The sequence below is a fragment of the Homalodisca vitripennis genome, chromosome 2, assembly GCF_021130785.1.
Source record: "Homalodisca vitripennis isolate AUS2020 chromosome 2, UT_GWSS_2.1, whole genome shotgun sequence".
Taxonomy (NCBI): domain Eukaryota; kingdom Metazoa; phylum Arthropoda; class Insecta; order Hemiptera; family Cicadellidae; genus Homalodisca; species Homalodisca vitripennis.
The window spans coordinates 84,647,139-84,790,315 of record NC_060208.1 but is presented as its reverse complement, the minus strand read 5'-3'; the positions used below and the strand labels follow the sequence as shown (position 1 = coordinate 84,790,315).

The 143,177-nt window shown below is 34.6% G+C and overlaps 1 protein-coding gene across 1 annotated transcript; it reads right to left on the bottom strand.

The window, feature by feature from the left end:
* Positions 1–25,842: 25,842 nt before the first annotated feature.
* Positions 25,843–97,081, bottom strand: LOC124354288 (collagen alpha-2(IV) chain-like). The gene is made up of 5 exons (XM_046804628.1): positions 97,013–97,081; positions 52,859–52,926; positions 33,960–39,809; positions 30,411–30,487; positions 25,843–26,253 (listed from the first exon to the last, which is right to left on the bottom strand). Exons 2-5 carry the CDS (start codon positions 52,920–52,922, stop codon positions 25,987–25,989), a joined length of 6,258 nt encoding a protein of 2,085 aa, XP_046660584.1. The 5' UTR covers positions 52,923–52,926; positions 97,013–97,081; the 3' UTR covers positions 25,843–25,986.
* Between the last annotated feature and the right edge of the window lie 46,096 nt (positions 97,082–143,177).

Sequence of the window (143,177 nt, the reverse complement as noted above, 5' to 3'; positions counted from 1 at the left end):
TTTCCTCTAGCATATTTCATGCCGATTGCTTCAAAGGGAGTTTTTGAAGTATAATATATTTTAAACTATTAGTTTATGTTACATTGTTAAATTGTTTTGTTGGCTCAGTTTTTAGGTTGAGAAAGAGGAAATTTGTAACATCTTGGAAACCAATTTGCTTATTATTTACCTAATAACAAATAACTTTATCATTTTCTCTTTAAGATGAAATTAGTTTTTATTCCTTTTAATTTACGAGAAACTACTTTTGCCTTTCTCAAACGTTTGTAATAAGTATAAATAAGGTATAAATACAGAATAAATAAGTATACAATTTGCAGACATTTTGACCACACCAACCATCAATGGAAGGGTCATTGAATTTAAGGACGCCATAAATTATGTTCACATTAAAATGACAAAAGTCACAGCAAATCAATTTAACAGTTATAATATAATTTTTGTATAAAAGTGAGCGAACCTCGTATTTGAAATTCGACAAATGATTTGCTTAAACCTAATTATAGCGGTTCAATATTTAAAATAGTTCAATATAGTTGTAAAATATGATCGTTCAATATTTTCATAAAACTGAATGAGAAGTTTAAGCGTTTTTAAGTAGTTTGACTAGGCCTACAATTCATCTACAATAAAAACTCTGTTAAAATTACTACAGTTTTGTGTAATGAAATCGTTTAGGATTTAGAATTTAGTAAAGTATCACCCATGAGGAGGAAGCGGAAACAGAACGACAGGAACTATCGACATTGTTGGAGATACAGTTGTAGATGCCTGTACTAAACGAGGAAGAATTGAGGGTTGAGTAGAGGAGACATTTAATCAACCCAATTCATTTTTAAGGTATCATTACCTTGTCTACTTTGACAATTGACTCAGGTGCGGTAAATGTGTGTGCATAGGTTTTTGAAGTGTCCAAGATTCTCGGCCCAATACATAGATACTTCCTTCACTAGGCTTCTGTTCCAAGCCGGTATTATTTCTATTGTTGATGTAATTCATCTCTCATATTAAAAGCAAATCTAATTATGGCAACCATCTGGTTTCTCAGAATCAATAAATACAACTATCGTATTGTACAGAGTGTTTTGTTGTTTTCGGATGTTTAACTCAGTTCAATTTTGTTCCACCAGGATCTGAAAAGGGGTTTTTTTCCATTCCGTTAAGTTCTATAGCTGAATAAAGTTTTATATCTATCATTTACATATATCATTTATATAATTTTAGTGCTTCAACACTAAAAATAAAGGTAAATGCCTTTTTTGGGACTGTTTAGCACCAGTGAGGTTAACCTCACTCCTATATTACGGTTCCGGCTCCCAGAAGCAACGTATATCGTACATGCACACTAAAAGACGAGTTAGCACTCTTACATAAGAAAATTAGTAAACTATCAGAAAATAATTGACAGTTATGTGACATTGCTAATAGAAATGACTAAACTGTCGTATAATATTAAATATGTTAATTGATATTGAAAATAACATTTATTTTCGCTTGATCAGATGCTCGCTAAAATAAATTGAGATGTTGTGTCTCCCCTTTGTGGGAACATATCATAATTTGAATTCTGCATTAATTATACGTCTCATCGATCCAAACATGACCTCACGTTTCATTTTTACTTTCAAGTATTAGTTGAGGGTGAAATTAGTAATGATCTAAAATAACTATACAATGCATGTTAATGTGATCATTACCATCACATTAATTTGTGCTAACGAGATAATTTGTTATTTGCCGAAGTTATTTTAGAAATAATCGAGTATTGTTTCTCCACTTTCTGTTATTGCCTTTTATCACTAGGCCTAGTGCTGCCACTAATTAACGCATAAATAAAGCATACACACATAAGCGTAAAACCGTGTATACAAACACTATACACTAATATTCTTAGAACATCAAGAACTTCAATACAATAAGTCACGTACAGAAGGCAGTAATTACGTATTAAAACATACAACAGTCTATTTATATCTAAGGTACAATTTTGCATTTGTGAAGTACTGTTACATTCTATACAAGAGTCGTTCTAACTTTACCTCTGGAGATTTTTCTATTTGGCAACACTGTAGAGATAACAGACAAACACTTTTACTATTACCATTAAAATATAAGCGTTTGTATATACTTGACTATCAAGTATATCCTTGACTGGTCATATTTCCTCTTCATATTCCAATTCTAGGTACGCTACTGAGGTTGCGACGTTGCAATTCGCCTGGTTAGCAACCAAGAGCCCAACGATAAACTTAGAGCGGCTCAGGTATAATGTGTCTTATTTGAGCGGAAGCGTATATATTCCATTTACGCATTGATATCTACTCATTTTACTTAAATCTAACTATGAATATAATCCTAATAATTGTTTGGCACGATCGGACAATGACAACAAAGTTCTTCATTCTGATATAAGTTGAAATAAGTAAGAAATTATGATAAATAAAGTATTTAATCAGGTTTGAAAACCAAAGTTTGCTATCTTAAACGGCAATGCATGCTCTAATGTGTTTTAATGATACAAATAAATAATGGCTCTGAGTACAGTAAATTATCTAAAATGTATGTAAAAGTTACGCTTTATTTCTTTACTTTTAACTATAACATATTAAAGTCCTGCCGCAAATACTACTAAAAGATTCAAGTATTGTTTTTTTTTTAATTTTAACCCATGATTGTTTATTTTGTATCTGTGCATATCTACCGACGGTATTTAACTTGCTTGTATATACTGTTTATGTTCTTTTTAACACCTCAATGAAACCGGTGTTGTTACTAAAACTGCATTTATGTACGAAGAAGTCTTTTCATGTTCTCTTCAATATCTAGTACTGAAATAAATATTTACCTGAACTAAATATAACCTGCTTTAAAAGTATAGTGTGGTGTAATGGTAGCACATGCACCCGGCAAGTGAGAGATCTGGGTTCGAGTCCCGGCGGAGCAAGTACTCTTTGTGACAAAATAAGTATTTGAAGTAAACTGTTACATATGTCCTATTCAACTGACACACCTCAAAACGACATAATTAGCGTTTTGTTAATATGAAGGCTTGTGTATTATAACGCATTACTGAACTCCTTTTTCAGTACTTACAGGAGGTATAGATCCATCTTCCAGCCGCCTCGTGTTCCTGCTAGCCGACATAGAGCCTTGGCAGGGCGCCGCCTCTTCTGTAAACGGGATCGAAGCATATAAATATAACATTTAAATTTATATTTCAAATACCAATTTATAAACAACACGCCTTCAGTAATATAATGCAGAACCTCAAAATTGTCAGATGGCATTTACTTTTAGAAGGCGTCAATCTACAACCTCTACATTGTAAAAATATTATGGAGTTGTTCAGTCTGATTTCCAATGGTCAAGATAATTAACTTAAACGAGGTTTTAATAAAAAAAACACAAAAATAAAAACATATAGAATTAAAAATGTTTTTGTGAATTTTAATGTTATTTACGTAGTTTTGTTTATCCCAACCGAGCATTATTACCTAATTACAGAGTGTGCCTGTATCTTCTAAACAAATTAACTACAAGTGAAAGGTGTTCCATCAGAATATTTAATTAAATAGTTATTATTCAAAAATATATAACTTATTTGAAACTATATAGTTTTTTTGAATTATATGATTAAAAGCAAACTAATTGAAGAAAGAAAATTACATATAATCCTTATATTTACTAAATTAAATTTTCCTGAAAACTTATACCTTTACCATTATTTGTAAGAACTATAGGATCAGAATATCGTGGTATGCATGAAGCTTTGTCAATATTTGAACTAAAAAAAATCTTACGGACGAACATTCAAAAACGCACTTAGAACGCATTTATCAAATATATTCTTCTCTAAAAGGAACTTTATTACAACATTTTTAATGAAAAATATAGTTTTATTCCTATAAAGTAAAAAAATAAATATCATGAATAGGAAATTTCATGGTTTTATTCATCAAGGTGTAGTTGAAGGTCGTTTACAGAAGTTGGAAACTTAGTCTTCCTCCGTTGACCCAACAATGGGCAAAATTTCAACATTACCATAAAATTTGCGAGTGTCACAATGATTGGACCGTAATGGATTTGGAAAAATAACGCCTTTTTAATCAGATAAATATATACTTCACAGTGAAAAATTGCTGATACGGTCCAAAAAGTACCCGAGAGTCATTGTGGAAGTTTTCACATTAGAATTGTACTAGAAAATAAGATCAAAAACAGTACCGTATTGCTATAATAATGAAGTAAATCTGATATATTAGATTAATTAATAAACTTGGAAACTTTGACGTATAAATGGAAGATGATTACACTGTCACAAAATGTAAGAAAATAACTAAAAATATTAATTCTAAAATTGTTCAAACTCATAGTGGATTGTATAGAATTGCTGCATAATATTCAAAATGTAAGGCAAATAAGAGTAAATTTATAAATCCTAATGAAAAACCTGTTAAGAAAGAATTGAAGAATAAAGAAGAGAAAGAGATTGAAGCTAAAGAAATTCATGCGCTAGTATGAAATAAATTTAAAAAGAATAAAATTATAAACCCGTAATATATAAATTAATATATAAATAAATTATATTATGTACCCGTTGTAAAGAAATTACGAATATTTCTAAATCTCCCAATGGGCATTATACGAGTAAGGATAAAAAGGAAGCATATTGTAAAGATTGTATAAGAGTAATTTTTTTTAAACCCTTTGAATGTGATTGTGGAAGAACTATTCAAATTTTCAAAAACATTTACAAACAAAATATCATATTTCGAGAGTTTTATAAAATTTATTAACGAAAATAGTGTGTTTTGTAATATTTTCTCGGGATAGACTCCTGTAATTTATACATTCAAAAGTTGTTTTTTCGTCATTACCGACATTATTTATGATAGCTTGCATCGAGTTTTCTAGTTTAATTAGTAACTTGTAGTCATAAATATATTGTTGTTTTACTCTGATTTTTCAATAAATTTCCTTCAGTCTTGAATAGTCAGAACGATTTTTTGAATTCTTTTAATATTTTTTCTAACTGGAATATAATCGATTTCATTCGGTTTTTCACACATTTTTTATCCATAAGCAACATTTGAGTAAAATGTGTACAATATTTCCGATTCATTGTGTAGATGTTCGGTATGATTTTCAAAAACTAGGTTCAACGAGAGTGCAATGTACTTCAATTACATCGAACGGTCTAAATTTTGGCGTATTATTTCCTAAATATATCTGATTTGGCTCAATTATCTCTTGAACAAACCCTAATAAATCTACTATAATTGCTGAAAAAAATAATTCTTACTGGTAATTTTATTTGAATTTTGTTAAAGAGAAATTTTTTTGCATTTCAAATTTGTTTTCGTCAAAGTTTAAGGATTTATCTGATTGTTTGAATGTTTTCAGATAATTTTTAAAGGAATTTTTTATCTGATGGAAGGTATAATATCTTTTATTTAAACCATAATATTTTGTTATGTTCTTTTCACTAAATCCTATACAATAAGGAGAACTTTCACTAATATTTATTACCAAATTATCAGAATAAAAACCACGTAAACCAATAAAATAATTTGATTCTTCATCTAAATGAACAGAGTTTTCTAAGTTTAAAAACTAATTTAGAGCTTTCTGAAGTCAATTTAAAACAGTTTCATTTTCGCTATTTAAATGGAGACATTTTTAAAGCAAAAAGATCAGATAAAAAAGCTACAAACGTTTGAAGAAAATAAGAAAAATCAACCAATCATATTGTTAATTGTTGGTTCAAGTGGATGAAGAAAAAAACTTTATAATTGAATTTCATCCACAATAGGTTGATTCTTTATTCAAATTTTTTTTGTAATTTAGTAAATATTTGGAACAAGACGCGTATAAAAATTTGCAAGAAAGATTTGAAAATATTGAGAAAAACTTAAGCAAAAAGGTATCTCATTTTTGTAATGCTTCGGAGGATATAGTTTCCTTAAGCGAATGTAAACCAAATTCTTTCATCGTTTTTATTGACTGTAATTTAGAAAATCCAGACGTTATTAAGGAATATTTCATAATGTCTCGTCAAAAAAATATCTCTTGTATATATCTTTCTCAATGCTTTTCAAAGGTTGATAAACAAGTTATAAGAAATAATTTGAATATGTTGTGTGTTTTTAAACAAGATGATCACTATACTAGAAACATTTACAATAATTATGTTGGATCTGATATGCGTTTTGGTCACTTTAACGAGTTATGTGATGAAATTTGGAAAGAAGACTATGGATATTTAACAATTAATCTAACTTTGGTGCCGAAAAATGGTAAATATAAATGTTGTTCTGGTGTCTACTGGATAAAATAATTATTTTTGTTATAATTACTACTTGTTATAATTATTTTTACATTATCTTTAATTTTTTATTTACATTATGAAATTAACAGAAAAACGACAAATCTGTGGTTAGTTGCAAGTTCATGTTTCACGTTTCACGTTCATGTTTTCACGTTCCACGTTCTCGTTTCAAAAATTTTCTAAATAAATGGCGAACGTAACTTCTGAATAAGCAAAAAAACTTTATCAAATCGAAAAGAAATGAATCAAAGAATATAAAAAATAGGTTAGAATTAATGAAAAGGAACAAGAATTTATTCAAAAAATTAATCAACCTGTAATTTCTGAAATTAAAAATGATGAGGGTAAAACTGTAAATGTTTTAAGTGATAATCAAAATTTGATGATTTTGGTTCCAGTTGTACGACAATTTGCTGATATTTCAATTCTCGAATCTAAGGAAGAAGAGTTTGAACCATGTTCAAAACCATTTAGACCTCGAATCATTGAAGAATCTACCCATAAGTCCGGGAACAATGGATATAATAATTGGTGAAATTGGTAAAAAAGTCCTTCCTAGAGCAAAGGATGAGAAATTTGGTCTGTATTGGGATAGAAAAAAAAGTTTTATGATTTGAAATTTACCCCTGAATTTTGTACATAATGATATAGTTATTATTGAAAAAACGTCTGAAGGCACTCAAGGTTTATGGAGATTATCAACAGACAATGATGTTACTAGAGATGATTTATATTCTGAAGAAGGTTTGAAAAAGTATAATGAAATTTTATGGAAATCTGACTCAATTTACAAAAATAAAAAACCAAAATCAAGTAAATGTAAAAAATGTATGAATTTAATTAAACCGATTTGGGAAAAACGAATCCAAGTTTCTGGTGTAAGAATATACAGTGAGGATAAGATTGAATACATATATATAGACGATTTTACAAAATTTGATGAAATTATTAATAATATTTATGCTTAAGAAAATGCTGAAAATAACAATTTTTTGAACCAAAAGAAAGCAATTAAAGATTTTATTTCGAACAAACTTGATGAATTGATTGAAAACCTGATGGAATTAAATAATTTAAACGAATCCAGCCTCAAATAAGTTCTTCAGTATTGGGTAGTGGACTTTTAAACGATTTTATCAATCATTTACCTTTTGAATTACAGGTTCCAGGCTCTCAATATTTGGGACCAGGCACAAAGCTTGAATAAATACTAAGAAGAGGAGATCTCGGTGTGAATAAATTAGATAAAGCTGCAATGGAACACGATATTTTTTATGCAAAACATAGAGACACAAATTCTAGGCATATTGCAGATAACATTTTACAAGATAAGGAAATAGATCGATTGTTATCAATAGATGCTAGTTTATGTGAGGGATTAGTCGCAATTCCAACAGCTGGAGCAATGTTTTTGAAAAGAAAACTAGGAATGGGAATCGAAGAGAACTTGAAATTTTAGCTATATAAATGGAGAAACAATCTGTGGACGTAAATTTTAGTACAATTCAGAAAGAAAAAAATAAAATCTGCCTTTAAAAAGAAAATGCCTGTTAGTATTCAATTTAAAATATATCAACTAAAGAATGGCGAGGATAAAATATTTTTAACGAATAAACAATACAATAAACTTGAAAAACACAAGAAAAACGATGAAAGCATCACAATATAATTTTCTTATAATCAATTAAAGAAATTAAAAATTGTGGATTTTGAAAGATTTATTAGATTTTGGAGAAAATATTGCAGTTGTTAAAAATGTTATTCCATATGTTAGAAAAGCTGATCTAATTGTAAAAAGTCGTGATTCCTATTGTTCGAAACATTTAAAATTGGTTAGATAAAGAGTTAGAAGATGTTACAGGGTCGGGATTAGATGAAAAATTTTTGAATTATGTGAAATCAAACGTGAAAAAAATTTGAGATCAAAACATTAACATTCGGAGAATTGGAAGAAGTATGCAAAAATATAAAAATTTTAGAGGAATTTTTTATGCGTGATACATTACCTGAAAAAGTTAAGAAATTTGAATGTGGAATTGTGAATTTAGACTCGATTATGGGATGTGAAACGCATTGGATTTGTTTTTATAAAAATGATAAGAATACATATTATTTTGATTCATATGGAAGAATTTAGGACAAACCACCGAAAGAATTAATCATATATTTGAAAAAATCAAACGTCTACTACAATGACTCTCAGATTCAAGACTGTAAAGATCCCCCAATTTGTGATCATTTGCGTGTTTTTGTTTTGAATGAACTGGCTAATGATAAAGATTTTAAAGAAGTTGTCAACAAATTATTACTTACTAAATATGGATTCGTAAAATATTTTTGATGTGTTTGGAACACGAATTAAAACATAAAGTATTCAAAATGTAGATAATAGTTTGAATTTTGTTAGTTTCAGAAATGAGTTTGATAAAAAGTTAGAAAATTCATTACAAAACCTTCCAGATTCAGATATGTTTGCTGTCGAGATTGAAGATTTTAAAGCAGAATATGATAACAAACTTGCAAATTTCATGAGTTCATATAAAGTTGCTGATAAAATAAAAACATTGAAAAAAGAATTTGAAGATGATTCAAAAAAAATATTTACCAATTTAATGTCTCATATCGAAAAAGCTGATAAAATTACTGAAGCGATCAAAGTTGAAAAGAATTATGTTAGTTTGGCTAATAAAAAAAGAATTGATGGAGTAAAACCTGGTATTGACAAGCATAATGTTGTTGTCAAAGAAAAAAATTTTAAAACCTCTAACATTATCAGAAAATATCGATATTGTTGATTTAAATAGTCAAAATGTTGAAAATGCCATAGATTTTAAGGGAAGAGTAATTATCGGTGTTAGTAAAGGAATTTTTCCGTTTGATGCTATCGTAAAAGAGCAATTAGATGATCATATTAAAATGTTTGATAAACTAAACAAAAATTATGAGAATCATAAACAACATGTTAAAGGTTTTACAACAACATAAGTATATGAAAAGTGAAATCCAGAAATATCTATAGAAAATTGTGATGAAATGAGTGAAATAATTTCAAAATTTGAGCAAGATTTCAATACACATAAAGACTATATTCGTGAAACCTTTCAAAATAATGGTAAAATTGTTGATCAAATCGGTGCTTATTATTCTGACCTAGTTGATAAATTAAATAAATTAACGGAGAATTTCAATAAAATTAAACAAGATGTTAATAAACTTTTTGAAAATATTGACAACAGATTTAATGGATTAGGCGGTTATGATGACTAAATTTCCTTATATAAATGGCACTCATATATTGTGTGAGGCAAAAATTGCAACAAACAATATAAAATATTATGCAAAAATCAATGGAGTTAAGAGAATTTCTGGAAAATGTGCTGAGTGTAAAACTAAATAGAGCCAATTTATAAAAACTTGAAATTGTTTCCTAATAAATAGAGATGGCTAGACATTACAGTTCTTTCAATCTTTTTATAATGCAACATGAACGAGATTTAAAAAAGGAACATTGGGATGATATTTCTGCAAAATACGAATTATCTGAGGATTATGATGCGATTATACATTAATAAGTTAAATTGGTACAACATTGCAAAATATCAAAATTTGTCCTCAGAACTCATTAAAGAAAATATACATTATCAATTGAAAGAGCACATGTCTGTTATTTGCCTTTATCAACATTTGAGCACAGGAGATTTGGAAGAATTTAAAGATTCAGTTGATTGGAACACTATTTTACATAGCGGTTACTTTCCTGTGCAAATTTTGTTGAAATATGTGGCAGATATATGGGACAGTTCGGTCATAGTTCAGTGGTTTAAGCAGTGTGTTCAATTATTTAAATAGTACTTTTGTAGTGTTTTTAGATTTTCAGTGTAGTGTAGTGTAGTGAAGTATAGTGTAGCGTTGTCTCGTGTAGTGAAGTTTAGTGTAACGTAGTTTAGTTAAGTGTAGTGTAGTGTGTAGTACAAATTAATAGTGTAAACTATTAAGTCGTCATGGTACGGTTCAATGGACCTAGTGTTATTTACCCGAGGGAAATACCACGAACACGGAACACCGGTCAAGAGGAAATCGTCTGTCCAAGGAGTAACGATGAAATGCCAGTTGAGAAAATTGTTATATAAAGTATAGGGATACTTTGAAAGTGAACAATCAAACAACGGCATGTTGCTCCCTGTAAGAAATGATTTACAACGAACTGCAGATGCGTTAGGAATTTATCCTATTCTGTAAACGTATTACTAAAGAGAAGTTTTCTGCAATCGAGTCATCTGGAGATATATCATTATTGAACACTCTTGAAAAGAAAGACCCCGCAAAAGCCCGTTGACATATTTGGACAATTTTAAGAGGATGCTATTGTCATATACATGAATATTGTATAAGAAAAGAGTATCCGACATTCAGACAAATGAAAACATTTTAAGGAAAGAATATTACGTATACTACTTATATTTACTTCAAATAACTTTATATTTATATTTCATGAAAAGTTACGGCTTCACCATTATACCCAAGAACTCATAAATGGATAAAATATTATAGTATGTTAATGTTTAAAATAAATTAACAAAACTGTAGGAAGTAGTAACCACATTAATTATTAACACATTTTAGAAAATTGATTTGTCTTTAAAAAGATTTTACTATAAACTTTCCGTTTAAACATATGGTTTCATTGCTATAAAGCAAAATGTAATATCATCAATACCGAATTTTAATGGTTTTTATTCGTCAAGATGTCGTTCGCGGTCGTATAGATGATGAATAGTCTATAGCGTTCACCCAACAGTAAGCAAAACCACTATAAGCTTTGCTAGTGTCAGAATGTAAATAAATTTTAAAAATAGTGCAAAATTTGTGTCGTTCTAAATAAATTAATAAATACTTCATTATATGAAATTGCTGATACGCTCTTTCAAAAAAGCATTCAGACTGCGCTCTAGAAGTTTTCACACTAGAAATGTATCTTTAATTTCGTATATAGAAGCAATCTGAAACATGGGGATATCCTAATAAGCACTTGTAAAGTATGTAACAATATTACAGACAGTTATACTGTGACATTACTCTATTGTATGTAGTGCTACATCTAATATACAGGCAAAACTCAAATTACTTGAATCTTACATGTTCGGATAAGAAAACAACTCTGTGTGTGTGTGTGTGCATACTCTTTTGTACGAAAACACACTAGACAGGTTATTCTAATGTTTGAGATATTATGAACAATATTTCCCATATAACTTTATTTTCGTTTGACAATTATTTATATTTCTTATCACAGATTTATCAAGAAGTATAAGTTACAATTTTTCAAAAATGGTTTTTTCAAGTTTGAGGTATGTTATTATTTGATTTAACAAACACAAGTACCATTACAAAATAAAATATTAAATCTTAGAAGAAATATATTTATATTTTTCTGTATCAAAGTAACTGAAAGTGATGATACTTTTTCCCTTGAGTACCGTACCATTACACTATTACAAAAGTTGTAATTTTTTAATTTTTAAGATTTTAAACACAGATACTATAAAACTACTCTTTTCTGTAAATACCTGTTGTAAAAAACTTTATTTTGATAAATGTTTTACCACCTTATAGAAAACACCTTGTGATAATAGTCACACTTTTAATTTTTATTGTATATTTGTAACAAATATTAGTAATATATACGAGTTCTCAGTAACCTTACTTCATATTAAGCGCGATGGTACTTTCAGAGTTACTGATTAGTACGAGTAATTCTGTGAACAGGAAAAAGCACGTACTTATAATTTAATTTCTAGTCCAAACCTGTTAAGTATTGATCTGTTGTAATGATTATGTCCACGTTGAACTTAACACTAGCTTTCTCTGAAGGCCGAATAAGGTTAAGAACGGATCAAACCTTTAAACCTGTGCTTGAAGTTTGAATCGAGCTGCACTTGTATCAGAACTAGTAAAATAACATGCAAAACACCCTTGAGTTGAACACTCATATAACGCAGGACTTGGAGTAGAAAGCTGTAATGAGGTGTAAGAAACGGTCGGACAGGATCAACACTGATATCATCATTGCACATTAGCGAAGAGAGGTTTTAGAAGAATAAACCCGCTCCAGCAGTGTGCAAGTAATAAGGTGTTATCTGAAGATGTACCAGAGATCAGTTAAACTAATAATGGACATTTAAGGTTCACGAACAATTTTTGTGTAGAGAAGACCGTAAGTGATGTATTTAAAGAGTGTGTATATACAGAAATAGCACAGTCCATACAGGACCAACAACCTTCGGCAATATTAGGTCCCAAACGTCCAAATCCCTTTGCAAAACCAGTCTAACCGATTCATTAAAATGACAATCGTATAACGTCTTAGTCATAGAGTGTAATATGGACTTTCACGCGTATGTTACTTGCTTCGGAGAAGAAATGCCTTTTGTTTATTATAGGTTTTGGCCAGAAGTTTCCATTTTCATTGGTTTCATTTTGTACTTGAGTGAGATTGAGTTTCATTAAATATATATATTCTAAAACAGTGTTTAGGAACCCTTGATAAAATTTATTGATAAATATGTTTATTTAAAAGATTTGAAATTAGCTAAAGAATTAAGAGTTTCTTGAAGGAAATTGCAAATTTATTTTAGTAAGTTAATGCACATTATTTCTTAGTAATACCCATACTCGTATACCTATTATGAAGAATATGATCTTGATTTATAAAGCAGAATATACTTTACGTTACATTTATAGCACTTGTGTGAAACTCCGAAAAATACAAGAAACTTGTCGAATAATATAATCAATATTAATAAATAAAGTTGTTATACGCCGATGGTTTTCATACTATTGAAATAACTATTTCTTTGTTTGAAGTTTGTTTTGACGATGGAGGAAGTGTGAAGGAAACAGATTTTCCCTTCTATTAAACTAAATAGTTTAGTTTTATTTTGGTATCTTCTAATATAAAATACCGAGGAAGTTAGATTTCAATAAAAGATTTTCTCATACGGATAATTACGATCTGTCCGACGTACTTCTAAGATTATTCAGGTACAGTTTTCTCAAGTGGATTATACTATAGTAGTTAATTATTAAAGTATTAATTTGAAGGCAAACATCGAATCTCCTGTTCGTTATATTTTCCGGTTCGTACAAGCTACTAAAAGTCCGGATTCCTTTAACTTTTAACTCAATGTTTGCAAATCGTTACTTATAAAGAGTTTTTTCTTAACCTTTGAAGTTAAACGGGCTAGACTAATTTAATTTTATCTCCTAATAGTTTAATCTAATCAGATAGTGCCAATTCGTATTTCTTTTAATTTAAATACATTTCTAATGATGAAATTCTGAAAAATGAGTTTGCAATATTTCGTAAACTTCTAAAATTTACTCCGATAAATTACATAAAGAAAGTAGAAGTATGGAAAAATATATTAAAGTAGGTACACTCTACCTATACCATAAGACATAACTTTTAATTTAACTTTATTCGCCTCTGGTGGGCAATGAGAAGAGATGCTTCTAAGTTTAGGCTTAGAGTAGAAACCTAATATTACCTAATAGGATTTTTGTATTACTCAGCTTGTTCCTTTAACTCTCTATTTCATAGTAAGTTAATCTAATACGTACAGTACTGTATAAAATCAACTCTTTTAGACCTGAAGATATTCTTTAAAAGTTCAGTAGGTGCTTTAATTTTATGAATTTGATAAAGTTCTATTACAATAATATTTAAATTGTGTTTAAAGTAATTAAATAACTTAGCCCTTAATCGAATTCCTTTGCTTGTCTTATCCTCATATATGTTTATGGGCAATGTTCACCCTGGACCAGTGTAAGTTTGGTGGTAATAAGGACAAAACTACTCTAATACTGAACTCATCCTGACCTACTCCACTTTAGCTTCATTCAGATGTACACGAATATTGCTCCAACAAATTATATTAATGAATTTAACCTGTTTGAAATCCTATAATTTATACAACACCAATGATCTAAATTAGTACAATTACGTATTATGTTACGAAATAACATTTATGGAATTATTATTGTTCCAAGATAACTCATTATATTTTACTATTGCAAAATTACTCTTATCACAAACGTTGAAGCGAATTTCTTTTAAATATAAATTTTGGTTTTATTTTCAAGTTATTTTTAACTCATAATTTCCATAAAGATTTTTCTATCTCCCCATTGCTATGTAGTTCTTTTTCTCTTTGAATACGAGTTAGTTCGTAGTTGCGTATATGGAAAATTGCAGTTGTAACTAAAATGTGCTAAAATAGTCTTTCAATTTCACGGAAAGAGTGGCTGTAAATGTATTCAGTAAATTATGGCATTTATTGCAGAACGTTAAATAAATATGCAATAAATAAATCAAAACTTTACACAATCAACAGCTGATGTGCAAATATCTACTTAATAATCAAAGATTTTACTTGCAATTTCAACATTGGCTATAAATAACCAATGCCCATAACTTAATAGTCCTTCAGTGATGTGTCAGAGAGAATGCTAGCTGACTGATACATACAACAACAGTTGTCTTTGTACACTGGCAACATGTCACCCAATGGTTGGGCTTTCCTCGTAATATTACTTACCTTTGGTTCATGTAAGTAAATCATTACATATTCTTATTGTACGTTTTGTATTTTTAATGTATACACAAAACAATGTATTAATACATTTATTACAATACATAATTTTTTTATATTTTTGGAAAGTAAATTTTAAAAACTGTAAACAAAATTGAATGAATGTTTTAGCAAGTGCAAGTGTCTATTCATTTAAGTACATTAGGTTATTATGTACTATATTTAATTGATAAAGATACTGACCAATAAATCAAAGGGAGAGTACAGAACTAGCTGGAGTAACGACCATATGATTGTACTACATTGTAGTTTTTAGGGTTACCTGTGGCATTGATTTATTGATAATGATTTTTTATTTAATAATTATAACTGGGCAGTACTTCACACCCTTCCACTGATAAAAACGTCAGACTCTTAAAATTAAAAAGTTGGGTGGGCTTTGGGCTCTAATCAGCGAACGTGATTTATATTTAAGATTTTTTATAGGAAATTTCAAGTGAACACGGAAAAATTTTGTAAAAGAGTAAATAACCGGAGGATTTTTTTCTCTAGTTAAGAAAATGTATGTAGTTACAGACTACAATCTGACAAAATGATATAAATGCTTATTAAAAATATTTCTTGTAAGAATTTGTAGAAGAATCATGTTGAACATTTGAAAATCTTGATACAGTTTTTATGAGTTCAATATTAAAAAATATTGAAATAACAATGGTCATCACTAGGAGCAAAAGAGGTTGTTTTTGGTGCGCAATCGTATTTTACGTACGAAGAAAATGATATTACAAATTTAAAACAACACAAACCTTATAAGTTAACTTTAAGTCACACAGATACCTCAAAATAATCTTTAATTAAATTACACAGATAACTCAAAATAATGAAACTCAATATTCTATAACATAATACTGCTAGGCCTACAGCAATGCACTCTTAACGACCTATTATTTACATTTGAAAGGTAAGGTTTATCGTGGAGTTAGCATTGCCATTAATGTTGATAACTTTTTTTAAGTAAGGTTTTTTAAAGGACTGAAATGTGTTGGTTTATATTTGTATTATCTTCTGGCTCGCTGTAAAAAAATGTTGTCTACTGTGAAATACCTGTCCAATTTTTCATTTTTTCTCTTTCCCTTTGTATTTTTCTGCTATATTAGAATTTTCAACGTTCGAAGTTGAGTTTCAAAAATCTTAAAGCAACATGTACGTTTAGCTTTAGTCTTTGATTCACTGACCTGCAACACTCGAAGAGTGCCATTATCTTTGTCTCTTTTAAGTGAAAACATCACCACCTCCTTCAACCTGCATGGTTACTGGTTATCTTCTAAGTGTATGACCTGTAACCGTCAGGGAGTTATTATCTGAAAATGAAGGAATTTAACAATATTTTTCGGAACAATAGCATCCAACTGATCGTGTAGAATATAGCATGCTGAGTTGAACATTCCGTTTCTGCAAGTCACATAATCTGTTACTTTTTATATGAGAAAGGCGCAAAACTCTATACCTCTGGTACATATCATAGCTATACTTCGTTTATACTAGTAAAACTCCTTCATCGATGATTTTTTCATTCTTGAGAAATGCGTCTAAACAGCCTCCATTGTCATGAATATCTGGAGCACCCATCACCAACTAGTTTGATTTGATATTTCAGATTGCTGTTAAAAGGTTAGCAAAACATTCACTTCAATAATAAAAATTAGTAGTTTTCATTACTAGCATTAAAAGCGGTTGTTTTTAATGCGCAACCGTGTATTACGAACGAGGTAAAGCCGATCGGAAATACGATCAAATGCCTAAAGATGTGTTTGCTCCGTGTGGTGGACATAGTTATACTGCCTAGTTAAAATATCAAAAGCAGCTATGTTTGTGCATTTAATTCTCCTGAAATGGCCACTAAATACTCATTGATGATAAGGTTTTGGATTTATTCAAATACAAGCAGCTACCCGCAACTCACGCCTTTCGTATTATTTTTCAATGTTTTCTTTAACTTCGATATATTATATATATATATATAAAATAATGTTTATATAAACACAAGCATACATTGTCTGCATAAGTCATCGTATACGACATACAGTCATATTGTTTACCGTCAGAAGGTTATGATGTATTAAGGTAGATATTATTGTTTTTATTGCGTCATGGGTTATTTTAAATCAATAAATTCTGCTCTCTCATGGAGATATGAAACAAACAGGTGCAGGGGAGTGCTCAGTAAAATAATGTTAGATAAATTTAATTTTGATGTTATCACAAAATGGTGTCATATTCGGGAAGGAAATTTAAAAAAATACACGTGTTAATATTAATATTTTTGTAATTGTAGTAATCATAAACCTTCGGAAACAACTAAGGAGATTATCTGATGGACACAAAAATATTTTATATTTGTCCTATTCAATTATGTTCAAGCATACATTTTTAATTTGTAATCTGATGACACAATTCCACAAACTTAATATTATTTTATCATTATTATTTTCTAATTATTTTATTTTAGTTTTGTATTTATTTTATTTTTGGAATTCATTTCAACACCCAACATTATTTTTAGATTTATAAAGACATCGCCTCTAAATTAGTAAGTAACTTAAGTAACTTTAAATCAACCTTAGAAAGTACTAAACAAATTTGTGTATTTTTGGGACTAGTGATACCTACATTTGAGTTTGATAAAAAAGCAAGAGAAATTCACAAAATGCTTTTAATTTAATATCTATATCTCCTGTAATTAGAACGTGTCTATGATGTACAATAGGTTTTTATTAAGTTGTCCCAAAATATAAATATAAAGTGCCCGTTTTTAAAGTATGCTTACCATCCGTCTTTAGTAAATACTTAAGTAAGTAACTATCAAGGCAAAATTAATAAAGTATTTTAAGCTTTGTTTTCTTATATGAAAACCAGTCATTCCCTCTCCGAAATCTTTTTCTAATGAAAAAGTTGAGAAACAAAATTTTTCAAATGTCCCTTTAAACAACCTATTGATCAACCTATAAAACATTACAGCCAATAATTGTCTAAATTTCATTGTTAAAAATTAATTTGAGGTGTACAATACTGCAGTAAGTGAAAAAACGAATGAGTATATTGGCAAGTCAGATAGATCAGAATTATGTTACAGAGAGCTATTATAATTTTCAGGTGAATCAATCCGACCCATATGCAAAACAGATGACTGTAAGAAAACTGGTAAGTCATTTTTGATCCACTGTTTTAGAAGTTAGAATTGTACTATTGTCTAATGAACCACTATTTACGAACTATTAAGCCTATATTTAAGAAGCATATATTAGCAACCAATTGGTTGTAAATTTACCATTTCTTTATGTCACACACACACACACACACACACACACACACACACACACACACACACACACACACACACACACACACACACACACGTTTATGTTTTAAGGTCTTTAGCCAAATACTGCCCAAGTCAGGTGCTGATGGCGGCGTATTACGGCCTGATTTACCCACACCTTTCCTATGGAGTGATTTTGTGGGGAGCTTGTTCAAACAATCAAATTTTGAGAGTTTTCAGGCTTCAAAAGAAAGCGATCAGAACAATCGCCAACATGAACTTCAGAGAGTCGTGCAGACCTACTTTCAAAAAATTGCAGCTGTTGACTCTGCCATGTCTCTATATCTTGGAGGCAGTTTTATTCTGTAAGTCAAAATGTGCCCTGACTAGGGGCCGTGACGTGCATAAATATGAAACGAGAGGCAGAGACAACTACCGTTCTGGGCGACACAGAACGGTGGTTTATGAACACCTGCCCTCGCAGGCAGGTGTCCGTTTCATCAACAGTTTGCCTGATTCCATGAAAAACGTACAAACGCCCAAGGCGTTAAAAACTCGTCTGAAGCGCTTTTTAGCATCTAAAGCATTCTATAGCGTCGACGAGTTTTTGAATTATAGTTGGGAGACCTCCAATCTAGAAGACTGACACTGGCGTTGGCGGTGGAGAGAATTGGCGAGTAAGTGGTATGGATGAATGTAACGATTGTATGTCTGAATGTGGTATTGGGAACGAATGTAAAAATTTTAGATTTATTCGGTATGACCTTTGCCACATAATTGTATTATTATCAACGGCAATAAAAGACTTGACTTTGACTTTGACACACGCACGCACGCACGCACGCACACACACACGCACGCACGCACACAGCACAAGAGAAATACAGTGTTAGGAGCGGAATACAAACGTTTTTCTTTAATCTTATCTAAAAAGATAAGGCAAGCAAAAGTTGACTATTTCTCAGATATGCTTGATAGAGTGAATGGTAACTCAAAAATATATTGGGATATTGTAAAAAAATTGTGAAAAATAAATGAACCTGATGAACAAATTAATAACAAATGCAAATTTATTGGTGGTAAAGGGGAATGAACATAAGATTGCTGATAATTTTAATAATTATTTTACAAATGTAATGTCCACCTTAGGATCAAATGAATTTGGCTGTGACTTATTCTTGGAGGATCAAAATAATTATGACTGTATTTATTCTCAGTTTGAGTTAACAAGCGAAGAAGTATTTGATACTATTAAAAAAATGAAAAATAAACCTAGTTGCGGTACCGATGGTTTGAATATATTGACTATCAAGGAAAACATTTATGTGTTTTGGCCCCTTACTTTATAACATATATAGAAATCTTTTTATCAGGGTTCGTTACCGATGATTTCAAAGTAGCTTCTGTGACCCCTTTCTTTAAATGTGGTAATCCGTCCGAGATATCATCGTACCGTCCGATCTCAGTCATTAATACCATAGGCAAGGTATTTGAGACAATAGTTAATAACAAGTTAATGTTATTAACTTGCGATTTTAACAGTAAATTATTATTTTCTCAACATCAATATGGGTTTCTTCCAGGGAAGGAGACAGACTTAGCACTTGAAAAACATATCTCAAATATAACTTACTCTAAGGACCAACGTAAATTCACACTAGCAGTTTTTCTTGATATTCAAAAGGCCTTTGATACCTTAGATATCAATATATTAATTAATAAGCTTAGAAGTTACGGTATAGGCGAGACTGCTCTGGATTGGTTAACATCATGTTGTACCAAAAGAAAACAAATGGTTAAGATTAACAACGTATACAGTGAAATTTTGGAGTTATTTCATGGAACAGCTCAGGGTGGTGTATTTGGTCCATTTTTCTTTGTGGTATATATTACTGAAATGTTAAAGTTACCTTTATACTCATCCATATTTTCATTTGTAGATGATACGGCTTTAGTGTGCTCGGCATTTAATAAGAATTCACTAATTACTAGGGTAAGGCAGGATCTAAAAATCATATCTGAGTGGATGATCAACAATAAACTTTTAATCTATGTTTCTAAACCAAAGTCTCTTCTTTTTTTCGATCAAACTTTCAATAAAAACCTTTTGAGAAACAGTTTAAATTTGGTTTGTCACACGCACGATATTCATGTAGGTGCACAACTATAGAAACAGTAGAAAGTGTTAAGTACCTAGGCTTGTATATTGATCATTATCTGAAATGGGATCAGCATATCAATTACCTTTCAAAAAACTTAGGAAAATAAATAAATCTGTATTTCATCTCAAGCAGCATATAAAAGATAGACATATGAAACAACTTTATTTTTCTTGGTTTGAGAGTATACTAAGGTTTGGAATAATTCATTATGGAGGAAGATTTCGAACACTACTGCAGCCAATTATAATGGCACAGAGGCATACATTGCGTATTGTATTACGCAATTCTTTTTTTATATGGGATTAGAAGAATGGATAGAATGAGTGTTATGTTTTCAAAGAAAAAAATATATTGAACTTGAATCACTTGTATAACCTTTGTTCGTTAATGCATATCCATAAATACATGAATCAATTTAAAATTAGAACTGCAAACAGACTAACCCGCAGTGCTCAATTTTTACAATTGGAAATACCCTTTTTTCTACAAGTACTTCTAAACGTCAGTTGTGTTACCTGGGTCCAAGTTTATTTAACCGTTTCGTTATGGATTGAGAGTATACTAAGGTTTGGAATAATTTTAATGATAGAAAAGTAAATTTGCAATGAATTAAGTTTAAAAAAATTAACCGTTTAGTTATTGGTTGCTTATTAATTTATTTGTTGTATACATTTCTTGTTGGTTATTGTTTCATTGTTAATTATATTATATTGTATATATTTTCATAGTTTATATTGTTATACATTTTCATAATTTATATTTTTATACATTCTCATAGTTTATATCGTTGCATATTCTCGTAGTTTATACAATAGTTTATTTATTGTAGTGTCATATCTATGTGTATACAAATGCGTATGATTCATGTGTATGTATGCGGTTGTGTTGTGTTAATTCAGGTTGAATATAGGTAGTTTTTTTGTTTGCTTTTGTTTCAGTAGCCAAATGTAATCATTGAGGAACTGTAAAACAGAGAAAGTACTGTTTTAAAATATAGACAGGCCATATTTATTATGAATAAAAATATCATATCAAGAATATACAGCAAGTCAGCAGTAAATGGACATACAATTATCTAGTTTTCGTTCCCGCACGCACCTTGCAGGGTGCATTGGGACAATGAATTGTGACCTTACATTATAATGAATAAAAAGAGTTTGTGAACCGTGAACTGTGTGAACACACACACACACACACACACACACACACACACACACACACACACACACACACACACACACTTTTAAGTACAAATAAAATATATACAGGTAACCTTTTATCGACCCATATGTCATGTATATATGCTTTTGAATATAAATAAAATGTATATGAATATTATTCTTTATAGGTATAAAGGTATTTTAAAAGAATATGTTAAGAATACAAATGGTTAAATATTTAGTCTGAAATATTTGTATGTATCGAAACAAGAAATACGTAATACAGGGTTCGGCGAAAACACGGTAACTAGAACTAGACGGTAGGGCTCACGCGCATCTAGCTGTGAGGCCGTGACGTCATCTGCAACCTAGCCGGCCGCGCCGTCCACTATGTATGCCTAGCTCCTCTGCTCTAATCCTAACAGGAAGCGATTTTATCAAGCTTACGGTTGGCGGATTTTCGTGTTACCTTACTTAGACTATTATTATTTTACTAACACTGGCTCACATGTCAAGAAATTTGTTTTAAAAATTAATTATTATATTAAGTTTTGTAGGCTAAGTTAGTTACTACTGAAGAACTACTTAGGGTAATTGATTTTAAAATCTTTAATTATTTTATAAGTACAATCAAACTTTAATTTTTTTTCATTTCAAATCTTCCGAAAAGGTTCAGGGGTTAAATAATAATTTCGTTAAATGAGATTTTTTCATATGCAGTTATTTATTATTGAAAACCCTTCTACATACACTATAAAACATGGAATAAAATAAAATGTCGAAACAGTTGTAAGGATCAATTTAATAAATAGATTTTTTAAAGGATTCTGTACAAGCAAACGTAATTAATATATATTTAGTTAATCAATTAGAAATGTTACAAAACTAACATTATTTAACAATAGTGCCTTGTGTTTGACGTAAATCGTTACATAATTTTTTTATTTTGTTCATCTTCTTTGTTCTTTTTTCTCGCAGTGTCAGAAGATTCGTCTTTCTTCATTGCTCTTTTGAGTTCTTTTTTCTTGTTCGGTTCTTTAATTCTTATACAAGATCGCGTTCTAACATATGTTACAATAGCAAAATCGTCCATTCACCGAACTTTCCTTTGATTATATCAATCAGCTTCTTCATCACTTGAGGACTTTTATTTAAGCTATCACCGTGAAATCGTTGAAAATCTTTTTCAAATTATAAAACAATGCTTAGCCATTTTGGTGACGGATTCATTAGAGTACCCCTTGATAAAACCGAAACCCAGTCTGAATTGTTTTGAGTTTCCAGTTCTTTCTCCATATTAAAAATCACTCTTAAGGCCTTTTTTATTAACACGGTATGCTACATAACCAGCTAAAATTTTGATTAAATCTGTGTTCTCTTCAGGGTAAACTAGTTTATTATTAGTTCTTTCAGTCACCTTTTCAATCAGTGATTCTGCAATGGAAATAAATTCTTCATTATAGACATCGTTCGCTTCCAGCTTGCCTTCGGTCAAGTCTGTATTTTTCACAATGTAGTACTGGTTCTGCTAAGTCTATATTTTTAAGAACGTCCATACTTAACGTTTAACACTTCTCAGCAATACAACTGCCTGTTTTTAATATGTCACACGCACTTTTGCTGAATAACATGTATTTTATTCTACGTGTCACTGCTGTGAGGAGAGGGTGGTCGTAAAATTTCCCAAATCCTCTAATTAGTGCAAAATACGACCCCAGAACATCTTGATTACACTTCAATGATAGTAAATATCTATAACCTTTGGTTTATAACTCCTTGAATAAACCCTGTAAACTTCTAATTGAAATCATAAAGCCTATTTGAAAAGGCAATAGTTCTTTTTTACCTATTACTTGGCAGAAGAACAAAGATCATACAACTTATTTAAAATAACATCCTGGTCCTGTAAACTGGTACCATACGTACTTTTTAATTTGTTAGTAGGGTGGTGAGGGATTCTTGAATTCAATGCATCAAAACCGTCATTGATAGTGTTTGAGTAAATTTAAACTTATATCTGAAAATCCAGGAGGAGTAGAGAACTGTGACAACCGTCTTCCTATAGTAGCCTTGCTTGGTAAGGGGTATTTTAAAGTATCTTTAATATATGCAAAGGCTTTTTTAAATACACCTAATCATGACGGCTTTTGGATTATCATGACAGCAACAACTTCACTAGAGCAAATTGTAAATTTTGCTTTTAAAAGTTGTTGTTGACTTTTAGAAAATAGCTGTTCATATTTAATTAAATCATGTTTTAATTTAGTTATAACTTGTTGGGCACATTTTATTTGTTCTGTTAAAAAATATTTTTTCCTTTAGTTCTTTGTTTTCGTTTATTAATTGGATGTTCTGCACGTCATTATTACATAAATGTTGATTTTCAGACTCTAGTTCGTCTAAGGCTCCTGTAATTTCGCTGCTTCTTTCTTCTGCCGAATTTTCTATTAACGATTTTACAGTTTTCTTACAATTACGTTTATATACAAGCATTTTGTCTTTCAATGGATCCCAAAGTGTCGGTTGAAGTTGGAAAACTTGTTAGTATTTTTCGTGTTGGTACAGAGGATTCTTTAAGTTTACGTTTGGGTGGTAGGCCTAATAATTCCCGATTTCAAATCTCTTTCATAATCACTTTCCAAGAAATGTTCCGAGCAAATTCGGGCTGTTTTACTGTTGAATTCATCTTTTCGTTTACAAAAATGCTGCCATTGTTTGTGAAGATCTTTGTCCTTTGGAAAAACGTGAAATGACAATTTAAGTTTCTTTGCATTATCTTAATGGTTTGTACAACCAGCAACGGCGCAACACGGCATTTTAAAGATAGATAAATACTCAGTCTACCGATAAAATTCATTGAAAACAATCCGAACACTACAAACACAACCGTCTTGGCGACAGACCGCACTACAAATAACTAACAACACTAGAGCCCTTTGTCTAGTGCAGGGCGGTCGGTCCGCATGACGTCATCTGCCCGGCGATCCACTGCGCATCAACCTCGTGAAGCGCTACCGTGTAGTTCTAGCTTCTAGTTACCGTGGGAAAAAAAACCTCCCCGGTTTGTGCAAGCCTCTGAGTTGTAGTGGGGGTATAGATGTGGAGGGGATATTGTTCCGTAGCGGCGTACGTGCCATTTTCAGTGTTCGCCATGGCTTAGCTCGGTGAGCATCGGGCGTTTGTTGTGGAGGAGTTTATTAAAAATGGCAGTTCTGTTATTTCTACTCAACGAGCGTTTCGGATTCGATTCGAAATAGGCCGACGTGATAGTGTTCCTGAATGCGAAAACGATTAGACTGTGGGTGTCAAACTTTAGACAAACAGGGTCAGCAACTAAAAAGAAAACCAACTGGCCGACCTCGAACTGCAATAAACACCCATCCAGAATGTGGCGCGAGTGGGAACATCCATCCAACACTCTCCAAAGCGTTCAGCGGTTAAACATGCAGCTGCCCTGGGATTGTCAGAAAGGATTGTAAGGAGAATTCTCCATAAGGAACTTCATCTGCATCCCTACAAAATAATGGTTGCCCAAAAGTTGTCTGAAGAAGATTATGAAACTCGTAGGGCTGCATGTGATGACATTTTGCAAAACATTCCCCCAGTTACTGTCTTCATTTCTTCTGATGAAGCCCACTTCCACTTGTGTGGAACTGTTAACAAACAGAATTTCCACTACTGGGGTGCAGAAAATCCTAAGGAAATCTACCAACAACCACTACACAGCCCAAAAGTCACAGTTTGGTGCGCCGTTTCGAAATTTGGTGTGAAGTTTGGTCCGTACATTTTTGAAGAAGATGGACAAACAGTAACGGTCAATGCCAATCGCTATTGTCACATGATAGAGACATTTTCTCGGCCCAAGATCAACCAGTTTTGTTTTAGACCATGAGGAAGAAGAAGTTTGGTTCCAACAGGACGGGGCCATAGCTCACACTGCTCGGCGGTCCATTGAAATGTTAAGAGAGTTGTTCCCTGGAAGTCTTGTTTCTTTAAGAGGAGACATTCCCTGGCCCCCAAGGTTCACCCGACTTATCACCTTGTGATTTCTTTCTGTAGGGCTACCTAAAGCCTGAAATGTACAAACATCGTCCCAGAACTCTGCAAGAACTAAAAAATGCCATTAGGCAGGAAAGTGGCAGCCATTCCAAGGGAATTTACACGAAGAACTATGGAAAACTTCAGGGAAAGACTTCGTGAGTGTCTTAACAATGGGGGACATCATTTATTCGGACATAATTTTCAAAACCAAGTAAAGTGTACTAAGTGATGTAAAATTCTATCTTTTAACTTTTAGTTTTCTAATTTGTCACACAGTAAAATGTATTCGCGCTTAATTTTTGAGATTTTGGCATCTCTTGGGTTTTCTTCCCCGAGACCCAAACCTCATCATACAAACCTAACCTCTCGTTTTAACCTAACCTAACTATCGGTGACCGAGCTCAGTCGTCTCCAAGGGGGCGCTGGTCGGTCTCCAGAGTCGCTTCATGCCCCCTCGAGGGCAGACAGGGATCTTGGCAGACTTCTCACACCTTCTGGAGACGTCCCAGAAAGAGTATCCGTGAGGGCACTGGTAGAGGGTGCCATGCATCCGTCCACCCCTAAGCTGACACTTATAGAACCTCTGACAGTCTCCCTCGTACGGGAAGTGACCCTCGGCTGGACACAGGCTGCGGTGGGTAGACACCTCCACCTGGGCAGAAGAGGAAGTAGTAATATAAATATCATCGCAAAACAATAAGAAGGGGGAGATGCAGAAAAGTATACAACAGTACTTCAGCACCGAGATATTATGAAATAAAATAGTACGGTAATGCCAACCAGCGTGTAGAAAAGGTCATAGGACCACATTTACATAGACCAGTGGTTCTCAACCTTTTCAACGCTGCGACCCCCTTTTTAGGTTGAGAATTTTGGTGACCCCCTTCTTGTAACATCGTAAAGTAAGCCTTTGTATGCAAAAAGACAGCAATAATTAGTTTTAAAAAACATAAAAAAACACTATTCAAAACTATATAAAAACGTTAGTGAGCACTAATTTATTAATAATTAATAAACGATCCGGTAATAAATGTAACGAAAGTAATTTTAATCATTTTCAATTCTTCAATATCAAAGCAGGCAAAGACTATCCGCAGTGTATTTACAGAACTGACGCGTAGTGTATTTAAAGCCGCGGAGACAGCCTGACATGGAGCTGCACGCGCAGCCATCGCACGGCGCAATTCGTCCTCCGACAAGCCACTGTGCCAGTGTGCCAGTCGACTGCCTGACGTCTTAAGAAATAGTGCGTACTTTGATCTTCAAATTGAACACTCAAGTTTTAGTATTGATAATGGATAAGTTTAAAAAAAAAAGCTTCATGTAGCAAAAGTAGTTCCGAAGTCTCAAAACCAAAATGCCGAAAGTATGATAATGCATATCTACAGTTTGGTTTTACTGAACTTGAAAACAAACCTCAGTGTGTTATTTGTAGTGAAGTTCTATCAGTTGAAAGCATGAAACCTTAAAAAATTAAGCGTCATCTTGAACCTAAGCATTCTGCGCTGAAAAACAAACCAGTCGAGTTTTTCCAGAGAAAACTGCTGTCCCTTCGCAGTGAACAGGTAAATATTAAAAGTCATACTGATGTTAGCAAAAATGCCCTCAAAGCTTCGTACGAGGTAGCGCTAAAGATTGCTAAAGTGGGGAAGCCACATACCATTGCTGAGGAATTAATTATTCCTGCCGTAATCGATATGGTTTCAAATATGATTAATCCTCAAGAAGCTGACAAGCTAAAAAAAAATCCCACTATCAAATGACACTGTGTCACGACGAATATCATACATGGTGAAAGAAGTTCAGAACCAGCTAAAGATGCAAATAAAAGAACGCACGTTTTTTTCGATTCAATGCGACGAATCAACTGACATTGCTAACTGTGCTCAGTTTTTGTGTTTTATTAGGTATGATTGCGGTCACTCTATTAAGGAAAATGTATTATTTTGCAAATCTTTGCCAGACCATGCCACAGGTGAAAGTCTTTTTAAAGTGTTCAATGAGGCAACTGAACCATTTGAAATTGATTGGAACAAATGTGTTTCAATTTGTAGTGATGGTGCAAGAGCCCTTTCGGGTAAAAACAGCGGATTGATTGCCAGGTTGAAAACGTTAATGCCATATGCAAACTGGGTGCATTGTTTTTTACATAGACAAGCTTTGGCAGCTAAAGGAATGCCGGATGACTTGCGTCAAGTTTTGGCTGAGGCTATCAAAGTTGTTAACTACGTCAAGAGTCGACCATTGCAGAGTAAATTACTTGAAAACTTGTGTGAAGAGGTAGGAGCCCTGCACAAACATTTGCTATTCCACACCGAAGTGAGATGGCTGTCCCGGGGTAACGTGTTGAGTAGGCTGTTTTCATTGAGATCAGAAATGTTGCTTTTTTAATGGACAGTAAACATGAACTTTCCACTTTTTTCAGCGATGAAAAATGGTTAATAAAGCTTGCTTACTTAGCTGATATTTTTTCTCATCTCAACATTTTTAACTCATCCCCACAAGGACCAGAAACAACTATTTTGTATGCTCAAGACCGAGTAAATTCATTTGTAAGAAAATTTACTTTTTGGAATACAAGAATAAAAGATGAAGACTTTGAAAATTTCCAACTTACTCAAGAATTCAAGGATTATGTCTCAAGTATTGGTGACACATCCATTGACACATCATCTCTCTCATTACTCATATCATCACAACTTGAAGCCTTGATAAAGCAGTTGAATGATTATATTCCTGTTAAAGATACAAGTGGATCTGTGTGGATAACATAACCATTTCCCGAAAAAGGTGTTCAAAAAGCTGAATTGAATGCTGGCCTCCACGATGAACTGATAGATATATCAAGTGATCAGTCATTGAAATATAGCCTTATACTTAAAGCGAAATATAGCTTTATACTTAGCCGACAAGTTTTGGCTAAGTATAAAGAAGGAACACCCAGAATTTACCAAAGTAGCATTGAAGATTTTTATACCTTTTTCTACTTCTTACAATTGTGAAAAAGGATTTTCCACAATGGTGAATTTAAAAACCAAATCAAGAAATCGTTTTGGCACTGGAAAATGATATTATTTTGTGTTTGACAAAAATCAACCCAGACATTCTACAGTTAGTTAATACAAAGCAAGCTCAAGTTTCTCATTAAGTCATTCTGCTGGACTTTAAAAAAAATGTATTTTGTGTAGTGTGCCTTTTTTAGAATAAACAAATTTTGTCTCACAACAATAAGGCCTACGTTACGATACAAGCGGCGCGGCAGGCACCATCATTTTTTAGCAGCGATGTTGAGTCATTTATACCTCCATTTGTTCCTTTTTGTTAATTATAGTTGTATTTAAAAATACTATTGATTAATTGTAAATTGATTAAATATACTTATTGTATTTAACAAACGGACTCAACTCAGTTTCTAAATAAGTACATGGTCGCTTCATTTGATATTCGCCGCTCATATGGTATATATGGCCTGAGTTTTTTAGTTTTTTTCGTTTATCACTTATCTCGCGACCCCCCCAGACCCGTCCCGCGACCCCCCTGGGGGTCGCGACCCACCGGTTGAGAACCCCTGACATAGACTATTTCTACATAACCTCTAAACTCTACACTTGGATACACCTCTACATTTGACTGTTTGGCTTAACCTTTTATTAATGTTATAAAACACGTGTTAATTATTGCAAAAACATTCATAAAAATAAAATTAATAATATTTTAAAATTTATCACAGATAAGTGTATGGAGAAAACATTTTTATATTGTATAGCACATAAAGCTGCTTTATATAAAATAGAACCATTAGATAAGAAGTGTAAAACAAAATGAGATGTGAGAAAATTATGTAAAAGTAAGTAAATTATAATAAAAGAAAAAATATAATATGGTAGAGAGAAACAACATCAGAACAAGGAAATAGCAACGAGCGAATAAAAAAACACTATATTATGCCAAATTTACCTGAGAAAAAATGACGAATTAAGTATGTGCAAAAATTAACAGAAAAATCAAGATAATATTGACTCAGAAAATAAATATCTTACAGAGTAACGATCTACAATTGGCAATCGTCAAAAGAAAGACAACTTGTGTTGCAAAAATTCATCAGAGTGAACAGTATACATATATATATATATATATATATATATATATATATATATATATATATATATATATATATATATATATATATATATATATATGAATATTAATTAATCTCTAGTATTTCCATTTGAACCGGAGAACGTAATATGTTGGCAATTTCACAATTCATTTAGGAATGTGTTTGAATAAACGACGCCCATTTGTCACCAGATGGTATAGTACAATCAAAATGAAATTTTGAAGTTGACATGCCTGATTTGCACGCTAAAACTCAAATGTTTAGTTGCCAGTTCCGAAAGAACACATCGCCTAACTTGTGTGAATTTGATGAGATGAAATAATTTAATTTCTGAGTAATTTACGGCGAGAAACAAATACAAACTAATATAAATTGTATGACTTTCATGAAACAACTGAAGCAATTTCATATACATACGTTACCTTTAATACTGTAAATCAAACCCTAAATTTGCTCCAATTCAAGAATAGTTTTTGATCGATTTGCACAATTGAAATATTTTCCTGTTGGTTCAAAATCTGTGAGGCTTGTTATTTCTATATAGTTTTTGGAACAAAATAAGTATTTGAAGTAAACTGCTAGATATATCTTATTCAACTGACAAACCCCCGAACGACATAATTAGCGTATTGTTAATATAAAGGCTTGTGTATTATAACGCATTATTGTACTCCTTTTTCAATACTTACAGGAGGTATAGATCCATCTTCCAGCCGCCTCGTGTTCCTGCTAGCCGCCATAGAGCCTTGGCAGGGCGCTGCCTCTTCTGTAAAAGAGATGGAAGCATATAAATATAACATTTAAATTTATATTTCAAGTACCAATTATTTATAAACATCACGCCTTCAGTAATATAATGCAGAACCTTGCCGACTCAAACGTGTCAGAAAGCATTGACTTCTAGAAGGCGTCAATCTACAACCTCTACATTGTAAAAATATTATGGAGTTGGTCAGACTGATTTTCCAATGGTCAAAACAAATGACTTAAACAAGGTTTTAATAAACTAAATACAAAAATAAAAACGCACAGAATTAAAAAAAATTGTGAATTTTAATGTTATTAACGTAGTTTTTCATCTCAACCGAACCTTATTACCTAATTACAGAGTGTGCCTTTATCTTCTAAACAAATTAATTACGAGCGAAAGGTGTTCCGTCAGAATATTTAAGTAAATAGTTATTATTCAAAAAAATATAACTTATTTGAAACTATATAGTTTTTTTTATTTATAAGATTAAGAACAAACTAATTGAAGAAAGAAAATTACATATATTTTACACATTTACTAAATTAAAATTATTTATATTTATATTTTCCTGAAAACTTATACCTTTACCATTATATGCAAGAACTATAGGATCGCAATATTGTGGTATGCATGAAGCTTTGTCAATATTTGAACTATATTAAAAAATCTTACGGACGAATATTCAAAGACGCACTTAGAACGCATTTAGAAAATGTATTCCTCTCTAAAAAGAACTTTATTACAAGTTTTTGATAAAACATTTAATTTTATTCCTATAAAGTAAAAAAATAAATATCATGAATAGGGAAATTTCATGGTTTTATTCATCAAGGTGTAGTTGAAGGTTGTCTACAGAAGTTGGAAACTTAGTCTTCCTGGGTTGTCCCAACAATGGGCAAAATTTCAAAATTACCATAACATTTGCGAGTGTCAGAATGATTGGACCGTAAAGAATTTGGAAAAATAACGCTTTTTTAAACAGATAAATATATACTTCATAGTGAAAAATTGCTGATGCGGTCCAAAAAGTACCCAAGCGTCACTGTGGAAGTTTTCACATTAGAATTATAACTTTAATTTCATGTTTAGAAGCAATCTGAAGCATGAGGATATCCTAAGAAGCACCTGTGTAGCGGGGTGGAAGTAACAAAGTATGTAGCAATTTAGTATTACAGACAGCTATATTGTGACATTACTCTATTGGATGTAGTGTTACATCTAATATACAGGCAAACCTTGAAGTACTTGAATATTCCGTATACAGATACATCAAAAGAATGTGGATGTAAATGCATGACTGTTGTCTAAGAACGCTTTCATCTAACAACAGTGGTTAAGTGTAAATACTGATAGTTAATAGAGATCAGCCGTAACGGACCTACAGCTGAATCTCGATTTACGGGAATTATAGATCTAACTGCTGTTAGAAGAGGAACGTGTAGTAGTATCCTCGACTCTCTCGGTCACGTAAGTAAACGCGTGCAACAACCTACAGGTTTATCCTGAGATTTCACTCCTATTGCTATTGTCATTTATCGTGGGAGACATTTATATTATTACATTTTACTGCCTATGCCTACATGAATTAATTATATTTTTCAATACAATTGTATCTGTTGAGTGATAAACATTTTAAGATCTAATGTCAAATAGTGTTTTATATCTATTTGTGTGTGTGTGTGTGTGTGTGTGTGTGTGTGTGTGTGTGTGTGTGTGTGTGTGTGTGTGTGTGTGTGTGTGTGTGTGTGTGTGTGTGTGTGCGTGTGCTTAGGTACAAAAACGCAATGAATAGGTTTTTCCAAAAATTTGAGATATTACGCATTTATATTCCTCAGCACCACTTAATCAAGAGGTATGACTTTAAAAAAAAAATATTGTCCTTTTAAGTCTGAGGTATTTTTATTATTTAGCTTGACAAACAAAGGCCACATCAATACCAGATTTAAATAACTGAAATTGATGCTATAATTTCTCTCTATTACCATTACAAGTGTTCATTTTCAATTTGTAATTTGTTACGCACAGAGACTATAAACTTAGCTTTTTTTAGAAAATACATGTTGTCATAATGTGTTACTTTTTCACATTTTACAACTAAACAAACAATTGAACTTCAGCAATGTAACAGTTTAAACATAAATGTTATAAAGTTAATGCAACAAGTTTATATTCTCGAGTATGATCTTTTTTATTATTAAATTTCAATATATCTTGTAATACGTAATACTTGTTATTGTTAACAAATATTAGTAATGTACGGGTTACAATCTTGCTCCATATTAAGCGCGCTATTGGCACTTTCAAAGAGATATTTATTAGTATGAGTAATTCTGTAGCCAGGATTAACACGTCCTTAAATTTAACTTGTAGTCCGAACCGGTAGACCTTTTGTACTGATTATGTCCAAGCCAGGTTGAGATGAGGTTAAGAACAGATTAAACATATTTAGTTTTAAACTTGTGCTTGAATTTTATTTGTTTGAATTGAGCTGCCCTTGTATCAGTAGTAAAATCATATGCAGAACACTCTTGAGTTGAACACTCATATAACGCAGGACTTGGAAGAGAAAGTTGTAATGAGGTGTGCACCGATATTTTCATTGCACATTAGCGAAGAGAGGTTTTAGAAGCATATAAGTATAAACCCCGTCCAGCACTATACAAAATCATTGGAAAAGGTGATATCTGAATATCTGAAGATGTACCAGAGAGCAGTTAAGCTAAAATTTGACATTTAAAGTTCATTGACTATACTGGTGAAGTGAAGACTGTATGTATATATACGTACTCGTACGAACACAGTCCATGCACGGCCATCGACCTTCGGTAAAATTAGGATTATTTTGCGGATTTCGTTGAGGCCCCAGTGCCCAAATACCTTGCAAAACCAGTGTGACCGGTTCATTAAGATGAGAATCATATATATATTGTCTTAGTAATAGAGTATAATGTGGACTTTCCTGCGGATGTTGTTTGCTTCAGAGAAGAAATGTATTTTCTTTATTATGGGTTTTGGGCTAGTAGTTGCAGTTTTTATTTTTATTTGAATGCGATTGGGTTTCATTAACTATATGGAGTGTTATAAGGTATAAGACTCTGATAAAATTGATCTAGATATATGTTCTTTGTATAAAAGATTTTAAATTGGAAAAAGAGAATATAGAATTTCTTGAAGGAAATAGAAAATGTATCTTAATCAGATAATATATTTTATTTCTTAGTAATAGGAATATTCCTATACCTTTTATGAAGGATCTGAGCTTGATTTCAAAAACAGAATATAATTTACATTACATTTTTAGCGCTCGTCTAAAACTCCGAAAAAAAGTAACTTGTTGAGTAACATAATAAATGTTAATAAGTAGTAAGTTGTTATACCAATGCTACTCATACTTGGTAATTATGATCTGTCCGACTTCTTCACAGATTACTTTGGTACCGTTTTATAAGGTGGATTATAGCAACTAGTTAAGAAACAACGTACTAACCTGCAGGCAAACATTGAACCTTCTGTTCATCATATATTGTCCCGTTCGTACAAGCCAGGACTAGCACCTTCAGGTCGTGATTGTCTGCAGAACTCGTGCATTGATAGAAAAGATTACAGTGTTTTGGATGTCTCTTGAATCCTGTGGGACATACGAGATGCATCTGACCCTCCTCTAAGGTGGGACATGCAGAAGTGTCTGTTCCTGGAGGAATAGTAAATGGTTGATCTGTAGATTCCATTGGTTGTGTGCCTCCGGTGCTCTCGGTGGTGGAAATCTCTGTATTTGCAGGAGTGGACTCTGTACCGTCGGTGAGTGGCGTAGAAGCTTCGGTGTTGCCAGGTGTAGATGATTCCGTATTAGTAGTACCCTCAGTGGTGGACTGATAAGTAGTTTCTACACTAGTTGACTCTGTCAAAGTGGTTCCTTCCGTGGTGCTTTGATCTGTGGCACCATCAGTAGTCATGGTTTGGCCTGTGTTTGTGGTTCCAACAGTTGTGGATTCCATATTAGTGGTTCCAACAGTTGTGGATTCCATATTGGTGGTTCCAACAGTTGTGGATTCCGTATTAGTGGTTCCAACAGTTGTGGACTCCGTATTAGTGGTTCCTTCTGTTGTTGTAGATTCCAAGTTCGTCGTCCCTTCTGTCGTTTGTGTGACCGTCGTCGCAGGCTCTGTAGCAACCCCTGGGGAACTTGCTGTCCCGCTGCAGTCTCTGGGTGGGTAAACGGAACCGGGATGATTACAGGTATCTAAAGCTGGATCCCATATTGTACCTGGAGCACAATCGAAGTGGTAAACTGAAAATCGCTCTCCCTTGCCATCGTCCCAGTCAACGCAGCGGTAGAACTTGTGGCAGTCTGTAGGATGAGGATAGAAACCTGCCTTATTGCAAACTATTTGACTTTGAGGTTTCGTTGTACATGGTGGACTTGAAGTATTTTGTCCAGGCTCTCCTTGGCCAGTTAGTCCAGGTTTTCCAGGTTGTCCAGGTTGCCCAGATTGTCCAGGTTGCCCAGATTGCCCAGGCTGACCAGGTTGTCCTGGATGTCCCGATTGTCCTGGTTGCCCTTGTTGTCCGGGATAACTGGATTGTCCAGATTGTCCAGGCTGAGCAGATTGTCCTGACTGACCAGATTGTCCAGGCTGACCAGATTGTCCAGGCTGACCAGGTAATCCGGGTTGGCCCGATTGTCCCGGTTGTCCTTGTTGTTCAGGATGATTTTCGTCACTTGGTTGACTCGGTTTGGGCTTTTCTTGGCCTGCAGATTCTGGTATTTCATTATTAATGTCGGTTGACGCACCTCCCGCTTTACAATCATCCCTCTTGACTGCCCAAGCGTGGTTACAGCTCGTGATAACTGGATCCCATACAGTTCCAGGTCCGCAGCTAAATTCATATTTAGTATATCCTGCACCGTTGTTCACACATCTATAAAACTTGTTGCAATCGCCTTCGACTGGGAAAAATCCTTCAGAAGAGCATTGATCTGAAGATGTTGGCCTTTTAGTAGTTATTTCTGGTACCATTGGTGATGTTCCTTGCTGTCCAGACTGGTCAGGATGTCCTTGCTGGCCTGGTGTACTGGGACGACCTTGCTGTTCTGTCTGTCCTGGTTGACCTGGATAGCTTGGTTGCCCTGCCTGTCCTGGTTGCCCCGGATATCCTTGCTGTCCATTCTGACCTGGCTGTCCAGGCTTTCCAGACTGTCCTGTCTGTCCAGGCTGGCCGTACTGTCCAGGCTTTTCAGGCTGTCCTGGCTGTCCAGGTTGTCCTGGTTGCCCAGGTTGACCTTGTTGTCCTGGATGTTCAGGCTGGATTTCATGCCCTTGCTGGCCAGGTTGCGATGGCTGAATAGGTTGCTGTGCATGTTCGGGTTTTCCTTGACCAGAAGGTTCTGGTATTTCATTGCTAGTATCTGTTTCTGACCCCCTTTCTTTACAATCAGCCCTTTTGACAGCCCAGGCATGGTTGCAACTACTTATATCTGAATCCCATACTGTACCAGGTCCACAACTAAAATCGTATTTTGTAAACCCGGCACCACTGTTAACACATCTATAAAACTTGCTGCAATCACCATCGACTGGGAAGAAACCTTCAGAAGAGCATTGGTTTGAAGATGGCGGTTTTTTAGTAGTAATTTCTGGTACCATTGGTGATGTTCCTTGCTGCCCAGATTGGTCGGGATTTCCTTGCTGGCCAGGTGTATCGGGACGACCTTGCTGTTCAGTCTGTCCTGATTGACCTGGATAGCCTGGTTGTCCTGTCTGGCCTGGTTGCTCCGGATATCCTTGCTGTCCAGGTTGTCCAGGCAGTCCTTGTTGTCCAGGTTGTCCTGTTTCTCCTGGGTATCCTGACTGTCCTTGCTGGCTAGGCTGTCCAGGTCCCCCTGTATGTCCTGGATATCCTGATTGACTAGGTTGTCCTGCTTGCCCTTGTTCTGGTTGGATAGGTACACCTGGTTTAGGTGATTCTGATATTTCATTACTACTAGTATCTTTACAATCTTTTCTGCTGACTGCCCAAACATGATTACATCCTGTAATATCTGGGTCATAAACCGTGCCAGGGCTACAACTGAACTCGTACTTTGTAAAACCAGAACCAGTATTGACACATCTAATAAATTTGGAACAGTCACCCTGAACTGGCCAAAATCCTTCACCTGGACATTCACCAGGTTTACAAGGCTGACCATGTCCAGGCTGACCTTGCTGTCCAGTTAGACCCTGTTGGCCGGGATGTCCTTGCTGTCCAGGATGACCTTGCTCTCCAGGCTGACCTTGCTGTCCAGGCTGACCTTGCTGTGCAGGCTGACCTTGCTGTGCAGGCTGACCTTGCTGTCCAGGCTGACCTTGCTGTCCGGGCTGACCTTGTTGTCCAGGCTGGCCATGTTGTCCAGGCTGACCCTGTTGTCCTGGATAGCCTGGATGTCCTTGTTGCCCAGGTTGACCTTGTGGTCCAGGCTGGCCTTGTGATCCAGGTTGGCCTTGTGAACCAGGCTGACCTTGTGTAGGCCGACCTTGTTGGCCCGGCTGGCCTTGCTGACCAGGCTTGCCATGTTGTCCAGGTTGACCTTGTTGTCCAGCTTGGCCTTGTGATCCAGGTTGGCCTTGTGAACCAGGCTGACCTTGTGTAGGCCGACCTTGTTGGCCCGGCTGGCCTTGCTGACCAGGCTTGCCTTGCTGACCAGGCTTGCCATTTTGTCCAGGTTGACCTTGTTGTCCAGGTTGGCCTTGCTGTCCAGGCTGGCTCTGCTGACCGATTTGACCTTGTTGACCGGCTTGACCTTGTTGTCCTGGCTGACCCTGTTGTCCAGGAGAGCCTGGGTGTCCTTGTTGCTCAGGTTGAGCTTGCTGTCCAGGCTTAACTTGTCCGGTTTGACCTTGTTGTCCAGGCTGACCTTGTCCGGTTTGACCTTGTTGTCCAGGCTGACCCTGTTGTCCTATTTGCCCAGGTTGTCCATATTGGCTACTTGGTGTAGTTGGAGGAACTGAAGTTGGTGTGTAAACAGGAGTTGTTCCTTGATTGTTACTAGGCGTTGTACCTTGAGCACTTCCTGAAGAAGTTGTCTGTGTATTAGATCCTGATGAAGATTCAGCTTGGCTGCTTGTCGTTTGAGATCCCGTAGATGACTGTTGACCACTGGTTGCTGAACTTGTTTGCTGGTTCGTTCCACTTTGACTTCCCTGCTGGTTTGTTCCTGAAGTTGTTTGTGTTTGGCCCCCACTGGAAGATGATTGTTGGTTATTTCCAGCTGATGTTGTCTGAGTGTTACTTCCAGAAGATGATGATTGTTGATTACTTCCTGTCATTGCCGTTTGAGTGTTACTTGAAGACGATGAAGATTGCTGATTGCCTCCAGAAGAAGTGGTTTGTGTGCTATCTCCAGCTGATGACGATTGCTGATTACTTCCAGAAGATGTTGTTTGAGTGTTGGTTCCTGACGAGGTAGACTGTTGATTGTTTCCTGATGACATAGATTGAGTATTGCTTCCTGATGAGGATGACTGTTCATTGCTTCCTGACGACGTAGTTTGCGTGTTACTCCCAGAAGAAGAAGATTGCTGGTTACTCCCAGAAGAAGAGGATTGCTGGTTACTCCCAGAAGATGATGTTTGAGTATTGCTACCTGAAGATGTTGTTTGGGTACTGCTTCCTGACGACGATGACTGTTGATTGTTTCCAGATGACATAGATTGAGTATTGCTTCCTGATGAAGATGACTGTTGATTACTCCCTGAAGATGTCGTTTGTGTGTTACCTCCTGAGGACGAAGACTGCTGATTGCTTCCTGAAGATGTCGTTTGAGTGTTGCTTCCTGCGGATGAAGACTGTTGATTATTTGATGAAGAAGAAGCTTGCTGGTTGCTTCCTGATGATGAAGACTGTTGATTTGCATTTGATCCAGAAGTACTCTGGCTGCCTGCAGATGTAGTTGAAGATCCTCCAGAAGCTGCCGAAGACTGGCTATTATTGGATTGCATTGACGACTGACTACCACCAGCAGACGAAGTCTGTCCATTATTACCACTCGTCGTGGTTGTGTTCCAAGAAGAAGATGATGAGGAACTGGAACTACTACTACTAGAGGTGCTGTTTGACCAGGTTTGGGTGACTGTACTATCATCTAAAGTCGAATCAGAAAGAGGAGCACGAGGAGTGGTTAGCCCACAATCTGTTCTGTGGACAAGATAAGGATAGTTGCACGTTTCATGTGTTTGATCCCAGACTGTACCTTCTCCACATTTAAACTCGTATTTTGTGAATCCTCCTTCACCATTGGAAACACATCTAATGAATTTTTTGCAATCATTTTTCACTTCGTTAAAACCTTCAGATGAGCAATTACTGTTTGAAGACTCGTAATCCTCTTCATCTTCTCCACCTCCTAGTTCTGCTACATCTGGCTCTTCGGTAGATGACGATCCTCCACTTGGTTGCGTTGTACCCCCTATTTGCCCCTGATGGGTTGTGGTTGAAGACCACCCACCGCTTGGTGAAGATGTGCTTGGAGGAGTTTCGTTGTTTTCCCATGACCCAGAACTGGTGGGATATGTACCATCACCGGCACCTCCTACTCCTGAATGGTTGGGGTAACTTGTTTGTCCAGGTTGTTCTTGCGATGGTACTCCTAATGTTGGTCCTATGTTTGAAGATTCACCTTTACAATCGTCCCTCTTAGTAGCCCAAGCGTGGTTGCAAGACTCGGTAGCCTCATCCCAAACAGTTCCCTTAACGCAATTAAAGTCATATTTAGTAAACCCATTGGCACCGTCTTGGACACACCTGTAAAACTGTCTGCAGGCTCCTTTTACACCAAAAAATCCCTCACCAGAGCAAGGAGGAGTCTCTACCTTTTCTTCGTTCGAACTACTTGGGCTATTTTCTCCATAGGGAGCTCCATTGTTAGTATAATCCACCGAACTACCTCCATGGCCTACGTCTAAAGGTGGATTAGTTGGTTGGAGGTTGCCATTAGAACCTTGACCACCAGAGACTCCTGGCCCTTCAGCTACTCCAGAAGAGGATCCTCCTAAAGTAGCAAGTTCGTTGCTACTATCTCCCGGAGAGGGTTCAGGTTCTGGATTAGGTGGAGGAGTCAAAGCTCGACATTCCGACCTCGGTGATGCAGAAGCGTGAATGCAGATAGCGCTTTCTGCATCGAAAACTGTTCCTGGCCCACATTCAAACTGGAAGGCGGTCAGCTGTGGCTGGTTGCTTGAACCCCATTCTATACAGCGGTAGAAGATCTTGCAGTCTTTTGGGTCCGGATGAAAGCCTTCAGAAGGACACTGAAACGAGCTACCATTCTGTCGTCCTAAGGCTTTATCCCGCCGATATTCTGAAAACAAAACACATATCGTAGATCAGCTACGTAATAATTTCAAATCACGTAATTAAATAGTTTTACTATTCTATAAAAACCTATTTTTAACATGTTAAATTTGTATAAAGGTAGATTCTAGTTCAAATGAATGATTGCTAGCAGGTTAAATATTCACCGTGGTAATATATTAAATATTAATTATTATTATATATTATATATGAAATATTCAAGTGGTAATATTGACATTAAATTATAGAAGCTATCCAAAATATGTTAAGCAAATCTTTTCTTCGTATGTTGGTTTGAAATGGGGTCAGAAAGTTTTAAATCCGATGCGGGAATTTAATCTCACTGTTGAAACAAATATGAACATTAAAAGAATTCCTGATCGCCAAATTTTCATTCATACAGTTAATTAATGGTCTTAATGTCAACAATCAATTAAAATGAGAGAGATTAAATATTATCTCGGTACTTATCAGACAGCTATTTATTATAGTTCAGTGAACATCAATGTGACATTATTTAGCTGACAGTGACTTTACTACAGCTGTGTGGAGCTGACTGATCTACAGCTGTTCTATCAATACAGCTGTCAACATACAGTTATAAAGCATGACGGGAGAATTACTTTGGCGCGCGCACGCTTGCTATCTTGTTCGTACGTGCGCGTGCGCAGAAGCACAGTTATAGATATTATCAATCACTTTGGTATTTTCTCACGATATGATTGGAATATCCAACAATCGTGTTAGAATTTGTGAAAGTGAGATGAGTTTAGCACTTAAAAACTGGCGTTTAAGTGTTTGATGTTATTTCTGTAGTACGTTAACGGAATTCAATATAAGAGTATATGGGATGTTATATTCTCTTAGGGACAAGAAGATAAGGAAACCTCTCAATGCACTTAAGTCCTGAAAGTAACTATGCGATACTTTACGAGTTCCAGGGATAATCAGGATGGGTAAAGTTAGAACTATGAGGCACTTCATGTCGAGATCCCAAGAAGAGGGATATCGGGTACTGTCTCAGTTACCTCACGATGGAACAAGGTGTGGCTAGTTCTGTTCATCCTCTTCCAGTCAAAGCAGCAGGGAACTGGATTAATCCGTGTTTAGGCTTTAAAAAGCCGTTAACATGAAGGGAGCCTAAAAGTTCAACAGTCATCCTCTGTAGTAAGCTAAACCTATCGACCAACCCTTTTATCGTAACATTGCGGTTAACGATGTGCCGCTTAGATTTAAACGATAGACAGTTTTTGCTAACTCCAGTAATAGATTATACTAGAAGGCATACTAAATGCTATACTAAATTTATATTTATTACTAAATTGTCATTGGTAATCTTCGAGATAGCTTAATAGCACGTTATTCTTTGTTATTTTATTATTGTTTCTATTCCTCACTTATTCTGTGAGGCATAGTTTTATTTATATTAATAATATATTTATTAAATCTGAGTTTACTCTCTATTTATTTTTCCAGTTAGATAGTTCTGTCAATTACAACGGCTGTGCCAATAAAGTAAGTACACATTTAATGGTGATTTAAACCATACAAATGTTATAATCTACGTAGAGTTATTTCTTAAGAATTCTGTTTATTTTGTGTAAAAATATGAAATCATCAAGAGCCAAACGAGAACACAATATATACTTTTCATAAACTTTTGTTAGTGTAGAAACATTGGATATAATGTTTGTAATGGTAGAAAGTTGTTACAAAGCTATAAATAACACGTTGTCATGTCAGAAGTTTACAAACTATACGTTATATATCGTGGATAAATAATCTGCTAAAATAAACCCATTGTTCCCACGCCGTAGGCCTTCGTGCCTTCGCGCAACAGGAGTTAAAGAGTGGTCAAGCCGGTGTGACCGCTGCTATATATAGACACAAGTGGCAGGCGCAACAGAATCTGGGCTATAGCGACAGGCGCGTGCTGAGTTCGTCGCCCCACCTTGCTGACGACGAGTACAGACCTTGCTGAGAGATTATCGGTCACAGCTCGATCGATGTCACGTAACGAGCTTGGTTACTCCTTGATGGACAGAGTGGCTTTATCCTTGTGTGTTGATCGTATTTTTGAGACTTTCTGTGATATCCTGCTCTACTTTCAATGAAGCTAGTAGATTATTGATGTAATCAAGCCTGGACGGAATCCAAAAGAAGAGCCAACTTAAAAAGCAAAAAATAAAAAGTATGCGTGTAATAAGATTAACAGAGTCCTTGATAGCTAATAAATATACACTAGATTTCAAGTTCATAGCTCAATTCATTCCTCGTTATAGGTTCAGCTAACGCTTGCAAAGTTGCATAGAGAAGTATGCACAATCATTGAACGCTATTCTGTTTAGATACAAATAAACGGATACAAAGGAATATTGAAGGACCAGAAAAAAGTAAAAAAGCCTTACGTACCAATAAAACGAGTAACTTCATTACATGACTATGTCACATGTCAAAATGCCAAATGACTTGGTTTATTTTCAAATTTGGTTCTTCTATGTTCTCTATAAGAAATAACTATGAATAAATGCAATGAATGCCTGTAAGACAGGAGTAAAATATGTATTGTTCAAGACATCACTAATATATGACTGGCTGTGTTTTACGTAGATTTTCATGAAGTATTATTATTATTATCATATACATACGATACAACTCAATATTTAGGAATAAAATAACAGTAGTGAAAGGAATGGGCTTTTTACATTTTAGTGTAATCTTTTTACTCTTGTAAAACCGTTTTAATGTTCAGTTAAGCATACATTTATACTTGTTGAACATAAACTGCAGAAAGCCTTTTTGAATTTATAAGTTAACAACAATGCGCTATGTTTGACAAATTGTCCAAAGTGGGAACAAAGTGAAAGAGTCGAAGACAATTTTTATCTTCTTAGGCATCGGAAACCATTAGCAAATCGAGAAAATCCGGTACCGGGTTCAATATATTCTGACCTTAGAATCGTTCATCATATTTATTTAGTATCCACGAAGAAGATTAACGTCTTCAAGTTCTAGTGATGATTGATTAGTCTACAAACTGAGTGGTGATCTCATTTTTGAATCAACAATATTTTTAAGTCAGAGAGTTCATGGTCACTTTTATTTGCTAATAGACTGCTAGATTTTCTCAGACAGATGTTGATAAATTATTAAAAATGTGGAAACTTTTATCCAGTCCGAAGCAGTTAGTGTATGCTTCTGTCTGGTCAGTCTACATGCTGTTTTTATCAGTCACATGTAGTGGAAGAGGGAGTCACGTGAAATTCGTTAAATAATGAAAATAGCTTAACTGTTGTTGCGTTATTAATATTAACCCGCAATACGATATGATGAATGCAATGTTACTTTCCATCTTCAGTTATCCTGGAATTGTGCGAATTAATTGCGAGTAACAACAGAACTGCCATTAAACTCTTATTAATCACATGCGTTAAATAATTGTTATATTTAAAATAAACTATGTTAAAGTGCAAACTAACCAAACGTAATTAAGTGCAGTTCGATGTTTCCTGTCAAATTTCTCATTATCAGTAAATGTTTTGGGGAGACAGACGTCAGAAATCACCAAAAAAATATAAAAATGTTTTATTTGAAATTGTTTTTCTCTGGTTAATTCTGAAGACATTGATATATGATACGTATATATTTTCAAACATTAATGTGTGGAAAATTTAGTTTGAAAAAAGCGTTGCACGCCCAAATTGACAGGGAATCCGGTCAAAAGTTTCATATATGCTTGCTAATACCGAAATGGGTAGTATATTGTTTATGTTGGCTAACCTGTACAGTATTTTTTCATCAGCTGTCTACAGTCTGCTTACTGCTAAAACAACAACAACATTTACTAGGTAACCTGTTTATCTTGTGCTTTATAAAATTTTGTGTAGTTTTGTGAAATTTGTGTTTTTAGTAGTTTTTAAGGGCGACTTACTGAAGAAGCCATTAATACCCTTCAAAACTATTATGGATTAGCCATCCGAAGAAAAAAAAAATGATTTGCAGAAAATGAAAAAAGATATATGGGCTACGTTTTTTTCATAAAGCGTTCACAAATGAAAACCCGCAGCATAACTTGTGCGACATTTCTTGGTGTACCTGCAAACAGGCTGAGAGAGATGAACTGCCTTATCACCATGACAACCCTTTGGATGAGGCAGTGATTGAAGTAATAAAACCAACTTACCAAGCCTTACCTCACCCAGACCTTTTGAAAAAGTGCCTTCACGGCCTAACCCAAAACGGGAACGAGTCGTTCAATTCGGTGTTGTGGTGTTGAATACCTAAAATAAACTTTGTTGGAATAAACACCCTAAAGTTTGGAACTCTTGATGCTATAGTTACCTACAATGAAGGCAATAGAGGTAGAGTAAAAGTTCTACAACATGTTGGACTGAAACCGGACCTAACTGCATCAAGAGTTTGTCGGATATTGATATTGTGAGAGTGCGGAAAGCAGAGAAATCGATTCGAGAAGATGTAAAGAAGAGAAGACAACATTCAAGGACACTTAAGAAGAGAAAGAGGGATGTGGAGAAGCAAGAAGAACCACAATATAAAGCAGGAATGTTTTGATTTGTGAATAAAATACATTTTTTGCGGTTTCTGCTCTCATTTCTCTTTTTCTCGAAAGTAGGTTATTTGGAAAGAAAATTAGTCTTTTCTCAGGAATGGTTTTAGATATCGACTTCAGATTTTTACCATTTATGCAAAATACCATAATCAACAAGCCCTACCACTTTTAACTTATTTAGCGAAGTAGTATTTGCTTTAAAGATTATTTACTACTTTAAAGTTTGAAAAAATATCTTTTCCAAGAAAAAGAAACATAGTTTTTTATTTGAGCACTTAAATTCTTCAAAGTGGTAGAGGCTGTTAAAAAGACTATTTTTGAATAGTGGTAAAAGATTTAAGTGTTTACCTTGATTGGTTCCAGAGAAAACACAATATTAGTGAACGTAAAATAACATGGCTGGTATAGGGACGTCCGTCTCTCCTTGTAAGACTCTCACTCGCCGATCCTCCTTGTTTCCCAAGTCAGTTGGTCAGTAGAACTTCCGAAAGATTCGAGTTCAAAATAGTTCTGCGGCCAAGCATTTAACAATACACTTACATTCCTGCATCATACGCAGTATTATTTCAACAAAATAATTATGTTTATGAATTGTAATTTTTTATGTTTCTTTAAACATCTATAAGTTGCCAATGATTCATATTTAAAAATGCCTTTTCTGTAATGTTAGACGGTTCTTGCTAAGCTAACGGATATCAAGAACAATCAAGCGTAGCAGCTCCTTGAAAATAACCTCATTAGTGGACGTATTGATTTCATATTTGAGCTAACGGTTTCCATGTTAAAGTATTGAAGAGGGATTCTTACCTTTAACTTTGAGGGGTAAAATAAGTTTTCAAATAATGTCGATTGAACAAACATTTTTAAACTATACTTTAAAATCCGCTATTGGGGAAAATTCTCAACATACTTTTTGTGGTTACTCACGTTTGTCACGAAGTAAATAATTTCAAACCTGATATGAGTTAAAATAGGAAGGAAATACTGTAATAATAATGGTTTTCAGGCCCACACCACCCTGCTGTTTTTTTAAATTTAAAGATTTAAATGATGAAGAATATATTTTAGGATAGTCTTTGAAATAAATCAATGCTTTCGCCCTAATAATAAAAAAGCGCAAAAGAGTTTTGCATTTCAGAAGTATTTTTGTTTTTAACTAATGTTGTTAACTAAAAACGTTAAATTTATTAGATTAAATTAATTGACCATTCAATACCAACGTTAGTTTAAACAAAGAGACACGGTAACTATGTATTGGGGTGTGTAATCCTATTTCCGAACAGTTGATAGAACATTTATGTACTCAGATAAAAATTCTAGGCGATATTTATTCTCTTCGTTAGGATGAAGTTTAGAATATACAGTTTGAACAACTAAAGATGATGTGTTAGCGATGCTCGGAGATGGGAAGGTTAGAATATACAGTTTGAACAACTAAAGATGATGTGTTAGCGACGCTCGGAGATGGGAAGGTTAGAATATACAGTTTGAACAACTAAAGATGATGTGTTAGCGATGCTCGGAGATGGGAAGGTTAGAATATACAGTTTGAACAACTAAAGATGATGTGTTAGCGATGCTCGGAGATGGGAAGGTTAGAATATACAGTTTGAACAACTAAAGATGATGTGTTAGCGATGCTCGGAGATGGGAAGTTTAGAATATACAGTTTGAACAACTAAAGATGATGTGTTAGCGATGCTCGGAGATGGGAAGGTTAGAATATACAGTTTGAACAACTAAAGATGATGTGTTAGCGACGCTCGGAGATGGGAAGGTTAGAATATACAGTTTGAACAACTAAAGATGATGTGTTAGCGATGCTCGGAGATGGGAAGGTTAGAATATACAGTTTGAACAACTAAAGATGATGTGTTAGCGACGCTCGGAGATGGGAAGGTTAGAATATACAGTTTGAACAACTAAAGATGATGTGTTAGCGATGCTCGGAGATGGGAAGGTTAGAATATACAGTTTGAACAACTAAAGATGATGTGTTAGCGATGCTCGGAGATGGGAAGGTTAGAATATACAGTTTGAACAACTAAAGATGATGTGTTAGCGACGCTCGGAGATGGGAAGGTTAGAATATACAGTTTGAACAACTAAAGATGATGTGTTAGCGATGCTCGGAGATGGGAAGGTTAGAATATACAGTTTGAACAACTAAAGATGATGTGTTAGCGACGCTCGGAGATGGGAAGGTTAGAATATACAGTTTGAACAACTAAAGATGATGTGTTAGCGACGCTCGGAGATGGGAAGGTTAGAATATACAGTTTGAACAACTAAAGATGATGTGTTAGCGACGCTCGGAGATGGGAAGGTTAGAATATACAGTTTGAACAACTAAAGATGATGTGTTAGCGATGCTCGGATGATGAGCGACGCTCGGAGATAGAATATACAGTTTGAACAACTAAAGATGATGTGTTAGCGATGCTCGGAGATGGGAAGGTTAGAATATACAGTTTGAACAACTAAAGATGATGTGTTAGCGACGCTCGGAGATGGGAAGGTTTAGAATATACAGTTTGAGCAACTAAAGATGATGTGTTAGCGATGCTCGGAAATGGGAAGTTTAGAATATACAGTTTGAACAACTAAAGATGATGTGTTAGCGACGCTCGGAGATGGGAAGGTTAGAATATACAGTTTGAACAACTAAAGATGATGTGTTAGCGATGCTCGGAGATGGGAAGGTTAGAATATACAGTTTGAACAACTAAAGATGATGTGTTAGCGATGCTCGGAAATGGGAAGTTTAGAATATACAGTTTGAACAACTAAAGATGATGTGTTAGTGACGCTCGGAGATGGGAAGTTTAGAATATACAGTTTGAACAACTAAAGATGATGTGTTAGCGACGCTCGGAGATGGAAAAGTTAGTTGATATCTTTAATACCCTTGCGGTGGGAAGCTAATATTTATGGTTTATTTTATATACGTGTAAATTTGGACGTCCACATTGATCTATTCTTGGCCACCAGATATTTGATGAATATTGTTTGAGACTTCAAAGCGTGAATATAAGTGATACTAAATTATTTACACAACTTTTCTAACGACCCTTTATAGAAATACACCACACCACGTGTCGTAAGAGGTTTCATGCAAAACTTCAAATCTACAGCTTATTTCATTCTCAAGAAGTTCTGCGGACAGACAATAGTACAAGGAAGATGTCGATTATTGATACGAAAATTACGGGTCATTAAACTCATTATTGCAGAAATTTAGTTTCTTACAAAATTGTCTACACATTAAATATTTCTCAACACATCTTGTACGTAATACATTTCACATTATCGCTCATTAAATTGGGTTCCACATCAGTGTTTGAATAGTAAAAGGCCACACACCAAGTCACTATAAAATAATGTATGTATCCGGATAATTAGGCTACATATGTTAATGTCATATGTTTGATTCATATGAAAGGGTTCAAACAATTGAACTATTGTTTACAAATGTATTTATTCTGATATTTTCTCGTTGCCATCATGGTTACCCATAATACCAATGTAAATATATTCGAAAACGCTCACCCAAATCTCATACAGGGAGAGTGTTTCTCATATATAAATGAAGCTTTGTGCTTGAGATATTATGGGGACAGACATACAGACGGAAATAAATTTTTCAGCTCCTCGAGTGCTAGGATTTGCTAAATCTCAGCTATTTATTGAAAGCAGTAAAACGTTCTATTAGTTAATAATATATATTTGGGAAATATCAGGCCCATTTAGAACCATTTAATAATCTAACTGAATTGAATTCACTAATGAAAATACCGCCTATAATTTTCAACAACTGATAAATGTTATCAATAAACAAAATTGAAACAAAACAAAATATATAATCCATTGAACTCACTTTTAATTAAAAGACTACCTTAGAAGTAATGAAAATGCAAGGTGGTCTCAGTTGAGGAGGACGCCGCAAGGAAAGAAGCACAGACATAAATTTTTACTTACGCGGGGGTGTGGTGCGACGATCCTATACTTACTGCGGAGGCAGGCCTTGAGGGCAGGCTGCAATCGAAATCGGATCGGCACGAAGTGGTTTGATTATTTTCATTTTGATTCAAGAGTCTCTAATCTTGTTCTGGCCGATTAGGACTCAAAGCCTATTTGAAGGTTCGGCGTCATGAATGTTACTCCTATTTATGCAAGGTAGGAGTGCGCCAAACCATATGCGATGCAATAGCCTTTCTGCCTATTTATTAATCTTAGTAAACTTTCACATGAAAATTTAATTATTTAAACAAAATAGTTCCTTCTTGTATGTGAGGGAATTGATAATACATGTAAGTCAAATGTTAAGGTCGTATATTGGACTACTTGGATTTTGTTTCAAATATCTTTTTTATTCGTATTTTTAAATCGTTACGTAACAACAAACTACATACAGTTCTGTTAGGATTGCAGAGTTTAATTCTCACTCAATCCTCACGCTATTGCGTTTCTCTCCATTGCTTTTTCAAATCGTAAGTAAATAGACTATTAATAATTCAAATTAAGAAACGAAATTGTAATTAGTAAATACTTTATTAGTCTTAAAATTACAAGAAAAAAATGAAGAATAATTTTTAAAACTTTTTTTCTAAAAAATAAGAATATTATCTTTTATTACAACAGTTAAGGTTGTACTGTCAAATGCTTATAAAGATTGTAAGCTTTTAACCTTTTACGAACGTATCCTCAAATATAATAATTCCCTAAAGGCTCATCACGTAATAATAATTAAATGGGCTATGATAGATTCTTAAGAAATAAACAAATTAGAAACTGCGGTAACTTTTCTTAAGTCAAAAAAAGAGTTTTGTTGGAGGATGGCTTTAAGATATTTATTTATTAGTGTTCTATTATTTACGCTAAATTAGAAGAAAACGTATATCTGTTACTTAGTGATATTTATGGTTATGTAATCATATAGTGTAATGTGTATGGAAAGAAGTGCAATACACGAGTGCAGGTGTATGCCGTAGTGGAATGTAATGGACGATCGCCAGCAGTGGGTCGGAAATAATGTTCTCAAACGAATGACAGCTAAAATTATCCTGATATGGCAGATACAAGATTGAGAAAATTACAGGCCGCGGAGTCGCCGTCTTTGCGCCCGCAACTGTGACGTTCATTCATAATTTTATTTCGTATTACAGAAATTAAAGAAATAAATCTAGATACTGTTTCTTTCTTTTAATTTATGTGGCGACATTGTTATACAATTTTCTGTCTCTTAAAATACATGCAGAGTAACATTTATGTGTAATAAATGCAAACAGTTCTAGTTTGAGATTTATCAGAGTAATAAATTTGTTTCTTTTCTGAGTAGAACATTGTATAATCCTGAAAATGATTCGTAAAAATGAGTGTTTTTGATTGGATTTTTTTTAAATAGTGGTACTTTCTTTAGACCTACTTTCAAAAAAGCTTCGAGTCCGATATCTAGTAATGGAACTAACTCCAAAAGTGTTTTTGTATTAGTTACGAGTAGTAATTTTCATCATACTGCTAATTAAATAAGCAGACCTAATAACATTATACTCGTATTTACGTAGCTCAAAGGATATACATTCTACTAAGGCATGTAATCTGAGTTTACTTTAGAGTTAACAAGTAATTCTTTAGGAACCTTAATATTAAGGATATAGCTATTCTTTAGTTAACTAAGTACTTTTCATTTAAAGATCACCTTCTACTGTTTCATTTTTGGCTTATTTTAAACTCTAGTCCAGAGCCATGTATCTTATTAATCAATTTAGGTTAGATCGTTTTTGTTAGGATGTGAAAAAGCAATACCAATTAGAGATTTGAATATAGGACCATGAGATAATAAGCTGAGACGCTAACCACTCAGCAGCAGCCAGGGACGACGGGGTTAAAGTTTCTAACAACCAGTTACAAACGGATGAGTTACACATATCAGCTGATCGTACACCTGTAATAAGCCATTATGTCCTTCTACCAGATATTGGGCCTTCCTGATAAAAGGAATATATTCCACTACTCCTACTTCTCAATAGTGTAGAGTCAAGGAATGGCTGCTTTTGAGTAGGGGATGACAAACATTTGATTAGAACGTTTGAACAATATTTACGGCTGCCTCATTCTGATTTTGAGACAATTGATCTGTTGCTCATGGTGTGACAGTTCCCCCAAGGGGCGGTGACCCCACTCTGACTCACAGGTTAAGGTCGAGGTTGCGGGAGCGGCCTGAAGTCAAGGACTACGGATGGCCTGGTTAGATTCCATCGACACCGCCTGCCGGATATTGTTGTGTGCAAATCCGTCTAATTGGACTGGAATGCGCCTTTGTTTATTCGGCTGGAAGTTTATTTTAGTAAACTGTATATTTTATATTTATATTTTTTTCTTTATCGTATTCTTTTCTTATTATATGCCTATTAGGCTAGACTTTTATATTTTCAACCTATACGTCTATTTCATATATGAAAAGATTGATTTTTACAGTAGATAACAGTAAATAATTTAATCATAAATAATTTAATCATACGGCATGCACAATATTTATTTGGATGTATTTAAATTTAATTTACTTATCAAATTGAAATAGTTTTATTTCGGTATTTTTACAGGACTAATGCAATAGCCGAATCTAGATTGTTATGTTTATATAATATCGAATTTAAAAGCCTAATAACAAACAACTGGAAAATCATTTCCTTCGTACTCGACTACGGATGACGCCAGACACACGTAATCGTGCAGTTATTAGAACTCCCGCAGCGCGAAGATCGAATAAAGCTTAATTCAGATGCAAATTCAGGTAATGGTCGGGCAAAGACAACTTGTGGGGGTCAGGAAGAGAGGTCTCGTCTGTTTATGCGAGTTGTTACCCGCCTAAGGTCATTGACTTTGGTCAGTACACGAGCTGTCTCTAACCTCGCTACGGGGTATCCCTAGATGTGATGAATAGCGTGAGGTAACTTAATTGAGATGATATTCGCAAAGGTTATATGTAATTTTCTCACTTTTGGTGCGGTATAACGTATCAGGCACTGTGAGATCTTCAGTTCAACCATTCGTTAAAGTCGTCAAAGAAAGCATAATCCAAAAAGGCCTGCTTGACCATATTGACTTTGTTGAAGTTGAGAAAACAAGATTTTTGATTTTTGACACCAGCCAGTGGTATGATTTATTCTTTTAATATTTTTATTTCCATGTTATGAAATTCGCTGTAAATCTTTACTTATTTATAAATATAACCTAGTAACTACTTTAGTAATATTTGAATTTGTCTTATCCTTTAGACTAGTTTTATTGTTCTCCTCCAATACACTAAGGATTCTCACACAGGTTCCGTCACAGGTTTCTTCTCCTCCTTTATAACATCCTGGTTTACGTTAGCGTTCCTCATCTTTTCAACATAAATTGCTATGAATTCTTCATCAACCTATTGCAGATGTAAATCACGTAAAAGAAGTATTGAAGATATCCACAATCATGATGAAACTTGACAAGTGTGACACCATCGGCTTCCATATTTCTTTTACTCAAGAGACATATTTTTCTGCATGAAAGAATCTTTTGAGTTCTCTACTCGAACCACTCCATCCTCTGCACTCCTCACAAAGCTCGACAATCCCTGTGCCGACAGATGGTACGGACATTCCCACCGTGTTGCTGTCAGCCACCGCCACATGCCGTAGTTCTTCTTCTCATTATCGTCCAGATCAAGGCACCATTAGCCCGTCACCGCTCCCCCAGCGGGCTGTCAGGATGCTGCAGAATGCCGCGCGAGGAGCCAATGACTTGACAGGTCTGACGAAATCCTTTTTGAGCTCTTCACCAGGAATTACAAATCGACTTTTCGGCTCCAAGAGGAAGCAGAGATAAAACATTGAACTGTTTCACTAATTTTAGAACTCCTACCTGAAATGTAGGAAACCCTTTGAAACTATAAAAATGCGTAGTTTTAGATGCAGTAGTTAGTTTTAATGTGTAATGTTGAAATGTTGATATTGATACTTTAATTTTTTATTTGTGACAATAGCGGTCTTTATTTCTTTCACATCGATATATCTTTCTATAATTTTATATGTATACTTATAGTATATTATATTATGTATATTATATTAGTCACTTCATTAAAATTTAAAGGATATTATGTAGTGTATTCAAGGAACCTAACTAATACCAATTCACAATAGTTGAATCAGTCCAATAATATAAACATTTCGAGTTGTTATGATATCTGCTCGTTCCCTAACTTACCAATCAGATAATTCTTTTATAACCAGTTAATAGACGTAGAGTTAAAGATTGCACACAAACAATTACAAGGAGTAAAACAATCTTACTTAAGGTTGTTATATTTTTCCTACCCTTAACTTGGCAATACTGTGCAAAATAAAAGTTCATGTAATTTTTATGCTATTTCAATCAATAGTTTATCACTAACTAACTCATTTATAAGGTAGCTTATAGAGTGATTAGATTCGCAAGAAAATATTACTTACGCCTGATATCAGCTGATTGGACGAGGACGGCGCATGCGCAGAGGAGCATCCATCGTGACGTCATCTGCCTGCAATAATACAGAAAAAATTACAACTACAGTACTAGGAGTGTAATTGGGGATGCCACTGACCAATTACGCCGAGGAATTTCTGAAGATCTGAAGATTTAACTACTTGTAATTTCTTATGTGGATTTTCTATCCGCCACTAGTGTTTTTAGATTGACATATTCTCATATAGCATCTGCACCTTCTAGTTCATAGTTCTTTCATCTTCTATTTTTTGGAGACAAGAAAGATTTCTCACTACTATTATGGATAATTGTATAACTTCTCAGAAACGTGTAATGGGCTAGACTTCAGAATATATATGGGGTACTATCAAATAAGAAGAGAGTTATTGAAAGACATTTATATCATAGGTTATAGATAAAGCACTATAAAGAAGACAAAAAAATCACCTGATGTTATTTGAAATAGATCAATTGATATATCCGTTAAGAATATGATAATTTGTTAACTTAAATTTTCAAGCACTGATTTGAATAGCATACTAAACGATACAACACTTAGAGGTACAAAAGAAAAGAAGGAAACAGAGTTGATACCAACACTTTTGTGCATTCATTAAAAAAAGTAGAACGCGTATTCTCATTACACTGAGTAATTCATTACAATAGTTTTGCTATTGATGACTTATCCGTACGAAAAATGAACACGTGACCGTTAAAAAGTGAGATAATTGATTCATCTGGTATGAGAGGCGAGGCGGGGCGGAACCGCATTGGAGAACAGCCACTCCCTCCTCGGCCCGCTACGTTACAAATGAGTGCAATATTTAAATTTGTAATTCGCACCGGCCTCGAGCGCAAGCTTGCCGAGAGCAACGGGATTCGCGCAGTAACCGGTCGAGCGATTTTCGCCGGTTACCAGAGAGTTCGGGGCGTTGTTATGGTAATAGTATTATGAATATTTAAGGTGATATGAGGTCTCCTAGAAAATTGGCTCTTTGGAACGAAGTTGTCTTATGAGTGGTCTGAGATGAAACTTTACAAATTTACTTTTTGAGTAGTCGTATCTCGTAAACAGTCGAGAAGCAAAGTATAATAATTATAAGGTGATAATATACAAGGTAAAGGAGGAAAAAATAAAAGCAGTGATTGGTATTCACAGGGACACAAAACCTGCTGATAACGGTTCTGCGTGCCTGACCTCAGTAGAGGATGATATATCAGGGCTGTGGCGACACCTCTGGGTAGATTACCATAACTAGTCTGTCTCTGAGCACTACGGTCGCGCCAGATGGAATCTGCAAGAAAGATGAGTGGCTTTCATCCACGAGAAGGATCGTTGATCATAACACACTGCTGATTAATAATCAGGTCTTAGCTATTAACTTCAGATAGATGTTCATTAATCACTTACAATATGCAAGTGACATAATTGAATGTTTTGAGGTCATCTATACACAATTTCTACGTGGTCAATAGATAAATTATGGTACAAAGGTCAAAATTAAAAGTGACTTTTGTAAAAATAAGCAGTGGGTAACTAAGAACTTGATAAAACGGTTAGAATATAAGTTATTATTATAAGATACCTTGGATTCACAGAAGATTGACTTAGTAGATTCCATTGACATTTGAGAGATCTTTTGCTTAACAATTTTGTAAACTTTTGATCTCTCTCACTGAAACTGAGATCAAGAATAAAAAATGTATAATTACATTTTTTCTTTTGACGTTCAGAATAAATGTATTTGAAGTCCAGATTTTGGTTTAAAAATATGAGCACGTCTGTAAACGTTACTAAATAAAGATGAAATTAAATCCCTAAAAACTTGCAGGAACGTTGGAACCGGTTGAATCTCTCGTGTCCAAGAAACAAGTGAGAAACTAACACGCCCGGAAACTGGAGACATTCCTTTGACCTGCGATGGATGGTGGGGATTTCCGAACGCAGTAACGGTGAGGTGCGGCGGCGTAAAGCCAGTGTTGCAGATATGTTTGTGGACAAGGTCTGACAGGTTGGACAATTATCGTGACAGCGGTAACATTACCATAACTAGTCCCTGCCGCAGTCTGGCTCAGTCTCAGGCGGGTGACTGTCCCCGACCTTCCGGTGACCTTGCTCTTGCATCTACACGTCTTCTACCTTGGTTGCAGCATTTGCTACGGAGAATACAATCCAGTGGCTATATTTGAGGTACATACACTAGTTACACGGCCTTCCCTCTTCCTTCGATGTAGTATATGCGTCTAAGTACAGAACTGTGTAGAATCCTTGGTGACCTTTGGCCATGTTACTGCAATTATCATCAGTCTCATAGAAGAAGCTGTTTTAGGGACGGAAAACTTTTGGCAAAATTTTTGGCTTGCAACTAACTCAATATAATTGTTAGCATGCCGAAAAATATAAGTCCTCTTTAAAAATTAGCATCGGAAGAATGAAAAATAAACCATGAAGTTTCCTTGGATTTTCAGTCCTACATACTGGAACTGGTCTAGAAGCTCGTCTGTGCGTCAGCTCCAACTATTCGGAACTTCGTAAACAGTTTATAGAAAATTAGAAGTTACTTTGCGCCACTTACATTAACTACACAAACCTCGCATAACATAACAGTGCGGCAATGCATACAATGATACAATTCGAGATAGTAAATATTTACAGTTCATAACGGTTTTCAACGATAAAATATAAACATAGTTACTACATCGAAGAGTCTTTTAGCAATTGAAAATGTTTTTGAATATTACGAAATGTTAATAAAAATAATACTTCATTACAAGTTTTTTTATTTGTGGAATCGCCTGATTATGAAACCTTTGGTTTCGAATGGCCTCGTCAAAACATAAATCATTTGGAAAAGTATTATTTTTATTAACATTTAGTAAGAGTTACTACAAATAAACATAAAATAACCATGATTTAGATTCCATAAAACCTTAGATTTATATTGATTGCCGGAAGACCACAGTCTCTTTTAGAACTCGCCTAGACAATATAATACTCATGAAAAATCACTGTGCCATATAAACACTAACTCTCAATTAAAAGTTTCTTAAATGTGTCTACTAACCATCCTGATCAAAGACAACATAACTTTCTTTGAATTAGGAGTGGAATGGGGGCCGTAGGAGATGGATAGAGATAACAAACAAAACACGTTTAGGTAGCAACGACCTGTTCCAGACGAAACGCGTGTGGGGCGTGTGAGACAAGCGAAATGCCCCAAGAAAAACAAAGACAAGATAATTCCACACGTTCACAAATTCACAACATCTCTTGACAGGACCTGGCTTGTCTGCGGATAGATTTAGATGTGAACAGTGGGCGTCTTTGATAACATAGTTTCTCTAGGCGCATGTTTATTTTGCTACTCTGCGGTAATAGCTTATTCAAACCAGGTCCATTAATACGTGCAGATTTCAATCCAGTTTATTACTAATAATATAATTGTAGCTTGAGCTTCTAAAACCTGTTTATACTTAATCACGCAAGAGACTTTTAAATTTTATAAGTATTTATTTCATAACAGCTATGCATAGTTTTGGTGTTCCATACGTACGTCTCATTTTTTAAAGGTAATATATATTCCAAAATTAAAATTAAAAATAAATGGTGTAGTCTTTGATTTTGGAAGCATATATTTAAAATTTAAGCAGTTGTTTTAATTAACTGCATCTCATTTGTTTAAAATGAGAATTCATAATAACCATTACTTTTAGAAATAGTACTGAGATATTGTATAAACCACTTTTGATTTTACGACTTAGGTATTTTCTTTTTATTGGTAGAAGCAGTGAAGACTGGTTTTTAAAAAAAAATGGATGATTCCACGACAAATTATATAAGACTATATGTAAAAAACACAGAATTGTATTTTCTTTACTAAAGAAAAAAGGTATAATGTAATTTAACCTTTTGACTAAAAGTTACTTAGTTACTACTGATCGTGTCAGACGTAAGACACTAATCTCATTGCTATGTTTTACAATATCTAAACAGGCCCACAATAAAAATCCCACAACTGCAGCGAAATTGAAAATTGAAAGCGCATAACGACCATTGTTAGCAAAGCAATTGAAAAGCCCTCCTGTCTATAGTGTCGAATGAAAGGGAAAGATGATGGTTCCGAGTATCAACACCTGCGGCTTCCTGAGTGTGTAGGCGGCACGTGGAATTGAAATTAAAATTTAATGATTGAACCTCACGACCGGCCTTGACCAAACTCGATTAATCGATTAATTAATTAATCGAAAGGAATAATCGTGGAGGGACAATGCGCTTTGTTGACCAGTCTCTCACGGGAAGAGGAATTTTAATGACTTTATCGTCTGGTGTTTGTTTTTTCCCTTGTTAGGTTGCCAACCTGTCAGTCATTGACCCGTAGTTTATAGCCCCCAGCCCGTGCTGATGGCGGGTGTTTGCTTGCTGATAATGCAGATCTCTCAGTTTTTTTTATAACTCCTTATCTATAGGACACAAAAAAGTGTTCTCTTGGTGTCCGTTTTCTTCTAATAGTAAACTTATTTGGAATTAGACTGCTAAAGTACGCAAAGTAAAGAGAAAAAATTTACAAATGTAATTAGCAGAAAACGCACAAACATAGCCATATTTTTCTTGAGATATCAACTTGAAACACAATGTTTTATCTTTTAAATAGCCAATAAGTTTTCTGAATCAATAATCTTTTGACAGAATCATTTAAAAAATAGTAAGAATTCAAATGTATAAATAACTCTCCACTTTTTAGTTATGAATTTCTTTGTTTAGTTATAACCTATTAATACTGTTATGGGAGTTAACTATATTTTAATTGGATAATTGCTTTAATAAAAACACGCTTTTTTAAATAAACCAGGCCGTACTAATGCATGTTCTGTTTTAGTTGTAATTTTGGAGAATAAACTATCCATAGTAAAAAGTTCTCGGCAATAACGTAAAGAGAGTTTCATCAAAATAAAAGTTTCAACGGAATCGGCTCTAAACAGACAATGATTTTTATAAAAAAATTATTTCGTTAGTTTAGGAGAGGGCTGTATAGCTTTTATATTTTATTAATGAATCTTTAAGTTTGAACATTTCGTGCCAAACGAAGACTCTTAAATCCCTTACACTCGTAACCACACCTTTACAAAAATTACTTTGTTTATATCGCTGATAATAATAACAATAAAAAGATAAGTGCTTAAAGAATCCGACCTGGACTGCCTCAAGGATCAGTATTAGTTGCTCTGATTTTTTAATAACTGGGCCATCCCCAAATAACTGTATAACCTATCACAACGGATTCTGCTCAGAGGTATAATAATTCGACTCCTCTCGGAGATTTTCATCATGCATGGTAATTATTGGCGGCGAGCTATCGTGTTCGCATTTGATAGGGGCAATTAACTTAGCTCTCGAGGCGTTCGCATTCATCCTCCACACACGCTCATGTACTATGCCAGATTCGCTATAAAATGGCATGATTATGTTGCTGGTTTTATTATATTTCAAAAATATTGTTAGCTACCATCTGTATACGGGCTTGGAGGTTTGATATTTGGAGAAGCAAACGTTTATCTATATTTTATTTATTAATATGTTATTCAAATAGGAGCGTAATGGTTGATTCAGAGTTCTTTTAGCCCGCATATAGTCTTATTTTTGTCCACCACGTTAACCACTAAGAGTAGATTTCCAAGTTTCAAAATTAATTACCCAGTGAAGCATTCAATAAATTATATAAATCTTAGGATTTTGAATACTTTGTATCTAAAGTTATGTTAGAGACATATTTAAGGATAATTTTCAATTTATTTTACATATCTAGCTAACTTGCGTTATTATTATAAAAGGCATCTTTGATATACTTGCCAATTACCACAATCGCATCGCATGAGTTTCTAATGGTAAAGTATAAGTTTACCATCTTAAAATGTTTGGAATTATCAATTAAATACTAATTTGACGCCTCGAGGATCTGTTTATTAGTTTACCAATTAAAGCCTGAATTTTCATCTCAACAGAATTCATGTAGCTTCTTAACACATATCAATATCTTAAATTTTGGAATGCTGTATTCAAATTGGGTTTCACAACTGGAAATGCAGCTCAAAATTAAATAATGGCTCAGTATTACATAACGGGCTTGGAAACCTCCAATTCAAACCCCGGATACATAATTGCCTCAGTATTAAACCCACGACTGGCTGTGTGCACTGAGCATGGATCGTAAATAAAGAGATGTTTGCCGGTTTGTCTTTTGACAATTCTGTAAGTTTTTACATTCGTGATACGTATATATTGTTATATATACAGGGTGAGTGGCTCTTGGTGTGATAAAATTTTTTGGGTTGTAATGCAATGTAAATGTGATACAATGGCGATTATAAAAAAGTCTAACTCCAAAAATTAGGTCTGAAATGAATTATTTTCAGTTTTTCTAAATTTACGTGTTTGTGTACGTAAATCTGATATTTCTCAGCAACGTATAGACATATGTGAGCAAACTACACAATTTTTATATTCTCCGTTAAATTTTCGATTTGAAAAAGTTTTCGGTTCAAACGGTAAGAAAAGAAAATTAAGCTTCAGGTCGATTTAAATGGCAAAGTTGCTAAGTTTCAGAAAAACTGAAATATTATTGAACCCCATCTTTTTACCACACCCTGTACACAAGAATGTGTCAAGTCATATTAAAAACTTTGCCATTTAATAGGCTTTAAAATGGTATGCCATATGACCATAGTTAAGTATTCGGTTACCTACTTTTATTGGTTTGAATATTAAAAAACATGTAAGCTACAAAAAGATTAAAACAATTTAATAACAACTGGCATTAATTGTTATGTTTTTTCAAACTGCCTCACAAAACAGGGAATTTAAGATTTAAAAAAAAGTAAAGCATTTTATACATTAAAACATTAAAAGTCAAATTATTGCAGTTCATTCTCAAAATGGCGACCTTCTTTTCTCTCACAAGCCCTTGCTCGCTTTATCGTTGCTTCTGCGGTCATTTCAAAAGACAATTATTCCCGAAGTCTTTGAGCAGCCAGACCAATTCTCCCTCGTAATTTTTTTCTGAGTTTACTGGGGTGGAATAAACTTCCTGCTTAAAAAAAACCACACAAAAAAGTCAATAGGTGTAAGGTCGGGAGATCGGGCAGGCCATGCGACAGTTCCCCCACGTCCAATCCACTCGGGATAGTTTTCAGTCAGCCATTGACGTACTGTTTCATTAAAATGTGGAGGGGCTCCATCCTACTGGAATATAAGCTCGTGTCTTTCAAAATTGTTCAAATTGTTCTAGAAGGTTAGGTAGGTCATGTTACAAAAAATCTAAGTAGATTGTTCATTTACAGTTCCATCAAATATGTGAGGGCCAATCAGTTGGTCGCCTAAGACTCCACACCAAACATTAATACTAAAACGCGTTTGAAAAAATTGTTCCCTTGTCCGGTGTGGGTTTTGTTGATCCCAGTGGTGCATATTATGACAATTGAAAATCCTGCTATTGTAAACAATGACTCAGTCCAAAGGATTTTTCGATAAAAATGACGCTACTCTATGTCTCTGTTTAGCAACCAACAACAGATTTGTAGTCTAGGAGCATAATCAGTTGCTTTCAGACCTTGACTAGGCGTAAAATGGTATGGATGGAACTTATCCTTATGCAAAATGTCCAGAACCTACGTCTCTAGCAAGTTATCTACTACTAACTTCTGGATCATTCCGTACTGAGTTTAGAACTACTTCACTAATCCTACATCATGAACAATGTGTCCTACTTCGTTAGGTCTTGTGAACTGTACCTCCCTCCCTCCACAAGACGTTGATGGAGTCTTGAGAAAACAGAATGGCTGGGAAGTCGGCGATCAGGGTAGCGAGCTTGATACTCTCTTTGGGCAGCACGCACATTTCCATCACAAAACCCGTAAATAAAGTTGCATATCAGCGTATTCTCGAGTAGTGAACTCCATGGCAACCTAAACTTGACTAAATTGAGCAGAAAAATAGTTTATTGGAGGTAGAAGTAATTCATGTGGACACCGGTCTTACAAAACAATATAAGGAATGAATGTACAATACTGGTGAAAGTGATAAGATAAGGAATTAAAACATTAATAAAGGATGCGACCATTAATCCATAACTAGCATCCACAAATTATTTTAAACTGTTTTACTTTTTTGTAATCTTCAATTCCTTGTTTTATGAGGCAGTTTTATAAAACATAAAAATTAAGTACATTTGTTATTAAATCGTTTAAATCGTGTTAATCTTTTTGTAGCTTGCATGGTTTTTAATATTCAAACCAATAGAAGTAGGTAACCGAATACTTAACTATGGTCATATGGCATACCATTTTAAAGCCTATTAAATGGCAAAGTTTTTAATATGAATTGCCACATTCTTGTGTACAGGGTGTGGTAAAAAGATGGGGTTCAATGATATTTCAGTTTTTCTGAAACTTAGCAACTTTGCCATTTAAATCGACCTGAAGCTTAATTTTCTTTTCTTACCGTTTGAACCGAAAACTTTTTCAAATCGAAAATTTAACGGAGAATATAAAAATTGTTTAGTTTGCTCACATATGTCTATACGTTGCTGAGAAATATCAGATTTACGTACACAAACACGGGTTTTTTAGAAAAACTAAAAATAATTCATTTCAGACCTAATTTTTTTAGTTAGACTTTTTTATAACCACCATTGTATCACATTTACATTGCATTATAACCCAAAAAATTTTGTCACACCAAGAGCCACTCACCCTGTATATATATTGTGAACGTATAGAGCGGCTAAAACTACAAGTTTATGTCATAACTTTTATAGCTGAAGGTTAAATTTTAAACACCTAACTTCATAGGGGTTAAATTTTTTCACTTGGAGCTATACACTTTTAATTACTTGTTGTTATGATAGGCCTTATTCCTTCATTTTTATTCCGAAATTTGAGATTCACCTATGGGTATTCCAATTCACTAAATGATTTGTTCAGTTAAGAACTAAATGGATTCCACGCGACTTGATGATACTACAGAGTCCAGGAGTCATGTTTGTGACAACATCAGATTTCAGACTCTTTAAGGTGAAATGGAGATGAACTCAACATTCGTATTTAACCAACCTTTCCTACCATAGCTACGCTTTCGTTTTTATTTGGTTTTTCTAAAAGTTTTAAGGAAGATATCCACCTTTAAAGCTCTGTATTCGAATCTCATATATTTTTGATCTGTCAACAATACTTTCATAGCGTTGAAATCCCTAGTCCCAAAGTAGCTTGATTACGGCAATAAGACAGGACTTCCAAGTTCAAGGTCCGGAAACACTAATCGACGTTATCAACTTGCTTAATAACACCGTCGTTCCGTCGAGGTCGACCATTTACCTCGGGAATACGCTCTTCTCAGAACATAACTTTGTGTTGTTGAGGACAGTCACTACTAGATTCCTCCAGGACAGCAATATAACTGTAGTGAGTGGTGCAGTAAATACTAGTAAGTGGATTGCACTTTTCAACGCACCTGCCATCGAGTTGTGTCAGGACAGAATGGTTTAAAAAACAGACGACGACCACAAAGTGTTGTGCGGAATTTGCTTATCCTATTAGCTAATAGCATTATATATTCCAACGCAGACTTCATTATCACTGATAGAGATAAATATTGTTAGTACATTTCCTATTTATGCTTTATTTTTTATCCTCTTATCCTTTGTACCTTTCCTTTCCATAATTTTTAATTTGTGTAAATAGTATTTCAAAATAAGATTGGTTTTGCAGCAAAATGTCGTTAACGTAACGAAAAGGAATTTATGATTAGCTCGCGTTCTTTTTGGCCGCAGGACAGCTTTTTGTAATACAATGCATTCTTTTAAAGTTTTGTTTCACAACTAATCATCTGTTTCAAAACCTTACGTAACAGAAATATTCTTGCCATCAGCTTAAAATTAAGTATCGGTGTAATTCCAATAAATTTGGAAATTTCAAACTTGGTATCTTCAGTTATTACTGTCGTAACATTTGCTAACGGAAAATTGCTCTCGATATTAAGGTCGAAATAACTAAACTTTTTATTTTTGTTACCAATTTTTCGACACACTGTTAATGAGAAAACTTAGATGACAGTAGTTTTTAAGTTATGTTTGTACTGGACTTGTGGAAACTATTAAAGTGAATGAAAAGCACCGCCTTTTTCTCATTTACACATACAGATTTGAAACCCCCCTCAAAGAGTGTTTTAGACTAAGAGATTGGTAAGGACGTTCCTTATCCTCTTATATTTTCCTATTGAAATTTAATAATAACGCTGTACTTAATTAATTATCTTCTAATTAGTCAGACCAATATAAAATCATCTCTTTTCCTTAATTCAAAATCAAATTCAGTTGCTGCACCTGCCAAATAAGCCTAATGTCCAGCTCATTCAGTGACTAGGCCAACCCTAGTTATCCAAGCTTGGATCGCCTGCTAATCACATGTTTCGTGGGTCAGTTATTTAGGAGAGCTGTTTCGGACATCAGTATGCTCCTGTGGTTCTGCTATAGGTGTAGGTCGGGTTGTCCACACACACTCGTGGCGCGGGCCGACTACGAACTGCCGGGGACGTCTGCCAAGTGGCCCAAAACTGTCCTTCACTAAATGTGGCATACGTTACGGCAACATTCCGACGTAACCTATCTAGGTTTACGGTCTGGGAACTGGTTTTACACCCGGCGAAGTTCTGGGTTCTATTGATCACGTGGCTCAAGATAACACGTAAAACTTAGCTAATTGTCATGTTTTTCTCTCTTCTAACACCTCCATGGTAGCTGAGTGGTTAGCTTCTCAGCTTATTACCTCAGGAGTTCCGATTTGAATCCGGGTTAACATAATCTGATGCGATAAACAGTCTGTACTCGTATAAAAAAAAACAGCTTCAGACTCTTTCATCTTAGGTTAGAGAACTACGCAATGTTATTCAAGTCTGCAAATACTATACAATTATTGTTAAACTAACTGCTATGGATAGGCTACTAAATGGAAAAGACCAACTAGAAAATTCTCTCAGAGAAAATGGAGACAGTTTTACAAGAGGCAGGACCGAAACAAGAGAAGACGACATGCTTACCTATCTTAACTACTAGACCTCAATATGAGCAGTTATAAATTTATGACCTTCAAAATCTTTATACGTTGAATGGTTATCGAAAAAACTTATTGTTAAATTAGTAACAATCCGTAGACTGTTTAAACGTGGATTTCAAACAATATAAGTAAGGTATTCTAGAAGTAGAGAATTAGTTTCTTTAGATTCTGAACATGTACTCCTATTGCAGAGTCCAACAAAAAATGAAATGAGATTACATAGCTATGTTTATTATCCACTCCCATGGCAGTGGTTTTGAGCTACAAATTATAGTTGTGTTAAAGAACTAAATCTAACTCTGTAATCTTACCAAGAAATCACCGATTATAAATAAATAGACTGGGAGTCTTTTTCTCAGTTGTACCAAATATGCAATTTGTTATCACTACGCTACGTTTTGTTGGAGACTGATTTAAGCGTGTTGTGTTTTATCGTCATCCGTTTAAATTGTGTAATTTTTACGTTTTAATCTTGTGATTCAGTATTTGACACACATGTATAGGCCTAAGGGTAGATACCAGTTCACGGAACATAATGTTTCTGTTATTATTACAGATAAAACGGAAATATCCGTAGTCTGTGTATGTCCCAAGTGTCGATTTTTTTGTTATCTAGTCTTTTACGAATCTTATGACTAATATAAAGTGCAGATTGAAGATCCCTCAGCCAATTTGGAACTAAAGTTATAAAATGGTTAGATTCTATTAAACGTGTGATTCCTCATGCCTGTAGAAATGGGTGCTGTTTTTTTGTCAATAAATGTTGTTTTTTTATTTCAGGGGATAAATTTAAGCTATCGTACACTCAAAGTCAATAAAAGAATCCACTTATCGTCACAATAATCAATTCGTTTCGGATCGTCGAACAGCAAGTCCAAGAAATGCCGATTAATTCACTCTGTGAATGGATCACGTGAGTAGGCGGGTACGAGAAGTTTATTATTCAATTAACCGATAGCGAAGAAACGAGGATAATGGGTTCGTGAGTAGTCGGGAGCAGTTTAGTAGCAGTGACTGACCTTCCACGGTCACGAGTATTGCTTGTCACGCGAGTAACCAACCACAATACACGAAACTACAAGTGCTTGTAATAGTGCCAGAACATAGTGCAAACTTCCTAATTTAATTTTCCTATCTTTTTTCCAAGCTCCTATCTTTAGATCTTCAAAGGTTTCTTATGTGTGATGATTATTTTTTATGCTATCTTATTGTCCACTAATTCATATAGAATGAATACGACTTAATACCCTTTAACAAAGTTCTTTGTATATGATATTTGAATAACAAGGGGAATATAGTACGAATTTAAAAAGCTTGTATTTTTAAAATGATATTAAAAGCCTTTAAATATTACCTTTAGATTTTAAAATAAAATAGTTTTAATCTAACCGAAACAAAGTATTGTACCCCGGCGACTTAGCATTTCTCGTCTGAGCTCCATGGTCACCGGACTTGAGACCCTGTGACTTTTGTCGTTTTTTCCTGTGGGGCTTCGTTAAATACAACGTTAATGTACCATCACTCCCACAGAACCTGGAAGGGTTAAAGGACCTGATCCGTACTGCCATAACATCAGTGGCGAAAGACATACTTGCCCGAGTATGGGAGGACTTTGAGTATCGATGTATGTTGTTGGTGTCATCATCTGTAATCTGAACTTGAGACGTTTGTAAATACGTGTGTAAAGTTTTATATTCATGTCGTAAAGTTTAATAAATATTTGCATTTTAAGCACCCTGTACTTTAAATTAAAACAAACAATAATAATATTCTTAAAATTAGGAAACACTGAAATCTACCTAAAAGGAGGTTTTTAATCTTCAATGGAATAATAACGGGGAGTGAAAAACTTAATTATTATTTACATTTCAATGGTTATAAAAGTTGATGATTTGCTGAAAATTCAACATTGTTTCTAGTTTTTCAGGAAGTAATTTGACCCCAACCTCAGACACAGTCCGTCAGGCGAGGGAAAAATTCCAGAGGAAGCATAACATTATCGCACCGTTATCAACAATTTATTCAACTCCTCATGCTTGTCAGATGGGCAGAGAGGAGCCATTTAGACAAATCGATTGCGGTGCAGTTTGTGGTATGTGCATAAATTAACCATCAACCTGTGTGCCTGCCATTGGGGCGTAGCCCCCGCGACCTTGTCCCCGAGGTCAATGAGGAGGCGGAACAGTTGCAGACTAGAAACTATTTTTGGAATTTCAAATCTGGGAGTCCGTGGAGGTGGAAGATTCGTCGAGCTCTTAAACGTGTCGCAATCTTCGTCAGGACCGGAAGTACTTAAGGCTCTTAATAGTGGCTAAACGAGCGATCCATTAATAGAGATAGCACTTGTATTTTCAATAGGATTTCACCCTGTTACGTATTGGTAATATTTGTTGGAATTTTGTAATAGTAATTTATATTCAGGGGTGATCTTAAATGGAGTTAACATCGTGAATTACTTAATATAAAACTTGGAATTTACTAACAGTCCTGAAAATAATTCATATTGCATTAATGATGGTGACGAGTAAAAGTCAAAAGGTTATTTCAAGTAAAAATATAATTATTACTTTAAAAAAATCAAAATAACCTATAAATCGAGTTGATTGAAATTAAAAAAAATTGTTTTATTTCAATGAAAAGGAAGTATTAAATGTGTCCCGGTTAGTAACTATAGAAATATAAGTGCTTATAACAATATTTGATATCTTTTGTTTGCACTGCAATGGGACACTTAGTTGTCTTTTACATACAATTGTTTATTAAAACGTTAGTTAAATATATCTATCTTTTTTAAAACATGTCGATCTCCTTTTCATCCGTATTATGTCTGTAAATAGTGCAATAGTCACAACACGATGCGAACCTGCCTGCACACTCTGCACACTATATTCCGATGCTACTGCGGTCTACTGACCGCTCGGCAATCGACTCATTAAAATATTTATTATCCTGTTTACTATAAATAAATACTTAATTCTCCCATAAGAGGCAGTGTATAAGTGTCATAGATGGTTTTTATGATCATGTAAATCTGTCATAATTAAATAAATCAATGATTTATTCTGATGTATGAAATAATTTCCTAGCTAAGTTGGGTTTTCTCATTCGCCATAAACATAAATGGAAACGGACAGGGAAATAAGTCATTCTAAATCACAAAAAGGATAGAAAATAAAAATCTTACTGCAACATTTCGTAGAACAACGACTGACAGGCCACTGGCGACGAAATCACTAGCGAATTCTGTTAACTTGTTCTAGATATTAACTTGAGTGAGTTGTCTGGGTTAGGATTGTCTTTCGACTCAGTGATCGAGTGTTAACTCGATACTTAGCCATTTGCAGTTCGCTAACCGCTCAACGCACATAACTTATTATGGTAATAACACCACAGGTCAGCTTACTCTGTCGCAGATTACATCAGACTTGTACCATCTCATATTAATGTTAAACAACTGATCCTGTGCCACAGATCAGCAGGCATCGATTCAATGATCGATGGTTATCTCGATACTTGGCCAACCCTGTAGTTCGCTAACCGCTCAACGCACATAACTTATTATGGTAATAACACCACAGGTCAGCTTACTCTGTCGCAGATTACATCAGACTTGTAGCATCTCATATTAATGTTAAACAATTGATCCTGTGCCACAGATCAACATGTATCGATTCAATGATCGATGGTTATCTCGATACTTGGCCAACCCTGTAGTTCGCTAACCGCTCAACGCACATAACTTATTATGGTAATAACACCACAGGTCAGCTTACTCTGTCGCAGATTACATCAGACTTGTAGCATCTCATATTAATGTTAAACAAATGATCCTGTGCCACAGATCAACATGTATCGATTCAATGATCGATGGTTATCTCGATACTTGGCCAACCCTGTAGTTCGCTAACCACTCAACGCACATAACTTATTATGGTAATAACACCACAGGTCAGCTTACTCTGTCGCAGATTACATCAGACTTGTAGCATCTAATATTAATGTTAAACAACTGATCCTGTGCCACAGATCAACATGTATCGATTCAATGATCGATGGTTATCTCGATACTTGGCCTATCCCGTAGTTCGCTAACTTCTCAACTCACATCACTCATTATGGCAATAACACTACAGGTTAGCTTATTATATCTCAGATTATATCAGATCAGACTTGTAGCATGTAATATTAATGTTAAACAACTGATCCTGTGCCACAGATCAACATATATCGATTCAATGATCGATGGTTATCTCGATACTTGGCCTATCCCGTAGTTCGCTAACTTCTCAACTCACATCACTCATTATGGCAATAACACTACAGGTTAGCTTATTATATCTCAGATTATATCAGATCAGACTTGTAGCATGTAATATTAATGTTAAACAACTGATCCTGTGCCACAGATCAACATATATCGATTCAATGATCGATGGTTATCTCGATACTTGGCCTATCCGATACTTGGCCTATCCCGTAGTTCGCTAACTGCTCAACTCACATCACTCATTATGGCAATAACACTACAGGTTAGCTTACTCTGTCGCAGATTACATCAGACTTGTAGCATCTCATATTAATGTTAAACAATTGATCCTGTGCCACAGATCAACATGTATCGATTCAATGATCGATGGTTATCTCGATACTTGGCCTATCCCGTAGTTCGCTAACTGCTCAACTCACATCACTCATTACGGCAATAACACTACAGGTTAGCTTATTATATCTCAGATTATATCAGATCAGACTTGTAGCATGTAATATTAATGTTAAACAACTGATCCTGTGCCACAGATCAACATATATCGATTCAATGATCGATGGTTATCTCGATACTTGGCCTATCCCGTAGTTCGCTAACTGCTCAACTCACATCACTCATTATGGCAATAACACTACAGGTTAGCTTATTATATCTCAGATTATATCATATCAGACTTGTAGCATCTCATATTAGTGTTAAACAACTAATCCTGCAGCACAGGTCCTCAGGCGCTGCTCTCATAAAAACGCGACAACCTTGTATACAGTCTTCGCTATACGACCACTAAATATTGTATGCAACTTGTCTTAAAAATTATTTTTTGGCTGATTGATTCGAAACTATATACTGTTGTTCTTCATGTCATTTTCTGAAGGGACGAACTTAATTCCGTTAATTTTATTATACACTGTACATGTCTGTACATGTAATATTCAAACCAAAAGAAACAAAATGAGTCCTAATACGAATAATTACTTGGTATGAGGCATTTATAAAGATAAATCTGAAATTTAAATATATAATCCTACATCTAAATTACATTCTATTACTTTTACATTTATACTTGTTTAGACTCTTTTTATTTATTTTTCATAGAGGTAACATAATATGTTAGGAAATTTAACTACATTAAAAACATAATCAGAACCTAGTTTCTGTGCCAAGGTACGAGTTGGGGACTCAGATCTAACAGGTAGTAATAATAATGCGTCTGACATTCGGTAGTGGAAGTGTATATGTGTATTGAATGATACAATCTATCATGATCTAGAAATTAATCTATGTTCACTTCTAAAGTAATTTGAAAAAATGCTTTCTGGATACAAAAATGTTGAAATATAATTCTATTAGCAACATATTTCTCATTAGATATTAGGGGGACTAATGAGTGATATTTAGATTTTTTAACTGTGTGCGATCACTTTCATCTAGACTAATTGTTATAACACATGGATTACGTTGTTTGTAAAGTAATTCACGAATTTAATAATTTTAATTATTTTTCCCAATTATTACTTCAGAGGCAAATAAAATATTACGACTGTAAAAATTGCCAACCCCACATTCACAGCGGTCTTATATTTATAATAAAGTAGATAAACAAATACGTGGGCAGTTCTGTAGTGATGGAACTCGTCCTAGGTGGAGCTCCATTACTCGCAGATGTCTGAACGTTTATCCAGACAAAAAGCAAAACTATTGGAAAGAAACTGTATTGAAAGAGTCGCATTATAACGGTCCTAGCCGCATCTTCGCCAGAGTATTGGTCACGTGCGGAGCCGCTGTCATTGAAAACGGAGTCGATGGCATTCGCTGCACAAACACGTGATCGGGCAGTCCTGCCTTCCGGGGTGGACAGAATATAACAACTACACAACAATGTACAATAATATCGCATATGCGACGACTAAACTATCATTTACGTGAACAATTTTGGTTGATGTTCCGTATTGTCAATAGAAGAATCTAAGAGTTTCACGTCAAAACAAATCGGCCAAGTGTAAAAAATGGCCAGCTCCTCACTATTTTTAAAAACTTTGAAATTTGTGCTTTTAGATATCTTCGTTGAAACATGAATCTTAAAGATTATAAGCGATTTCCCATAGAGTAACTTAAATAGTTTTCTTGAACTTGATCACAACTAATTAATGAAAAGGCATCCTGAAAACATAGGGACGGATCCCAGATTACAAAAAGCTCCTTTTGAAGAGATGGATTTTGATAAGAACAGATTTATTAGATTCCGAAAAGCTGCTCTTGTTTCATAGTTCAGTAAATATTGTGAGCCAATATGGCTTGATGGTTGTTTACTATATTAGGAAATTCCCTGTAACCACTTAAGTGTTTCTGAGCAGCACATTGTTCGTTTGTCAGTGAATTCCCACAGGAAAATGAACTAACGCGGTCTCCCTCTACACACATGCAACGGAGGATCAATCCTAGCACATAGGTAACGTTTTAAGAGTTTCTTCTAAAGTTCATGTTAATATATTTGTGTGAGTTTGTGTGCTTTTTTACAGTAATCTTGAATGCGTTTGTCAGTGTCTATGTGTTTGAATGTGTTTGTGTTTATGTCTATTCTGAATAAGGATGAAAGTTGCATTTAGAAAACTATAGTTTTGTAAAATCACACTGAACGTCTAAGTGCCAGTCTTGATTACTAAAAAAACCCGTTTTAATGTTCAATAAATAACTGATTGACACACCGAAAAAGGAAATGAAAAGCATTATGGCTTATTGCGGAAGTAATTTCTTCCACATCAGGGCTCCGAGAGTCACAATTGCTTACGTCCAGTAGCATTCCCAATAAACGTACAGCGTAGTTCCTACTCAACTTTATATATATATATATATATATATATATATATATATATATATATATATATATATATATATATATATATATATATATAGAATCTTAATATAAATTTGTGCTGATTTGAACGTTTTCATCACAGTACAACAAATTTTTAACATCTCAAAAAGAATGAAAGACATTTAAAGTGTATTTTTCGCGCGTTTTAAACCTATCTTAAGGAAAGGTGGCTGAATAAAACTGTATGAGTTTTACAGTATGTATGGAAATATACACAAAATATACATTGTAAATGTCATTTTTATGACTAAAAATTTAACTTTTTAATTAAATATGACAAGAAAACTAGTGTTATTCATACCATGAAATGTTTATAACGTAACCATAGAGTATAACGTTTAATACACATTTTTACATAGATTTATCTTCTGCTATTTTTATCTGGGCCTTATTTTAAGAAGGTCTTCATAACTACTTCGATTTTTTATTAATTTAAGGAATGGCCAAAAGAGTTTTACTTTTTTCTTGTCTCTAGAGAAGATATTTTAAAAGTATTTATTTCAAAAATAAAAAAATCCTAACCAAACTTCGTTACACCACTTAAGACGGTGGTCTTGAAGTGGCTATGAGGAAATGAACAACTACTGGCAAGACGTGCAAGTAGTGTGAGAAGGCGATTGACACTTCACGCACGGCGAGTGAAGTCACAGACCACCGATGGGTGTCAAGGCCAGTGTCAAAGACGGCCGGACTAGGACAACGCTATGCATTACTTGTTTGTAGTCGATGACATTACATTGCCGTGTCACGCAGAGATATTAACAGTAAGACACCTCTGCCAACCAATAAAATAGGCGTAGGCCCTTCCGCATACTCTGGAGGCCGTGGTGTTCTTAGGTTAGTTCTTAACGGGACATTTGTTATAATTCATTGTGGATAGCTCAGGATCGTTTGTGACTAAAATTAGGTTTATATCTTCCCTATAAATATTCCAATGGTCATGTGTTTTATTGTGACATATTTCGAAGGTTTTGTTTTATTTTTTCATCGTCGGATCTTTGTATACGTGGTCAAGGATGGCTTCACCATAACGTTACATTATATAACACAACACAGACGCAAACAAATAAATAAATAAATACAACTTCACAGGTCACACAACGTACAATATTAAGTTGTTGTCTATTTTGGTTGGTTTATTTTCACGATGTTTCGGAAAGTGAGGAATTGAGAAATTTAAATTGTGGTTACTGTATATATACAAGGTGTTCCAAGCTTAAAAGTTTATTTTCTATAGAAACTAATTAAGCTGCACCGCAACGTTTAATAAATAAATAAAGCTAATAGTTTAGTTAAAAATATATAGGCCTAACCTTAAAGCAATACACGCTTTTTATATTAACTATTTGTTGGGTGGAGTATTCCTCTTAATATAATAAATATTATTTGTGACAGATAAATATCAACGTAGTACAATAGTTAAATATGCCCATATTTATAATATTGGTTACAGCTATTTGCTTGTTTTATTTAATCAGTATGATTAAATAAATGGAATCGTTTTGAGCCATACAAGGACCAGAAGTTATTACTTGACAGAAAATCACACCTGAAAACATATTCTTAATCGTGCTGCCTGAGGAGTTCATTCTAAATAAAACTGTAGATTTTATAGAGGACAATATAAATGTATAGGTAGGTACCTACGATATCCACTCTATAATCTGTAGATTCATAATATGACAATGTTACTTTCAAAAAGTAATATCATTTGGGAAGGTATTGAATTTTGAGCCTTGTTGGACTTAATAAGACACAATGGCCGCCGCAAAAAGAGGTTCATAAAAATCATAGATTTCCAAGGAGCTAAAATCACATTATTATCAATTGGCTCACCTGACTTTCGTCCTATCGCTTCAAATTAACTTGATAGCATGTAATAGAAGCGAGCTGTGGTTCTATTCCTACATTTATCTCGCCATCCGATTTTCCTAGACGGTCGTTACTACGGAAACGTATTCGGATGTAATGAAAGGCCGTATATCGAGGTGCTCGTATCGTTAATGCTATATTCCATCAATCTAGATTAGTACCTCGTCCAAAAATAGCCTTGGCGAAGTAGCGGTTCCAAAATAATACAGTTCGTTAACCTTTCCGGGCCATCATCAGATGGCAAGTTTGATTCCGGTGAGGAATCCGGTATGGGACCGGTCGTGGACCTCCAGGGTATCAGGTCGTTAGGAGCTTGCAGCAGTCAACAGTTGCAGCGAGCGGCCTTGCGGCACTGCGCGGCGCGGCGTGTGCGGATATTGACGTTCCTAGATCCTGAGATGTCCATCGACCTTGAGGGGACTTCCTCTTTTCTTGGTTTGGACGAGAGCTGACTTAAAATTACTGATGATGATCGAACGGTCGGTGTCATACATAAGAAAGACTTTTCATCATCAAACTTCAAGTTGGTGAAGTCTTCAAGCCTTGGACTAAACAATACCAACAACTACTGTTTGTATTTTGTATTCTGTTGCTAAAACTGAAAAAAGAGGTGTGGATAGAAAATTATTTTAGTGAGACTGACACTGTGGAGTGGGGAGGTTTTAGGGGTTTGAAATAACCTCTCGGAAAGGCTTTACTTTTAAGACCTCATAAATGTGTTCCATACTCAGGTACTTATATATTAATTTGCATAAATTCTGGAGCACCTTACTATCAGTACCCGAAGTACTTGCTTAGATATTGTGTCATAAGTACAAATTCTGCACATTAAGATACGCAATTAAAAAAATTAATTAGTACCAACAATTAAAAGATATAGCAAAAACTATAACACCAGAAATATAAAAAGTTTCTGCCTGAATATTTTAAAGTGAACGTTTCAAAATCAAGTCTTTATCACGTTAACAGTTAAATTACATTTCACGAATTGAAATGTTCACTCAGTACTAACATGTTACTGTAGAATTTGGGTAAGATAGGAATGCAGCAAACCGTCCATGTTTATAAAAACAACCTGTGGACTTTTATATTTATTAATATATATATATATATATATATATATATATATATATATATATATATATCCAATAACCTTGTTAAATGCAGATTTTATATTTAACTTTTGGAAATTTATATTAAATTTTTTGTATTTAACTCTTTTTAACAATATCAGTCTTTGTATGATTTTTCATGACAGGTTTATCACGTACATAAAAAATTATTTTCTACAAAAATGGGATTATAAATGAGTTAGGTTTTTATATAATATAGGCTAAGCCTAAGTGTTCAAAATCAGTGATTACTATTCATTATTGTCCACATTGCCAGTTTTGTTTTTAATTTTTAATTCCTTTATAATTTGTTCACTACTTACAAGTTACAACTCAGTTAAGAATAATATAAATAAGCTAAAGAACTAAAAGACAATTTTTATTAATGTGTCTTTATGTAAAAGAAATAAAGACTCTTATGAATTCTTATATTTAATTATTTAGTTATTACTTATATTTAACTTGAATTCTTATGATTTAAAGTTAAATTTACCGTTTGAATCTTATAGACTAAGCATATTAATTTGTTACAGGAATATTTAACATGTGACGACAGTTTTGAATTACCACTTTGTTGCTAAGCTGTTAATACCGCTGCTATGAACCAGGATGGAAGTCAGTTTATAGGCATATGCTTATGGTTTTTGGGTTCAGGGTTAAGCAACAACCTAGCGGGAACAATTTTAATAAATATTTTAAACTGTTTGGGGGTGGGGCATGAGCCACTTGTGTTTTTCACCCTGTATACGTCCAGGACTATAGTTGTTAGTAATTTTTTAGTGAGCAAAAATAAATAAATATATTGGAGAGCAAATAACACTGCTTTACTTTTATTGGAATTTACTTTTACATTCTTAATATGATACTATGATACTAAATGATACTATGTTTGTTCTCTAAATTGACTTGGATAGGCCTACACACTAGTCATATTACAAAGGAACATAAATAACAATTTCCTAAGAGTAACCCTTGTGGTACTCCAGACAAGGGACTATTCACTTGATTCTGTACTGAATCTTTCTGTAATGTATTCAGGTGCACGTTTATTGCATTGAACGTACACACAGGAGCCTGAAAAATCGTGTTCGGCCTGAATGGTGTCGTCAGGAGCCTTCGCCTTGGGACCGCACGTCATCGTAAAATTTGCCGTAGTCCTTGGGTCTGAGAGCGAGTCATTGCCAATTATAATTCAGGCGGAGGAAAAACGAAGAACTCATCCTTCGAGGCGACGTGCTCGGCTTTAGGCGCAGATCCTCTGCTCTGCTATATCTTTAGGTCTATACTCAGTAGTTAATATATTCGATTTAATATGTTTTAAACAGTGTAAAGACATATACATCCAGTTAAGAAACATTATTACAACTATTGTCCCTGTGTTGGCTTGATTATAGCCTAGTCTAAGATATTTTTTTTGTTTATCAAACCTAGTTAATAAAGGTAAGTCGGTTTATAAATGCATAAAAACATATGTACTAAACTCCGTCTAGATAAACCTCTTATATTTGTTACATAGTTGACAATTTTAAGGAGAGTAGGTAAATTCATGCTGTTCTCATGAGGTTATCAAATATATTAATACACATGTAGGCTAACAGCCTGAGGCAATTGCTTTGGATACATTTATTAAGAAAAATATAAAAATCATTCCAAGGAAATCCTTATACTATCTCTAGTTTGAATGTGATGTACTCGTATATCATATAGGGTAATGCTCTACCATCTCCAGGATCTTGACAAATATTTAGGTATCTAATTCTTTACATGTATAAACTAATCATAATAAATACAAATAGTATATGCAGTCTCAGCGTTTTCGTTATCAATTATATCTGCGTTTTTAGTTATCATAATAATAATAATTATTAATAATATTGAAATATAAAATTCTTAGCTATATAAAAAACATTGTTAAAACATTATACTACAATTTAGGCTCCTTAAAACAATTTAAAACTCTATTTTCCTTTCCTTTAAAATATTTTTAGTTTTTAATTATGGAATAGTGGTATTGTTAGGTTACTGTGTAAAACTAATACGTAATTGATTTAAAGACATTGTTTATGTTTGCTCGAACTAAAATAACCCTTATTAAAATTAATTCTACTTCACAATTAAACATGAAATATAGTATGATCGGTGTAAAAAAATACAACCGTCATGTGCCAGCAACAAAAGATTTAATTAATTAATGTCATGAGTGTCTTAACACTATTTTTGCACATTTGTTGCTATCGAGAATTAGACGGAATTTAAATTATATTTTAAAAATTGGTCTAAAACATAGACCGGACAGCCAATGACACACGACCAGCGGATACCCTGGGGCGATGTCTCCGTTAGAGTAACCGCAGTATCTGATCCACGCGACAGCCGGAACTGTCGCAACTGACGGGCCTCGGACCGCCACACATGAGCATCTGATACCGTACAATGATCCTTATGTAACGCGGCACCGGTAACATGGTAACAATGATGAGTCTTTGGTCGGTCGTAGTTCAGCGTGTTCCGTACAGTAGAGTAGAAAAAGTTCAGTGATATGTCTATGTCGGGGCTAAAGTTTGACTTCCACTCAGAAACTAGAGCTTGGTGTTTCCGGCACCAACCACGTGGCTTTAAACTAAAATTTATTCAAATTGCAATAATTCTACAAATAATAACTGTGCTGCTTTTCATCTACCTACCGGTTCTATTCGTACACTTCAATTGAATAATTTTTCTGATTGCTAATAAATTTTCATAAAAGAATAAATTGCCTTTGTAAGATAATATTTGAATAAAAATATGAAAAATATAATGATAAACAAATGTAATAACTATTTTTTGAAGTTCTATATTTTAAAATTAATTGTTTAATTCTCATGTCAGAAACGACACCTTTGAATAACACTGCATCCGATGTGGTAACCAAATAGCATACGGTGAAGATGAACTAGCATACGGTGTAGAACAGCTAGATACGGTCACTACATGTGAGTTAATCTACGTTGGCTGTAAATTTATTTTCTCTAAAACGACCTAGATTAAATCGACACAATGGGGAAATAGAGCATTGTCCATTAATAAATTTAAAAAAAAGTATGTGGCAAAATAAGGAACTAAGAATTAGTTGAGGAACATGATCCTTGACATTGGGTTTGTTAATTGAATTTAAAATTAATTTGGGCACAAATCTTTGTGTAATGAAAACTGTTATGTAAAGAGATTAATCATAATTTTACAATGTTTAAATATGTTAATCACATTTATAGTTTTACAACTAAACCGGGTTTTCTCAAATAAGATCTTTTTAGTTTCCTCATCCTAATAATATTATAAATACGAAAATGCTTTTGTTTGTTTGTTTTACTATCACGCTTAAACTATTCAATAGACTGTACTGTCTGTGATTATACTGTAGAAAACCGTAGAGGGGATATCGCGTCCATTTCTCAATGATGAAGTGTACGACACTGATTAGGTATATAAATGCTGATGTAATTCCTAGACTGGACCAAGGAAATAGTATGATATATCAAACAGGATTGGGACGCAAGAACATACTTTACTGTATAATGTATCATCTTTACATTATAATGGGATGAAAATGTCATAATGTAAGCATTGAAATGTGTTAGTATTATTGATGTTGATTTTATGTTTTTATTATCAGTAACAATATATATATATATATATATATATTTTTTTTTTCTAAATTGTATGAATATATATATATATATACATACAATTTAGAAAATTGTACTGTTTAGATTCCAACTTCATTACAAAATTATACATAGGTATGAGCAAACTAGAAGTGCAAAACCTGAAATAAGAATTATTCACTATTTTGCTTAACCTCTGTTCTCTTAATGATGAACACTGCAAAATGGTTACCTGATTCGACTTCGAAGTTCCTCTAAAAGAAGTTGTTCAAAAGTAGTTTAAGTGTTACTGAAATCGTGTGAGCTATTCCAGTCAAATACACAGAATGTTGCCTAATAATTTCGGACGAAGCTTCGAGTATTTCCTAGTTAAAATATAAATCGATCATACCTTAGGAACTTATTATTCTAACATAATATGAACACGTGCAACACAAAAAAAGTGCCAATCAACTCTTTAATCAAACATATGATTGAAATATTTTTGTAATAAATATGTTAAGATCTTTTGGAATGTTATACACCACTGAAAGCAATTCAGATATATGAGATCCTTAAAACGCTCAAAGACATATCCATGAGTAAATAATAAGTCTAATAATAAAAGTGGACGAAGGCAGACACCCTGCGGGGCCCTGCAGTCAGGATGTGAGTTGGTCAGAGGAGACCTCGCTGAATAGACAATAGATTAGCCAACATTAGGTAATTGAGACATCTAACGCGCCGGCGCAAGTTCCAAACTGATCTCTTCCTGAACAATGGGACTCAAAAATGATTGGTCAAACATCAGATCTCTCTGACTGTGTTAGGAAGGAAATTTACTAGTGTTGAACGAATAATCGAGAAAGGACTATTCAAGATGAAATGAATAGCATAGCATTTATTTTAAAACGCTAAGAAAAGAATTTGCGATTTACAATGTTAAAGGTAAATTAAATTAATGGATGCTATTTCTAGCTTAAAAAAGAGACAAGTTTCCCAAAAATCTAAAATTACTTAAAAAAAAAAAACTTAAATAAAGCATATCTTTATGGAAAAGGCGAAGTTAGAGCTCATAAGTCATATCACTCACTTAATCTCCAAAAACTGTAAGGTTAAAGATGAATGAAATATTAATTTGTTGTATTATACCTGCAATTATTATGGAGATCCAAACAACTAATTCTTACAAATTCTGTTTAAGATTTTAACATTATCTGTTTTAAGAATGTTCAACATTTTAATAGAATAAATTGAAAATAAAAAAAGTTGTTATTATAATATGGCGTGTATTTGCTACAATTGGTTTAGTCCATGCTGCTACTTAAAACCAACTAACATCAAGAGAGCTTGCCATAATTTTAATATTTAGAAGTTACTAAGAATATCACATTCGATAAAAGAGATAAAGGTCCATTACAATGTAATAATAATTATGTATTCCATTTAAAAAAAAACACACACACATACAGAGTCGGAATTCTCACTGTCTAGTTTTTCAAGTAATGTGGCAGCGAAACTAAGAAAATAAAATTTTTATCAAAAATAGAAATAAAGAGTCCAGTCATAGCACAGTATTTGTTGTATTCTGTGTTGTCTGATATCTATTAATAGTTAACGTTTAACGTATTGTGATAATTAATACGGACAGAAGATTGAGGTATACCTAGAATCTTAGTATAAATTTAGAACACCGTTCAAAACACTAGAAAATAACGAACTAGTATTTAGAAAATAAGTACATTTATTTCCAGATAAACATAACTTTAACTGTAACGGCAATTTATTAAAATACTGGGGTTCAAGATAGCTAAAATACTGTCTAAAGAACGATTTCTTAACTTTGGGAGTTCAACAGGTTTTTTGTTCATATCTTCTACGACTATAACCAAATTAACAATTCCTAAGTTATCACTTCTGTTATAAATAACCTTAAAACTTTAATGCAAAATGGTGTTACACTTGCAGAATTTTCAATATACAGAAAAGGGAAACGAACTTACTTTTATATTTTTATTTCATATACTCCGCAAAAGTAATTTTTTAGAATCTTTTAATGTTTTATATGATATCTAAAAGTTTTGCCGCATACACTGGTATACTGGTTATGGTTTTACCGTAACCCATATACCAAAGTATATGGGTTATACAATCTTTCATCACAAACATTTCTACAAAATAAAATTTTAATAATGTTTAAAGTTTATGTCTCTTTCCCATGTAAACTGTTAAAGATAAGGTATTTGAAATTGTCTACCTGTTCTACACATAAGTAATTATAATTTTGAATAGTACAATATTTATCGTGGTATTTCAAAAATTCATTAAACTTAAATTCTTATACAAAATAAAAAAATAACAATTTTGTTTTACTTACATTAACCTTAATTTTTTCCATAACACCAGTAACTTCGATTTCTTAAGGCCTTAACCATACAAATACAGACACTCTGAGGAGAGCTTTCAGAAGAAAAAAAAAACAATATCATCCGTAAATGTGTTTAGTTTCCTAAAGAATTGCGCTTACAATAAGTCATCTACGAAAATTAAAGAAAATAGTTGTAGACAAAACCGAACCCTGTGGAGCTCCAGCCTTAATGACTGGATGTAAGCTTAATCAATTATTAAGTCTTACACGTTGCTTGCGGTTTATAAGGAAACTTCTAAACCAATCCTGAGCTGTTCCTCATATCTGTACGGTCAGAGCTACAAGACTTGGCGGGAAGGAATGCGGGAAACTGCTTGAGTAAACAAAGAAGGAGGGGAAGCCGAAGTTGACCAAAACAGATGACCGCGGCTGCAGTGGCGATGAGAATGACCCATGGACCGTGGAGAGAGGCAATTGTTAAACAAATTCCCGCGGTCATTTCATGGACCAACGGAGCCGAAGACGGGCCTCGGCTCAGCCTCTGACTGCGGCTTTCGTCGCCAACCTAGACTCTTACACCTTAGTCTATAGATGACAGCGAAGAGTGGCGTGGTATTGCTTGGAGATTATACCAGCATAGGTGTGATATTGGATGTCGTAAGTCTCGCCGGTGGCCATTGTTGGATCGAATGTCTCAATGTTGTTCACAACATGTGGTTGCTCCTTTATCTAACACCAGGTTAACTGTGGTGCAAGAGCAAATTTTATGAGGAGCGCAGCAAATCTCATATGGTCTATTATAATGTGACGATCTGCAAGTCATTGATATTTATATGATAAGTGACCTGTGTTGAGTGGTTTGCACGTCGTGAAGGTTTGGCGATTACAGGTACCGTGATAAACTACCTGGAAATCACGATACTTAGCTTATCGTGATTACCTGTCATTAAGGATGCGCAAAACATAATGTTGAGGCCAGTGGCATCTTCTATCGTCGCGTAATCTGGCCCTTTGGGATCCCTATGTTTGGATTTTACGTCTCAGCTTCTTAGGAAAATCACGACTGGAGTCTTCAGATGAGGAAATTCGAACTTCAGTGGGAGAAACACGACAGCCACCAGTAACCAATGTATCTATGCAATTTGTGGGGGTTGAATGAATTGAAAAGTGTAATATTATGAAAAAAATGCTCTTTGTGTATTTGTTTTCCTATTATTTTATCATAGTTTCCATGCCTCAAAATAAAAATATAAACTACCCAACAAAATCATGATGTGAATAATTACAGTATTTGGTCCTTGGAGATCGTTAGAATAAATGTTGGTCATCTCAATTATTCAGTGCAGTATGTCAACAAGGAAATAGTTTGGAACTCGTATTATAATAAGGTTTGCATTCTTGAGCTATAAAATATAATTTAACTTTTAAGGGTAGATTTCAACTTAAATCGCACTGAATCGTATAGGCTATGTTATGAATAATATAACCATATTATTATTTACACATATAGTTAATCTCAGCAGTTTCATCACTGAGAGCTTGGACTTTTATGAAAATTTAATATTGAAATATGTATATATACAAATTTAAGTTCAAATAACCTAAGAACCTTGGAACTTCAACAAATAGTATAAGAAAGCTCCATAGTAAAGGTTCATTTACGACACAGTGGAAATAATTAAACAAGACTTAAATAATTAAATCTATTTAGTAAGTATAAAGCTGTGCAAAATATCAAATCCGAGGAAATAATTAATTATCAGACCACAATGTGGTCGCCGAACACGGCGCTGGAGTAGTCAATTGAGGTACATAGAGCGTTGGTGGTCCAGCATCCCACATGGATAGTCTAATGAAACTTTCAATTATTGTACTAGTCAACATTTTACGTGTATCGATATATAGCAGTGTCTTTTTATCCTACAGAGACTTTTTAATTTCCAGATAATCTTGAAGTGAGAGAAATTTATTATATTAATCCAAACAGAGTAAATACATATTTTAAAGATTGTGTTCATAATAATTATATTGATAATACCTTGCAGTACAACTTTTAGTTTCACCAAATATGCTAGGAAATTAAAACTCTTTTGACTTTGTTGTTCCAATAAGAGTTTTTGCAATATATGTATTTGTTTTATGGATTTATATATATATATATATATATATATATATATATATATATATATATATATATATATATATATATAGGATAGATCCACATGCTCTTAAACAAATGGCACAAATGGCATACCAGGTAAAATATAAAAATTGAATACTTTGAACAGAAACTGTTGATAATTAATACAATTTGATTTTTTCACTTTTCACTGTTTAAAAAAAATGTTTGAGCTCTAGGGTTTATAGATAAATATATTTTATTGAATTAAATGATTTAATGTTTTTTTCTTCTCAGGCTATGCAGCGTTTTCTGTAAGTATGACATTACTGATAAAAAACGGAAATGTATTTAGCATTGTGGAAATATGGAACAATAAATTTAATACTGCTAATAGTCTTATAAAAAGATTTTATATTTTACAAGACTTATTGTTGTGTTTCTACATTGATCTGTTAAACCTAGCATACGATTCACCGAACAGAATATGAGGCGGCCTTGTAAACAAGGAACACAGAGACGAACTAGTGGCGGAATTCTCACTTACTCATTGTTGCCAACTGTTGCATCACAAACAATCGCTCCTATTGGATGGACAATTGCTATAATTAACGGACAAGAATCGTCCTGTTGGAGCAACCGCGAGGAAATCCTGTTCACTTCCTAGAAGAGGAAGTTTACAATGCAGAGGTTCCAGATTAGATCGCAATGCTTTGATTTAGTTTCCCTGGTTCAAAATAAATTGATGTATTAGTTTGTGAGGTTTATTTAGTGTGTGGACGAATGAACAATATTAAAAGAACAAGATTCCCTCATATATGATTGATTGTTTATATTCATTATTTTCACCTTTCCACATTATCTTTTGGGTAAGTGCGAAACACTAAAAAATAAATAAAAATAGTACAATTCCAAACCATATGTTGAAAATAGAATATTTGTTCTAGTATTTGTTGGTGTATTTGTTGTGTTTTTGTCTATGTATATTAAAAATTCTGTAAGTAAGAAGTCTCAAAATTACATCATAAATTCTATCACGCTATAAATTATTACTTAAAAAGTATTATAATCATTTCTAGGTTGTTAATATACATAAGGAAGAACATATGCCAGTTCCAAGGAGAAAGATATTCCAAACGAACTCGCCTGAAACTCAAAGCATTTCAAACAGAATCATCTCTATACAGTCTAGTTCATTAGCTCATCTCGTTAATTAATATCGACTAGCAAAAATATAACCGAATAATGAGATGGGTAAAACAACTGATTAGGCATAGCAGGGGAGGAGTAGAAGAATGCACTGGACGGTGACTCCACGATAGCCTTGATCGCACAATGAGATGATGGTAATTAGTAAATAGCATCTCACTGGACGGTGAGATAATGCCGAGAAACAATGAGACATCCCAAGGTCAGGTTCAAGGTTCACGAGGCACTAAAGAGAACATCAAGTCAGCCGACGGAAATTGGTTATTGTCACTTCGTTCAGGAATCTGTGACCAAGACTTTTTCATTCGAACAACAACTTATGCCAAAAGGAGCTGCCGAATAACATGAGGATTTGTAATACTGTTATATTTAGTTACACTATTAAGGAAATTTGGCTCATTTGGCTTTTAATTTGTCAAAGTTTAAACCCACGTTTTATTTTGATCTCCTGCTCCTCTTGGCTTGTATCAGTCTTGGCTAATTCTATCGAGCAAGTAAATTAGTAGCCTAATATCAGACGAGTATGTGGATGGATTTATAAAGAAAATTCAGTATTCTAGTTGAATAAAATTTTGTAGGAATGCTTGGATGCTATAACAAATATTTATTTTTATAACATGCCTGATTTAACTAAATAAACTTAAATGTTCCTACATGTGTTACCATTAATGTTTACACGCCTTGCTGACTACTGCAGTATGAGAAACTATTAAACAACAGCTACTTTTGTAATATCAAATTCAAATTTTCTTGTATCACAGTATTGTGTACTCTATGTATTCTATGTGTATGTTCTATGTATCCTATCTATGTGTATTCTCTATGTGCACTAATACATTTAAAAGAAATAATACATTTTAAATAATAATATAAATAATAATAAGAAAAAAAGATACAATTTTAACAATATTTTTGGGGGCTTTTATGAAATTCCCCCATCATCCTAAGTTGTAAATTAAACAATGGTTGCGGTGGGTGCACAATGCTACTATCCACGCTGTACCAAAGTCAGTACATGATTCGTGTCGCAATGAAGATGTTAAATTTATTTCTTTTCATTTTGAGATGTATTGTTATTAGCTGTAGTCTTTAACTTGTAATTGCCTTTTTGTATATATATATATATATATATATATATATATATATATATATATATATATATATAGATTAGTCTCGTTAATTTGTCTTCATAACTGCATGCACAGTTTTGCTTGTACGAATATTTCAGAAGTCTCTGATATCTAAAAAGCTTTATACTGTAGGGTTTAACTAACATGCTCGTGCATAAATTTCGATAAAACATTCTGCATTGTTGGAGTAAAATAAATAATCTATCTTGTAAACCTTTGTCATAGTGCTGCAGTCAATGTGAAAAATTTGCAAACTGAAAGCGGAAGTCTGATACATTAAGATAGTATCATCCTTGGACAGTATTTTAGAGTGCTTCTTCCGGTGGGAACACTCGACTTTGTTAGCGGCCGTTGCCACAACTGATTTTGCTATTCCGACCGGTGATGGGCTAATGGATGACGTGAGAAATAAGACTAATTATGTCTATTTACAAACCCCTCCTGAGTGCTTTATTGTAGGGTAATCTGAAACAAGAGTTAACCTCAAGGGTAAATTTGTATCTGAAGTTAATTCTGTGATTGTTCTTTTGTTTTCGCTTTCAAAGAACTGCCTCCACCACTTATCGCTATGGCGATCTGCCATAAACACTGCAGTTTGACCGCCGCTCTGCGCCGTTCCATTATTTACCGAACGCCCCGCGCCGCAGCACCGGCTTCGCTGTTCTGATAAGTACACATTCCCGCAGTTCTGCACGAGTAGCCCGCTACTCCACGCGATATTCTAGCATTAAGGTCGTATTTCCGCGGGAAAAAAACGATCCAATACCGGTCGTAACCAAAGCGGATCAATTCTTCTTCAGTTTATTGTTCACTATTGAGCTTCTTGTTTACTATTAAAACGCATTCTTCATCGTCTTCCAATATTTTCAGTTCAATGGTATAACAACTTAATACAATAGAGTTTATAAATATAGTAATACATAAAGAATACATAAAATATATGAGGCTGTTTGGCCTGGATATAATGAGGGGGAGTAAGATTTTTTATAACCGCTTTTGAAAATCTGAGAAGAACGTGTATTCATATTTTAAATACGTACTTTTAAAGTTTTCTCAAAAGCCCATTTTTTAAGTATTCACATTAATCTTATGAGAGAGTTTTGTTAGACTTTCTCTGAAGTGAATCCATCAATGAAACCCATCCATCCAAAAAAGTAAAAATCATCAGTTTTTGAACAACGGTGTACAAAATTAGGATTATTGTTCTTATTCTGAAACTGAAAAGTAAATGTAATTTTGAATGGCTTCTCTGTAACAGATTCACTTTCCTAGTGGGGTTCACTAATGACTCATTTATACTTTTCAGCTAAATTTCAAGATATTAAGTGAAACGAGTGAATACAGATAATATAGATTGCTATTTATTAGCTAGCTATTTCATAGTTATTGGTTAACATATTAAAGGTAAATATGGCCCATTTAAAAACCCAAAGACGTAAAAGTGTCAAAATATGGTGCAGGCCTTTCTTCTTTATATACAACACCACCACCACTGCGTCCACACTACCAGGACAATTGCCACCGGAAGGTGGTTTTTCGTTGAGGTGGTTTTTTAGATGCCATGATTTTAGTTATATATTTATATGAAATAAAATTCAAATATTAAATTGATTGAGATGCATATGTTTTGTAGTTTATGCTATTATTAATATGTATAAACAACTACACATACAGAAACTGTAATTGAAATGGTGAGTGACCTTTCTAAAAAATAATTTTCTCAACCTAAACAATACTCTTATTAAAATTGTGTAACATTGCATACGGTACTTAATTCCATACATTAGCTTTATTCAAAGACAAGAGTTTTTTTATTAAGTAATATTACGGTGAACATTTTAATGGACTAATGGATATAGGCAACTACATATATGCCAAATTAGACCAAAATTTATCCACGAATGGAAGTAATAGATTTTGAAAACTTCAACGCTGTAGAACAGAAGGCGCTCTTTTTTTTAGTTGATGATACAGTATCAGCTAAAGAGTACATACATCTCCTAGAAAAAGAAGACGACGGAAATCACCCCACAGATTACACGCAATTTACCGCAGTGAGTAATGCGACTTGTCGGAGCGCACAGGTACCTACACCGGCCGAGTTGGCAATTACCAGCGATGATGACGTCATGGCCTTGACCCCGATAGCGGTCGCGGGGTCGAGTCCACAGAGTTGTGATACCTGATGACGGTGTGAGATCGCGGCGTGAAACGTTGTGTTTATTTAAATAACACTCTAAAAATAAATATTATTGGTAAGTGTCAGCGAAGGCAAAAACTCGGACGGTTGAGACATACCAAATATGTTTGCCTTATCCTAAATAGCATGTTAGGTGGTGTACAGGTTTTAGTTTTATTAATGAAACAAAATGAATTTCACGAAAACTTAAAACTTGAACTATCCACACAATTTCACGACGGTATACGTAATAAGAAAAAGCGTGCCACAAGAAGTTATTAGGTTGATCTGTGAAATAATAAAAATTTGCTACACAAAATATATATATGGCAGTAAACAAAATTTGGTAACACCTAGATTTGCACAAATATACACGATTAACTTATATGCAGACAACATTAAAAAAAATCAATAAAATCAATGCAATGTATTGCTTATTAAATAATAAAAACGTTTACATATTTCCGACTCAGTCAGACAGTAACCAATGACCAGATTGGTTATGGTATACTATGGTTATAGTAAATATATGATAATCTATTCCTTTGATTAAGGGATATCCTAATAGAGACCACAAGAAAATAAAATATGCAAATAAGTCATATTATATAAGTTGCAGCTTTATACATTTATATACTTATTGGTCACACAACCTAAAAAATATAATGAGTGGTATATTTTAACACACACACACACACACACACTCTCTCTCTCTCTCTCTCTCTCTCTCTCTCTCTCTCTCTCTCCGTCTCTGTCTGTAGAACATGCAGTCACGATGCCGCTCGGCGGTATGATGACGAAGCTGATATTGCATGTCACTCGCGTGTCATACACCTTGTGCTCGTCATACTGTACATAAATAAACACTGTCAATACTCATATCGCTACCTACAAACTGTACTCGCGTTGTACATGCATTTTAGAACCATTGTTATGAGGCCAAGAGTCAATTTGTACTCGTATATAAACACACCGTTTGCTATTTATTTAAATTGACAAAGAAATTTACCCAACGAAAGAAAGTAATCAGCCACAAAATGATGGTATCAACATGGTACAAAATATGTAATAATTCTTTCAGACTATATTTGTATTTGTGTGTCAGTTAATACCTACCGTCAGACTCGTAAATACATGTTAAATCAGCGTCATATAACCTCATACATACTCTTAAAGTGGTGAATTTTAAATTATTTTCACTAAATCATTACCTGTTTAGGTTATAAATATTTAAAAATTAAGTTTTTAAGGATATATGGATACAGTTAGCATTGAAACAGTAATTAATTCCTTATAATCTTGAGTATTTGAATACATAATTGTTGTGTAAACTTTTGGCACCAACGTGCTCTTCGATTTACTACTAATACCAATCGCCATTCTTCGGAAATACTTAATTCACTATAATCAAGTTATTACCTAAAACATCTGTAACGACAAACAGCTTAGTGTATGGAGTTGAAATCTTTCAGAGCAATAGGTAACTTTTCTCTTCTTTGGGAGCTTATTTTGTACGTAAAATATAGTACTCTTTCTACATGAATCAGAAAATGTATGTAGATTTAATGTAAACTGAAATATTAATACAGCTTATTTGATAAATTCTTTATGTAATTGAATTCTTATCATGAATTGCTGATTTCTGAATTTTTTGAAAATTGTTATGGCAGTCGAATCGTCGGCTGAGTACGTTAAGTAGCTTTGAACGAAATGGTCTAAAAAGCTTGTTAATAACCTCAGCCAAGATATTTAAAATACTAACACAAATTTATGTGGATTTTTTAAAATTGTTTGAGCTTTTAGTGGAACAGTAAAGTTAGGGTTCTACAACCCTCGTTATGTAGGTTTTGGTAAACAACACTTTATAATTGATATATGTGATGTGTGTGTGTGTGTGTGTGTGTGTGTGTGTGTGTGTGTGTGTGTGTGTGTGTGTGTGTGTGTGTGTGTGTGTGTGTGATACTTTAAAACTGGAATTGGTTTTAGGATACCTGGACATGTTCAGTCAAATTATATAAAAAATTTACGCACGTGCAACAATGAGACAATAAACTGCAATACATTGATTTTGTACAAAATTTACTTAAAAACTAGAAAAGTAGGTTTCTAAATGGAGGGGGCTTAACAATTTTATTTTAAATTTCACGAAAATATGAAACAACCCCGCCATTGTTTTACTCCGTAGTGTTTTATTTATTTATTTATTTTTGAGCAAAAATAACATGGCAGATTCAATTCATACATTTAAACCAACATAAATGAAGCCATCTTAATCGTAAGTGTAATCGTATGATCAGTACAAAATAAATGTATTACTTATAATTTATCGCTTTTTATCAATCACTATGGTCCAGGTCTATAACTACTTTATAATCTATCTTACGTTTCTTCACATATATTTTACCGTTATCGTGGAATTTTTTATTACATTTTTGATTGCATTTTTGAAACGACCGCCAACCTAAAGATTTATTTTTAATTTCACGTCAAAAGTTACGTCAAAAAGCTCCTACTAACATGGAGTAAAGAGTAACTCGAAACATTTCTGTACTTCGGGTTGTAATTGCCACGTGTGTATATATTAATTTTACAGCAATATATATGCTCTTTTTGGTCAGCATCTATCATCTGTAAATAATTACCAGTTTCCCTATGTAAACACACATCTGAGTGTAAACATACAATCTTTGCAAACGCCCAGCCAATAAAATTATACGTTTTGAAACTTTCTGAAGTACTTCATGAAGTACTTAAAGTACGAAATTAATATCGCAATGCGTCCTTAGTGCATATTATTAATCAGATTATAAATATGGAACTATGAATGAGTCACACACAGAAGATCAGTTCAGTTGGATAACAAGGTGAACGACTCCTGGCGGGGTGCTGCTGTTATGGAGAAAGTATGACAACAGAGTCACGGTCACTGCGGCATTGAACTTGGTACCATTTGTTTACTACTTCTCACGTGACGTAACTATTACAATCTCTACCTCGGCTAGAAATTCTATTATACTGTAGCTATTATAGTTGAAAGATATTTTTAATATCTGAAAGACTGCATTGGTACTACATGCTATTATTTTTTTCTGGCCGGTTGTAAAATGTTCGGATATAGAGTATTACCATATTATAAAAACTAGTACCATCACTGTTTATTAAATGAAAAATAAATAGTAATTATTAATTTTTATTATTGAAATTTCCCTCCAACTATGTCATAAAGTTTTAATAAAGCATGGCCACTTAAACTAATTTGGATAATTCTCAAACGATACCCAACATACAAGAACGTTCTAATATTTTTGGACTAAAATAAAAGAGGATAATAAAGTGAGAAATGATTAACCTGAAATAAAACTTAACCCTTCCCGCGCTACGGCAATTTGGGACGCACCATACCCAAACGCTACATATACCTCAAAATTTGTTTTTCCATAAAGTCAACGCTAATGTAGTATTTGAGTTTGTTACCATATAAAAAGACTTTTGGGAACGAAAAAAGTATATTTTTTTAATACGTTTATTTAAATTATAAAACAATATAAATACACCAAATTTAACGAAATGTTGAACGAAATTTACTATCGTGTATAATATTATATTATAGTATATTATATGTATAGTATGTATATTATACAATTAAAATAAAACATTAATGGGTATAAAAAGATCTAAAATTAACCATCACGGTGTTCAAGATAACGTCAACGTGTGGTACGTCTTGAAACATGTATCCGGGTGCAGGTTCGGCCGGGTGGTGCATGTCTCGCACACGTAAATGGTCTCCTTGCGTAAACCGTTGCGTGTACACACAACACATCTTCCCAATATGTCAAAAACCAATTTGACAACGTAAACACAACAGTTCCACTCGCAGTACGCGAACGAACTAAACCGGCGAGTTAGTTCGTCAGTAGCGCTTGTGTCTGGCAAAACAGGCAGTGGCATGGGTAGTGCGCTGCCATTTTGCAGCTTGGAGAAAAAACCGGGAGGCGGGGACAACTATTACTGTGCTTTTCTATTGAGGGATAAGTACTCCATCAGTTGCTGCACTCCACCGGCAAAACTGAGAACTACTTACTCCCAATAATAACCTCAATGTTTAAAAGCGAATATATTTGTCAACAGCGTTTTGAGCAAAGTAAATATTGGCGGTTATATTTGTCAACAGCGAACGAAGGGTTAATCTAATGAGCTATATTTTCCCACAGCACACATCCAGAATTGTTGTGGCTTTAGTCAATCGAACCGTTTAAGCCACGGTTTTATGTATTAAAATGAATATTTCAGCCTAAATAATACAATATTAAATTCTTTTCTTCGGTATTCTTCTTTTACTGATTCCCCTAAAAAGTTTAGAATAATTTTAAAATATAACTGGCGTGTAAGGAATCCCCCTAAAAAGAAAATTCGTGTTTAAAGGAAATATTTATTTATATAAAAATTACTTGTAAAATTATTGCTACAATTTGTATAGTTTATTATTATTTTTTTAATCTTAGAGTTTTATGTCTAATCATACGTAGTTTATTTCAAGAAAATTTTGTTTTTACTTCGTTAACAATTCTTGTAATTAATGTGCTACAATTATTGTGCATCGTTCACATCAAATGTAATTCTGAGATCACAATTATTTTCATACGAAATTCGATACACTTTTCCAACAGCTCAACAGTTCCATTTAATCCATTACTCAAACTATGTCAACCCCACACATACAACCTTTAATAAACAGTAAACGGAAGATTTGCTTTCAAACTATGTCGGTTTAAGGCGAACCTCGATCCTATTGTTGAACTGTAATAGCGAATAAATATTCACTACACGGTAACCTGAATAGGAGTGACTCTCCGCCAACAAATGTTTTCATGTTTACATTCTAAAGTAGGTTAAGTGTGTCAGCGTAGTGTTTCCGTGCTATGCTATAAGAATGTCCCTGATATTTCTCTTCAAGTTGTTTCGGATACTGTGTTTGTGAATTAACTAATTAATGTATTTCCTATTTTATTAATTGGTATTCTTCTGTACCTAATGGACATCTTGGGGATTTAACCTACAAACTCTATGTTGTACGGTTGCAATATTTGGTTGCGAAAAACCCAATTGTTATACAACCTAGAACAACAAACGTTATTTGAGCAACTTTCCGACGAAATAGCTCAATAAATCAGATAGGCTCCCACCAGTGTGTTGGGCATGATCATCTATAAATAACTTCATAATTTGGTTGGTCATGAGTTGGTTTTGTTTTATATTGCAATGCCAATATCCACAGGTCTTATAATAAATTGAGATTTTCAGTTCAAAATATTGTAAGCTGTACTTAAACTTTATTTAAGGTAGAACGACGCTTGATAACTTAAAAAATATTTTTAATTAAAATTGTAGCCTACTGTGAAAACATATGCTTGAGAGGGAAAAAAAACCACTAAAACGCCATTTTTTAAATCTCAAATCTACTTTATCTAGTCTAATCTAGCAGATTAACAGTAGTATATAATTAATAAATTAAGATTATAACAAAACTGGGAATAAATCGTTTGTAAGTGCTGCTTGCAAGTTTCCCACAATGATTGCTTTATAAAATTTAAAAAAATATTTACGAATATTTTGTTCTAGAACCTAAAATATAAAATCGATACACATAAATATGATATTATATATCATTTACATAGTGTATCCACGATATATATATATATATATATATATGTAATAAATGGAAACGAATGTAGGAAATATATATATATATATATATATATATATATATATATATATCCATTCGTTTCCATTTATATTTTGTAAGGTAGCATAATACATTCCTCTTAATGTGAATATAAAACCGTCATACATTTGATCACCAGAACTCCAATACTTATTTTATTAAATCATATTTCATGTTCAAGCCAATGTAAATTTGTTGTAAACACCATAATCCACATTTCAAAATATCGATTATAATAACAACACATAATGAATGACAAGGCTTACTCCAACGTGAGCATTCTGCGTGTCCTGGCATTCGCAACAAAAGCTATTACAACATACGTATATATTATCAATGGCTGCAGACATGATAAGGTCGGGTCCAAGGTCAAGGACGGAAATGTCCTGATCGTGTTCTGAGATGATCCTCTTCCGACACGAAGGATATCCTGCCTCAGTTACGAGATACGCGCTAACTAGCATCTCTATGCAAAACAGTCAAATCGTCCTTGGAGCTGATATTAGTTCTGGCAATTATAACCAGGATTAGGATGATTATGTGGTTGGTCCTCTGCCTCTAAAGCCAGGTTCGAGGAATTATAAAAAGTAATTATTTTAAAATTTTGTCAGGCAAAAACACTTGAAATTTAGCTGTCGTGATTTCTATTTTGGTAAACTACATCAGCTGAGTAATCTGTCTTTGTTGCATAATGTGCCCACATTTTAGCAACTGTAATGTATTTACATCAAACAATACAGCACGTTTTAAATTCGTTATGAATTAGCTACCTTCAGTTTTAAAATGGTTTCAATTTACTATGAAAACTATATCTCTCAGTTGTATTTACTTGCTTCACTAATTACGCACTATTTCTTTAAAGAAAAGAAACATATTATGTCTGGTTATTTATGTGAATAACTGCCCATGCTTGAATACTCCAATTATTTAAGGAAATTTAATTTACTGCTTATTAAAGACATGTCATTTAATGTTTTGTCTAATATAATCATGTACATTGTATTATGCAACATATTACCCTGTAAAACGTTGAATTTAAACATTACACCTACAATGTTTAGCAGATTATTTAAAATTATTTTATACGTAATATATTTTAATGGAAAAAATTAAGTTTTTATCATATTACCCATATTTCTAAAATTAGCTGGAGCTCTTCCTTAAGCAAGAGTATTGTAACTAGTATCTTGCATGCAATTTTAGAACACGCAAGACATAAACACGTGATCTGCAGCTTAGTGCAAGCTGAACATGTACGGGGTACAGTAATATAACATTCGGCACGTGCCAATGCTGCAATGTATAGAATGGAATGCAACAAACCCGCAACGTCTCGATAACCGGCCATTGCGCGTCGTCATGTATCGAGTGACAGAGAAGATCACGTTCCACAGGTCAAGGCCAGCTCTCGAGTGTGTGCTGTACCACAATCGAATCCGAATTTCTTTATTACGGATCACAATTTTGTTGCTGGAATTGCATATTATTCATCAAGTAAGAAAGAAATAAATAAAGAAAGGAATGCTCTGCTTAGAGAGGTTAAGGCCGTTTATTAGTTCTCCCATTGTTGAAATATAGGTTTCTGCCTTCTTGAAGAAGTAATAAAAACTGTCATCTTAAACACCTTATATTTCAAGAGTATTCCTAACAATATACAATTGTGCTATGATATACTATTTTAATAAAAGTTTCGTCCTAACTTGCATACATTCACACTATACTTATAACATTAACTCTGGGCGTAAGAGTCAGTATGGAAGACACCACATATGGAAGTGTTCCACACACTGCTCAATAAATTGTCGACTGGTATTCATAGGGTCAATGAAGTATTGAAGGTAAAATTGTAAATCTTAAATTAAAATACTAAGTTTTTTAATAAAGTTAAAATCTGTAATTAAAGTATCAGTTTTCTTGTAAATATTGCATGAAATTATTTGTACGAATAGTTTATACGACTTTATTAATTATGATATCTCGATTCAAATAAAAATATCATCGTCAATATTTATTTAAAATTGAATTATGAAACTTCTAAGAAAATGTAATGAGTAATGGAATAATGTAGATAGGGATCTTTCATTCAAATACGGTAACAAGCAAAATTTTAAAACGAAAGAAACAAGAGTCTTGAACGAGTTGAATGCATAGTAATTTTATAGCGATTTGTAGCCTAGTATTCCAAGAGCTCATGTTGCTCCTTGTTCTTCCACTAAAAATGGCGAACACTAAGCCTGTTATGATAACGATCCTAAGGTGACATTAACTTGCAAATGTAATTATCATTACTCGTACAGGAGCGCCTCCAGGTAACTGGCGTTGTAGTCTCCGACCGTGCCGGTAAACCTGTCACTAGAGAGATTACCACAGTAATAACGTGGCTCTTATTACTTTGTAGGCTTTGTGTGCATTACCTTCTACCATTAGGCAAACAATTGAACTTGAATATTACCAGGCTAAATATTAGGAAACCAATATTAATCAAGAAAATTAACGCGTTACAATCATAATTGGATTGTACGCTTTTTAACAATTGGTTTAACCAACTGTATGTGCCTATTAATGTTTCAATAATTTGTTCATTATTTCTTCGCGTAGAGAAACAAAAAACCTTTTTAAAATCAGTACTTTGAATGTTATAAAAACTCGAAGATTAATTTTTATTTTTTATCCTATAACTGTTATTATTTTCTATTCACTCACACATTTTGTGTCTGTTTTTATATGACTTACTTTATTGTACTCAAGCACGACCGCCAATTCACCTGAAGTTCCAGAATAAAGGAAGGCAATCTAACTGATTGACATAACATTCTAACATCTAGAGCATTTTTTTCGAATGCCATTTATTAAAGTAACAGCTAAAGTGTAAGAAACGATTGTCATTTGAATGCGCATTCACTGGGTTTAAAGATTATTTTTAGTGTTATGACTCATTACATAAGATTGCATTTGCCAAGCTTACAAGCTGTGTAATGATATAATTATGAATTAATATCTATTTAAATGCTACTACGTACAGGTAGATCACGCTCATAATACGTAGTATATTTTTTTTAAACAGACTAGAGAATGACATTTCACTTTAGCAGCTCTTCTTAGCTTCCGCTGTATATTGATCGGTTTGTGAATGAGTTGGACTGTTTTAGCATACAAACAGATCTTGCACTTTTACTACGCACATTCAAATCCTACTGGAAATGACTGAGAGGACCTCGTCTAGACAAGGTTTTCCTCCCACGCAATGTATATTTATTACTGTCGGCATGTTTCATTCATGTTATCTGAAGTGTGTACCTTCTCATAATTACTATAATTTTAGTTCATACGCTGATTAATATTCTTCTAATTATCTCTTGACGTGACTTACCAACTAAAATCTTACACTGCATACGATATAGTAGAGCTTGATTGACAGTTATAATAAGTGATTTTAGATTTAAACCATTTTATTTTTAGCAATATTTCTGTTATAGATTTGTACATACCAATATTTGTTCTTGGTAACAAAAAAGTACAATAATGAATGAAAAATACTTGATTTTGATCATTAATATGCTCTTTTGGTTTATTAATGAATATGGACCAATCCTACTGTACCCTAGGGGTTCATTTTCATAATAGTAAATACAAGTGCATGTGTAAAGTACACATATGAAATATTATTATTAAGTTTGTCTCTCTCTATTTGATGTCAAGAAATAATACTATTGATAATTTTCAAACTATAAGTAGTTGAACATTAAATTTAATCGAACATTCATTTTTAATTTGCACTTTGAAATAAAAAATTGCTCTACTATGTATAATTTTGTGTTTAAATAAACAAAAAATGAGAAGACGTTTTGTAGCTTAAGGCTGTTTTTTTGGACTGCATTGTTTTGATTTTGATGTAAGCTGTAAGCAATAGGATTGAATGGAATGAAAGATCGCAAATATCATCTCGGTTTAAATCTAGGTAACATCATCAAATTTGTTTAAATTCCATTAACACATTTTTAATAACGTCTTGTACTTATTTCTCCTCATACATACTTTGGTTTGGGAGCCTTCGACAAGCTTCTAAATGTTTTATTACGCTAGTTAATTGAAAAATAATACTCGTTTGTTTTCAACTAAACTGTTTACATTAATTATGTATTATAATTTAGGAGACGTTTGTTTCGTCATTATAATATGGATCTAAAACCTCATTATATTCCTTTATCTAAAATGAATATGTAGTGTACAACTATAAAAAAGTGAAATTATTCACGGTCAATAATACTACAAAATATTAATTTGCAAATTTAATTTTGCACAATCATGTTAATTCCTTAAAAATGTAATAAAACATGATAATATAATTTCAGACCCAGCTATTTCTTAAGAATTATGTTGTATAGAAATGCTACAAGGTTTTTTGAAGAATAAGTTATGTTCAGATTAAGAACAATTTTATATCAAAATAACTTATAAATGACAGTTAAAATTGCCATTAAAGGTGATTATTAATTATATTGTTTATAGATTTAAATACGATACTAGTATATTTAAAAAGTAAGACTGCAGTTACTCACGTATCTTCACTCCTGTATATGGCACTACACTTCGCGGTCGGTTTGGAATTGGCGAGCCCGGCGCGCAGGCCACACTTATAGCTGTTTATCGGCGGCTCTGGTTGCCATGGTGACGCTAGTGGAGGGGGGCATTGTTACTATCATTGTTGCTACATTTGGCGATCACCTGGTTTATTTCCAACCCAAACATTGTTTATTGGATTTAAATGCTGAATTAAATCTCATAGTTGGAATGTTATCGGCTAGAAGTAATATTTACACTAGAAGTAATATGCCCAACTTGTACCCAAGTGCGACACTGAACGTTTAGCAGATTTGCAATGTCTTTGCTACTAGCTTTGATTAACTTATTACCTTAAACTTATGTTATTACATCAAGTTTATTACATTTTATTCATTATATTACCAAGCAACAGAAAAATTCGATATAATAATAGTTAATTCTACCTCAAATGATTTCTTGTCCCCTCCATCATCTGTCTAGACCTAATAATAATTCACTGCAGCACAATTTAAAAGATAACAACTCCTATTTAAATTTAATTGTTCTCCGGATGGGCAATTAGCAACGACACCTAATTGCCCCTTCAAAGCAAATTTGGACGTCTTTTTTGGAATGAACAGGAAAATAACATGCAAATTTGTATGTCTTATTTTAGTATTGAATGGCATGAGACTATTTAATTCTTCCTAGCACTAAATAACAATTATCCAGGTCGTTATAACGGAGTAATATTATAAACATTATTCAAGTATCTGACAACACTTTATAAATACAAGTGTTCTGTAACAATCTTGTTTTTCTTATATAAAGTGTGTATTGTTTGGATCACAATAAGTCAATTCGCCAATTTTCTCAACTTATTTTTCTCATTAAAGTTTATGATGTATAACTGATAAAATCATCATTTAATATGATTGTAAATGAAACTTTTGATAATAAATGAGTGCAACAAACAAATATAGAATATAGAATTATGTAATTCTAGGATACACTGCCTGGTGTATCCACTTTTGGAGATACGCCATACACTGTCTGAATCTTAGTGAACTGTATCTTTTTCGTGTCAAGGCATTAAAAAAATAGAATTTATAAATCAACTGCTGTATTCCACGTGAAGGAGCATTTCGTTCAGCCTGTTATGCGCACGAATTAATCAACTTGAACACAAGTTTTCATGTTTTATGAGAGATTGCCGTTATGCGAAATGAATTGAACTTCTTTCAGGTGGCCCCGATTATTAAATATCACTTTGTTATTTTTATAATTTAATTTAATACAATATACGGTAGTTATTGTATTCACAAGTTCGCATTATTTTATTATACTGCATTATTAATATTGTATAGTATTGATTGTTGTAAAAGGCCATAAATACATACATTACTAATAATACAATAATAGAATGCATTGTCTAAATAAATCAAAATATTCAAAAAGTGAACTGGTTATTTACAACATAAAGATGAATTGACCTGTTCTAAATAAACAGAATGAAGTACAAACTTCAAGTTTTTAGAAAATTGCACATAATTAGAAGATACAAAAAAAGTTACCCCACAAATAAAATTAATAAACGAAGTATCTCGTAGTACATTAAAATGCATCATTTCAAAAGTGAATGGAACAAAAATTTGTAGTAAAAGATAATATTTTGTACGTATAATAATATTTAAAATGTCTTAATGTTATTCAGAAGAACTGAAAACCTACAAAAATGAGTTAAACAATTTACTTCTAAAATAGTATGAATTCTATTACTCTTTCTCCACAAATTATAATTATTACTGTAAATATTCAAATAAAATTTGTGTACACAAATCTGAGTGACCTTTTATTGATTTTAACTACACTAATAATCTATTTCTGACGGACGTTAAAGATTTAAAATTAAATCCCTCGCAAAATATAGTGCACCAAATCCGTAGGTTTGAACGAAGTAAACTCAAAATTATTTTTTATAAAGCAACATTACCCATACAAGGAACTCCCCAGAAGTGTTTACCATTGAAACTTACAACTTATTAACAAGACATTCCCAATTTAATTTTTTCTCCATGATTATAACACCCAGATATTCGAGTCTCTCAACTTGTTCTGTCTTTAGACAATATTTGTTTTAACGTACGATATTTACTAAACCAACTTTATACCCATAAGTAGTTAGTTTAAAAAGCTTTTAACTTGTTTAAAACAGAAAATATAGAATCATCATTATTGTATTGAGAAGCAACAAATTATGTAGTCACGTAAAAAATCTTATTTTACTACTTATAACATGAATTGATAATCCAAATTAAAAAAAGGTTTTATTCTTCCATTAGGTCTACTCAATCCTTATAATTTTCGTATTGGATTATGTCGAGTATTTGTCGTAAATGGATCCGTTAGCATTGTTGAGGTTGTGAGGAACATGCTTTCTGTACCAACATTTTTGAAAATTAAGTTATTGTTGGTATGTAATGTACTTTTTTAATTTAAAATACCTCGTCTATAGTTAGTCTATAGTAGTATCTTCTTAGATCTTAGATGATGCTTATTCCACGAAAATCAAATAATTTTTTGCAATGAAACTTCCTAATTAATGTATCACGTATCCTAAAGTATATAATATTTTGTTCTGCATATGCCTATAAGGTTTTATGTTATATTTTGGTGTCAGTATTTGATTATTACTAATGTTGTGCTTGGATAAATAAAAATATTATTAATAAACAGTACGTATTGATACCTTTTGTTTCATGTTTTGTCTCACGTTACCTTGTGTTGTTAAATGTTAAATATTTATACTTTTTCGTCTATATATATATATATATATATATATATATATATATATATATATTATTTTATTTTAAATTCCAAGTCACTATTTTGCCACGTTTATGGTCTATAAAACTTACGTTATATTACGTATTATCGGTTATTTAAACACTTTTTGAAAGGTATTGTATGAATTTTTTAATTACTGGTATTAATATTGGAAAAAATACACTAAGGCTAAAATTGTCTAAAAGGAAAAGATTATTGGTACTGTATGCTATTGATTACTGGAGTTTGAACATCAGTAAATGCCTTTACAACACAAAACACGTAGTGCATGTAATTCGTGAATTACTGTTATAATTTTATCAGTAAGCCTAACGTTGGTATTTTGTAGAACTTAAAAACGCTCATAAAAATAGTTGCATATGTGGACACCTACTATTTCAAAGCCTTAAAACAATTAAAGTGGCTATAAGTTAATAAACAAATACAGACATTTTAAATTCTGTTAGTGGCCCTACAGGCAATAAATTTAATTCTTGCAACTCATAAGGTCTATTTATTCATGTGACTTTTATCACCCGCCAGATAACGCGGCGAGTGCCTGTTGCGCATGTGCGTACTACCTCATATTTTACTGTCATATGTGAAGGCGGTTTGCCACATTTTATGCACTACCAATTAGGTTACTTTTATCTCTTTCGTTTGACTGCAGGCATAAACTAGCAAGTCGAGTAATACGACTGATGTAACATTGTAAGAATTTATTAACAAATCAAGGCATTCGTCAAAATTGTTATTAAATCGCTTTTGTTCTACATAACCTAAAATATTTATTCAATATTCCATAGCATTTGTCATCTGTATGTTACTAATAGAAACAAACATTATTAAAATAGTTAGGAATAAAAACAATATTTAATTTTAGCTGAAAAAATACATATTTCATAAATAAAACAAAAGTGCAATAATTTAATTTATTCTTATATAATAATACAACTTTTTACAAACTGAAAGAACTGTATTTCATAATTGTATTTTCATAACTTAATAATTTTAGCTATACAAGCTTATTTACATGGAAATTATACAAAAACACGTAGTAAAGAGAAACAGGAATATTTATTCATAATTAAAATAAACTCGAAGTGAAGTAAAAAGTCGTGAGTCTGCCGACTCGACGTAGCAGAAGTCGCGTGGTACTAATTTAAACAAAACTGTTCACTCAGCGGTTGGTCAGTGGTGAGTGATGCAACACGTCACTTAGGCTGAACTCGCGTGCATGCAAGAAAGCCACAAATATAGCAATATACTGTGCGTCTCACGAACAGGTTGACATGTTCAAGCTTCGTTGACACGCTCATTTATCGGACGATAATTTGGAAATTTTACTAACTTTTCAATTAATACTGTATATCAAGGCAGGGGTGTAAAATTGATAAATCTCTGATATTCGCGGAATGGTGGTCAAAAAAAAATAAAATGAAGTGCATTAGCTGTTTTATTAGGGTTCCTAAATAATTTGTAATTGCTACAAATGTAATTTGATGGAAACTTTTTTGAGGAAATACCAATGAAAGTTTATCGTGTTATCAATTTATTCTAAACTGGCCATCCAGCGACACACTAGTAACAACGAGAAACGATTGATTCATACGCTCGTAAAACGGTTCTGGGCTATCCGCAGAAGTTAACTTTTCGATATCGCTCACCATCCGATTTTGCGAATATGAGAGAGTTGTAAATTTTAGACGCCATCTTTGATATTCTAATTTAAAATTGTGAATTGTGTCAAAATGTATGGCGGTACCTGAGCATGTTATGGAAGTTTAAAAGTGTAAACCTCTTCGTGGGACACACCGTATCGAAATTGCATGTTATTACTTGTTATTTCTTACTATTTTTAAGAGGTTTACATACGCCATTCTTGGACATAAGAGTAAATTAGTTACATTTTTACCGGGTTAAAAGTTATCGGGACATTTACAAAATCCTCGATGTACAACATACATATATGTATATAATAATGTATAATTTATAAATTCATAAGAATAGTTCATTATTAAATTCCACATAACTTTTATTTCTATGAGCTGCTGTCTAAAAATAACTATACACTTGTAATTTTACTTCATTGCAATAACCCGTTAAGGTGAATAAAATTTACACTGCTATTTATAATTTGCTCTCAAATAATCGTAAAAAGTAATGTACGGCTCATTAAAAATATGTAATATCCGAAATACTGGATAGTTGATAGATTGACTTCTTTTGTAGTGTAGGCGTCCATGATGTCGAAGCGATGGAAGGAGTTTGATTTGAATGTGTTCGTCACCGAGCTTTTATGGATCTCTTCAGACAGACGTGAGCTCCAGTTTCCAGGATTCCATATGTATCAGAGGCAGATACCAGGTGATGCACTAAACGAAAAGTGATTATCATTATTGTTATATTTTGAAAACCTTTATTTTTAATGGTTTTTGCTTATTATGAAAAATTAATATGAATTTGGCCTCTATAATTCAAAATAAATAGCATTTTAAAAACTTAAAAGTCAGGTTTTATTAAGATATGTTAAATTAAACTGTTATATCTCTTAATTTTTTCAAGTAAAGAACACAAGACATACAGCCACATGAAGAATAGAGTTGGCTTTTTGCATATCATATAAATGATCCAATGGCGCCCCTGTCGGAGGGCCTGAACTACTAGGCGGTAGAACAAAGTTAAGGTTCTAAGCGCATGGATTACTCTAACCTTCATAACACCTCACTCTGTGACGCAAACGCTTTCAGAGTAAGGTTTCCCGAAGACATTCCTGTTTGAGATTCTTAGCCTCTGTGTGAGATGTAGTGAGAAAGGATGGAACCTGTAGTTGGTGATTTCGGCTAATAATTAACCTCGGGGGCCTCTTGGATCGAACTTTCTATCCAGGTCTATCAAAAAAGGAACATATGAAAAAAAATAAATGCATGCACATTTTTGCTCTTGGATTTTCTTCAGTGAGATAGTGTGGAGATATAGAATCCTTCAAATATAATAATTATTGGTACCACGAATACAGGAGTATCTGACTATCTAGGGAAGATCTAACAACTATCTTACTGTTTGATCTGAGACACGAATTAAAGTGTATTGCGGAAACGGGTGGTTTCCCTCAATAACTACCACTGATCATATTGGAAAATAGCAGAAGTTTTTAGTAGTTGGAAATCCATTTTTTGCTAATACTGTACAGTTTGCTGTCGGATGTATGTGTTCCAATATTACAACGGTTGCCTATTTAAAAAATCCACTCTGTATATAACTTGCTATAGGAAACCCTTTACAAGGCTGAGTGTAGTTCACGTTCAAAATATGCTGTAGGTAACACCGATTTTAGTATGAGGCTGCGAGTACTGAAAAAGAATCCAACTTCGACCTTTTAATTCTATGGGCATACCCTTAGTAAAAAATATCTTTACATTGACAAAATTGAAAATAACACTCTTTGAAATGCCAGAACAGCTAAATAAATAGCTAAGATGTTTTAACGTGAGCCATTCTAGAAACAGCAGGTTTACCACAGGTCTACAAACATAACATCACACTGAGATCTAAATCTTACCGCCACTCCCACCTTCCGCACCCACCAGAACATACAGGTAGAATTGAGACCTAACGTTGAACGCAGGCTGGATTTTACTAGCTATAAAAATTCAATAAGTCTGCGTACACAAACTGAAACTGGTCTAGTCGGTAGGTTATCGACATTGCCCCAGGCTCGGGTAAATCAAAACACGTCCTATTACGAGGGCCATTGTTCGCGAGAGGCGGCGGACCCGCGATTCGGCGCCCTCAGGGCTCTGGGAAGAATGCCGGTGTTCATAAATAGCTGAATAATTTGCAGACGCTCCGCGTTTAGCTGAAGCAGATAATTGCAGTGTTTTGCCTGCACTTATAGTAAAAACGTGGTTTGCTCGTTTTACTCTAACAAAAACTATGTATGAGTCATTTCTTTGAGTTGCGGAAAAGAAAGATGCCGATTAGCAATCCATATTGCAAGATTTTTTCTAAATAAATGCATTTATTAAGATTAGCAAACACGCAATTTATTATGTTCACAGTACCTATTCCAAAAAATGGACTAACTTTCTCTCTTGTCTGTTTATCAAATACAACTTTGTTAGTAACATTTAAACCAACTTATACGAGTGTTTGCATACATGGTTGCAAACACATGGTTCCCTTAAAACATAGGGATCCTGAAAATTGAAAATCAACACATATTTGTCGCTGTCTAACGCAGGTTTTTCAGTTCTGTGCCACATGTGAACTGGTTTTCGCAGTTTTTGCCATTCATGTGTACATACAAATATTTTAACACGTCTTTAAGGCATACTAAAAAGAGTAAAATGATTTTTCCTACACAAACATAGATTGTAAATTTTTAGTGGAATTACACTAAGATAATAAAAAATAGTGGTACCAACCGGGGGAAAAATCGGTCAACATACCAACTAAGCACGTAACTAAGGCTAAGGAGACTAAACATCTCATTCGATCTGTAAAATGTTCATCTTTGTGAATGTATGAATAGTTCAGTATAGGCTATTGTACAGACTGTTTACTGTAACTTCTGAAATAAACGAATTAACTGTTCTTGCTGATACTAAAATAGGGCATAAACTTAACTTTCAACGTTTGCAACGTTCAATTGTGTGTGTGTGTGTGTGTTTTATTTATATTTATACATACACACATATATATATATGTAAGATAAAGCTATATATTATATATATATATATATATTTATATAATGTAACAATGTTTGTATGTTGTGGAAGTTATGTCTAGAAATAAAAGTGGTATAGTACTCTTCTCTAAATGTAACATTAATTTTCCAAAGAAGGTAGTATGAAATATTGGATATGATTTTACATGTATTTACTTGGAAATGTGCTATTTGGAAAAAAAGCTTGTAAATATAAGTAGGTGTAAAATATAACTTTCTTTTACAAATATATAAATCAAGATTCAAAATAGCTTATAACTATGTACTTACGAGCAAATTGCTAACACATAATTTTATGCAATATAATCGGAGTAATATAGCAGTTGCATCCAGTAGATAAAGAAATTATAAAGCAATTTCAAAAAGACATCTGGCTGGAATTTCTACCGGAATTGAAAAAACCCGATGTATCATGGATGAAGAATGAGCTACTACTATCCTTGTGGACTGTATGGCAAGCAGCGACTAGCCGATGGCAAGAAGAAGAACGAGTGGAAGTGTGTCCTTATATAGCAGGCAGAGCAAATACCGTAGCCGTCTACATGTGACTTTCGCTGCTAGTGAACTTGACTGCTCTTGAACTACTGGGAACAAGGACTCCGGACTGCCGCAAGGCTCGAGCTTTGCACCGCTCTTTTTCTTCCAGCTAATTAGACGTTGATCAAGCGCACCCATTGTATTGGTTTCAGCCAATATTCCGACAAGTGGTTCTCACGTTCGATACACTGTTGCGCCTAATGTTTAAATAACTAGACGTGACCCAATGGTCACGATTTGCAGAGGAAAGAACAGGTTCGGTTGAAAAATTACTGTCGGATCTTTCAATAAATCTTTTCCACTGTTTTCTTTTTAAACATTTCCTGTAAAATTAATGATTGGTTGATTCATAAAATGTATTTGCAAACCATATGTGCTTCATTGGGTGCCTTAATTATTATCAAATCTTATAAACTTCTTTATGACATAAGAAAATATTTTGATTTAACGTATTGAAAATTCAACAATAACTATCAAAGATGCGGCAATTGAGGGGGAAAATCATGAAAATATGGAGCAACTTTTATTTAATGGACAAAAAAATTTATGAAATTGCACATTGCATAAATCGTTGGACTATTTTTTAGTAGAAACGGTTGAACGTCTACTATCCCACTGTTAAAGTAATTTTAATAGTAATTAAAGAAAGTGGTAGTTGAAATTTAAAATAACGACTGTTTAAATAAATGAAATGAAATTTAGTGCAAAACATAAATATAATATATATAGTAATAAATAGTAATATACAGTATTGTGTAACTCCCAACAAGCATTATGGCCAAAGATTTGTAGCCTAGCTACATGATTTTCACATTAAAACTCACCATCTTGTGTTTCTTTTAAGAATACGTGTCAATCCGAGAGATCGTCGTTAAAATTCACACACGAACATAAATCACACGTTGACATACTATACAAGTTATTTTATTGCTCAGTAATTACGAAATGGTTTTTAAGAATAACTCCCTAACCCCATTGGTAATTGCAACGAGCCAATGATTTGGAAGTAGATCCAAAGAGAGAAGATAATATAGATGGGGTATTATCATGCAATTAATATTACAAGACATCTGCTTCAATTCTCTTGTCTAACTGCAATGATGAATTTCGAATAATATTTTGAGTGAATAGGATCCCTGCATGTTGTTTGAAAAAATCGTTGAAACGTCCTTAAAGGCTAAATACAATATTAAAGCAGAGAAGAGCAGGTACAGGTATGTGTAGTACGCCTGTATTACGCAGTCATATGGTTTATTAATGTTTGCACTGATGTCATCAACCTAAAACGTGTGCTTGATCATTGTCGTACAACTTGCTCTGTGTTTTGACTTTAGCGAACTCATCCATATACTGATTTATGGTTGATTACCCTTATGTGTTAGGTTTCTGACACCTAATAAAGACAATGCATTCCAATCCTAAAGGTTCTGTTCTATTCTTGTAATACATAACTACTTTATACTTGTAATACATAATTATTAAGTTTTACATCACATAACTACTGTTTCTTAGTCTTGAATCAGCGAAACGTCTATTAAAATATTCAGCAAAACAGTTTTGTTATGTAGAAAATATTAGATATAGTATTATAAAAAGAACAAAATAATCTTTACGTAGGTGATGCCGATAACCATAACTTATACTTTCCACCAAATATGCCCTAATGGAGAACATGGCAGCAGATTTTAACATAGACTTTTCAATTATATACAGCTCAGCTCTCGAGTAATAGTCTAGTAGTTAGGTTGGGTACATTTTGCTTTTTTCTCAAGTCTATTATATTTAAGATAGATTAAAATACGGGTGAAACAAATTAACTTGTTAGATGAGTATGTTAAAATGTGGATTGAGTAAGTTAAACTATGGGTATATGGTAATAGAAGTTTGAGGCTGTCTTCATGACATATCTCACCAAATATGTGGTGAGGGGCACCGCAAATTTAGCTACGGCACTGGAGCTGATTTCTACGAACCCGTAATTGGCGTAGACAGTACTCGATAGGGAAACGTGGGTCGGAGAGTAATGCCGCTGTATTATCTGAGAGCCGGTCCCCACTCCGGGTACACAGACGGACAGAGGTCGAGGAATGGCCGAGGTACCGTGGTTGGCGTCGGTACAGGCATGTACGATGTACGTACTACTTAGATTGTATCGCCGTGGGTCGGAATGTATTTAAATACGATATGACATCACAGGTAAAGAGTGTAAGTAGTTGTAACGAGAACGTGGTACTTGCTAGTGAAGTGATGTCCTAGCGAAATGCTAGTAAACTGAGGAATTTAGATTTGGGTATCGCTGGACTGTCGTGATCAGCAGAGAGTCTAGAAATTAGACGGATTAAGGTTGTCTAACTTTTCTAATTGTATGGGGTGTAGTTTTGCCCTTAGATTGAAAGCACAGAGCACAAACAACCTCAAAGATTTGAAGGTAAGTCCTAGCAATTAAAGGATGCAAGAAACTCAATAGCTTCGTAATAATCCATGTTTAATATCTGAAAATAGTAAAATCAATGTTAATCTAGCTAACGCTTTAACTAGTAACATAAATAATAATCGTTCTCTCGATGTGACATTAGGGTAGATCTTTATTGTAAGTTTTTGGAATATTAAGAAACATTATAAATCTCACGAGAGCAATGTGATAAAGGTTTTTCTGCTCATGCAAAAATTTAAGCTGACATAGTTGTTTTATGTTTATGGTTGCCTCCCACTGGAGGATAAAGCTATACAGTATAAACGCTTGTATTATTATATTGTATTAATTATGTGTTAAATGTTGAGGAGAGTAAAGTGGAGATATCTCGAGGAACCAAATATTCCTAAAAAAATACATTCGCACCTTATTAGAAACACCTGTTCTCAAAACGTGACTGTCCATTCAATGAGTTCTTATTATTTCTTATTTGTAATATATAATAAAAAATATAAAACACGTTTATGTGGAGTAAAATTTGGACTTGTAAGGAATCAGACAGTAAAGTATTTAAGACCAATATAAAACAGATGACACATTTAAAGTGTTCTTGTTGATTTCTTCAAAATAAAGGCGTTCTTGAGTTTGTTGATGGAGTCTGTTAACCTTAGAAATATGCGTTATTCGCTAATTATTTATTTCTTACATATTTTAACATAGCAGACTATAATCGATTATTAAGCTCTGAGTAAGACTTGCTATAGTGTAAGATCAGAGGGAAGTATATTTCGAAGTAAAATAAAAAAATTTGCATTAAGTTATATTTAAATTACAGGATTATATTTCCACTTAAAGATGGTATTCGTTATTCAATAATTTTATTACCATCTTATTCTTATTGATCTGTATTCTTTCAAACTTTCAAAGCTATCGTATCTTTGAATTCAAGAAAAAACACTGTATTTTTCTATTCAATTGATTCCGATAAATAGTGAGATTGATAAGCAGATGTATTTGGTTGGGTTAACATGGTTTTGGTGAGGAGGAGGGGGGATTCATAAGCATTCAAGATACTCTTTATATATTTAACTTCAACGTAGTGTAAGAGTAGTGCTGCGGCTCGCAAAATATGTTTCGTTTAAAAAAGTATAAGATAATTGCATAAGAGGAAATACAAACTAAATATTAGAAATCTTTCCTGATGACAGAACATATTTATAACAACAGTATAAAGAACCACGTGGTTTAAAGCGTCAGACTGGATCTGAAGTAGAAACAGTACAAATCATGTCTGTGGATATACAATATTTTATCAATTCTGCCAACTTTCTACTGTACCAACTTATTTTATTTGATCAGATTCTCGCACATACCAGTCATAGAGGTGGATGGATTAGATTAAAAAGTGGACGGCTGGCGGCTTTCGTAAACAAATCTATTCAACACTTTTTTACTACATAAAATTCTTGTACAGTATTATAACAGATTGTTGAAAAAATGTTCTAGTTTAGCAGCTGTATGATTGAACATACACCCAACTACTAACACTAAATTAGATCAATGTGAAATAATTCTTATGCCAAATCAAATTTTTGACAGTAAGTGTATTTTTAGAACATTTTGAAATTCATTGCAGGTACTGTTTTTTAATGCAGCCATTTTCATTTCACCCTCCATTATATTTCTGTAAGCAATAGAATGATGAAGTTTTTACCGAATGTTTTTGGTTAATAACATAAAGGAGATCTTGAGTTTTTTTAATAATCTATGGATCAATAATCAAACAATAGAAAATCAAACAAATGTTGGAAACCATCTTTGTAGGGCACTGTGTATATGACACCAGGCTATTAATAATTATGTTAATTTATGTTGGCAGCAAGAGTGTAAGTAGCACATAAGGTCACATGGTCCACAAGGGTGTATCCTCTTGATTGATATCATTAACCCACTCAAGACGTTTCATTGTATTCATCACCGTAGGAGTGCGGGAGTGTCGGGACTATTTTTCGCGCGGATTCCTAGCTAATTTGCAATCAATATTCATCTACCGTTACAAACGAGTATGTGATGTTATTAAGCATTAGGGAGGAGTTATTATGTATTGAAATTTCTGCGGGGCCGTTGGTATTCCTGGAAGTGACTGAACCCGTTCGTGTGCCCGTGTCGTTGACATTAACCCTGACGGACCACCGGCGGTTTTTGTTAACGACCTATTCCTTGTCTTAGATATCATTAGTGGGGCATGTTTGTATGTATATAGATAATTAATGTTGAAAACATTGACTGCTCAGGTCGTCCCAGCTGGTTTCCAAAACTGTGTTTTTTACGTAGGCAATTCATAAAGACTAGTTTTCCTTATGCGTTTATCACATTTTCTTAAAATACCTGAGATAAAAATGGTTTAATACCTTAATCCTCTTTCTATCGTAGGTTGCTTTTTACAAAATTAAAATTTAGTATTGGCAAACTGTATAACTTGTCTCATAACTTCGATACAAAAACAGCTGTTGCAGATATGAAAAAAACTTTTTTGTTTGTATATTTCGAACAGCTGATTTAATTACACAATAAATTACTTTATTAAACATATTATTAATAAATGCTTTTGATATAACAATGGTAGTCTTTTTAATAACATTTCTGTTATAGCTTTTTAAAACAATTTTCATAAGTAAAATGACGTTTCGTTAGTATTTAAATGTGTGAGAATAAAAAAAACATTTTTTATAATTTCTAATTCGAAAATATTATTTAAATACACTTCCAATGTCATTAGATCATTATCATTAAATCATTAGATGGTCAGCAAATATGTAGACATTTTGAAAGGAAAGCTATGGATATTTTAAAATCTATCACAAAAACAGTAACAGAAAACATATAAACTAATATCTTTTATGCAAGGTCTCTTAGAATTAAACATTGTAGGAATTCATATCAGTTTGTTTGTATTGTTTTAATGTTACTTTTGAAATTGTCTTGTTATTTTATTTGTGTGTTTTTTATCTACACAGAAGGTAGGTGCACTCCACACCACATACCGTTTAAGTTAGAGGTTTCGATTAAGTTTCATGCAACATTTAAAGTCTATAGCTCATTTCACGCTTGAGATTTCCTACGGGCAGATAGACAGCCAGGCCATTTGTGCAGAAAATTCATTTTTTCATCCTTTCTGGCAGAAAAAATAGAAACTGTATCAATGTACTGAGTCCCAGGGATGAACATGTGCCATCATAGAACTCTTGCTGGTCTATGTAGAAATGAATTTTCACGAAAAACTAAAAACCTACGGATGAACTCTTTCTCGACTTATATTATGGATGTTAGGTTACATGTGTTTATATAAGATGTAAAAATATCATACGGTTTGACCCAGTTTGTTTACAAATCTACCTAATCTGCGATTTTACCGTTACAATCATGATTACCTATGAGACTAAAGCAAAAACTTTCAGTCACATTTCATGGAGTGACATGGTATATTATTCATCTTGATGTTCATAATAGCTTCATTCAATATTGCAAGTCTATAGATCAGTTCTTTCTAGAGATATGCTGCAGATAGACATAGAATGAAATACTTCTAGCATCTCGAGAGAAAATAACTCTTCACTGACGCTCAGCCAATAAAGTTGTGATTACATTTTAAAACAAATGATACATGTTACAATATTACTTAAAGGAAATTTAGAGAGTTTACTAACTAGAAATGTTGGTTACATTTTAATTTGTTTATTTAAAATTATGTCTTTTTTATTATTTATAACATTACAACTGTGAGTATGCGAATATGTCTAAAACACACTTTATTGAATATAATGTACTTCTGATGTGAGAAAACACTTTTCGTTTCCAGACGGTGATGAGGTTGCGAATTATTGTTTTTACTCTCTCGGCTGCCAGATCTCCGACATCTATGACGAGTGTTACATGGCTGTCATCGGTCGGCAGGGGCGTGGAAATCCATCTTCACGGCTCCGACTGCCTGCACGTCCACCTCTCCCACCCACACATCCGGGGTCATCTTGCAGGTGAATTGCATATGCAATTTCAACCTCATCTACATATAGTTGATTTTCGCTGGCCGACAGAACATCCAGACACAACAATTAACTTTTTGGCATAAGTTTCTAATAATTAACAATACAGTATAAAACATGAATGGATTTATCAGTTGATAAGAAACCCCAACAATAAAAAGGAGAATTAAAATAAACATTCAGCAACATTGAGAATAAAATAATAGAAATTTTATAATGTACTAGCTAATACCAACAGCTTCGTACGCAATGCTCTACTGAAAAACAGAGACGTCTTGGATACATTCTTTTTAAATGACAATATAAACACTCCTGAGTAAGGTGATATTCACTGAAAAATATTCAAATCCTTTGACCCGTTTTAAAATTTAAGTTTAAAGGCCGGGGTTTGTGCCCCTCAAGTCGGAAAGTGAAACAGTGTTTATAAGTACTGTAAAATAACTCGATTTTCTCTCCAATATTTCATAATAAACTATTTCAGTACCAATTTCACTACACGATAGTGTGGAGGAATCCTAAAATCAAAGTTCTAAGCTATTCATATAACACACTCATAATGTAATGAATAATGGGGCTCTATGTAATTTCAAAACGGAAGTTGATTTTGCGTTCATGCCTCGAGCAAGAAAATATACACGTACGCGTGCCTGAGAAGCCTATTTCGGCCAAAAATTATATACCTATGGCCATTGTAGTTTGTTCTAATCTAAGGTATTTGTGGTGCAATTAGTTAGACAATAACTACGTCTTTGAGATCTGCATTACGCTACTGAGCAATCATTGCATATTTAATATTTTCTAAAATGCAAAAAGAAGTATATTTTTACTAAAACTTCATATTTTATTATCAGTATTGTATTTTAGTACCTGCACTCAACAGTGATTATAGATAAGGTTAAGAAGTGTTGTTACTTTTAAACTTATTCAATGCTATAAACGTGCAGAAATTTAAAATGCTAATTACATTTATTAAACATACAATTTGTTACAATTTTTACAAATAACAGGTTTTTACAAAACACATTTACTATGTAATGATGAAGCATAAAAGGGAGTTTTCGGGATTCAAAAAGGAGCACATCCATGAAGATTTTTGAAATATAAAATGTGTTAACCAGGAATCCTACAAATTGCCTAGTAAAATTTAAATACAATCGGTTCAGTAGTTTTTCGTGATTGAGTTTCACACACACGAACACACAGGCAGTCACCATTCTATTTTTATATAGTGATATAGTAAATAGATTGATGCTTTAACTACAGATTTTCCACAGTAAATAGTTTGAATCTCTATCCTAACTGGGATATGTTGAATCAAGTATATTTAACACATTTCCCAGTTTTAAAATATATAATTAAATTTCACTGATTTTTCCTGGAGTAAATTAAGTATGAACATTTCAAAGATAACTATAATGGTTCTGGATTAGTTTAGCATCTATAACAAAAGGATTACAACTCTTCTTCCCTCCTACTCGGCCATTTCCTCTTTTGTGGATAGTGTGTGTAAAATAATGTTATTTGTGACGTTTGTAATAAGTTTCTTCAAATAATGATTAAAACATAATGAAATTTAACTTGACTTGTTTGTTCTGTTTATTTTGACTTTAGGGCGGAAGGACTGTTATTTGTAATTTTTTTACTAATTTACGTTTTTATAAATATTTAGTTCAATAGATAAATAGACTTACGCAATCATAAGACTTCAGAAGATGTAGATCACGGTTCTGGAATATAGCCTAAATACATAGTATTGGTGCACTCTCTGCCCTTGATTTACGAACTGATTGATATCGTTAAACTGCTATTTACTTCAATAATACATTATATTAATTGCACATAGTTAGAAACCATGATAATCTTTTGGAAAGTAGTAACATATATGGGACAGTTTAAAGGGATCAGTGCAAGGCATTTTGGAACATCCCGAAACTCTATTATTACTTCACTTCTTTTGACTAACGGTAGTCTAGATTTATGGTTTGGTAACTCGGATACAAAATAATCATACAAATCTGAATCACAGAATGAAAAAATATAGTCTACTGTTGTATACGCCTCGTACATTATTGAATCAGGTCTCACACAGTTCATGGGAAGAACTAACATGCGACATAAAAACTTTTTCAGACTAACGTGCGTTGTTTTCAGTATAATTGTGTTATATTTTTTAAATATTAATAACTTCAAGGTAAGTTCAACTAGTCCGGAATATAAAACAGCAGTAAAACATCTCCAATGTAAAGTCGTAACTAAGAACAACCAAGGAAAGAGCAGTCTCAAGTTCAAAGCGAGACAAATATGTGGGTTTTGGATCGTAAAAGTGCAGCAGAAAACTGCAAAGACAGAGAGAGTCGGAGATAGAGCAGCAGTGACAGAACTGGTTGCTGCGGAAATCCTACCCGGGGTCATCGTCCTTGAGCTGTAAACAAACATCTGCCTGAACCTGAACCTAAACCAGATCAGGTCTAGTATAATGGTTCTGTTCGGCTCGTACCAGACCGGTGATACTTCTATACCGTCAGTTCTATTTATAGGCACGTACCAAAACAAACTATTTTTATATTATTACCAAAATTGGATTGATATTTTGATAATTCTTTGGGTTACTGCAGAATCTGAAATAAATTGTTTATCGAGGGTATTTAAAAAAATACAACATTGAATAATAGTTGTTTGTGGCTTGATAAAATAAATAAACGTATCCTAGAAGCACTTTGTTATCGAGTACTGAAATAGTATTTTTGTACCATAATCATAAGTGTTTACATTTTTTTAAGAGGGGGAGGCTATGTACTATTGTTGCAGATTGTCTAACACTTACCATCTTCGTCCACAAAAGGTATTTTTATATAAATTTGAATTTTTAAGAAACGTTTAAAATCCTTAATTAACATGTGTATTTAATCCTAATAATTAAGGCAGCAGATTTAACACAATGTTTGGATTCACAACATTAGTTCCAATTATGAATTTCAATTCCTTCATTATTCCAAAAAAAATTAATAATAATTAAACATCGTTGGTCTTGGAAATAAAACTGTTCTTGTCAGCTCTGCTGATGCCTTCCTCAAAGTTGATTGTCAAACACCAAGCGTTAGTCTGCCACCCACCGAACTAGTGAGGTCCAGGTGAGGTCACACCGGTCACTGGTGGCACCAGTAACACCGGCGTGTAAGGTAGGATAGAACTGAACGTCGGGATGTCAACGATTACCTCCTAATTGTCACATACCAAGCGTCAGTCTGCCACCTATCGCACCAGTGAGGTCCGGTCACACCGGTCACTGGTGGCACCAGTAACACCGGTGTGCAAGGTGGGGTAGGGCGGAACCGTGGGATGTCAGTGATTACCTCCTGATTGCCACACACAAAACGTTAGTATGCCACCCATCACACCAGTGAGGTCCGGTCACACCGGTCACTGGTGGCACCAGTAACACCGGTGTGCAAGGTGGGGTAGGGCGGAACCGTGGGATGTCAGCGATTACCTCCTGATTGCCACACACACAGCGTTAGTCTACCACCCATCACACCAGTGAGGTCCGGTCACTGGTGGCACCATAATACCGGTGTGCAAGGTGGGGTAGGGCGGAACCGTGGGATGTCAGCGATTACCTCCTGATTGCCACACACAAAGCGTTAGTCTACCACCCATCACACCAGTGAGGTCCGGTCACTGGTGGCACCATAATACCGGTGTGCAAGGTGGGGTAGGGCGGAACCGTGGGATGTCAGCGATTACCTCCTGATTGCCACACACAAAGCGTTAGTCTACCACCCATCACACCAGTGAGGTCCGGTCACTGGTGGCACCAGTAACACCGGTGTGCAAGGTGGGGTAGGGCGGAACCGTGGGATGTCAGTGATTACCTCCTGATCGCCACACACAAAACGTTAGTATGCCACCCATCACACCAGTGAGGTCCGGTCACTGGTGGCACCATAATACCGGTGTGCAAGGTGGGGTAGGGCGGAACCGCGGGATGTCAGCGATTACCTCCTGATTGCCACACACCAAGCGCCAGTCTACCACTCATCACACCAGTGAGGACCGGTCACTGGTGGCACCAGTAACACCGGTGTGCAAGGTGGGGTAGGGCGGAACCGTGGGATGTCAGTGATTACCTCCTGATTGCCACACACAAAACGTTAGTATGCCACCCATCACACCAGTGAGGTCCGGTCACTGGTGGCACCATAATACCAGGTGTGCAAGGTGGGGTAGGGCGGAACCGTGGGATGTCAGTGATTACCTCCTGATTGCCACACACAAAACGTTAGTATGCCACCCATCACACCAGTGAGGTCCGGTCACACCGGTCACTGGTGGCACCAGTAACACCGGTGTGCAAGGTGGGGTAGGGCGGAACCGTGGGATGTCAGCGATTACCTCCTGATTGCCACACACAAAGCGTTAGTATGCCACCCATCACACCAGTGAGGTCCGGTCACTGGTGGCACCATAATACCGGTGTGCAAGGTGGGGTAGGGCGGAACCGTGGGATGTCAGCGATTACCTCCTGATTGCCACACACAAAGCGTTAGTCTACCACCCATCACACCAGTGAGGTCCGGTCACTGGTGGCACCAGTAACACCGGTGTGCAAGGTGGGTGGGGTAGGGCGGAACCGTGGGATGTCAGTGATTACCTCCTGATTGCCACACACAAAACGTTAGTATGCCACCCATCACACCAGTGAGGTCCGGTCACTGGTGGCACCATAATACCGGTGTGCAAGGTGGGGTAGGGCGGAACCGCGGGATGTCAGCGATTACCTCCTGATTGCCACACACCAAGCGCCAGTCTACCACCCATCACACCAGTGAGGTCCGGCCACACCGGTCACTGGTGGCACCAGTAACACCGGTGTGCAAGGTGGGGTAGGGCGGAACCGTGGGATGTCAGTGATTACCTCCTGATTGCCACACACAAAACGTTAGTATGCCACCCATCACACCAGTGAGGTCCGGTCACTGGTGGCACCATAATACCAGTGTGCAAGGTGGGGTAGGGCGGAACCGTGGGATGTCAGTGATTATCTCCTGATTGCCACACACAAAACGTTAGTATGCCACCACATCACACCAGTGAGGTCCGGTCACACCGGTCACTGGTGGCACCAGTAACACCGGTGTGCAAGGTGGGGGTAGGGCGGAACCGTGGGATGTCAGCGATTACCTCCTGATTGCCACACACAAAGCGTTAGTCTACCACCCATCACACCAGTGAGGTCCGGTCACTGGTGGCACCATAATACCGGTGTGCAAGGTGGGGTAGGGCGGAACCGTGGGATGTCAGCGATTACCTCCTGATTGCCACACACAAAGCGTTAGTCTACCACCCATCACACCAGTGAGGTCCGGTCACTGGTGGCACCAGTAACACCGGTGTGCAAGGTGGGGTAGGGCGGAACCGTGGGATGTCAGTGATTACCTCCTGATTGCCACACACAAAACGTTAGTATGCCACCCATCACACCAGTGAGGTCCGGTCACTGGTGGCAGGTCCGGAACCGTATGTCAGGCTCCTGATTGCGTTAGTATGCCACTGGTCCGGTGGTCACTGGTGGCACCAGTAACACCGGTGTGCAAGGTGGGGTAGGGCGGAACCGTGGGATGTCAGCGATTACCTCCTGATTGCCACACACAAAGCGTTAGTATGCCACCCATCACACCAGTGAGGTCCGGTCACTGGTGGCACCATAACACCAGTGTGCAAGGTGGGGTAGGGCGGAACCGTGGGATGTCAGTGATTACCTCCTGATTGCCACACACAAAACGTTAGTATGCCACCCATCACACCAGTGAGGTCCGGTCACGGTCACTGGTGGCACCAGTAACACCGGTGTGCAAGGTGGGGTAGGGCGGAACCGTGGGATGTCAGCGATTACCTCCTGATTGCCACACACAAAGCGTTAGTCTACCACCCATCACACCAGTGAGGTCCGGTCACTGGTGGCACCAGTAACACCGGTGTGCAAGGTGGGGTAGGGCGGAACCGTGGGATGATGTCAGTGATTACCTCCTGATTGCCACACACACAAAACGTTAGTATGCCACCCATCACACCAGTGAGGTCCGGTCACACGGTCACTGGTGGCACCAGTAACACCGGTGTGCAAGGTGGGGTAGGGCGGAACCGTGGGATGTCAGCGATTACCTCCTGATTGCCACACACAAAGCGTTAGTATGCCACCCATCACACCAGTGAGGTCCGGTCACTGGTGGCACCATAATACCAGTGTGCAAGGTGGGGTAGGGCGGAACCGTGGGATGTCAGTGATTACCTCCTGATTGCCACACACAAAACGTTAGTATGCCACCCATCACACCAGTGAGGTCCGGTCACACCGGTCACTGGTGGCACCAGTAATACCGGTGTGCAAGGTGGGGTAGGGCGGAACCGTGGGATGTCAGCGATTACCTCCTGATTGCCACACACAAGCGTTAGTCTACCACCCATCACACCAGTGAGGTCCGGTCACTGGTGGCACCAGTAACACCGGTGTGCAAGGTGGGGTAGGGCGGAACCGTGGGATGTCAGTGATTACCTCCTGATTGCCACACACAAAACGTTAGTATGCCACCCATCACACCAGTGAGGTCCGGTCACTGGTGGCACCATAATACCGGTGTGCAAGGTGGGGTAGGGCGGAACCGAGGGCGTCAGTGATTACCTCCTGATTGCGGCATATGTCAGCGATTACCACCTGATTGCCTCGTGAGGTCCGGTCACTGGTGGCACCAGTAATACCGGTGTGCAAGGTGGGGTAGGGCGGAACCGTTGGATGTCAGCTATTACCTCCTGATTGCCACACACAAAGCGTTAGTCTGCCACCCATCACACCAGTGTCACTGGTGGCACCAGTAACACCGGTGTGCAAGGTGGGGTAGGGCGGAACCATGGGATGTCAGCTATTACCTCCTGATTGCCACACATCAAGCGCCAGTCTACCACCCATCACACCAGTGAGGTCCGGTCACTGGTGGCACCATAATACCGGTGTGCAAGGTGGGGTAGGGCGGAACCTTGGGTTGTCAGCGATTACCTCCTGATTGCCACACACAAAGCGTTAGTCTACCACCCATCACACCAGTGAGGTCCGGTCACTGGTGGCACCAGTAACACCGGTGTGCAAGGTGGGGTAGGGCGGAACCGTGGGATGTCAGTGATTACCTCCTGATCGCCACACACAAAACGTTAGTATGCCACCCATCACACCAGTGAGGTCCGGTCACTGGTGGCACCATAATACCGTTGTGCAAGGTGGGGTAGGGCGGAACCGCGGGATGTCAGCGATTACCTCCTGATTGCCACACACCAAGCGCCAGTCTACCACTCATCACACCATTGAGGACCGGTCACTGGTGGCACCAGTAACACCGGTGTGCATGGTGGGGTAGGGCGGAACCGTGGGATGTCAGTGATTACCTCCTGATTGCCACACACAAAACGTTAGTATGCCACCCATCACACCAGTGAGGTCCGGTCACTGGTGGCACCATAATACCAGTGTGCAAGGTGGGGTAGGGCGGAACCGCGTGATGTCAGTGATTACCACCTGATTGCCACACACCAAGCGCCAGTCTACCACCCATCACACCAGTGAGGTCCGGTCACTGGTGGCACCATAATACCAGTGTGCAAGGTGGGGTAGGGCGGAACCGCGGGATGTCAGCGATTACCACCTGATTGCCACACACAAAACGTTAGTATGCCACCCATCACACCAGTGAGGTCCGGTCACTGGTGGCACCATAATACCAGTGTGCAAGGTGGGGTAGGGCGGAACCGTGGGATGTCAGTGATTACCTCCTGATTGCCACACACAAAACGTTAGTCTACCACCCATCACAACAGTGAGGTCCGGTCACTGGTGGCACCAGTAATACCGGTGTGCAAGGTGGGGTAGGGCGGAACCGCGGGATGTCAGCTATTACCTCCTGATTGCCACACACAAAGCGTTAGTCTGCCACCCATCACACCAGTGAGGACCGGCCACACCGGTCACTGGTGGCACCAGTAACACCGGTGTGCAAGGTGGGGTAGGGCGGAACCATGGGATGTCAGCTATTACCTCCTGATTGCCACACATCAAGCGCCAGTCTACCACCCATCACACCGGTGAGGTCCGGTCACTGGTGGCACCAGTAACATCGGTGTGCAAGGTGGGGTAGGGCGGAACCGTGGGATGTCAGTGATTACCTCCTGATTGCCACACACAAAACGTTAGTCTACCACCCATCACAACAGTGAGGTCCGGTCACTGGTGGCACCAGTAATACCGGTGTGCAAGGTGGGGTAGGGCGGAACCGCGGGATGTCAGCGATTACCTCCTGATTGCCACACACAAAGCGTTAGTCTGCCACCCATCATACCAGTGAGGTCCGGCCACACCGGTCACTGGTGGCACCAGTAACACCGGTGTGCAAGGTGGGGTAGGGCGGAACCATGGGATGTCAGCGATTACCTCCTGATTGCCACACACCAAGCGCCAGTCTACTACCCATCACACCAGTGAGGTCCGGTCACTGGTGGCATCAGTAACACCGGTGTGCAAGGTGGGGTAGGGCGGAACCGCGAGGATGTCAGCGATTACGTCCTGATTTTAAATCGTCAGACATTCTTCGCTGATTGCCACCTTCGGCGATGATTCCCTTGCCACGTTCATGAAATTTATGGTGCGACTCCAACGTTATTACGACATTGTAAATGAGCTCACTCAACACACATGTACAGATAATGTTTAAAATGTATACGCAACGGTTTCTTGCCTGAGGTGAAATATTTGATTTTAAGTCTATACTCATATATGATAGTCCATGAGCCAAAAACCAATTTGCATTTGTAATAAGCACACAAATCTTGTTTTTCTTTAGATCGTTAAGAGGAAGAGGAAGTTCCCCTAAAAACGAAATTGTTAGTTGCGCTAGTTTTAGTAGATCAAAAGTGTTAAGGCTATCTAAAGAGTTAATAATATGAAACGGTGGGTTTTCTGAACATGTGTCTCTTAGCTTAACATAACTATATAAACCGACCGAAATACGTGTAAATACCAGTTAAATCATCGTCAACTACTATAGATTTACTAGTCACCAGCCCTTTAAGATGCGTCATCGATCGTCAGTCGCCCTACTTTTGGTAGAGGTTGTAATAAGGATAATAATGGAAATACTATTTCCAATTCTTTTCGTTCAGATTCAATTTGGATAATTAGGAAATTCGGTTAGTTAGGTATTATTTAATCAATATTATAATATCTATATAACTATTAAAAAAACTAATGGGTACCGTAACTAATGCCTGTCTGTGTGTTCGTGAGCGCGCGCTCGCGTGTGGGTTTTTATGCAATCATGTAAAACCTATTGAAACGATTTTACTGATATTTTATATGAACATTATTAGGGTTTCAGGTTAACATACAGGACTATTCTTATTTCGAAAACTCCTTTGGACTACGCCCAAATTATCTATAAATTTGAGAAATATCCCATCTGAGTCTCTAAAATTGCATCACAGCAAAAGAATATTACTGGAAATTATTAATTAAAATAGTTTGTTAAATATACACAGCTTAATTTACTTATGCATTTTTTCATCGATAGTTTTGAAAGCATCGATTAAGCTTAATAGAACGAACAATTCTTATTTTAACCTTTTCAGCAACCGCTGTTGAGCCCAGTTTAAGAAAATATCCATTTAAGAGTATTAAAAATTTAATTAAAAATATACTTTTAACGGTACGTTTGAGCAAATGTTAAGAATTCAATGCTTGGTCAGTATTATAATATAGACATCAAACACATAGTTACTATCTAAACTTTTACTGTATATTTAAAGACTGTTATAAAACCCATCTTAGTTGTCTTTTGATACAGGTAGGTTTCTTAGACCTGTATATGTAAATATATACTTTCTTGATTGGGGAAAGAAGGAAAAATCAACCATGGTACAAAATCATCGTAAGAGAAGAAAATTACAATAGCTATAAGTATACACCCTGACATATTCCTTGATAATGGAAACAAGGCAAACTCAACATTGGCGTAAGAAATACAATTCACTTGAACCATAAGTGCTTATACACGTGCAAAGTCTATGAAACTGCGAGCGAAGGAGCGGATAACTGCTGTAGAATAAAATAAACGACCTGGTGTTTGTTAAATATGTGTAGAACGAATAAAGTAATATAAAATATATGATATAGTAACACCTACTACATCCAATTCAGTTCTTTGATCGAGCTCAAGTGAAAGAATCTTCATTCATCTTTGAACTCATGTTGACAAAATCTGAATCTACTACTTGAGAGGTAAACTAATATTGGGTTTCATGCAATACAACTTATGGGCATAGATCGTTCAACTTTAAAGCAAAACTAGCAGATATTGCAAACATTTATCTTCGTTGTGTTGCTTTTTGAAGGCGGCTCCTGTTCAACGGTTTGATCTAACTTGAGAGTGGAGCATTCCAAATCCTGATGCTGTAGCATCAGTGTTTTATGTGACTTGCGTTTTATACTTTCTGTGCTTGAGCGTCTGTATGAATGCGTTTCATTTCTGCACAAGGCGATTGTTTGTTTTTATAATTTAAACACTATCACAAACTGGCATTCGCATTCTCTCCACAGTACCAATCCGTAGGTAAGATGGAGGATAAATAAAACAGCATTCAGAACCCGAAAATAAACATATTTGGCTGGAGACTTCAAAACACAAATTCCTGAGGTTAATTTGGAGGTAAAGTGGCAATGAGAACATTCCATGTCAAGCCTCGATCATGGTGCATTAACAATAATTAACGAGTAGGCACTTCTTCTGGTATATTGTTCACTAATGCCATGATACATCCATCATTAAGTCTCTCCAGAATGCAAAATTTTAGATTTGGAATAATTTGTTCATAGACCGAGGATGTGGAAATGTAGGCTAATCACTTTAATATTTAGAGCAAAAATAGTAATGTTTGTTTCAGCACTTACCTCGCTGGAATTTCACTAATTACTATATTCTTCTTCTTCCCCAACCACCAAATATCTACTTAGTAGTTTCCATTAAAGCGTAGCAACTGCTAGAATTCAACCAAATCTGGTCGCCATGGAGTTGGATAGTAGTTTACTAATAAATAGGAATCCAAATTGAGTGCCTCTAGTCGAGAGTAACACGAAGATTTTACGGTTGTAAACAGTCTCATAAAACGGCGATCCGTGAAATCCGCACAATGGGCAATGGCGGCTACAAAGAAACATTACAGTCAGCTTAATCAGCCCTTATAGCCTCTTCGGTGGTGGACTTTTTGTTTTCAGTAATGTTATGGACTTCTAATGAGTCATTTGGTGGCTTTTATGACGTCAGACATTTTAATGGCAAAAGAGTAATGTCGGTTTGATGGCCGCCGCCACTGCCGTCAAAATTAGGAATATCTCTGATCTCATTTGGTGTAGTACCACTTTATCTTTTATGCTTTAAAGTAATAAAATTATATGACACATTTTATTGTTGTGGTTGAATTTTGGAAGAAATGTTTTGAATGGCTAGTATAAAGGACAATCTTTTCTTCTGAGTGATATTTAATATCCTATATAAAGGCGAAAGAACGTTATCTCATTATAGGAGGTGTTAAAGAATAATATAAGTATTCCAAAATATTAACACTAACTGTTCCAAAACTGTTCAAAAATAACAAACAAAACATAATTGTACTAACAAGATGATAGTATTTCTGTTGGAATACGTAGCAGCAGCACATAAACATCCTATGAACTACAAAAAAAAACCAGATACTATAATACAAATAGTGCTGGTAAGTTATAGTAATATTATATAAGTATTAATATTTCATGAAAATAACAGATCATAAGTAAATAAAACATTAACAATAATGACAATATTAGTAACATGTAAAACCAAGAATACAATAGTATAACAATAAAATTATTATTACCAACTATAGGAGTAATATAATTGCAACATTTAAGTAGACAATTGTAAAATTGTAATACACAAGGAAATTTCAGAAGATTGTAGTTTTACATTTATTGTTTAGTCATTTTATAGTACAAAGGTTATCTTAAACGTCTTAGTAGAATATTATTAATAAAAACTTAGATAAATTCAGTTCACATTGAAAGGAAACAGGATGTTTCTGGACATTTTCCATCGTTCGGTGATACAACAAAACCTGTTAACACTCTCTTTATAGATCTGCATCTGATCTCTTCCCCAGGCGCATAACTAACCTACCACCTAAACATTTCTATATAGCACTATTTTGGCTGTCCTGCAAGGGTTTTATACCACAGTTTTTTACAACAGCAAGCACTCATGTTAAATCTTTTACTCTCTGGTTCTTTGTTTGAAGGTTATTTTTGACGATGGAAGGATTGTGAAGGAAACAGGATTTTTCCGGACATTTGCCATAGTTCAGTGAAACAAAAAATCAGTAACACTTCAGATCAGTACGTGTTACTAATTTCTTGTTTCACTGAACGATGGCAAATGTCCGGAAAATTCCTGTTTCCTTCACAATCCCTGGTTCTGTTTGTTTGAAATAAAATTATGATTTTTACTATAATTTATTCTTAGTGCCATTTCTCAACCATACACAAAACATTTTCAAAGTATATAAGAAATGATTAAGGATTATACAGTTACAAATCGTTTAGATAAATTTTAAATAGCCCATCTTGTAACCATCATAGAAGCGATTGCTCTACCATTCAGTTTTTTCACCATACAAGACGCTCCTTCATTAATGCGGCACTTATTTATTTGTGTCTTATTCAATTATCCTTTATTATCGTACATGTATATTAAAATACATACTAGGTATATTTCAAACTTAACGAAAATAAAAATAGGAGTTCCACAAGGATAACATTACTACCTTTTATTTAAATAATGCATATTACGAATTTACATTAATCGCCCACAATATTCACTAATATTCAGCTCTGGTCACGCTGCACTCATAAAAAAAATCAAAGAACATGAAGTTATACTTTTACACTGGAATTTTTAATCACTGTTCTGTCAATAAAATTGACATTGTTTGTCTGATTTTCATTTTACTTAATTATGTAAATGCTAACGTAATAATATGAAAATTAAGAAGTTGATTAATCCAACTCATTGAGTGATAATAATGAAATTAAGTGTGACAAAAGAGAGCCTGATAGATAGTAGAGATGAATTAAGCTAACAACAAGAAGGAAAATAGTGGTGTGGTAAGGTTCTTTTATCTATATTAAGCTTATTTTGGCTGTAGGGCTAATGGTGTTTTCTTTATACGTTACGCTGAATCGGTTCAATATCAGTTAGTGAGCCATTGTTTGCTAAACAGAGAGTTGACATCATACAGTGACAATAGATCTGTCTCATGCCCTGTGGTGGCGTGGGCCGCTGTATTCAGATACAGTACGAGTACTCTGATTTACGACTGGGATTCCAACATGGTGACGTCACGATTACGCAATCTAAGCGTAATGCCTTGTTTCTGTCCGTGATAATAAATTTAGTCATTTAGCACTTTTTTTTACATTCATTTACCACTGGTTGTTAAGAGACCTTAAATCTGAAGAAGCATGCAAAAAAGTGGAGAAAGGTGTTCAGATAAATTTTATAAACGGACAGCTTTGACTACGGTTAGAACTAATGGGTACATGTATGTTAGGCGCCGTCAAGACGGGATATTTGTTAAAGAATAGTATATTAAAGAAATTAAATAAGGTTGGGAGGATGTAAAAAAGGAAAGCAAAACCTACCATATTCGTCCTAATGTAGCTCGACTAAGAACTATTTCATAAAAATTGTGTGTTACACAATATATAGTGTTATTATTCATATTTATTTACGAAGGACTCCAAGAAAATATATCGAATGTATACTAGCGATATCGTGGGTTCCAAACTTGTCAGCTGGAATGTATATCACCAAATATACAATAAATTGCACGATATGCACGGCATCGACTTTTCTATTCTGTTTGTAATACCAAACCTACTTGTATTCATTATATAGAAACCAATACATAACAAGGGCAAAAGAAAAGAAGTTTGTATATGTTTGATTGGAAAGATAATAAATTTTATTACCTTGAACTTATTAATGAAACAACAAGAATATGAAAATCTTTTTAACGGTTTCGCGTAATTGGTACAATGTCTGTGAATGCTTCCAAGGAATACGTAATTATGTTGTTCACGTTTAATGTGTGTTACACTTGTTTTTAATAACTGTTGAACTCTTTTAATTCGTTAATAAGCTCAAAACAGGTAACAATGATCAAATGTAAAACTTAATTGTTTTATTTACGCTGCCAGTATTACAAAGAGAAAATACGGAAAGCAAAATCATACCTACTACATTTATTTATTTCAACTATCTATAGCATTGTCATTGAAATTTCAAAGAAGGTAACAAAGCTTGAGAGTAAGAATGTGAAAGCAGTAAATACGAGTATATGGTTTCTGCTTACTCTATAATAAATAACAGCTGATTAACACTAGTTAGATGATAGTCGTAACAAACGTAAGACATGACTAAGTAAATTGCAATAGTGAACAAAATTCAACAACAAAGTTACATATTGACATTAGGTCAATGCAGAACAAGAACTAGAATTTTATGATTTTGTTTTATATTGAAAATAATGCAATAATGTTGAAGATAAAATAAACTCATAGATAGAATAAAAGTATGTATATTCAATATAAAAAACGAATAAAGCTATATTACTAACATTTTTTACAATGGAGAAAATGCTAATTAAATTGTCAGTGAATTCCGCTGGTGAGTGAGACTCACATAACTAAAAACCCCCTGGTCCAGGCATCACTCCTTTTCGGGACTATTTTTCACATTACTTCAAAAGGGTGCCTACTTAAGCCAACAGAGGTTTCCTACAGTAATAGACTGTCGATTAGGAAACACCGGGCTGTATTAATTTTCTTCTAATTTCTTGGTTTTCAGCACTATCTCTACGAAGGCAGAGACAATATTCCAAGTCTGTCATAGACCATTTTCCGAACAATGGTGACCGGTGAGAGTTGGAAAATGGCAATCTCGAGTTCTCTTCTATATTTATTTCTCGTTTACTCACCGTCTGCATATTATCGAGAAGCCAAATATAAAACATATTAGTTGTCGATAATGAGTGAGATGCCGTTACCCCGAACGCCAGAGCGGATGACCATGCAACATATTTTATGCAGAGCATGGAGCGTATAATAAAAGCCTCTTCAAGAACAAAATGAAACAAAGACTTCCTGTATAGTTCGACAGCCTTTTGATATAGATCTCATTATTATTAGACAAAATTATAGGAATTCGCTAAATCTAGTTATAAAAACTGGTAAGTCATAGTATTACAAAAGGAAATTTAACGAATCGACAGGGCATCCTACGAAACTATGGGGTGTATTGGGTAAATGGCGCTGGTGAACAGAGAAAATATACAATTTTCCTGTTGACGATTTTAAAAATATGTCATTAAACATTGCACGGAAAAGGAAAAATTATAGGTAATAAATTAAATTATTTTTCTGTCAGAATAGGTGAAGGATTATCTAGTTGAGTTCCTGTAGTTTATGCTGTGGTAGTCGGCGAAGAGCAGATAGCACATAGCTACCGAGTTTCTGTTGAAACCCGGTGACAGAACAACAACTTAAGGAGTGTGTATTGGAGTTGCGAGGCGACTCACTGTCCGGTGTAGACGATATTACAGTGAAAATTACAAAAGATGACTTTGAATGCATCAAAATATATTTCCAAAAATAGTAAGTAGTAATTTAACCCAACGTATCTTTTCTAGTGTGTTTAAATAAGCAAGATTCATAGCAGTAATTAATGGGAGGGATAAAAGTAAATTATGCAGTTACCCTCCAATATAATTTCTCAGCGTAGTATTGGATACTATAACAAAATATGTTTGTAAAAAACTTGTTAGGAATAAATTGGCGAAATAGGCCTATTTATTTGAAAACGAATTAATAGTTTAGTGACGTATTGTTTCAGTTGGAAAATGCAATTTGAGTTAATTGATTGAAGCAAATATTCTTTGCGTTTTTACTGACCTGCAGCTTCTTACTCTTTAGATCGTAAATTGGTTGTTAAGAAAAATTGAGTGTTATGGCGTAAAAGGAACTAGTCTTAAAAAGTTTGAAAGCTATTCAACGGAAAGACAGCAGTTTGTGCGAATAGATGATAAGGAGTACTAAACAGTGTTAATTATAGCCTTTTCTTTTCTTGACCTCCGGAGAAGCATTGAGCAAGCTCTTCCTCCTCTTCCGGGACCCTTGCTCAGCGAGGAGGTTCTGATTAAAAAACCTTGTTTTTCTCCCACCACAGTCTGGTAGAGCGACATGCCTGGATCCATCTGACCCATTCAGCGCTGTGTCCACTCCTGTCTCGATTATCGATGGCAATCTATGATTGGTCTAACAGACCATCCGTATCTCAATCTTTTAAGCAACCATATCTAGGAGTTCTCCTTCATCATCATCGTTATCATCGATCTGATGCATGAGAAGTTCCAGATCGACGAGGTCCTTTTTAGTTTTAGTCTCAGACTGGAAGGTGCTAGTTTATCAGGATTTATAGAACCGGCGGCTCATTCTGAGAGGTGCTCGACAACTGCAATAATCCGTTTTCCACCAGCGTCACATTCTACTTACATAGGGGTAACATTAGTATTCCGCCTCTGTACTTCTGGTTTGACCCTCCAGTGGGTTGGCATCTCTACTCTCAGGGGAGCGAACGTTCAAGAAAGCCGCTCTTCCTGAAGGGACTTACTTAGCCTGTCCTCAGAAATTTTGTTTTCAGTGTTCATAATATTTTACCAGTGCTTCGTACAAGGTGCAGGCCATAGTAACCAGGAACGGGTATACTCTCGGACAAAAAAGTCCTACCCCAGTTCCCTGAGACCTGCCCTCCGTTTACCCCGTTCCGGAATACACGGATGGACTGGGCTCGCTTGTGACAACGCTGAGTTCGACCTCAGCGTCTATGTCGCATTACATGATCAAGGACCGAAATGGCTGGGTCTACCAATAGGAGAGGTTCGAGGTTTCCCTTGGGCGTTGGGTACTATCCTCCGACGGTACCGATCAATCTACAGATAATCTCTTTCCTAAAAGAAGAAGATAGGAAAAAGGGCAAAGAGCAAAAGGTAAAAGGAGGTTTAAAGAGACTAGAGAGAAATGGAAAAAAGTGAGAAGTGAGACAACTAGAACTACTAGTGCTTGAAGTACAAAAGGTTAGTCAATGGTGGCCAGTAAAATTTAAAGGTGTGCCATCTCATTTGGAATGGAAATAAAATAAGACTTACAATAATTACCAACAATGTAACAACATTGAAAATAATATGGTAATAAAATAAATACGACTTTACAGATTGACTATAACAAACGAAGACTTAAACTGCATCAATCAAATTTTTCTGAATCACTTTATTATAGTATTTTTAACACGCTTTCATAAGCTTCGGTTGTATCTATGTTAACGGAATCTTTGAGCATAATTTTTACCAATTTCCTGAAGTATGATTAATTTGAAACTTTGCATACGTATCAAGGACCGATGACAATGCAATAATTTGATCATAGTTTTCCATTATCCTTATAAGGACCGCCAGGATTAATAAATTCTTTTATAGATCCTCTGTAGTGGATCGCGAGCTAGCGCGCGATCTGCACTAACCCAGCGTTCAAGTCTCCATAAAGAATTAGCATTAAGCATTAAGAATCTACCCAACCAATGATCAAGTTGCTAAACAAAACGAAAAAGTTCACCAGAGTTTTGAGAGTAAAGGGACAGTTATTTGTACAAGAAAAGCACAAGACCAACTCATTGATGCTACTCGAAATCTAGGTAACAAGGACTAGATTCTGTGATACCTAATGATATTAATAAAACCGGACGACTTCCGAGTGTACTGAAAATATTCGTAGGAGCTAAAGTGATTTTAAGGTCGAACATTGACGTGTCGAAAGGTTTAGTGAATGGCAATATGGGTTTTATTACAGAAATTATCTTGCCAAATTTTTGTAGAGCCCAACTATACGCGGAAGACATCCCGTCAGTCCGTATCGATTTCGGTCCAGATGGTGTGCACATGATTAAACCAATATCGATACAGTTCCCAGCAAAATACAGCTATGGAACTGCTGAGAGACGAATGTTGCATTAATCCTAAGTTGGGCTTCGACCGTCCACAAGATGCAAGGTTGTACAGTTGATCATGTAGTCATTTATCTAGACTCGCGATTGTTTGCTGCTGGACAAGCCTATGTAGCACTTAGTCCTGTAAGATCTTTAGACGGTATTCGAATTGAAGAACTTGATTGCTCCTATTGAAGTTAATAGGAAATACCCCATGCAATAGTGAAGCTTTAAATGAAATGATGGCATTGCGGAATGATTCGTAAGAAATACCACATTTCCACAAGAAACTAATTGATACATCGAACTAAAAAGTGAAAAATAAATAATAGTTTAAAAAACTAAAAAAACACGCTTTTATAGCTAACCAAACTAAAAAAATAGAAAATAATTTTTAATTACAAAGAGTTTATATTATGGTAGTAGAAGGCAAAAAACTATCATTCATTGTCAATCGCTTCAAAATAAAATTATAATAAAATTTAAGTTATTAACAGAATACATTAATTCAGAGTAAAAAGCGTGGGGTGTATTTTACTACATTTCATAAGTCTCCTCTCAAAGATAATTACCGATAGAATGATTGTAATATTTAATATATCAAGCACCCCACTCTTTTTACTCTGAATTAATTTATTCTGTCAATAACTTAAATTTTATTATAATTTTATTTTGAGGTGATTGACAATGAATGATTGTTTTGCCTTCTACTACCATAATATAAACTCTTTGTAATTAAAAATTAATTTCTATTTTTTAGTTTGGTTAGCTATAAAAGCGTGTTTTTTTAGTTTTTTAAACTATTATTTATTACATTATTGTAAAATATTGAATTACAAAAATGTAAAATTTAATTATATGTAAATAGCAGATTCAAGAGCCGGCTGCACTGGCGGCCATCTTTATTTTAGACCCAAGAGAACAACATTGGTTACCGAAACACTTGTATATTAAGATTTGAAAGGAAACTATAATATAATGATTTCTGGTCCTAGACATATAGAAATTTGTAATTTTAAGGATAAATTTAATGTCCATCAGGAATATTTTTTAGTGTTCCATATTTTTATTGTTTATTTCCAAAATAAAAGTTTTGTTAATTTCTATTAAATACTAAAAGGTTAACATTTAAAAGCATTTTGATCCCTATTAATTATATTTTTTAAATATCTTCCATTCCAAAAAAATATGTAAATTTCATATATAGTTGATGAAATTGTGATCAAATTAATATCTGTATTTTGTACAATTATCATGCATGATTTATGCTATCACAATAAATCTAATTATTATTCTTAATGATTTTTGTTAAGTTTTCAACTTGAGATAACCAAATGAAAATTGTATTCTCAATAAGTAGTGATTCAATAGTCATCAAGAAATATATTTTGAATATTAAATAACTTATGATAAAACTAAGTGGATAGTCTGTTTTTTTAACTAGGTGTGTAGGAATAGTTTTCAGGTAAAACCTAATATAGTTTGACTTCGAGTACTTTCTGTTACTCTCTCATCGTTGAAAATCAAGACTAATTAAATTCATGGTGGTAAGTGTGAGGAGAAGGAACTTGCCACCGCACTTACTCCTGGAACAATTCTAGAATTTCCTGTTCTTCACCCACTTCTGTTGAGACAGTGCCACAAGGTGATATACTCGTATGTGCTTCAGCGCGATTGAAGCTTTTGGGCGACTGAAGGTTATCGCATATGATTGCTCAGGGCTGGGTCAGACGACTTACTAACTTCTATATTTACACACTCGTACAGTTTTTGTCCAAGTCATTACATGTAAAATGTACATCGATAATTATTATAACAATATAGTCATTCGTACAATTCGTGCATTTGTATTTTATTTAAAATTTATTTCTTGATTACTTATTCACTATTTATTGGAGAACTGAAATTTTGTCTGATGTAGTTTGTAGCCGCTCCGCAAGTCTGCAGGTTTTCATTGGGTTTTCACAGCTACGACTGCCGCTCAATAATGAGCACAGTGTCAGAAACAACAGCGGCTATGATTTGTACACTGGGCTGCCCATTTATCTTCAGAGTGTTTCATTATCCTGCATCGATGAAAATAACTCCACAGCTCATAATCACTTCACAGGATGAATCATTATGAAAAAGCATCCACCTAGAAATACACACTTTAATTCCTCGCTTCGGAAATAAATATTGGTGGATGGATATGACTATATTTTTTTAGCTATAAGTTTATCCTAATTTGGCTGTATATTTTAAAAATAGAACTGTGTATATTTTCTTGTCATTATTCTGAGAATTAAATTAGTAATATTCTACCAATCGCCATAATTTAACCAACAAATACTCGTATTACAAAATACATAAAGAAAGTTCCTTTGGATACTTTGACTTAAGCTAGCAAAAACTAGAGAACCGATTACATTAAAAATGACCAATAAAATTATACATTCCAGTATCATTTTCCAATAGAAATAAAGGCTAATTGCACATTAAGGTGACTTAAGGCTTTGTAATGACAGTACTTATAAATAATAATATTCTAAACAGAGGAATCAAAATAATTATTGTTATGTTTTAAATAAAAAATACTTTGAAACTAAGGTAACCGGACCTTTGCCATTGTCGAGACAAATTAAGATGTAGTGACAATACGTTTCAATATCTGCAATCTAATCTCTTCCTCGCGTGGATAACTAATCTAATAAATACTTAAATCATACGAATTTGTTACGACATCAAATGTCACAACAAAAATGTTCTGGTTCAACTCTAAACACTATCCGTGAAACATATACTTAATAAACTAATATTAATTATTATAAACTCAACTCAAGAACACAGTTCACAATACATTTGCTGACCCAACTGAGTAGTGACCAAACAGTAAATGGCGTCATGTCAGCAAGAATACCCCGCCAAATCAGTAAACTGGGACCGGGCACAGAAAAACAGAGCACTAGAAATTTCCAGTCACCCGACGGCCAGACAAAGGAACTACCATATGCGAGACATACTAGAATCAAATTTCAAGCGTATTCTGTTAATTGGTCTCAGTGAGATGCCTGGGTTTGGATCGCTTTAAATGAGGCCCATTCTAAATTAACTTCTCAACATCATATTGTGACTCTGTATTCATTTATTCGAACTATATTCTAATTTTGTAGGTCACTTTGTAGTCATTGCAGAAAGACAATTGCGGTTAATCAGTAAGCAGAGGTGGTTATCGAGTTGACTACTGTCCTGATAGCTTCCAGGAACGGCTTAGGTGATTATCAAGGGTCGGTGTGACAGGAACTGTATGTCAAAGAGTAAGAAGTGCAATGTGTTACGCAACGTGAAAGAGAGAAAAGAACTGTATAAACTTTTACCGGCTCTGTTTAGATCCTGTTTGGAGAAAGACAGGGGGATCTGAAGTCCTCTAGTCGTATGATGCGTAAGCTGGTGCTCAGGTGGCTGAGGTATGAATTGTAATTTGTTATATTTCGCGAATGTTCCATCGTGTTGTTAAAAATCTTTAAATATTACTGGATTATTATATGATATGGCATGTAAAATACTCCAGGTATATAATTAAAGCTTGATACACCCTTTGCTTGTATTGCTATTTATGTATTTTGGAGTGTTATTAGAAGATTCTTTTAAGTTATAATAAACTTGTAACGTGCACTTTGGCGTAGGCAGTCAGAAATAGATAAATAAATAAATATGTATAGTTTAACTGGCGTTTAACTAAGTAGCTGGTCCACTAATGTTTATATAAAGCTTACAATAATTTCCTTGTAAAGCATTATGTATGTTTATAGGCTGTATATAAGTGTATAGGGTGATCTTCGAGACAACTACGATGAGCAACGTTTCACTGTTCTGTTAATTACTTTTTTGTGTCTTAGTGGTCTTTTATTCTAACGTTGAAAAAGGTTTTGGTTTGCATATGTATCCTTTTAATAATACACGTTAAACTGTGAATATAGTTTTTAGACTTCTAAAATATTTTTCGTTTTGTGTTACAAGATTTTGCAAATGAATCGTATTCTAGACATGTACCTTATGTTGAACTTTTTACATGAATTTCTAATCTTCGAACGCTCCGACAGTTCCGATACGTAAGAAAATTACATAAAAGCCAATTTATCTTTGTTTGAATTTTTTTGACGCATGAATCTTCTTTATTTCAAGGTCTTATTTCCACTAGCCTTTAAAGATCCAATGTCAACGGCTGGAATAAATATTTCAAATTGTCATACATTTCCCACACCCACTTATGTTTAATCGTGCTACTGCCGATAACAAGTAACGATTTTACACTCGAACATTATGACGTTACCATCTGGCACCAGATTCCCATATACAACTTTGTAGAAAATCCCATGTAATATTCCATAGACAATTGTGTAATTAAAAAGACATTCACTAAGAAACAGGTTTTTTCCAATTTCAGATCTCTGGCTCGCTGGTTCTTAGAACAATTTTTGAAATCTCAGGATCACACGAATGCTTAAAATGCTCGCATTCATTGGGAAGAGTATATCTAAATTATGAACAGAAATCAGTTAATACATTAATTTTGTTTCCTGTAAGGGTGTTATCCACTTGACGTTAGGACAAAGTTATATATACACTGTAATGACTATTTCTATATTCCCGCAGGTGATTCTCTGTAGGTGCTGACACTGTTGCGTCAAACATTATCGACATGAGGAAATAATTGCTTGGATCGAGAACACACGTGGCATTTTATTTATTAATAGGTGATTGTTACATGTGAGTCTTTCAACTGAACGGCACAATAGAATACTTCAGTGCATTGGGAAACTGAACTCGAATGGAAGTGAGTTTCAATTATAAAGATTCCTTATTGTTTACTATTCTGTTCCAAGTGTTTATCGAGATTAATGATTCATTGATACCAAAATACTTTGTTAATTACTTTATTAACTAATGACATCTCTGAAGTGAGGTGTAGCTAAGAAATCTGTGATATACGGGAGTCCTTACTCAATTAGTCAGTAATTTAAAGCTCCTTAACCAATGCCAACCAAAAGGCGTTTTACTATTTTTATATAGAGTTCGAATCTCGGGAATTCCTATCTTTGGCTATTTGGTAAGTTGCTTAGATGTAACTTCTTTCTAATACCCTTCATCATCCAAGGATCGCTTGAAACCTTTTGCAAGTGTCATCGAATGGATTTGTGTGCTAGTCATGTGACAGAAAATTCTATTCCATTTTGACAGTTTTATGACCATCCTTTTGTAGATTACAAATCAAATCAAAACTGGAAAATGATTACACAGCTACATAGATAGTTGTAAATAACGTTTCTGCGTTTTTGCAATTTTCAAAAACCAAGAATTGTGACGCAGTTAGATATGTCTGTTGACTTGTCCTTACGTCTAAAACGAAGAGAATCATGAGTATTGTGTAATTTAAATAAGTAGTTAGGCACACTTTGTTTTACAAGTACAATTTGTAGATCATTTTAAAATTGTATCATTATTCTATCGCATTTTAATCGTTGTAAGGTTGTTCTTAATAGTATTGGCTCAAAAAGATTCCAATGCTTAAAGTATTTCTAAAAACCAATTATATTGATGATAGCTTATGGCTACAATACATTTGAATAGAACTCTCTGCGTCTTCTGGCCCTTACCATTCACTTTGATGGCAAAATCCCTTGTAAAGGTAACCCTTAGATAGTGAAGGGTATTAGAAAAAAGTTGTGTTCTAGCTGAACACAGAGCTGAAGGTAGAATAACATGATGACGCGAACTATAACATGTGATACACTATCTCAAATAACTTCAAAATGCTATTCACGTGAAGTCGGTTGAACTCAAATAGATAACTGTATAAGTCAAAAACCTACCCATCAATATTTCTTACTCTAACTTCATTCTATTTTACATTGTATTTCTATATTTTCTTCTATCACAGAAAATAAAACTCCATTTAATGATACGCTTATAGTTTATGTGCAGTAGTATAAAAGTTACAAAAGAACTTTCAGTGCTTTCTACCGTTAATCCTGCAGGTTTTCATTTTTCTAATTTACACTAAACAGAATAAAATGAGAACGGCTTCCTAAAACAAGGATTAAAAATAGTAATGCCGGATCAGTTGGAACAATTATGTAGGTTTTCTTACAACTAAAGTATTAATATTGGTTAGTTTTGAAATACAGGATTCTAACCACACTTGTATGAAAACAATGTTTTTCTATACCAATAAATAACTGAGTGGTTTAAACAAATCTTTATGACCGCTGGCCAACGAACTTAGATGCCAAACACTGGTCCGCTCTGCTCTAAATGTTTGCGAGACGTGTTTAAGAGGCACATTCCATTTGTGTGACGATTACAGCTAAATCTGGTATTTTGAAAGCAGAAATGTATTTTCTTCTTTTGCCAACATTCCAACCATATACGTTTGCAATGTCCCGGTGAAGTATTAATTCATTCTCTGCCAAACCGACTGGAGGACCGAGAGCGCTAGAACCTGTTCTTTATTGCATTAGAAGCTAATTGATGTTTGGAGAGGCGCCGGAATTTTTCACTGTTGGGAAGAAGGCGCCTAGGGTCACACTGGCTCCTCGGGGTTCCTAATTTAAATAGAGAAATTTATGACAACTTTTGGCGTGTCTATTCATTAATCACTTCCTGTAGAATTCCAATTTAAAACTAATAGATTAGAATTCTGTCTACGAACTTATTAAATCAAAAACTTTAAATTCTTCTTCAAAAACTTGTGTGATTAAAGTACAGGAGATGTTTAAATTACTACTTTCATGTAATTGATTTTGAAATTAACTAGTTTTATCAGGTCTTACCAACTTCCTTGTAGATTACATTTTATATCAATTTATTTGAAAGATAGAAATGTTAATAATTCGTTAATAAATTAGATACTATTAAATGCAAACTAAAATTGGAAAAGAAATGCGTCCTGACTTTAACGGGATACTTATCTTTTGAAAAGGCTTTGGGCATAAGGCTTTGGGTCGTCTAAGATTGTCGAAGAAAGATGATTAGTTATTGGATCTCTTTTTGTATCTCCCAACGATTGACACTCTTATCAGGGTAACACAGTATCTGCATACCGTGTTGTGCAATATCGTCTGAAAACAATGTGCAATATCTGATGATCCTTCTGTAAAAATATTGGTTAATCACGTTTGGCAATATCTAATGATTATTCCATAATAGATTGACCACGTTGTACAATATCTGCTGATTGTTCTGTAAAAATATAGATTGATCGAGTTGTGCAATGTCTGCTGATTGTTTTGTAAATAATATATTATTGATCACGGTGTGCAATATAGTATGCTGATTATTCTGTAAAATATCGGCTGAATAATCAGGACAAAATAAATGAAGTATTTTGGTGATAATCGAAAAGGAATCCTTAAGTATTCAATTAAATTTGAATAAATATTTAAACACCCTTATTATTGTATCTTTTCTATAAATTTTTTCAACCCCGCAAAACCAATTTATTGCTCTTTAATAAATACATATAAAATCCAATATCTACCACTTTTTTGTTTATGCACTTGTGTTTGCTCCTTCAAATAAATTGAAACAGAAGAGTAAGGGGTATTTGAAATTAAAAATCGTTTATTTGGAAATTTACAGCTTACATAGATTGGTTACTAAACTTCTTTAATAGATACATGCTTATGGTGTCATAAAAATAGAAAGAATATAATTGACTTTATACATTAAATAAACGTTAGTTTCAATTAAAAATTACAATGTACTTGCCTCATATACACGATGGAACCAGTTTTCAAGAACTGAGAGAAAGAATACATTGAGACAAGCATTTTGTCATTCAATACAAACAGGTAATTCTTATATACTCGTACAAATGTCTTGCAAGAGGAGAGAAGATTTTTTAATTGTCATACTTCCTACACACTTGACTCAAACCTCACTCTATTGCACTCGGAAGTGGCAGATAATATTTGCGTAGGACACCCAATAAATCTTCCACCACAGTCATAAGCTTGACGGATCATCTGGCTGATACACGACTAATCAACAGTTTGGCAAATTAACGGTTGGCATAAATCAGTTGTTTGGTGTAACAGATGACTCGCGTCAGCTGATCGCAGATCATTGTCCTGATAGGATAATGCGGCCTTCTTCTGAACACCCACCAATAAATCTTGTAGATTCTCTTACGCCCCTGCAATTTGTCCTCTTATTTTGGGCTCTTAGTTAATAAATCAATTTAGGCCAAATTTACATCAGTAATCGCTTTATTCATCCATCAATAATCTTTTAAAGAGGGATTTGGAATTTATGAATTCCTAAATGATGTAAAGTGATACTAAGCACCTATGTTTGGAGGCAAATTTTGTGTTTTATACTCAATTTATAGTGTAGGCCTATATCGTCTTTTAAGTACAGGTAAAACTAAAATACGAATACAAATTTGGGTCCTAATACAAGCAACGGCATTTAATTTTCTTAATACGTTCACGACGACAGTTTATTTTCGAACTTTTTAGTCGAATTTTTCAATAATAATGGCTAAAAAACCGTAATCGTTTTTGTACGTTAAACATCTAAGTATATTGAGAAATGTATGTAGGCTTCGGATGTTTGCACAAAAAATAATTGAAATATGTTTTTTCGTATGCACTAAGTGGTGCCTAAAAATTAATTTACCTTTAAAATTAATCAATCGTGCAACCGACGGGGTACACGATAGTCTGAGGTATTTATTTAAGCGCGGGATCAACAAACTACCAAGACAGGCAAGCAATAAAAACGCTATAATGAAATGCATAGCAACGTAGGGTACCCCATCGGGCGCGCTGTACGAAGAAAGTCCGGTGTGTATCTAATCAGGTACACGCCGGAAGTTGTGAAAGATCACATGTACCAAATGGGGCACACGTCGTCTTGAACGAGTTACGAGAATCTTTATTTTTGTTAACGAATAAAATGTAGAGGCAACTTAGATGCCCTGAATAGTTTTATTACTACCAAGGAACACAAATACGCCAAGTTTTATGGGATCCGGTTTAGGTATTGGTAACACTTTGGACTTTATTGATAAGCTCGCTGAGGTACTTATTTTCATTTTATAGCAATTGCGACAGGCAATAAGTAAAAACCAACCAGGAACAGTAAGCGGATCCCTAGAAAGCGAAAATATAGAAACTATAGTAAAACTTTAACCATTTATAACCTCAATAATATATTATGGATATAATATTTGTGCTCCCAAATAACAACCTTTTGATTTGATAGATCCCACAGCACTATGTCTCGGGTGCCGATTCGAACAGATACGTACGTTTAGCGGAACATTACAGTCCACGGTATTGCCATGATAAAATTTTAGTGATTTTGTAACGTTGGCAACTAAATTAATTACAGTTACAACTAAGTTAATTTTAAGTAACCCCTTTCGTAGCATAATTTTTAAAAGCTTTTATAGTAAATATTTAGTGGTTTTCAAAGAAAACAGGTGGCAGTAAAATACCACTTAATTTATAGTGAGTTATATTTGTGTTTGAAATACACACCCTTGTGTACAAGTTTGAAGAGCCATGAAAGGATTACATAATATATGAATCACTAATGTCTGATGTGATGAAGCAGTAGTGCGGCTTGCGCTCGTAGATGTCTGCACGTGTCTGTACGCGTGCGTGCCCTAGCGTGCCGCTTGTTCGCGCCGACTTCGGTTCTTCAGGCGTTCAACTCACTCGTCACGACTACCTGACTCTTGCATTAGCGGCAGCAGAGATTGCAATTGAATGCCAACAGTGACACGATAGTCGGTATTGTCTTAATAAAGAAAACATTTATATTCTCGTATCTCACATATGAAGTCTTTTCATAGGTTAAAAATATCAAATCATCAATTTTGTGTAGGTCATAATGTTTACCTTTATACACTTATAAACTGCCTTAATATAAATAAATAAGTAAGAGTTAAATCAACATCATTGTAAGATACAAAGACTGACGGGCTGAAAATCAAGTTATTTACTCAAAGTGGAAGATTATTGATTGGTGTGACTGATTAGAACGGTTTTATAATAATAGTATTACATTTAAGAAGTGAATCTGGATGCGTATATTTAAATACAAGATAAATTATATGTCTTGCACCTTAAAAACAAATTAACCTTGTAATAAACGACTGACTTCGATATAAAAATGTACAGTACAATAATTTAGGATGTGCACAGTATTCGTCTATTCGCTTTGAACCTATAATAAAGTGTCGAACTAGTCAAATAAGTTCGTTCTGTGTATAAGTGTAAGTTGGAAACCAAAAACATAATTCTTTTGTCTGACACTTTAACTGAACTTTATTACGCCAAAATTGTGGTTTTGTAATGATTGGGCTTTACATACTGGCTATGTGAATAATCACAACATGGATTAATACCTTAAACCTAGGTATGAGGCTAATATGATTATCATGTTTGCGGGCACTGCAGTCTCCACTTTGTAAACTAATGTAGTGCCCTTTTCAAGTATTTGAATCAATTACTATTTCAAGAATAAAAAAACTAAATTTTTGTTACATGATCCTAAACTATTAATCTGAGGTGAAACCATGCAAAAATGAATATCGATTGTGATATTGCACCCACTCTAAGGAAATTCTCTTAACGCCAATCCCAAATCTCTGACCTTTTGTTGAAGTCCTTTAACAAACTGCGACGTCGTACGAATTAACTATAAAATTGTCTTGAATGGATGCATTAAGAGAAATTGAAAGCGTGACTTTGAATCCATATTTCCAATCGGCTAAAATTGTAATTATTTTATCAAAAAAAAAAAATAAACTTGTTACATATGCTTTTTCTTTGATCTTACTGTTCCCATTCTTATAAAAATAACGAAGAATTCGTCTTACATGTGAAAAACTCTACCATCGTTATACTGAGGTTCAGGGTCCTTGATTGATTTCAAATAATGCTACAGCAGAATCAATAGCTGATTGCAAAACTTGATAAAACGAGCATAAAAAGCTAATACTCGGTAAACATGTATTATTAATATCATCAGGACAGTACTGGAAGTTACAATTTAGAACATAATTTATTCTCATTAATAACCAAAACGTAAAATAGAGGTCAAATTTCAACCTTGAGAGACTTTTAAGTTGAAGAGTTTATTTACATAACTTTAATTATCATTCATTATTGCATGATATTCATGCAGTAATTAATTATTCCCTATTTCAGAAATGAAAAATTTTCTTGTCGCTGTTTTGATCAAATATCACTCGAGTATAACTAGCAACTGTAAAGTTTAGAAAAGCTGGTCTCGTACATGCAAATTACTGTTTGAGGTGCAGCGAAACCGCTAGCTTAATATGGGCGTCACTGACCTAGACCTACTGCAATCTATAGTGACGTGGTCTGGCGAGGCGGGGAGAACAATTAATCATTTCATATCACATCAGCTATTAGACGCTGACCTGGGATCAGCTGACCTGAAGTAGCAATCAACTGTCCGCCCACGTCTGCTGGTATAATGTGACTAGCGGTGAATGGCATCTCTTTATAATGTTAGGTTAAAATTAATAGACGCCCTGCGATGCTCAACAGCACACACTGTGAATAATTTAGATGATTCAGCTACTGTATATAATTTTATGAACGCAAAATTTACATAATTAAGAACATCATTATTAAAATATCAGATGATAATCAGGCTTGCAAAAATTCACAAACATAACATAATACAGTAATCTAACCACTCATTTCAAAAACTATTTTAAAAGAAAACTTCAACAATAACTTCTAACTTTTTCTTACTATTTAGTATTCTACGTAATCATTACCAGCAGAATTAAATAAATAACGGTTGCATAATTCTGTAATTACATGGCTTTCACCAAAGGATTCTGGAATATTTAGAAAAGTTTCGTTACTTCGTAAATTTTGAGTTGTTACTTTTCCTGGTTTGTGCTTAGTGTTTTTCGGTTACCGGTATATAACTGAAGTTTCTCGAAAAAGTTCTTTGATACTCTTGATACAATGACTTATCTTAAGGGATACAAATAAATTATAAAATAGGTTCCTGAATATTGATAGACTTATAGACCTGAAGGGCACTCATGTGGGTGAGCTACATTAATCAACAATTGTTATTCACCTATAAGTTTGCGTACATTCTCTACAAAAATACAGATGAATCAGATTTTGTTAAAAATCATTCCAAATCCAATACTTAAGGGAGCAAGCCTGGTTCCTCAATAATTTGTATAGATATAGGCGCTATCAAAATTTGTATACTTTTAAATTGTATAAAAACCATACTCGATCTTATAAAGACATTTTGCAATCGACAGAGCATCACATAGTACTAGTGTAAATTTCTTTGAACTTTGTATTGTCATCTTAACAAAGAGTAAAGCAGTTTGAAGAAATTCTAAGCTCAGAAGTAGCCCACCAAGACGTGTAGCGAATAAACCACTATCAAAACCTTCGCTCTATCGTGGTCCCGTTAGTCTTTGAAATCCCGAGATTTAAAACCAGGTCACTTCCAGGTCACGTGACTCATAGCCAGTGTGAGGCCTTGTAGAGGTCTACCGACGCGGCGGTAACTTACTGGCTGCTGGGCGGGATGACTTGGCACAGTGCAAGGAATTTTGGGAAATAACATACGGGACCTGGCAAGGTAAAGATGAGACTGACTACTGTCTTTAGAGGAAGCGTTAGTAGATCCATAGATCACCATCGCCATGCTTCTTAACCTACTACTAATCGTATAATTAATATGAGATAAAGTCTTGTATGTATTAAAGAATTTCACAATTAAATTATCAGTATTCATGCTGATAGGAAAACAATTTGGTGATCAATCTGCGCCAATTACGTATCCGTCTGATTATATTAGCAGCCACATTCTTAACTCTTGTGTTTGACAAGAACACAAAAGCGCCCCCCCCTAACCTAAAAGTAGACTACACAAGGTATGGATTTAGTTTCCATTCAACACCAACATATGATTTGTGGTCTAATCTCCTTTCTACACTCAATAATTATAATTAAAAACCAGGTATTTTTGATATTATCTGAACCATAAAATAAAAATTTTAAGCGTGTTATTTTTTTATGATGATTACTAGTACTGAGCAAACTTTTCTGTGCATTTTCTGTGAAAAATATTGAAACACCACTGATAATGAGCCTTAAATATCTCAAGATTATGTTTATTTTTCATAACATTTTTCAATTTTTCTTTTAAAATATGTCTATTGACTTTTGAAATTACTTTAAATTGCGCATTAACGTTTTAAAACTTAACGTTCATAATAAGCCCAAGCCGTTTGACTTTCAAACGCCATTATGGTGCGTATTGGTCACTGACAAGACTAACGTGACAGACTCAAAACCTACTAGATTCGGGAGTGTTATAGTTATCCCTTGCTAGTCTAATTAAAGTAGTAATCTACTATTTTAATAATTTTTATAAAATTATTCGACAGATTTGTGAAAGAAAAAT

Excerpts from the sequence above, each read along its gene's own strand:
- LOC124354288 (XM_046804628.1), bottom strand. The coding sequence starts at position 52,922 with ATGACGTCACGATGGATGCTCCTCTGCGCATGCGCCGTCCTCGTCCAA. Across the intron at positions 39,810-52,858 it reads CCAATCAGCTGATATCAGGC|AATATCGGCGGGATAAAGCC; the intron begins GTAAGTAATATT and ends TTTTGTTTTCAG. Across the intron at positions 30,488-33,959 it reads GGTTCAATGTTTGCCTGCAG|AAGAGGCAGCGCCCTGCCAA; the intron begins GTTAGTACGTTG and ends TCTCTTTTACAG.